Here is a 144179-nt window from a genome sequence, read left to right as displayed (position 1 = left end):
CATGGAATACCCCTTACACACAGTGGTAGTCACAGCATTGCAGAGATAGGTATTCTGCAGCCTTGTAAAAAAGTAATGAACATTTTCTGAACATTTTTGAAACCTATGAAGGTTAATGAAAATAACTTTCATGAACTTATGTCAAGTACTAACAATTTTTTTGATCTATTATTTCTGTAATACTGATGCTGTGAAATGTTATGATTGTTGGATTAGTTATAGGCTTCTAATTTTGTATGTTCCAGTATCCAGGCAAATCCAGTATCACTAATAATAGCTATTCCTTTTAAACCTGTAGAATCTCTCTGGGGATGAAAAACAGAAGCACATAATGTTTAAGTGTTGCAATGAGACCTGATCGCTTTGTAACCATAGTTTCAAACTTGTATGACACTGAAAATGCAAATTTTCTAATCTGTGACCTCCCATAAAAGAACTTAATGAACTCAATACAGAAAATTTAATTCAAGTAAAATATAGATTTATTATATTTCAGCCTTGATTAAATTATCCATGGTACATTAACATGATTGTCATGGGTGCAAACAATTTATTTGTATAAGACCATTCATTTTAGCTTCAAGTTGGTCTGGTTTAACCAGTCTAGGAGTCTATTTTTCTTTTTCTGGTCTCAGCAATATTTGTAAAAATGCCCAGATAATAATTATGAAGATTACAATGTCAGTGCGATTCTTGTTCTGCAGTTTATTGGATAATACTATTTTGTGTTTAATACCTTTTTCACTAGCATTTCACTTTTGGTTTTGCCCAATTCAATGAAGCAACAGGTATAGTTAGAAGTATCGCATTGACAAATTGCCATATGTTGTGCTCAAGAAAGTAGAAAGAGCCACATTATTTGATCTTATAAAATACAGATGTTACTTCAAAAAGAAAATGATTATGTCCTACGCGTGTCCCTAGTCAATCTAGTCATGCATATTAACCAATGACCTAAATTCTGCCAAGTCACTGGTTTTCCTGGCTAGCTCAGGCAACTCATTCCATGCTCTAATAGCATTAAGGAAGAAGGCGTATTTGTATAAATTTGTCATAGCATATGGAACAAGGAATGTGTCTTTATCTTTGTGCCTCTGAGTATTTTATTAGGGTTTGTTTTTGTATTTGAAGATTATGATTCATTGTTTTATGTATAATTGCTTCTTTACAATTAATTATAAAATCTAATTGATGGCAAGGGCAACATTGTTTGCAGATGCTATGATAAGTGTTGTCCATGAAGGTGTTGTTTATCCCCAGTGTTCTATCAATGATTTAAAAAAAAAAAAAACTAAAAAAGAAAATCCAAGTACAGCAGCTAAACATTATTAGAGTCTAAAAGCATTTCATTGGAGATGTAGACAGAGCTGATAAAAACATTGATGAAAATATTAGGCATCATTCCTTGGAAATGATAATCAAGTTCTTCATTGTTATGTTTTGAACTTGTTTCTCAAAATAAATGGCATTTACATAAAACACATTATAAAAAGCTTGTGGATCTTCTGCAGTTGGTGACTTATTGCATGTTATTGTTTAAAGAACCATGGCCAGCCTTCTGACCTAGGCGGAAAAGAAAGACATTCTCAACAGCACAACAATGAATCATGTTATGATAACCTGAATGTCAAACAGGAAAAGCACAGTGTGCGCAATGTTATAAAAACAAAACATTTTGTTATGAATAATATGTTACCTTATTTGTGAAATCACACTCAGCAGCAGGTAATACTTTTATTTATTGTTGTAGTGAATTGCTTAGAGTTCTAATTTTGGAGCAACTCATAACTCAAAAATGGAAGAGGATACAGCTTTTTTGTTCTCTTCCAATTCATGTTTCTTAAATTTTTTTCTACAAAACATATGTGAATTTCATGCAGAAAAATACTCAACACATTGCAACCTTTGGCATAAATGGGTTAATATTTAGTCCTAGAACAGTTCAGTAACACTTACCTATATACTTAAGTCTTTTATTTTTACTTTGAGTTTTAAAATTTAAAAAATCGACAAGTCTGGTTTATGTCTTCTTCTGTTTATGTTGTTATTTTAACTGTGTGCATGCATTTTGTGTTCCATTTCCTTGCACTATGTGTCTTTAAGTCTAGAGAGTTTCTAGTGTAGACTTAGTCAAAATGATTAACAACAAAACTGGACGAACAATTTAGTAGTATACAGATCTCATCTCAACATCTACTGTGGTCGTCTAAATGTGATCACGGTTCTCGCAAAACATTAATGAACATTGAAGCTTTGAGTGCTAAAACAAATTATAAATAAACATAACCTGTAACACTGTAACATATAATGATAGCAGCACTAAGGTAGCTCATTTGTGTCATTAATCTAATTACTAGCACTTCAAAAAAGTTATCTGTATGCAAATGCTTTTTTTTTTTGGAGTGCGGGACAGAGAGTGTTAGAATGATACCTGGTCACGGCGAGACGATGGTGCCGTGTCAGTTTAGTGGTTTGAGTTCTACAAGGGACATGTCTATATTTCTTCATATTTTCTTCTCTGTGATTTTTTATTTCAGTATCTTTGGACACCTCTTGAGTCCACCCAACTCTAATGGGTACCTGACATTAGTTGGTGAAAGTAAAGGCGATTAGTCATAGTGCTGGCCACATGACACCCTTGTTAACCGTGGGCCACATGACACCCTTGTTAACCGTGGGCCACATATATAGGCCACATATATGATATAAAGGTCATCTGTCCTATAGATTGCAAGGTCTGAAAGGAGAACTTTACTTTTTTACTCTTCTCTCAATAACCTTGGTAGCTTAGTGCTGCTTTTATCATAGGTTATGTGTCGTGATTCTTTAAATAAGTCATTCTACATTCATATAAATAATAGTATAACCAAATACAGTTGGTACAGGTGCAGGTAAATGGTAAAAACTTAAGAAGCAATAATACACAGAGCACAAATTTTAAACTAAATATGTAAGGAATATTTTTTGTAACTGAAGAACTACTGGTCTTTAAATACTTAACAATTTTCTATTTACAGCTATTATTGAATATATAAACATACAAGCAGACAATTTAATGTTGTAGTTAATTCTGTTCATGTTTAGTTACATATTCTACTAATATATGCATGACTAAATGCATGACGCGTAGGACGTAATCATCTTCTTTTTTGAACTAACGTCTGTATTATATAAGATAAGATATATAAAAGGTGCACAGTAGATTAAATAGTTATAAAATATTGACTATAAATATTGAATTAAAAATCCCTCCTCTGTTTCTCCAATTGAAATTGACCATTCTTTCTGAAGCTATGTGTATGCTGCCAAAGACATAATATAAAGTATTCAAGCACTTGCTATTATAAAGTGGAAATATTTTACCGCTATAATTAAGTTTGAATGCTTTACTACTATTTAGCCTGATTCCGCCCAATTCTTATAGAAGTACCTGACAATAGTTGGGGAAAAGTCATTTCAGTTGGTTGTTGTGCTGCCCACATGATACCCTTATTGTTAACCATGGGCCAGAGAAACAGATTACCTTTACATCATCTGCTCAATAGATTGCAAGATCTAAAAGGGAACTTTATTTTTATTTTTTTTTACTTTAGACCACCATATTAGGCTACAATAGTTAAGTCCCACCTACTACTAATCAAGTAGATTTCTAATTGTTCTAGAATTGTAGACCAAGAAATAGAATATAGACCTGCTAAAATGTAACATTCGCATCTCGCATTGGCCTCTTTTAATTATATTAAGTTTTGAAAGCGAAATATCAACTCTTGAAACATATTACTCTGCTCTTTGGAAGAGGGGAGGGGAGGATGTGACGGCCAAACGGTCATGGGCTTGACTTTCGAATCGAGGTCCCAGGTTCAAATACCAGAAAAGAATGAAAGACTATTTGAATTTTTTTTATTTTTAGGACGCCCCTGAGTCCAGCCATCTCAAAATGGGTACCTGACTTAAGTAGGAAAACGTAAAGGCAGTTTGCCCATAGATTTTGTTCACCTGCAATAGCTATGTATGTATGAAGACATCCTCGTTGTGAAATAACACTTGCACTGTTACGGATTTGTCTTCTCTTTACACATCTCGAACCGTTTGTAGCGTGTAACATGGCAGAACTATTCTAGAGGTGTCACCTCGAGGGCATAGCATGTAGCGTGTAACATGGCAGAACATTCTAGAGTTGTCCCCTCGAGGGCATAACATGTAGCGTGTAACATGGCAGAACTATTCTAGAGTTGTCCCCTCGAGGGCATTACATGAAGCGTGTAACATGGCAGAACATTCTAGAGTTGTCCCCTCGAGGGCATTACATGTAGCGTGTAACATGGTAGAACTATTCTAGAGTTGTCCCCTCGAGGGCATTACATGTAGCGTGTAACATGGCAGAACTATTCTAGAGTTGTCCCCTCGGGGGCATTACATGAAGCGTGTAACATGGCAGAACATTCTAGAGTTGTCCCCTCGAGGGCATTACATGTAGCGTGTAACATGGCAGAACTATTCTAGAGGTGTCCCCTCGAGGGCATTACATGTAGCGTGTAACATGGCAGAACTATTCTAGAGAAGTCACCTCGAGGCCATTACATGAAGCGTGTAACATGGCAGAACATTCTAGAGTTGTCCCCTCGAGGGCATTACATGTAGCGTGTAACATGGCAGAACTATTCTAGAGGTGTCCCCTCGAGGACATTACATGTAGCGTGTAACATGGCAGAACTATTCTAGAGGTGTCACCTCGAGGGCATTACATGTAGCGTGTAACATGGCAGAACTATTCTGGAGGTGTCCCCTCGAGGGCATTACATGTAGCGTGTAACATGGCAGAACTATTCTAGAGGTGTCCCCTCGAGTGCATTACATGAAGCGTGTAACATGGCAGAACATTCTAGAGGTTTCCCCTCGAGGGCATTACATGTAGCGTGTAACATGGCAGAACTATTCTAGAAGTGTCCCCTCGAGGACATTACATGTAGCGTGTAACATGGCAGAACTTTTCTAGAGGTGTCACCTCTAGGGCATTACATGTAGCGTGTAACATGGCAGAACTATTCTGGAGGTGTCCCCTCGAGTGCATTACATGTAGCGTGTAACATGGCAGAACTATTCTAGAGTTGTCCCCTCGAGGGCATTACATGAAGCGTGTAACATGGCAGAACATTCTAGAGGTTTCCCCTCGAGGGCATTACATGTAGCGTGTAACATGGCAGAACTATTCTAGAGGTGTCCCCTCGAGGGCATTACATGTAGCGTGTAACATGGCAGAACATTCTAGAGTTGTCCCCTCGAGGGCATTACATGTAGCGTGTAACATGGCAGAACTATTCTGGAGTTGTCCCCTCGAGGGCATTACATGTAGCGTGTAACATGGCAGAACTATTCTAGAGAAGTCACCTCGAGGCCATGACATGTAGCGTGTAACATGGCAGAACTATTCTAGAGTTGTCCCCTCGAGGGCATTACATGTAGCGTGTAACATGGCAGAACTTGATCGTTGTGCTGGCCACATGACATGCTAGTTAACCGTCGGCCATAGAAACATATAACCTTTTCAACATTAGCCCAAAATAGACCACAAGGTCTGATAGGATTACTTAACTACTCTGCTCATTTCAATATTTCTCAAAATTTCTTTCATAATATTATGTTGACGGAACATGATAAATTGATAAAAAAATATAAAAAGACGAGTTTTTTTTTAAGGCCTATAGCTTAATTCAAATTTAATCAAGAAACAATCTATGATTTTACAATGTAGAATTTTAATTGTGACATCATTGACAGATCTTGATAGATCTACAAAGAGCGGCGAAAACTTTATTCAATTTGACTTGCGTGTCCGAATGGTGTGGGCATAGAAAATGAAATCTAGATCCTTGTGATTGTCAAAAGAGTTGAGCCGAAGCCTGCTTGAACAAACCGTTCTGTCTGAAAGAGGTCCAAGTCAATGCCTACGTAAGACATTGCTGTTTCCGATCGCATGGACTAGAATACATGGCCGAAGGCCGAGCAAACCGGGAACACCCCGCCATTTCCCTATGTTTTACCAAGCTAACCGTGCAGGACTCGCCATTATTGTAACGGTCCCTTGAGGAACGGCACATGGATTATCGACAGGGACGTGGAAACTTTCAACTCCGCACCGTGCAATGGGAAAGCTCTCGCATTCCCTTGGACACTCCCACAGGAGTTTTGTTTTGCTATTCATTTAGCCTAATTACTTCCTTAAGTAATCGTTTCCACCCAGTGTGCCACTTTGAGGCAGAATAGCGTAACCGGGGAAATCTAGATCTACTTGTTTTATAGCGCTCGTCATTCTTTATATTGACCTAGGTCAGATAGTAGTCTAGATTATGCTGACAATAAATGCGTATTATAGCCACGGGAAATATGCATTCCTTGTTAATCTTCGGACTCGAAGAGAAGCCTTATTATTGTAGAAGAAACAATTAATTGACTAGATCTAGGTTTGTCATTTATTTTTATGCTACAGGTTTAGTGAGTTTAAGTTATCAGAAGTAGATATAGTCTATATTCTCACTCTAGATCAGCGGTTCTTAACCTTTTTAGCTCCGCGACCCCCTAACACAACTTTTCACTAGGAGGCGACCTCCCAACCATAACAAAAAAATTTGTCATGGATGCAAGATCGCCAGCTATCCGGCATGCCGGCAAAATCGAAGTAAAAAAAAAAAAGCTTGCCGGCAAATGCCAGTACGACTGATTGCCGGCTCGGTATAGGACTTTTTTTTTTTTCACATTCACGTTTTGATCTTTCAAACTAAAACTTAATAAGTCGAATTCAAAGAAAGACAGGAAGTTACAATTCTTAAGTTACGGCGCATGCACTTTTTTCCGAACTTTCGCTTTTTATCAAAAACGTAAACAAAATTTAGAAACAATTCAGTAAGGCCCCGGCCTGAGACGCCTAATTTAGTAAGATCTAATTCTAATAAGTTTGATCTGCCGGCATAAAAATTGAAACCAGGAAACCAGACCTAGAGGCTAAATCAAGTCTAGAGATCTAGATTCTAGATCTATTTCTACATTTTAAAATTATTTTAGAAGTTGAACGTATTTACCCGAAAATGAAAATGCGAAATTACCGTAATAACCGTATCATCGTCGTATGAATAATCATGATGATGATAGTTATATAGATCTATATTTAGTATATATTATTAGATCTATATAGTCTAAGTCTAGTCTAGATCATCTCAGTAGATGATAATGATAGATCGATGTCAATGATTATTAACTATAAGATCTAGATAATTTGAATATTTAGTTAGAATCTTACAGTAGTTACAATCTACCACTAGCCGACTAGGTAGGTCTAGTCACTACTAGTACTACAGTAGAGTTACGAGAGTCTAGTCACTCTAGACACTCTAGTGACTAGTCCCTGGGCAGAAGCAGCGTAGATCAAAAGTAGATTATTATAATCTATTATCAGATATAGATCTAAAAAAAAAAAATAATATTCTACTTTTAAAGTCTAGATCTAATTAAATCTAGATTTTAGATCTATTTCTGGATCTAATTATAAAAAACGTATTTTAAAAAATGCAAGACTCTACTCTAGATCAAGTAGATGATTCTAGCTAGGGCTAGTCTTCTATCATTACTAAATTAGTGTCTAGATCAAATTTCAAGATCTAGATCTAGAACTAAATCTAGAGTAATTTGGATTTAGGTTTAGGCTAGACTGCCGCTAGACCTAACTAAATCTAGAGAAAATATAATATCTAGTTAACTAGTAGCTCTAGTGACACTCTATTCCTAGACAAGTTAAAGTCTAGACTTAGACTCAGAGACTATTGTGAGTATGTCTAGATCTCTAATCTAATACTTAATACTTACTAGATTCTAGATCTAGTTTGTTTATTAGACCTAGATATAGATAGGTGTAAATTGAAGGATCTACTCTTTTACTATTATAGAATTAAAATGACATCTTGATTAGATCTAGACATTCTTGATTATCTAGTTCTAGTATAAAAATCAGTCTAAGTACTCAAAGAGTTAGAAGATCCAGTTAATTAGCTCTATATTTGATAAGATCTACTGACTACTCTGTCAGCCAATAAATATTTATAGATCTATTAGATCTTTTATTTAAAATAGAGTTAACTTTTAACATAGGTGCTACAAAGTTTGATTTATACTAATATAGTAATATAGACTATAGTAGTAGTAGGTAGGCCTATCTATGTGAATATTATATATAAAAAAATGAAATGTTCAAACATACATGTAGATTATAGTAATTAAAGTAAAAGCTTAGAATTTATAGTTTGTATTTAAAGATATATATATATGTGTGTGTGTATATATGTTATTTATGTTGTGAAGATATGACTGCAAACAATTGATCCAGAATTTTGTAATTGACATTGAAGAGAAATATTTAGATGCATTGCTAGATGCATTGCTATTGACGTTGCTAATACATGTCGATAAATCATACAGTGAATTAGGATGAATTCTTATGAGGACTCATTCTATACCAAAGATAGAACCTCTAGACCGACATCCAAGCATACTTAGAGCACCATCTGTTCAGATGCCACAATTATTTTTCCAAGAAGTCTTTTGCTTTTTCAAATTTAACCAACTTTGTCAATTACATCAGGCGCTGTAGAGGTCGTTTATAGAGTTTTGCATTGAAACTAATCTTTGAAAATCTCCTTTGTGTATACTGGTATATCTTACCGGAACTAGTAATTGTGAACAATTTACAACGCCTGTGGATTCATCAAGCTGGATGCTAAATATTGTAAAAGAAGCAGATATCATTTCCTTAATATCAGAAGACATGTCAACTAATCTCCTGTAAATAGTGTCATTATTTATGCAAATTACACTAAATTTATTAATAAATTTGGCTCCAATCATATCTTTAGCCACTGACAATAACTGCTTGGTAGTGGTGTGAGGTTTCAGAACTCTGGCGATTCTGACAGCTACCAAACAAGAAGATTCATAGGCTGATATGTTTCAATTATGGTACTTGCCATATGAGTCTAAACCATCTAAACTAAACCACTGTATGTCATAATCGGCAAAGTTCGGATGTTTGTTCGACCTCAATACATATGGCAGAGAGAACTTCATTACAAATGTTGCATCAGGTTTCTGCTAAAACTATACCGCAAAAAAAAAATATTAAAAAATCGTCATTCTCTTTTCTTTTATTAACCTTCTTTTGTTACAAGTCCGTGTTCATGAGTTGTTTCATAATGAACTTTTTTCCATTGACTATAATACGATGGCGTATTTATTAATTGAATTTTCTTCACGACGTGATTATATCTTCACCAAAGAAATGTTTGATCCCACAATGGTGTTTCGATGCATTGATAGACAGTAAATTTATTTCTTGAAAAATATATTTTGCAACAACAAAGATGTGGTCTGTAACATCGATTTTTGAATGACAATTATAAAAAAAAAGAAACACAAAGAAGAACAAATAAAAATAACAAACTACTATCAAACAAGGATGTTACATTCACTAAAAGTACCCTCTGTATCGTCTTGCAATATATAGGGTATGTCTATGTTATATGTAGGTCACAGCTGGGACTGCGCAGCCATGGGAAATACTGCATTCCTCACTAATCTTAAAATTCAGACTCGAAGACTAGCCTTATTATTATATTTGTCACCGCCACTTTTTTTAAAAATTGAAACTTGACGATCGTTTCTAAATTTATTTGGTAATAATGCTATTTGAGTAATGTCCCATCTCTATAATTTGCAATATAAATCTATATCCACTGTGGTACAAAAATGTTACAACACATAAGAACAAAAAAAACTAGCGATAAAAATTATAAATCCCCCCCCCCCCAAATCCAATTTTCTGATGGTCTTAGGCGACCCTGTGAAATGGTCATTTGACGTCCAAAGGGGTCGCGACCACAGGTTAAGAACCCCTGTTCTAGATCTAGGTTTATAGTTGTAGTTGTTTATAGTTGTACAGCATTCTCAACATTTCTCAGGGGACTTTTTGCTTATACACCGTAATATTATTCTTGACAACGGTAAAAGCATCAGTATGGACTATGGTGGCTCACATTGTTATGATTGTATTTTCTTTCCTTTTTTAGATAGAATCTATGTCGAAAGAAGAACGAGGTTAAATGACGTTCTTTTGTTCAACAAATGAAAAGTACCAGTATTAAATATAACTTGATTATTGTACTTTTTGTGTGTAGATTCTTTATGATTTTACATCATTGCATTGATTTCATTGAAATAACAAAACATTAGACTTGATTAGAATTAGATCTAGACTAGTTACTAGATTGACTAAGATTGTCTAGATCTAGTATAATAAATAGTCTAAATTTAAATAATAACGTAGACGTAGACCGTAGATATGAGTTATTAAATCACAAAAGTAATTGCTTTTTTTTTTATCAAGACTAGATTTTTTTCTAAATGTTTGATTAAAATGTATTGTACTTTATTAACAGTACAGTCACTGAACAATACAATACCGAAAATAATAGGCCTACTATGCCCTGCACTTTGCCGTAAGATGCACTACAGTCCTTATATGCACCTAATATTTTGAATTTAGGCCATATATTATATCATATAATCCATTCTATCATTATCAAAAATGTGTATAAGGCTAGTATACACTGTACATTTTATAAAAAGATCTTTAAAAAGGTAAAAGGACACCTTTTACAAAAAATATTAAAAACTTAAACAGGCCTTTCAAAGGGCCTATTCAGTGGTCCACTGGTCCAGTTGTAGTGTCTACCCATCAGGCATTTGAACATTTGCCAGAATGCCCATTAAGCCAGTCCATCTTTGCTTTGATAGTACTAATGACCTCTCTTGTAGAAATAGCTATATGAAGAGTGTTGTTAAGAATAGTATAGTTTAAATGAGCGTGTAGTTCGTTTCATGAATCAGCTGGGAAAAACAATTACTTAGCAGAGTTTAAGTCACTGATTAACATGCATGACTAGACTGACACATGAAATTCATAATTAGAAAGACATAATTATCTATTTTTTGAATAAATGTAACCTATATAATTAAATAAGAGGGACACTTGGTTTACTGTGTTCTATTATACAGGAATTGAGGTACCATTTTTAAGAGCCTTGCTGTTTTCTGTATCTAATCTTTTGTATAGTTTAGACTTTATTACTGTCACTTCAATGTATTTTGTGTATGACTAGATATAAATTGTATTTATTTAATCTGCCTTTATACAGTTTGATTGGGAAGCTTCATTTCAGAATGTTAATATTCTACAATCTATCATTAATATAATACTGGAATTGCTTTATCAAGTGTGATCTTCACCGTTTAGAAGTTAATAGAACTAAGCACCTTAACACACTGCAGCTAGTTCTAATTAACCCATTCATAAGTTTTCAATTAACCAGTAATTGTAAGTTGCTTGCTTGACATAGAGCTCTAAAAAGGAAGTAAACATTAAGTAATTTTTTAATTGTATACTTCAAATTAGTTTTTAAAATAGCCCAAGAAAGCTAACTTTAGGTCAAAAAATATTTATTGTCCTCAACTTGTATAATTTTTTTTTCCTGTGGTTGCAAAGCATTAGCAAATATTTCTATTTTCTATTCTATATTTCTAGCCTGTAATGGTTTGATCAGCTAGCCCATAAACATTATAGAAAACTTATGGCTTGAAACTTTGATTTCATCTTAAGAAATTTATGCTACATGAGATCTTACAACTTTGTGTTTTAGGAATTCCTTTGTTAGTTGAAAGGAAAGATGAACAATTAGAATTAATATATCATTAAATTAACTAAAAAATTACAATTATTAAAACGTGTGTGCACACTAGAACAACTCTAAGTACTTTTAGGCTATACATTATTAACATTATTAGGATTTGCTACTTTACAATATGGAATTAGGCCTGTAAAAAAAATGTTAAGATTCATTTTGTTTTGCGTATTAGGTTTTTTATAGTGACAATAACATCATCATAAAAACAAAGACTAGAGTTTTAGACATGAAATAAAGACAGTTCATTTGTTAGCTTCTTTGGATTCTTTAACAGAATTTAGGACTTTTTTTAAAGCTTAGCTCACTTCGTCTGTGTGTGTCTCCCATTTCCTTTTCACGGATCAAGTTGAAATTTTAAACATATATTCCTTGTCAATGACAATACATGAATTAATGAATCCAAATATAAAATATAGAAATGATGATTACATCCTATGCATCATGCATCTAGTCATGCATGTTAACCAATGACTTAAATTCTGACAAGTCATTGGTTTTCTTGGTTGGCTCAGGCAACCCATTCCATGCTCAGTCACCACCATCTTTGTGAATGGTACTATTAGTCACCACCATCTATATGAATGGTGATTTAAGTCACCACCATCTGTGTGAATGGTACTATTAGTCACCACCATCTGTGTGAATGGTACTATTAGTCACCACCATCTATATGAATGGTGATTTAAGTCACCACCATCTGTATAATTGATACTATCAGTCAACAACATCTGTATGAATGGTACTATCAGTCACCACCATCTGTATGGTTCAGTGTTTAATGTATAATTGCTAAGAATGGTACTGTCAGTCACCACCATATGCATGAAGGGTGCTATAAGTCACCACCATCTGTTTGAATGGAGTTGTCAGTCACAGCCATCTGCATTATGATACTATTAGTCACCACCATCTGCATGTCACTATCAGTCACCACATTGTCAATGAATGGTACTATCAGTCACCACCATATGCATGAATGGTGCTATAAGTCACCACCATCTGTTTGAATGGAGTTGTCAGTCACCACCATCTGCATTAATGGTACTATCAGTCACCACCATCTATATGAATGGTACTATCAGTCACCACCATATGCATGAATGGTGCTATAGGTCACCACCATCTGTTTGAATGGAGTTGTCAGTTACCACCATCTGCATTAATGGTACTATCAGTCACCACCATTTGAATGAATGGTAATATCAGTCACCACCATGTCCATGAATAATACTATATGAATGGTACTATCAGTCACCACCATATGCATGAATGGTGCTATAAGTCACCACCATCTGTTTGAATGGAGTTGTCAGTCACCACCATCTGCATTAATGGTACTATCAGTCACCACCATCTGCATGTCACTATCAGTCACCACCATTTGAATGAATGGTAATATCAGTCACCACCATCTGTATGAATGATACTATCAGTCACCAGCATCTATATGAATGGTATTATCAGTCACCACCATTTGAATGAATGGTAATATCAGTCACCACCATCTGTTTGAATGGAGTTGTCAGTCACCACCATCTGCATTAATGATACTATCAGTCACCAGCATCTATATGAATGGTATTATCAGTCACCACCATATGCATGAATGGTGCTATAGGTCACCACCATCTGTTTGAATGGAGTTGTCAGTCACCACCATCTGCATTAATGGTACTATCAGTCACCACCATCTATATAAATGGTACTATCAGTCACCACCATATGCATGAATGGTGCTATAAGTCACCACCATCTGTTTGAATGGAGTTGTCAGTCACCACCATCTGCATTAATGGTACTATCAGTCACCACCATCTGCTTGTCACTATCAGTCACCACATTCTGAATGAATGGTACTATCAGTCACCACCATTTGAATAAATGGTAATATCAGTCACCACCATCTGTATGAATGATACTATCAGTCACCACCATCTGTTTGAATGGTACTATCAGTCACCACCATCTATATGAATGGTACTATCAGTCACCACCATATGCATGAATGGTGCTATAGGTCACCACCATCTGTTTGAATGGAGTTGTCAGTCACCACCATCTGCATTAATGGTACTATCAGTCACCACCATTTAAATGAATGGTAATATCAGTCACCACCATCTGCATGAATAATACTATATGAATGGTACTATCAGTCACCACCATATGCATGAATGGTGCTATAAGTCACCACCATCTGTTTGAATGGAGTTGTCAGTCACCACCATCTGCATTATTGGTACTATCAGTCACCACCATCTGCATGTCACTATCAGTCACAACCATTTGAATGAATGGTAATATCAGTCACCACCATCTGTATGAATGATACTATCAGTCACCACCATCTGTTTGAATGGAATTGTCAGTCACCACCATCTGCATTAATGGTACTATCAGTCACCACCATCTATATAAATGGTACTATCAGTCACCACCATATGCATGAATGGTGCTATAGGTCACCACCATCTGTTTGAATGGAGTTGTCAGTCACCACCATCTGCATTAATGGTACTATCAGTCACCACCATTTGAATGAATGGTAATATCAGTCACCACCATGTCCATGAATAATACTATATGAATGGTACTATCAGTCACCACCATATGCATGAATGGTGCTATAAGTCACCACCATCTGTTTGAATGGAGTTGCCAGTCACCACCATCTGCATTAATGGTACTATCAGTCACCACCATCTGCATGTCACTATCAGTCACCACATTCTGAATGAATGGTACTATCAGTCACCACCATTTGAATAAATGGTAATATCAGTCACCACCATCTGTATGAATGATACTATCAGTCACCACCATCTATATGAATGGTATTATCAGTCACCACCATATGCATGAATGGTGCTATAGGTCACCACCATCTGTTTGAATGGAGTTGTCAGTCACCACCATCTGCATTAATGGTACTATCAGTCACCACCATTTGAATGAATGGTAATATCAGTCACCACCATGTCCATGAATAATACTATATGAATGGTACTATCAGTCACCACCATATGCATGAATGGTGCTATAAGTCACCACCATCTGTTTGAATGGAGTTGTCAGTCACCACCATCTGCATTAATGGTACTATCAGTCACCACCATCTGCATGTCACTATCAGTCACCACATTCTGAATGAATGGTACTATCAGTCACCACCATTTGAATGAATGATAATATCAGTCACCACCATCTGTATGAATGATACTATCAGTCACCACCATCTGTTTGAATGGTACTATCAGTCACCACCATCTATATGAATGGTATTATCAGTCACCACCATATGCATGAATGGTGCTATAGGTCACCACCATCTGTTTGAATGGAGTTGTCAGTCACCACCATCTGCATTAATGGTACTATCAGTCACCACCATTTTAATGAATGGTAATATCAGTCACCACCATGTGCATGAATAATACTATATGAATGGTACTATCAGTCACCACCATATGCATGAATGGTGCTATAAGTCACCACCATCTGTTTGAATGGAGTTGTCAGTCACCACCATCTGCATTAATGGTACTATCAGTCACCACCATCTGCATGTCACTATCAGTCACCACATTCTGAATGAATGGTACTATCAGTCACCACCATCTGCATGTCACTATCAGTCACCATATTCTGAATGAATGGTACTATCAGTCACCACCATTTGAATGAATGGTAATATCAGTCACCACCATCTGTATGAATGATACTATCAGTCACCACCATCTGTTTGAATGGTACTATCAGTCACCACCATCTATATGAATGGTACTATCAGTCACCACCATATGCATGAATGGTGCTATAAGTCACCACCGTTTGTTTGAATCGAGTTGTCAGTCACCACCATCTGCATTAATGGTACTATCAGTCACCACCATCTGCATGTCACTATCAGTCATCACATTCTGAAAAATCTAAAGTGGGACCCATTCAGGTCTATAATTCAAGTTGTCATTGAACGCTCTTGCATCTAAACAAAAATTATTATCAAAGAATAAGAGTTACACTGACATAAAAATAGAATGCCGACCAATGAGTGGTTCTGTTTTATTCTCGTTAAGATTGATTTTGATCAATTCATATTTTTTTCGCCTTATAACTATTTTGAAAATGTCTTGACCACATAGTCCTTGCGGGCCCCTAAGACCTTGTAAGGTGGCCATAGATTTTTAGCTTATGTTTTTTTACTATAGTTAGCAGGTCAGCTCCAATACTGATGCCCCTTTTAAAGTTTTAAGTTAATAAACAGATTATTGATTGTTGCATTTTCTCCATTATGTTGCCATCTATTTACTAAGTTGTACGTTTTTCAGAAAAGTGAAGACTGTGTGTGGAAGTTTGCCAGAGGCAAGCTTTGGATTTCTTTCATAGAGCAAAGGACAACACTCTCAATACCTTTTGATATCATTCCAACACCTATAGCTGTGGTGAGACTATTTCGAGGTCTCAGGAATGTATTTCTTATCAATTGGTAAGTTTGTTTATTACTGTTACTAAAATAGCACTGTTGGTAAATAAAATTTTAATTGAATATGGACACTATGTCAAATAAACATTAAGTGGGTAAAACATCCACTCACTACATAGAAACTTAACTTTATTTGAATATTTTTTTTATTTTGTCTAAATATTGTTTATAGAAATTAACACCATAATATTTTTTAAGATGAATGTTTGCTGTTGTATTTAGAAATGGTAAATCTTCACAGACATTGCAATGTTATCTTTTGAATTTATTCCCTAATCAGGTAATCATGCATCACGTGCCCTCAGATATGTACAAAAAATGAAGTTTGAGAAGAAAGAGAAAGGATCAAGATGGTATGCTTTGAATTCTACAAATTAAATCCTACTTTACTTAGTTAAAAAATCGAGTTTATGTGTAACTACTATGATTCTACAAATATTTTTTGTTTGTTTGCTATGCACAGATTTACAAGACACTAAAGTTATCTATCAACTATACTCAATGTATGAATGACTTGCAGCCAGACTAGAATTATAGAGAAAGATGTTTTTCTGCTGGCTAAACATGTATGGGTATGTTTGTCTGTCTTTTATTATGTCTATCTAAAAAATAATTGTTTTATAAATGCAAAAGTTTGCCTAAGAAATAGGAATGTATGTATAGAAAACAAAATAATTTGTATCTTTTTAAAACAATAATGATAGTAAGATGGGTAAACAAAAGCTACTTAGTTATGTGAGTAAATGTGTGTGAATCAGTGATTATATTACAAAAAAGCATCATTTCAATTTTTGAGACAATTTGAAGAGATCAATGGCTTGATGCTCAAAGTATTGAGTTGTGTGTTCTCTTCATCACCTTCACCTACCCCTTAGTCTGTTCAACCATTGGGACACCTAACAAGATCTGTCAAATGTCTTTCTCCATTCCTCTCTGTCCTTTGCTTTGGATAGAATTTCATTCCATGACATGCCTGTCCATTCTTTGATGTCTTCCCATCGCTTCCTCTGTCTTCCGTTTTCTTCTTTTTCTGGTATTTTTTTCCTGAAGGAAAGTCTTAGCGGGCCTGGAAGACCTGGCCATAGAGTTTGAGTTTACTTTTTTTTGACAGTGGTTAGCAGGTCATCATATAAGATAAGATAAGTTAGGTGATACTGAAGATCTTTCTGTAGCATCTTAGCTCCATTGCTAGGATCCCTTTCTCTAGATCTGCAGTCAGCATCCAATATTCGCATTCATATAAGGAATGTGGCCGTAACAACATCAGTCTGATTTTAGTGTCAAGGGCTATGCCTTTGTCTGTCCAGATTGTTTTGAGTTTTGCAAGTGCTGCTGTTGTCTAGGCAATTCTGGCCAGTAGTTCCGGTTTTGGTTTCTTCATCTGAGACAAAAACTCCAAGGTAAATACCTTGTTGCTCTCTGTAAAGAAGTTAAAATCATTAAGGCAGTGCCAGAGGTGAAGTTATGCAGTTATTCTAGAACTTTGTTACAAAAAAAAAAAAGTTCATTAGGCTTTCTTAATTGGGTTAACCTTACTTGAATGAAAAAAATATATGAAAGTGTTAAAAATTTATTGATAATCACTGTTCAGAAACCAGAAGTAAGTCCTAATCATTCTTCATTGTATTACTCAGGGTCTGTTCCATCACATCCAGTCAATAAAGGAATAATATCTATGATGTCAGACAACAATAAAGATCCATTTCTGTAGAAGAAGATCTCACTACCATGAACACTCTAGGGCTAGGGTGAGTTGTGATAAAGACCTAAACAAACATTACAAGGATATGCTTAGTGTTAGGGTTGTGTTTTTACATATTAAAAGACCTCTTGGGGTTAGGCCTGGGCCCCCTGAAAGATGAGTTCACACAATATCAGGATAGCTCTAAACAGTAAACTTAAAAGAATATTAAATGCAATAATTTACAATAATGAGGATTAAATAGCAAAGTCATTTAAAAAAATGTTATACAAGCCATTAACTATGGTTGAGAGTTTGCACTCATGCATAAATCTATTTCAAATTAAGAACCATGCATATGTCAGCATTAAGTGTGTGTTGACGTAGTATTATAATATTACACGTAAGACTGGTTACTATTAATGCAAATGTCATGGAATGCTGGGTTTGTGCTTCCTGGAGTCACACATGACAAACATAGATATTACAGACTGACTTAAATCCACTTTGGCAGGCAAAATATAAAGTTTATTTGATGACAATAATTATACTGCACTCCTTGGCAGTTACATAATCCAATACAAGACATTATCACATCCGCATAACAGCAGTATCATGTATATTCAACATGTTAAGTTTTCAGAATAGACTACAAGTAAAGTCCACATCACTTCGGGTAGCAAATACTTCAATACTACAGAACATTATCTACTAGAAATATATATACTGTCTCAAGTGACCACTGGCTTCAACTGCCCAAAAGATACTACTTAACTCAAAGTTACTACTCGACTCTCTAAGTCACTACCGTGCAGACTGGACCAAAAGATACTACTGACTGAACTAAAAGTCAATTTAGTCCTTACTTCCTGTTTCTACATCAGGAATTTCATGTGTCTTTTTACCCTCTTAACCCGAGGTGAACATATAACAGGCAATGTCAACCGAGACTGTGATCATAATTTACAAAGATTTCTAAAAATATTTTAAATTTATTCATATTTTTTTTATTACATTCAGCCATCACTATACTATTTAGTAAATGAATCCTGAGGGAAAATTTCCCTACAACTAATTAATATTTTTTCGTCTCTGAGTATGTCTTAGTTTGTTTTTTTTCCCATCATTTGATATGTCATAATTTAGGCTTGAAAATAAAGTCTTTTAGTCTTTCTTCATTCAGCAATTCCAGAAGATGAGCATTAGAGCTCCACCATCTTCTTCATATGAAATATATGTGAAAAATGGTATTTGGAAGTGGCTGAAATTTTATAATCATCTTAAAATGTTACTTTACTCTCTTTGATTGTAGTAGGATACACACACACACACACAAGAAAAGTGATCCAAAACTATTAGCTAACAAATAACCACCTGGATTTGATGGTATTCAAGCTAGATTACTCAAAGAACTAGCACCAGTGTTCAAAATGCTTTTTCGGGCATCAAATTATCAGGGTAGAGTAGCAAAGTAGATAAACTGCAGACCAGTATCACTCATCAGCATCACATGTAAAATACTAGAACACATAATGTGTATGAACATCATAATTACTTAGATTAACATAATGTCCTTACTCTATGACAACATGGTTTTAGGAAATCTAGGTCATATGTAACTCTTAATAGGTCTAATTGATGACTTTTCAAAGACTTAGATAATAGTGAGCAAACATCATTTTATTTTGACTTCTCTAAGGCATTTTGACAAAGTTCACCACCATAGTTTGCTTACAAAATTAAACAATTGACTTTACCTGTCCATTACACCAATGGATCCAGGATTTTGAAAATAGTTGTAGAATAAACTATAATAATAATGAGTCCAAATCATTACCAAGCTAACTCATGTGTACCTTAAAGAACAGTTCAAGGTCAACCTGTGTTTCTAATTTACATAAATGACCTGGGTTCTACCTAGATTTATAGTTTAAGCCCACTTTACAAGCTTTGTTTAGTTTATTTATACTATAATAAAAATGTTAAAAATCATGAACAGCATACATTTTTTTAAATTTCAGAAATATAAATGTAAACCATCTCATGGCCTCATTGAAGTGGATAGTATACTTTAACTGTTTGCTTATGACAATTATCAAAGTCTTAGCCCTGTCCCTTTTTGTACTCTGAACTATGACCTCTAATAGAGATTAGTTTTTCAAGTGAAGAGTTTTCGGACAATTCCTAACTGCCAACTAACATGATTATGATGATCATCTTTCTAACATAAACTCACATGCCAACCTATCTAGAGATATAGACATTACATAATATTATGGAGTGTAGGTTAGTTTTACAATGATGAAATCATAGGAATTGTGTATATGTTATTTTACAAACTGAAGAAATGGTTTTTCAACAGGAGACATGAACTACATGAAGACAATTTTGGGATGGAGGAAACCACACAGAGACTTCAATGGGGAACAAAAGTCAAATGGAGTGTGTTCAAAGTTAGCATTCAATTCTTGTCACTCAATTCTCCATGATATGTTTACAGGGAGACTAAACATTTTTGCAATAAAATTTATTTATTTTTCTTATTTTTAATTCATTCATTTTTTTTATAGCATTAATTAACATTAATTTGTGACTCCCTTGTTTTGTTTTGAAACTTCCTTTAGAAATGAAGATTATTACATTCAAGTCCAAACCTCCCACAGGACTTGGAGGATGGCAGCGGGTAGAGTTCAAACTTGTAATCATCATGATGACAGTCCAGAGCACATACCACACAACCAGGCAGCCCTCTGCATATAACTTAGTATAACTTAAGAATACATTTAAGATTGGGTTAGCTTTTTGGAGTCACATATCAAAATTGCATCAACAAATAGCATCCAAAGGTTTTTTGAATATTTTGAAAATGCTGCTGAGGAAAATATTATTTTGTATTAGCAACTAATTATCACTAGCAGTATTATTTATGACATCTTAAAACACCAGGATGGTCTGCCTAGTCGTGTGGTTTGCACGCTGGACTGTCATTCAGATTTATCGATGATCCTGGGTTCAAACCCTGCCCGCTCCCATTCCCCATCCTCCTGCAGGAGGTTTGGACTAGGAAGTAATTATCTTCAACTCTGAAAACATTTTGCATGTCATCATTTTATTATAATCTAGATGAATATAATGAATACTTTTGACAATGGTAATAATCTGACAGCACAGAAATAACAATGGGAATCTTGTAATTGTCTCCAATGACCAAGTAGAATTTTTACTACTACTTCAAAGACTTGAAAGTATTTGATAGATTTTGATGAAATGAACATGGGAATCATTGGATTAGGACCAGAGGGATTTTTTTTCATATATTGACCTTGATCATTGAGATTGAGCTGAAATTAATTTTTTTTTTTAAATTTCCCCAGGGACATGATGCCAGTAAAATGAGAAAATAGAGTGGAAGAGAGTCCAGAGTTTGTTTTGCTCCCGATTCAATAGAGAACAAAGTTAAGATTAGCAATGGAGATAAAAGGAATCTCTAAAACAATAATTCTTATCAAAATCCAACAATCTCTATTCAAACTATTAATCTAAGCAGTAACATGACAACTAGTAAGTGGCTTCTTTTTTTTTATTATGTGCAATTTAAGAGATATTTCAATAAATGATTTTAATAAAACTCCATTAAGCGTAAGGATGGCAGGATCACTATGGAACAACCTGTTAACTACCTCACCCTAAGGTCAACAATCACAAAGAGGAGTGGTTCTACCAATGGGCATCAGGAAACACAGGCAGAGCCATGTACAAAGAAATCACCATGCCAAACAAACTGGACAATATTAACTTCTTCCCCTGCAAAGAGCAATCTACAACCTTCCAACTAAGAACAGGACAAACACCTCTGTTAAATTACCATCTTAACAAGATAAATCCCACTCACCTACCTCTTTGTAGACACTGCAACCACCCTTATGAAACTGTAAACCACATCCTCTTTGAATGCCCCTTCCTAATCCACCTTAGGCAGACCCTAGTAACATTTCAAACCAACATAACCAACACCCTGTATGGCAGTGCTAAACAACTGAAGACACTATTTTTCCTTGGCACAGTCTGCAAAAGAGCTCTGAGCTCAGCAGCAAAAAGCTGGCTAGAAAGAAGTAGTAGTATATAAGTATAAATAAAAGTTCATTTAAGGAAAATGTACTAATCTGATGTAAGTTTATTTATAATGTTATAGATTGAACCAAAGTGTTATAGTCTGAACCAAAGAGTGAAGCTCACGTGAGGACAGTTTTCAACACTAGAGTTACAGTACTAGTCCTCGGTGGAATCAAGGAGTCATTAAAGAATCATTCTGGAAGATCAAATCAATACAAGCACTGAACAGCAGGTGAATCCTTTGACATCTGATAACTACCATGTCAATAGCAAGTTTATTTTTATTAAAGACTTTAGTTATCCAAAACATTGATGCTTCTTTGAACCACTCTCTGGGTAAACAAAACTACATAAATAGTTTATAATTAGATTTAACATTTCTTATGTGTCAAAGTGTTCTATGCATTACTTTACCTTTACCTATCCCTTAGTCTATGGGACCGTTGGGGCACCATGCAAGACTTGTCGACCATTTTTCTCCATTCCTCTCTGTCTTTTGCCTTAGTTAGAACCTCTTTCAATGGCAGACCTGTTCATTCTTTTATGTTATCCTCCCATCACTTTCTCTGTCTGCCTCTTCTTTTTTTCCTGGTACTGTTCCCTGAAGGAACGTCTTTGTGAGCCCCGAAGATCTTGCAATATGGCCATAGATTTTAAGCTTGCATTTTCTTACAATAGTTTGCAGGTCATCATGGGGTCCAATCACTGCAGTAACCCTGTCTTTAGTCTCTTGGTTTGTGATGTGGTCTCTGAATGTAATACCTAGGATTCTTCTGTTGTAATACCTAGGATTCTTGTGTAGAATTTCAATTCCATTGCTAGGATCCTCCTCTCTAGCTTTGCAGTCAGCGTCCAAGACTCACAAGCATATAAAAATGTGGCCATGACCAGTGAGCGCATCAGTCTGATTTTGGTGCTGAGGGCTAAGCCTTTGTCTTTCCATATTATTTTAAGTTTTGAAAGGGCTGCTGTGGACTATGATATTCAGTCCAGTAATTCAGGTTTCGTTCCCTCATCTGAGACAATAGCTCCTAGGTATTTGAAGTGGGTCAAAATGCTCTTTTGAATTTAATAAAGACAAGCTACAGGTTTAATTATTGTTAACTGCATTTATCGACTGGTTGTCAGTAAAACCAAGACTTGGTAGAATTTAAGATTCTATATATATTGTTACATGGTGCAGCTTTAGTGAAATCCAGCTAGTCTGTAGAACTGGCATGTCAAACATTGTCCACATATTTTTGTAATTACTTTTCGAAGTTGGTATATTTCTCTTCTTATAGGATTTCTAGAGCTAGATATATTCAGTAGTGTCCAAACTAGTTTAGCATGAATTCCCTTATCACTAAGACTTTAAACACATTATATTTTATTTGTCAGCTGAATACCTTCATTATCTCATTAACAATTGTTCTGATCAAGATGCAGACCAAGTTCTCTAAATTAGATCAGCTTATAGACTAATGAAATAATCTCCTATAAGTTACAGGCAAAACTTAAAGTCTACATCAAATTTTTTTTCTTTTGGATAATATTACAGACAGGAATGGAAAATATGGCCAACAGATCATTTGTGGTGCCCCAATGGTCCAACAACTTAGGGCTAGGTGAATGTGATAATACATAATAGGTTAGCTAAAACTTACAGGTTAATTCAGGAAATTAAGTTAACTTTCTAATTATTATTTTTTTTTGTACTAAATCTTTTTTTTCAAGTGCTAATTTGATTAAACTATATAAAAAAATAGCTTTCAGTTCCAGTATCTACACTAATCTTCTATGTCTAGGTCATTAATTGTAAATGTTTTTTAGATAATGATGCAGAGTATTTCCTGGTGATCAAGAATTAGGAGCTGCACACAGTTTAATGAAACCATATTTTAGGAACAGATAGAAAACAAAGAACTGCAGCAAAGATGGCCTGTTTTTATTCTTCTTCATGGCAAGTAGATTTTTAAAGCATTATGATATAGTTCCCCTTTTAGACCTTGTGGTCCATAGGGCAGATGATATAAAGTCATCTGTTCCTTTGGCCTACGATTATGGTATAGCTATTTTAAATAGATCTTTCTATCTTTGAATGAATGCATAATAACAAAAAATAGGCAACATAAGAAATTAGATAAAAATTACCTAACCAAAAAACTTATTTAAGCATGTTAATTAAAAATGTTGTCATTAGCTTTTTTTTTTTATTATCCTTTTTTTTTTTAAATAAGTTTTCCAAGATTACATTTGAATACAGCTTCATTCTAATCACTAAGGATAAAGGACTTGACTTAAACTTTTTGACTCCCAGCAGAGCATAGAGCTGCCGCATCAGTGCTTCACATTCTGAATCTGTTCTGGGCTATTCCCCTTGCTTGGGTCCATTTCCATCCTGCCAACTTTCCTTCTTGGTCTGCCGGTTTAATCCATGTTTGCATGGGTCTCCTAGACTTTCTCTTCCTCTCTGGGTTCCAGTCCAGTCTTGCAATGTTGTCTGCTGTTCTTCCCATTGTGTGCCCAATGCATCCCCATGTGCATCATTTGATTTCTTGTTCTATCTGTTTACTTTTTTGTTTCTCATAGGCTGTAGTTTGATATTTTGGCTTAATGAATAAGGTTTATACCGTAATAATTTCAGTATTCTTCTCAAAAGGTTGGCTGATTGTTAAAGGGCTTGGTTTCTGAATCTAAGGGTCTTGGGTTCGAAGATTGGGATGGAGTTTCTAGAATGACCCTGAGCCCTAATACGTACCTGACATTTGTTGTTGAAAGTAAAGGTGGCAGGTCATTATGCTTTGCACATGACACTCTTGCTAGTCAATGTTAACTGAATATGTTACTGGCTATAAATCAGTCTTTTACTATTTTAACAAATTTTAGGTGCTGTTAATTGGTTCAGTTATCTATGCAATTAAACTAGAAAACAGGGTCAGGTTAAAATAACTATGTACATTTACTTTCTATCGCAGATAATCCCAAACTAACTTATTTTATCATCAATGTACCAGCTGTCAGCCAGGTGCTCCTGTGTATATGAAGACAGCTCCAAGTTAGCCACCCTTCCAAATCAGTCAATATTCTTGGACCCATTATGTGTACTCCTCAAAAGTTTTATATAAAATAATTTGTTTTTAAAACAAAGCTAGACATTAAATTCAGTTGTGATTGATTTCAGCCCACCGATACAAGGGACATAGTTGCAAGTATAGCAGCAAAACAAACCCTCAATAAACAATAACTATACTTTTAGACTTAGATCCTCTCCCTCTGGCGCATTGGGTAGCAAGCTGCCACCAAAAAGATCTGTCATTGGCAGAAGCCTCTTCCCTCATACTTATAGAAATATAAAAATATGCTGACTTCTAGAAAAGAGAAAAATGGAAAGACAAACTAAACTTTGTCAATGTATTTAAAAAAAACAATGTTGAACCAGCTAATAGTTGTCATGTCATCAGCCAGCCACCTTGGCATCAGTACCAAGATTGACTGCTATCCGAAAAACTGCCAAACCAAATGTTAGGCATTATCATCTTTGTCTTGTAGATGGCATTCAAAGAGGATGCAGTTTAAAGTTTCATAAGGGTAGCTGACTAAACATTAATGGGGAAGTGGACTCAAGATATGGATACCATCATTTATATTACATTGAACTTCTGCATTATCCTTTTTATATTTTTCATTTTAAAATATAATTTTTTATTTGTATTATTTTATCTTTTTTTTTTAGATCAAAGGAATGTACATGCTGCTGATATAGAACAAGTTTCTGACTGCTTCCAGATCAGTGTTCTTAGTTACGCTAATGATCTACTATTGCACAATAAATAAGCAAAGTCCTGAAAAGCCTGCAGAATCTGGGAGCACACTTTAGTTAATAAGCAGGGTGTCATATGGCCTGCACAATGATCAACAGTTAGCAGTAAAGACTCCTTCAATGAAGCAGCCCTATTTACGCCAAGATAACAATGTCTTTTTTAGTACTGTATTGTATATTATTTTACACCTTAATTTTTAGTCTTAACTATTGGTCACTGTAAAAAAAAACTAAGTAAAATATTTTTAGAGCTATAGCGAGTGTAATTTGTTTTTTTTTAAATCCAATGTAGATAGTTTTTTTTTTAATGGGATTGTTCATGTAAATATTTTTCACAGAGTTAAAGTAAAGGCATTTTCTGCATGGATAATAAAGGTGTTATTATTAATAGTAGTAATAGTATTATGAAATAAAAACTAAAGAATTATGTTAAGACATATTTTATAGGAAGCTCTTTAATAGCATTCAACAAATTACATAATTTACTAGTAGGAATACTATAAGTGTGCAGTATATTTGCTACACTGTAGCAAATAAAGGCCTACCATTATCTCTAATATTAAAAACAAAAATTTAAAAAAAAATGCCTTATAATATTAATAGCATTGTAACTAACTAAAAGCAATTAAACTATTATTGAATACACAACAACAGTATTGACCATCACTGTATTAGTTCACATTGTCACATTTTTAAGCTTAATTGAATACTATCAACTATTAATGCTTAACAGACATCATCTTATTAAATTTTACATCCATAATAAAGAAAAGCAATTACACAAAATATTTTCCAAGACACACACAACACATAAGATTGTCAATAAAATGTATGGTTCTTATTTTTCTTAAAGACTTCTCTTTAAAGTTACAAATAGCTACATTGGAACCATTGGTTACTTTTAATAAACAATTACAAGCCACTTAGGTTAACACCATTTTTAAAGATAATTCTATCAATTACAAAATGATTAATCATTACTGACATCTCAAGATAAAATAAAACATCTAACTTCATAAATTGGTTTATTTTTGTTAAAGCTTATATCAACTCACTGTGATAAAAAGTTTGCACACTTATTTGTTGCACACCCTATCTTGGATCAAGTTGAAACTTTGCACAATTATTTATTGTACCTGAAATCAAGAATCAATTTTGTAAACTTTTGGAAATTAAATATTTTGTTTGGTATCAAACTAGGGAAAGAAATTGTACTTGATACATTTTTTTTAATTAAAAGCATTTTAAAAGCAACCATGGTAACATTCATAAGATACCCCCTATCTAACTGGTTCAGACAAGTGATAGGATCATAACCTTGAGAAAGCATGAAATTACACTAAATAAAAACAATTGTTAAAATTTCTAATAGCAGATGTATTGATGTTAGTCTAGAAAAGTGATGCTCAACTTAATTCAACCTGCAGGCCATTTTAATTTCCAACACTTGTGTCACGGGTCATATGATCTAAAAGGTAATAAAATAAAATTGAACTGAAAATTTTTATTAGATACCAGTGGATCTAGTACTTACATTAATCAATATTTTTACACATCAGAAAATGGCTTCATTTATCTACTTAAAATATGAGCAACATTGTAGCTAACCTGACCACCTATTCATTTTATGGTCTCTTTTGATTAAATATTCCCATCGGTCCTCCAATCTATAGGCATAGTTTAACCATATTATATTCATGGCTCAAGCCAAAAATGTTGTCATATTTGTTTTATAATGCCATTTATAGGTTGCTTTTTTAAAAAAAGAGACAATTTTTCTATACAAATTCAATTTGTTGGCTTATTATCTTGTAGGCCTACTGTGTCATTGACACAGGAAAAAATCCATAAAAATCAATTTGGGTCATCATGTATTTAAAGAAATATTTAGCAAGGCTTGCTTATTTAAAAAGCAGATGAAAGAAAGCATTTTAAATACGACTTCAGAAATTGAAAAAAAAGTAAATGTTCTTTCATTTTCAATAGAATTATTGGTCTGGTCTGTGAAGCATTACCCAAAAGTGCCACTTAATGTTTGCTCTAGACAATATTTTCAATTTATAATTAAGATTTACAACTTTTTTTATTTAATTGTGATTTAATTCAATCTGTGATTGTTATCCTGGTCAGAGCTCATCATTGAATATTAGGAGCATTTTTGGCACAGAGCTTAAAAATATATTTTTTTCAATTTCGACCTTTACAATGTGTGATGCACACAGGTTCTTGTTGGCACTGGATAGATCCACATGGAGAGAGAGCATAAAGGAAGGGTCTCGGATTGCAGATGCCATACACAACAGCAGCAGGAAGAAAGGTGACAATGCAATGGTGCCTGGTGATTACATGTGCTCAACCTGTGACTACAGCTGTGTATCAAGGATTGGCCTCTTTAGCCACACAAGAAGTTGCAAAGAGAAAAGATCTTTTCTCGAGAAGTAAAATTCCACAGACATGAAATCTTCAGGCAGCATCTAGAATCTAAATGATGTTGTCAGCATTAGAATCTATGTAGTAAATGTAAAGGCTGTTAGGGTTATTTTTCTTTCAGCAGCACTTGCAGGTAGTATTATTGGAGTTTCAGAAGTTGTTGATCTAGTTGTATTCAAAACAGGGCTGCAATCAAGAAAAAGAAATACAAAATGTTAATAAAAGAAATAATTCATTTTTCTGAAAGTAAACTTCTAAATATAATGTTCTTAAAAAAAATTATAGAATCTAGATCTAACATCAAGTCAGTTTTTAGTCAGTACATGAGTCATATAGTGATACTCTAGAAAATAGATCTAAGCCTAGAGTCGACTAAACACCTAATCTAGGCAAAAGACAGGAATGGAGAAAGACGTTCGATGAATCTTGCATGGTGCCCCAACGGTCCATTAGACTTACTGTAGTTCTTTAAAAACTATTGTTTATGCGTGAAGATATTTGAAATTTTTACAAGTCTATAGATTGCATTTTAAGAATTATGTTTTATAATAATAATCAAATTAGAAAAGTCTAGATTTAGAATTAATAGATAGAGATATAGAATCTAGATCTAGCAAGTAAAAATGTAGGATACTAAACAAAAAAAGTTCAAGTCAGTTTTAGTCAGTGCAACATGAGTCATACTCTAGAAAATAGATTTTAAAAAAGCCTAGATTCGACTAAACGCCTAATCTGGGCAAAAGTCAGAGAGGAATGGAGAAAGAAGGTCGACGAATCTTGCATGGTGCCCCAACGGTCAATTAGACTAAGTGATAGGTAAAGGTATAAAGATCTTATATTATGTTGCTTGATAACATTGACTTCAACAACGTCAAAGTTTCATAACTTATGATAATCTATGGATTCGTCTCTGTAATAGGTAGGCCTACTATAGAAACTGTCTACGAACATAAATCATGATAGCAGCATACAAGGACTGTCGTTAACTTCCAACCAACAATACAGACAATTAAAGATGCTGACAACAATGTTCAGGGTAGTATCAGAATCCACAGTATTGAACCAACGATGAAATAAAAAAAAATAAAACAGTGAAACCCTATTGAAATAAATAACAGATTCCAACGTCTAAAAGTACAAAGACGAACGAATCCGTTCAAAGAGTATCGTACAATATAAAATACAACTCACCCTAAACAGGGGTCAAATAGTCCTAACAAGAATTAATAGGCTAAAATCCAAGGCAGTTTGCTCAGGCTGGCCAGTAGTAAAAAAGACATGAATCATTCAGGACCACACAAAAAAAGTACAACTTGTCTATCAATTACAATATGACGAAAATGCTCTCAAAATAAGAGCTGATAAATTACGTCACAACAAGACTATGCGACAAGGAAAAAAATACATAAAATATTAATACAACGAATGACGTCATCGCCTATTTGATTGTGTTCATTTTTACAAAAAATACTCAACAACATTACTAACTGCGACAAGCTTAATTGGACAGTCTTAACTACATTGAATCACATATGTGTATGAGCTACTGTACGTAAGCGTTTATAGTGTATATTGTCTTCTCAAGTAGATCTGTAATGAAACTTGTAGAAGGTAGATATCTCCACAAAAAGTCCTGCGTAGGACCTCCTGGCTCCACTGACACAAATCTTATCTGTAGGTTCTGCGCTAGCGTTTAGTCAAGCATTCATACAAGAAGTTTTCGTGGAGCTGACTTTGGAAGCGACTCTGACCTTGTTATAATGACCTTCAACTTACACACACACACACACAAAAGGTAACAAAAACAAGGATCTACGAGGATACAATTTACATTAAACTAATACATTGAAAGACCCCTGAATAGCCTGAATAAATTTGAGGCACAAATATAGGACGCTCTGCAGACCTCAATATGACGGACTCCAATGACCAGGGTGTCGACACACAAATCGATAAGCTTAAATATAGCTGGACGCCGTAAATGAATTCTGCTATCTGGGATCCACAATTAAAGATGACCTGTCTCTAGAAGAGGAGATAAAAAAAAACGCATAGGAAAGGCTGCCTCGACCTTCGCTAGACTCAGACCAAGACTTTGGGAAAAAAATAAGCTAACTACGATGACCAAAATGGAAGTCTACAAGGCATGCGTTATGAGTACACTGCTGTATGGCAGTGAATCATGGACCACCTACGCAAAGCAAGAGAGAAAACTGAACTCCTTCCATTTGAGATGTCTCCGTAGGATCTTGAATGTTACATGGAAAGAAAAAGTGTGCAATACTGAGATCCTTGCGTGATCAGGTATTCGCAGCATCTTTACAGCCCTCAGAGAACACAGTTTGCGCTGGCTTGGACATGTTTGCCGGATGGAGGACAAGCGCATCTCGAAAGTCATCCTGTATGGTCAACTCGCGACTGGCACAAGAAAAACTGGTCGCCCCCACCTCCGTTACATAGATGTAATAAAACGTGACCTCAAACCAATGAATGAAAATATAGAAAATAGAATAATAAACACAGATAGGCTACAGCTCTGAGGCTATTAGTGAAGTTCCACCAGGCCAAAAACAAAACAAAAAAAAAAACAACTGGGGTAACAAAAGATACTCCAACAAGCGATAACAGCTTGAAAAATTGTATGCCTACAACTCAAAATATGCCCTCGAATACAAAAGTGTCCTTTTGATAAAGAACGAAATAAAAAAAAAGCGAAGCAGCGAATAGAAAAACAAAATGTCACGAAATTTAGGAGGGACTGAACAAAAACAACAGTAAAAAAAAAAAAAAAGCTTAGCGTACCAGCTGTAAAGGACCTCACACCCTCGAATAATTGTAAAACTAAAATAATACAGGCATATCGGCCAAAATTAAAACTGGCCAGTTCAGGTGTGTGGTCATTACTCGATCACTTGTAACTAAAATTGTTTATTCTACTTTGGCCGGCCACTTCGCAAAATGCCGGGTATTCCCTGGCCAATGCCCAATATGTGGATTCAAGTCTGTTAAGTAAGCGTAAGGTTGCTGTAACGATAATTTTCAGCTTGCTGCTTTTTCAAGAAAATGCCCTGCCTTCGTCACATCTGTGTGTGTGTGTGTTGTTGTTTTTTTTTACTGAAGTTTTATTGTTAGTATTATTCCTCGGCTCGTGCGAAGCAGAACGTTTTGACACCGGGCATTTTGGTGCTCAATGTATTAGAATCATTATACATTTTCATTTATTATGTCTTTTAAAAAATGGTCCTTTTCAATGTTTTGTATGTTTTCGGACGCCTCCAAGCGAGAGTGTGGCGGAAATGGAATAAATCGTCCTGGCTGTCTACAAAGATCAGTGTCTACCAAGAAGTGGTTCTCCCTACCCTTCTATAAAGATCGGAGAAATGGGTACTATACAGAAAGCAGATACTTCTTGAACGCTTTTCCCAATGACGTCTGCGCTCCTCCAGGAACATACGCTGGCAAGAGCCGCAAGACCGCATCACAAGCAGCGATGTTCTTGTGAATGCGATATGGACATGATAGAGGGATTGCTTATAATAGTTTGACAGCGACGTTGGGCAGGGCATGTATATCGTACGGGGGACGACCGTATGCGAAAGGCAATCTTTTGGTAAGACGAAAGATGGTTGGAGTCTTTGGAGCAAGTATACAGCCATGCTTCACGCCATTCTTTACAGAGAAATAAGCTGATATGTCACCATTGTATCTGATTTGTTTCTTTTGAGACTCGTGCTGTTGGTTCAAAATAGTAACTTGGAAGGCATCCGATCCAAGATAGTATCCTACACACGCCATCACGTACTCACTATGTGTCAGATGTTTTGGTAGTAGATTCTAGTAGTAGTAGTTTTTTGGTAGTAGATTCTATATTTATAGTAAATTTACAATAAAGGTCATTCATGCGAGAGATACCAAACATTGTATTGGCCGGGTTTCTTAATGTGTTAGCTTGATTTTTACATGAATTGTTTCAGACACGGGAAAGAAGTTTGACCTATTTTTAGTGAAAGCAGACGTGTTATTGCAGTTCATGCGCGCACATATTTCTTTTCGATCATCTACTTTTTTTTATAGAAATGTGCTTCAGTGAAGTTCAGATATTGGAATAATTAGATTCTTTAACAGATTGGATTATTATAATCATACGGGTATTACAGGCAAAGTTTGGATTATTTATTACGCAAAGGTAAGATTCTTTTTCTTAGAAGCTAAAAAAGAAATGACATGAATATCCAACTTCATGAAAAGATCTATTAAAAAATGTAGGCCTAAGTCAATATAAAAAAGACAACTTACAAATAATGAAAAAATAATAATACTGTATAAATGTCTCTGTCTCTCTTTCTATGTATAGGCCTATATAAAGCAATATATATATACAGATCTATATACGCAGGGTTTTATTTGTGACGGAAGGCATCGATACGGCGTACCGGCACCTTTTTGAATGTGGGGAAAAAATTATTACTTTTCTTGTATTTTAACGTATATTATTAATTTATTAGTTGTTAAAAGTTAGGCAATCAATCACTCAGTGAAATGCTTATTGTTCTATTATAGTACATTATTGACACGAGACATAAATTCGAAAATTATTTGCATTACAAAGAGAGCAAAAGATTCCAAACAGATGCATATATTCTACTATTCGCATACTATGAATAACAGCACAATAAACCACTTTTTTTAAAGGCAAAACAAATCAAAGTCGATTAAAACTATTTTGTCATCTCAAAAAATTGAGAAACTATTTTAAGCTTACTTTATTTATGTATCATCATTTGTAACTGTAAGTGTTCTTACATAGCTTATATCAATTCACCCTATCTTAATGTTTTCTTGAGTTGATTGCTGAAACCTAACCCTTCCTGCCATAAATAGGCCTACTGCCAGTGGAAGTGTATTTTCAATGTACATTGACAATCAGTGAGCGAAGGCTTAATCTAAGCCTGAAACATAAAAATAGTGATATTTCTCAAATACAACATAAGCCCTGATTGATAAACTGACAGTAGACTATAATTAGCTACTTTATTTCAATAGTCAACCCTTTTACTGCTTCGATCCTATGTGTAATTTGACTGCAGCAATTTGAATATTTCGGGTTTGATATAGCTAGTGTGTTGTTGTTTTTTTGTTTTGTTTTATCATTGTATGTGTGAAGTTTCAAGTTTTTTAACAAATAAATTGCATTGAACCCAATTACTTAGTTTTGCTATAGCTTAATTTCATAAAATCCAACTAAACTTGAAACCGAACTTTAGATCCGACCGAACCGAACATTAAATCGAATATCAGCATGTCAAAAAAATTGGGGCATCTCGATTCTTTATTCGTGGTTTTCATTCTGTGGTAATTATACGTTTCCAAAAGATTCAAAAGGGACTAATCAGCTTTTTAAGTTTCGGAAATTTTCTCTCCCGCCTTGTGTCCTTGACATCAAATGTGACACAGTCAACTTCTATCTGCATTGTGGGCAGTCTTCTTAGCCACTCGGGTGGAACCATGCTCTTAATTTAAGCATGTGTGGGTTGACCCGACGTTTTTGATTCGCAGAGAAATTGTGTCTATTTTAAGGAACTATACAAAAACATTAAACGATAATATGAAACACAACAAAGTGCGTTTATATAAGTGCTTGTAGCAGTAGTGGAGGAAATGTTGCTTGAAAGAAGAATGCAGTTAAAACAATTACAAGGCGAGTGTAAAAAAAATAATTAAAAGTGGGGTTGGTGAATCTTGTAAAGCAACTCCGCTAAATTCTTGGTATTTGTTCGCGGTCTTTGTCAGGATTCTTTATTAATAAATCGGCTCGCAATCCCTCCCACAAAATATTTAGAGGTTTTAAGTAATTAATTAGCACCAAACTATACTTTGTTACTAACAGGAGAATCTTTGTTTTTATAGTTTCAACTTAAACAGATATATTATAGATAGGCCTAAACATTTGACAGATGGTTCGAAAGCGTTGGCCTATAGATCCTATAGTTTGCCGTATTGATATCTAGATTTATTGATCTACACAGACAGTTATATGCTCAGAGCATTCGGGTAATCAGCCCTAGGGAAAAAATGTAACACTTTCATCCACATCCCTCCCTCTCTGCTCTAAACTGAACACTAAAAGTTGGACAGTAGACCATTAGTGTGTTGGATTGGTCAGATAGGCCTAGCGTGTATAGTCGATGTCTCGATACGTTGACTAGTTGCTATAAATGATGAAAAGACTGCCTTGTATTGAGTAGCGAACAAATAACATTTGTCAAGGAAAAATCTAGATCTGGATGTAATAAAACGGTTGCCTGAGCTAGCCAGGAAAACCAGTGACTTGGCAGAATTTAGGTCACTGGTTAATATGCATGACTTAATGCATGATGTGTATGACGTAATCATCTTCTTTTTTTTTGAAGTAACGTCTGTATTATATAAAATAAGATAAAACGGGACCTCAAAACAGTGAAAATTGATACTGGGAAGACATAGCCCTAGAACGCACTACGTGGAGAGAGATGGTGACCAAGAAATGTATGGACAGTGAAAAATCATGGACCTCAGCTCTGGAAAAATAAATCGTGCTATACGAAAATGTCCGGCTCATCTAGATAGACCAACAAGCGAAATATGCCACCTTAACTTGCTTAAAATGTGGACTGGAATGTCTCTCCACAATAGGGCCCCATAGGTATATACATGAAAAAGTGTTCTGCGAGAATAACCTTAGTCGTTGTACGACTGAAGGAGGCCAACACTTTTACACAGGTCAAGTGTGTCTTACCCCGCCCTATTTTTGAAAAAATGGATCTAGCGTGCAGCAGTTACGTGTGTGTAGGATTTTTGTAAATTTAATATCTACTAGTGACTATTCTAATATAAGCTATCAGTAATACCGCGCTAAGATAATTATTTATTCTTAAACTGTATAATTATTACTGATTTTAAAAATAAAATTCGAAATTTGAAAAAAAAAATGACCACGCATTTCCCCTTTGTTAGCACCTCCTACCAGCACAGCTCTCTCTCTCTCTCTCTCTCTCTCTCTCTCTCAATACATATATATTGCCATAAAGCGCAATGTGTTGCAAAGACACTCCTTTGAAACAGATAATAATGTCATAACAAATGGATAAAATAATTCACTCAAACACAATAAGTCACTCTATTATTCTGTTTACACCCCCTTTCTCCTTACACAATTCCACTTTCCAACATTCTACACAGCCCCAAAACATTGCTCTAGTTTTATTGACAACAATGATGCTAGTGGGAGGAGCCAATTATTGATCGACCAAGTAGCTAAGGTCAAGCCGTTAATGAGGTCACAAACACTAAGCATGCTGGTACGTTGATGCTTTTTGTATGTGTGTGCGACAGACACTGAGCGTGCTCGAAGATACGTTTTTTTTTTTTGGTCATCCAGGTGGCTTGGAGAAGGCGGAATTTATCTAGATTTAGATGTATATGTAACACAGTTCACAAGCTATCATAGCTTTTTAGCCCCCCCTCCGGAAAAATATTCAGTACTGACTTTGGGGCCTTATTCTTTTGTCAGACACTGACTGTGTTTAATATATATAGACTATATAGATTATAGATACTTAGAGTAAGATAGAGCAGCCCATGTTTTGTTTTTAGGTCAACCAGGTAAACTGATGTGTCCTCGAATGCCTAGGCCTAGGGGATGGCGGGATTATCTAGATCTAAATACTTAATATAGACTATAATCTATACGTAGATCTAGATTAGATATATAGTCTATTTATAGTAGTCTAGATACTATAATACTAGATTTAGATATGTTCTTAGAATCTAGATCCAGAGCCAAATGCTACATTTAATTATTTTTAATCTAGATCTAGATGTATTGTATGTCTAAATCTAGAGCTAAATCATCCCCTTTGGGTGTCGAATGACTATTTGCGAGACCTCGCCTAAGATAATTTTTTTTTTGGGTGGGGGGCTATTTTCATCGGAAGTTGTTTTTTTTTTTAAATATATTTCTGTGTGTCTCTAACGCAGCGGTTCTCAACCTTTTAAGTTCGGCGACCCCTTTTTACAATCCCCCACTCTGCCGCGACCCCCCCCACACACACACACATACAGCAATAGTAGAGTAGACAATAACAATCCATATTTTCGATGGTCTTAGGCGACCCCTGGCAAATGGTCAATCGACCCCCAAGGGGGTGGCGACCCACAGGTTGAGAACCCCTGCTCTAACGTGTTGTAACAAGCATATGTGTTCTATAGTCGAAATACATTTATACTTTTAGATGACGTTGGTTTGGAAAATCATTCAGATTATATTATTACTGGACAAATTATGAAACGATCGTCAAGTATCAATAACATAAAAAGTGGGAGTAATAGAGATAGATCTAAGAACACTGACAAATAGCCAGGAGATACGAATGACACTTAAGTGAATGTATCATCAATGAAAGTAGACGTGATTTTTATTGGTAGTTACTTCTTTCTTTTCTCTTTTATAATTGTTATTTGAAAATGTTTGTTGCGGACCACATCTTCGTTGTTGCAGTATACTTTTTCAACAACCGAAATTACTGTCGATTAATTGCATCGTAACGCCATTGCGGAATGAAATATTTATATGGAGATGATCTAATCAGGTAAATCACATTTACCTCAGCCAATGAACGAAAAAGATTGTATGGTTGGGGTCGCCGTCTAGTTTAAAATTGGATTAGGGGGTCGAGGAGCTAAAAAGGTTGAGAACCGCTGGTCTAGTCTATATAGAATTATAGATCTAGATTCTAGATCTAGCTCTTTATCTCCCAAGCGACGATAATAGCGTCGGTCATTTTTGTAAAAGCCGATTAAGCGTCAACATTGTCGTCGGTGCATTGTTTCGTTCCTATTCTTGGTTAATGATTTTAAATGCTTATATTCTAAATCTACGTGATTTCCGCTTGCAGAAGAGTTCACGGTTTACTTCCTTCAACGTGATTTTAATATTACAGAAAGTCGTCTTTTTTTTTGTTGTTGTTTATGTTTGGAAATGGGTCGATCCTCTAAAACTTGTAGATCTAAATTATATTCAGATCAACATGTAAAAGACCTTATTGATTCAGATAACAGTGATTTGTTTTAACTGTTCATTGTGATAGTTTTACTAGTTTTAGTGTCAGTGTTACTAAACTAATGACTAATCATGACTAATGAGTAGTAGATCTAGATCTAATACTTTAATTAATAGTCTAACTCTAATAACTGGTGACTGGTCTAATACTTATACTACTAACTTAGTCTTAGTAACTAGTAGTACTGTTAGATCTAGATTATTCTAGATCTAGATTTTTGATCTGAATCTGATAGTTCATAAGCTGATGAACCTGCTAAAAACTAGACATATTAGCGCAAAGAATACATCTAGATTTCTAGATTAATCTAGCTAGATTCTGGCCTGTTTCAACAAATTTGAAAAATGCAGATACGTACTAAAACAGAAAGCAATTTTACATACAGTAACATATATTCCTTCCAATAAGATTATAAGTCTAGATCTACTAATCAAGAACATTTTGCAAACTAGAACCTTGTTGATCATAGATCTAGATCCATTACTCTACTCTGGGCTACTCTTTTTTAATGTAGCCATGTCTGTGTCTGTATCACCAAACTAGAATTTAATATATTCTGTCTAGATTTATGCATGCCATATGCTTATCTGTATGTGTAAACAAAGAATATATTATTTTAAAATATTTACACTGTCTTCTTTCTTTTAAAATTTGATTATACTTGTGATAATGACATAACAGTGCATGCTATATCAAACATGATTATAGACTTTCTATATGGATTTTGCTCAGCAGATAGACTTACAATATATCAGGCTTTAAGCACCTAGCTGGATAAAAGAAGTAACAGAAATGGGCCTGTCTTTCTAAAATGAGTTTAGAGAGAAAAGTATTTTATCAGCAACTATATACCAGCTAGACCAAACTTTTTTTGTCATTAGACCAAAGATGGCCCACATTTAATTATTTATAAGAAGTAAGAATGATTATCACATTTTCTTAAACGCAACAAAAAAAAATAATTTTAAAATAAAATACCACTACAATTTTAAAACTATACACATCCAGGGGCGGACTGGCTATATAGGCATTCAGGCAAATGCCCGGTGGGCCGGAACCCAATTGGGCCAGTAGGGGCAGTGGAAGGGAAGCATGAATGCCACCAAGACTCGTAGTAAATTGTAAAAAGATTATATAATACTCTTTTATAAAAAAAAACAAAACAATCAGAGCATCATGATTGTCTAAGCGTATTAAAGGGCTACTTGTGTAATGCATTTTCCGAAATAATGTAATAGCCTACATCTGTATACACAGTGGCGTAGCATCCATGACGTGAAACGGTTTAATGAACCTGGGCCCACGACCAATAGGGGCCCATAGCTGCAAGTCATTCATTGCGCTTGTGTCAATGACTAACAACCAAAGCCCACTAAAAGGGAAAAAAAAATTAAAAGATGATTTTTGAAAAAAGCTATCCAAATATCCTCAATTTTGTATGTATGCCTAAGGAGCTGCTTTCATCCCGCTTATCTAAATGGTGACTAGCCTAATCACAATGTGCGTTAACAACAACTTAAGCTTGATCTTGAATGATTCCGTCAGCTGTGTTCAAGAAGTTGCTGCTGTCTATTCTTGGTAAAAAAATGCGTATGTATTTTATGCTCACAACATAGCAAGATGGGGTGTCTTAAATCTAATATGGAGAGTAAAGTCTCTATTACACTTTGAAAAGTTTTGTCCTACAATGTGGTCATCAAGAAAGGATGCTCTAACAAAAATGAGATTCAGTTATTTTGATGTGCTCAAGATACTATACTCCCAAAAGGAAAAAGAAGGTCATGAAGCTACAACTCTTAGAGTGTAATTAGAAACATTCAACACCGTTGAAATGAAATGATAACGACCAGAATACCAATAACATGGCTTTATTCCACAAAATTAGACCACAGTAAACAGTGAATGAAACCAGCACGTCTCGCATAACACTGATGCAGTCTATACACACATACACACTGGACATAAAACACACACACTGGGCATGACCTTCTGACATGCTGGACGCACGCAGAAAATCAACTCAGTTACACTACAACCTTATTTGTCAGCTTATCAAACTTAGCATAATGATTTTGAGGAGATGTATAATTCGATCTCCCTCATATGGCATGTTGGGGGCCGGATTGCATAGAAATGCCTGGGCCGGTTTTGACTTCCAGTCCGCCCCTGTACGCATCCATCAAAGACTTAACAGTTTATTAATATTCAATAATTTCCAAATTTATCAATATTGCTGATATTTATGTGTTGTTGTTTTTTTCAGTATAAAACACAATTAATGGAATTTTTAAAAACTTCTTTTACAGATGCTCAAGATGAAAGATGTCTTAAGGTCAATTTACTTTTCAAACCTGAAACCTAAAAACCAAAATATAAATACTCGGAATCAGGTAATTGTAATGTATAATCAAAATAAAGTATGTTTTGAAGTTATGTCCTATTCAATTTATATGATGCATATGTCAATGTGTATTAGCAGATTGCAAACTAGAACTAAATTATGGACCGGTTTCCTTTTTTACCAGTAGTGACTTTCCTTTTATACACCATATCTGTGATCCAACCTTCAAAAGTAGCATCTTAGTCTTCGTACAAGTATTACTTCAGTCAGTACAAACACATTGTCCTTAACACAGATCAACATATTTTAATGTAAAATACAAATATTCCAAATTGCTTTCTCATCAGTAAGTTAGAAAAATATTCTACTAACATTTTGTAAAGGGATTCGATTAGGATAAGGTACTGTTATAGTCAATAGTTTTTGGCACATCAACATTTTATATAGATTGTAGAAATGATGCAGGGCTTAGAAAGGCAAAAACTGATCAAGTTTATATTCCTGTGTAAGATGCGTGTCATAGAGAGGGATGTAATCTAATAGAATTGAAGTTGTTATAACAAATTAGAATAAATCCATTCTAATCTGACTTCAGAATCCTATGCAACTTGAGCAAAGATTTAACATAGTAAAAGTAGATCTGAATAAGACTGATTTGGTTGTGTTTGTCAGGGTGAGAAAGTTTTAAGTTCATAATTATCAGCTTGCAAATTCTTCATAGGGCAAAAAAACAAATACTTGGGTGGACACAGATCTTGAAAACTGCTTTAACAATTTTCGTACAAATTTGACCATTTAAGTATAACTTGGGGAAAAGAATAATCAGCTAATTGGCGCACTTGAAAACTCTGGTTTGACCTTTATATTTTTCAAAATATAAATATCTTACAATTAAATTTGGTCTGGAGGTCTAGATAATCTATATCCTGAATACACATACATCAGCAAAGTATTCCTGCATATATTCATGTTTGTTTGTAAAATGTTTTACATGTTTCGGATGTTCCTTCAGAGTTGAAGATAATTACTTCCTAGTCCAAACCTCCCGCAGGACGACGGCAGATGGGAGTGGGCAGGGTTTGAACCTGAGACCATCGATAAGTCTGAACGACAGTCCAGCGTGCAAACCACATGACCAGGCAGCCATCCATCAAAGAGTTCAATTAATAGAATATTTTGCAAACTAGAACCTTGTAGATCATAGATCTAGATCTATTAAATGCTAGTCTAGGTTACTCTTTTTTAATTTTGCCATGTCTGTCTGTATCACCAAACTTGAGTTTTATATATTCTGACTAGATTTCCTGTGGCATTTTACGTCTAGAGAGACGATCTTTTCCCTTTGCAACTTCCTGTGTGACTAAAGAGGCCAATCCTTGATACACACCTGCGATTGCAGGTTGGGCATATGTAATCACCATGCGCTGTTGCATTTTCACCCTTCTTTCTGCTTCTGTTGTGTATGACATCTGCAATCTGTGACCCTTCCTTTATGCTCTCTCCGTGTGGATCTATCCAGTGCCACCTCTTCCCAGCTGCTAGTGTCAATTTTGAAGAGCTTCATGTCGCGTTTGCATACATCCGTATAATGTAAAACTGGGTGACCAGCGGCTCTCCTGCCTTCTATTAGATCGCCATACAGAATGTCCTGTGGAAGTCGACCTACTGGCATTCTACGAACATAGCCAAGCCAGCCAAGGCGTCTGCTGCTGATAACAGAGCGGATGTCCTGGCACCCTGCTCTTCGTAGCACTTTTTCATTGGTTATCTTATCTTGCCACCTTATTTTAAAGATGTGCCTTAGACCATGAGTAGGTTGACCATGTTTCACTTCCATACAGCAAGGTGCTCAACACACAGGTCCGGTAGATTAGGGCTTTTTAGTACTGTTAGTCAGCAATATGTTGTCCCAGACTCTTTTCTGCAACCGTGACATGGTGGCCATTGCCTTGGCTATCCTGTTATTAATGTCTTTATCCAGTAGAGTGTTGCTGGATATGATGAAGCCAAGGTAACAAAAGTGATCAACTATTTCTAGTGGTTGGCCATTAATGCTTACTTGAGGTGCAGTGTTTGTGTTTTGGACAAGTATCTTAGTTTTGCTTTGACTGATGTTTAAGCCGAACTTCTGGCAAGCAGCAGATAGTTTGTCAACCAGAGACTGTAGCTGAATATCAGAATCAGTCACAATAGCTGCATCATCAGCATACAAGAGTTCCCTGATGAGTAACTTCTTAACCTTGACTAGATTTATGCATGTGCTTAACAAGGATTTTTCAGGTATGGGGGGTGGGGTGCGCCTTGGGGCGGGTAAAAATTGTTCCTTTTTAAAAGATTTATTATCAGTAATTAAGAGCAAAGTAATTGCTCTTACAAGAAGTCATCAGCCCCATAAGAAAGAAAGTCTTTAAAAAAAAAAATTGTTGTTTATTATTAAATCTCCTGTATGTGCCATGGAAGGTAATTTTTTAATTTTAACTATTTTTAAAGGTATTAACTATCCACCTCTTGTGAAAACATTGGCTACTGTCAAGGCTTACATTGAATCTCTACCACTTTTAGATGAGCCAGAAATGTTTGGGCTCCATGAGAATGCAAACATAGCCTTTCAGTTGAATGAAACCAATGCTATACTTGGTAAGTCTTTGTTTTGCTAATGCTAGTATAGAAACATAAACAGGCGCAATTTACTGCTATATTATAATATACACACACTTACACTGGTTTTGTTCTGAAATACTTTAGTTTAGAAAATAATTCATTGTCATATAATCTTTTTTACACTGCTTTATTATGGCTTACAACATTGTAGCCATTGTTACATTTATATGTGTATTTATGTTTATGTATGTTGTGTGTGTGTTTGTTTGTTTTCTTGTAGTCTACCTTGTTCTATTGTTCAGTATGTTCACGGTTTACTCTTAAGTATGTCAGTTGTGTGTATTCACTGTGTATTAGTCTCTGCTGGTTGTTCTCTCCTTGTTTCATGTTAATAAAAATGGAGTGTAAATTTTAAACATCAGTATTTTTAGTGTATTTAACATGGAGGCAGCTTTCTAAAAGTTCTAAAATGCAAGCTGTAAGTAAAACTATCTTTAAACCAAGAATTAACCCTCCACCTCCTTTAAGTGTGAAGAAAGGGTGTGAGGAATGGAAGCTTTTCAAGCAAATGTGGCTGAACTATTGCACTATAGAGAGAATAAACGATATAGATGAAGAGTATGCCAAAGCACTGTTCTTGCACACTATTGGCCCAGAGGCATTGGCAGTATACAACAGCATCACCTTTAAACCAAAGCACAATGTTCAAGACATAATATGTGTATTTGAGCAATTTGCAATTTTTGCAACCATATGGAAGAGTCATTAATAAGAGACTGAATGGTAGTTGTTGGCATCAGAGACACAAGGACAAAGAAAGAACTCTTACAAGAACATAAACTAACACCCAAGACTTGTATAGAAATCTGCAAGGCAAATGAAGCTGCTGACTTGCAACTAAAGGTACTAGAAACAGGTACATCTGATGCCTCACCTCCTCAGGATGAGGCGTTCGCTGTTTTGTCTCGCAAAAATATTCTACAACAGAATGCTGCTCATAAACAGCGCAAATGTAAATTTTGTGGACAAAATCACCCATTTAAAAAGGAACTGTGTCCTGCATGGGGTAAAATATGTAATATCTGTAAACAAAAAAATTGTTTTGGCATTCAATGCAACCAAAAGAAACTGCAATGTGTACAGGAGGACAGTGATGATTGTTATTCATTATCTTCTAGTGATGAGGCTGTGCTTGCTGTACAAGGTGGAACAAACAATAAGATCATAAAAGCTGAAATGATCATAGCTGGTGAGAAGATTGTGTGTCAGATTGACTCAAGTGGAAAGGTACAACTCGTAGTACAAAATCCAAAGACCAACAAGAGATATCATGTTGATTTCGTGGTTGTGAAAGATGACTTAACTCCCCTGTTAGGGAAGAAAACGTCAGAAAAAATGGGACTAATTACAATAAACTATCATACTTTTGAAAGTGTTGATAAGCCTCTACCAAGGTTATCGACAAAAATAGTTGAACAGTTCTCTGATGTATTAGATGATCAGCAGGGTGAATTACCTGGTGTTGTACACTTAGAAGTGAATCCTGTCATAACACCAGTTACATGTCCATCTGGTCATGTACCTTTAGCTATGCAGGCTAAAGTAAAGTCTGAGTTAGAACTGCTAACAGAAAAAGGAATCATTGTGCCTGTTGATAAACTTACTGACTGGGTCAGTTGAATGTGATTGCAACTAAAAAATCTGGGAAACTCCGTATCTGTTTAGATCCTTGTCCTCTCAGCAAGGCACTTAAAAGAGAATGTTTTTCCCTTCCAGTAATGGAAGACTTGCTTCCTAGAATATCTGAAATCCTTTTCATATGTTATACTTTTATGCAAACAAGGTTTACTATATAGTAACTAAAGAATTTTATATTTACTGATTTTTAAATTCATATTAGTTAAAAGATTATTGGATATTTGTACATCAAATCCATGTCTAATTTATAGATCATCTTTTTATGAACAATTATCAATACAAAAACAGAATAGTTTCACCAACTTACACTAGAATCCAACTAAAATTCTAATCAATTTACACTAGCATCCAACTCATATTCTTATCAATTTACACTAACATCAAACATATTTTGCTTTTGATCTTACTAGAAAAGTTTTTATGAATATTTACATCTTACAAATATCCATATGTTAAGCTTTACATGTTCATTAAAGACTTACTTTGCTAAGTTATTGGTTTTCCTTGTTGATTAGGCAACTCGTTCTTTGCTGTAATGGCACTAGGGAAGAAGAGCACTTTTTAAAAATTCATATGGGGAAATGTGACTTTCTGTGTATTTTATTAGATTGTGTTTTTTTTTTGATCTGACAAAGCTCATAAATATAATTGCTCTATAATTTAAAAAAACAACAACAAAGACTCACATATTTTAACTAAGTGCAGTGATAAAGAAATGGTTTTAAGCCATTAACCTTAGTCACTGTCTCATATCAAGAAACTTGTCATAAGTTTTTTTCAAAGAATCTTGTAAGAATTTACTTAAGTGTCATATTACTCTTTAAATTACAGGTCTTATGGTGTTGTCTTATGGGAACTGTTGACAGAAGAAGTACCCTACAAAGATGTGGATTCTTCTGCTATCATCTGGGGAGTGGGAAGCAATATCCTTCACCTTCCTGTTCCAGGCACTTGCCCAGAGGGCTTTAAATTGCTGATGAGGCAGTGCTGGTAAAGTATTTTTATCTGCTTATGATTTAAAGAACAGTTTCTTTTAAGATAACAAGCTAGAGATTAGAATGTTATGCAGTCTTAGGGGGTGGGGGGCTATATATGCTTGCAATCTAGCAATTCACAATAGCAAATACATTTTTAACAGCCATCCTATCAACAATTTATCCTGCCATTATAATTTTATAATTGAGACTTTAACATGTCTAGTTTTCCCTTTTTTTTGTTTCATTTTGTCAGATTAAATAAAAACAAACAAACATTGTCTTTCACATTAGAAAAATTTCAATACATAAAGATTAGAGGCTTAGGAAGCTCTAGAAATCACATTTTAGGATCAAGTTCTAGGATCATATTTCAGATCAAGCAGGTGCTTTGTAAACAAAATTCAGATTGAGTCAATTCTCAGATTTAAAATTCTAATCAAGCCCCTTTAGTTAGCTATCCAAGGGGTTTATGCCATAGAGCCACACATCCCACAATTTAGTATTAAGACATGTACATTAAAGGATGCAGCTTAGGATGAAACTCATTCATTAGTCACAAACATTATCCAAATATAAATCCCTAGTGCACCATGTCCTTCTTTCTTTTTGAAATTAATATAGATCATTGAGAAGGGATATAATGAGTAGATAGCATTGTATAAAAAAATGTACAAGATTTAAATTCATTTATTGATTAAAATGAAAGGATATGTGAAGTGTAATCACTTTTTTTTCAATAAAATAATTTGCACACCAAACCAATGAGTAATACCAGAGAATGTAATTGTATTATCTTCCATAAAAAACATTAGCTTACAAAGATGGCAGGCTGATTCCTAATATTGTTTCATAAACTTTGCTATGAAAGTTATCAAAAAGATTTCCAAGGTTTACCTGTTTATTAATATCCTTGATTAAGAGAGAGTTAAAACAAATAATTAATAAGGGGAATATGTTATAATATGTATGAGACTAATCAGATATTAAAGAAACATCACAGATTTGAAAATTTGCCTTTTTTTTTAAATATTGTAAACTTTGTTTCAATAACCTGAATGATGACTGCAACCCAACTTGTATTATTTTCAGGTATTTTATGCCTCATGGTATTACAGCGGACCATCAAGGAAATATTTGGTTAACAGATGTAGCAATGCATCAGGTAAAACATTTCTTTGTTGTTCTTCTCAACATGTGTTAAACAAATTGAATTGATCTTATTGACAACATAAAAGCTTTAAAAAAAACACAAGAATTCTAACACTGAATATTATAGCACTTGATATCAGATGAAAAAAATGTAACAAAATAATTAATTTGTTTTAGTTATGTAAGATTGATTTCCTTCACTACTGTACTTTCTTTTGGTCTACAAATTAATATAATTTTGTTTCTCTTTAGGTTTTTAAAATACCACCAGGTCAGACTGTACCAAAAATGACACTAGGACAGAAGTTCCAACATGGTGAAGATACAAATCTTTTTTGTAAACCTACTGATGTAGCTGTTTTTATGTCTGGAGAGTTTTTTGTATCTGATGGGTAATACTAGGCTTTGCAATTAATTGTAATTATATATTGTGTCAGCAAATATTGCTTTAAATAAATGAGTCCATTGATACTGATTAGGCATTAAAAAATATATTTTAAATTTGAATTTTGAATTATGTAAAAATAATCAAATCTTGATTGTTTTATTACAAGCCTACTTTTTGTAAAACAGGTACTGTAATAGCAGAGTTCTGAAATTTTCCAAAGATGGAACTTTTTTGATGTCCTTTGGGAAAAGGAATGTTCAGTTTGGTGCAGGTAACTTCCTAAATATATATCTGATTATTAGTTTGATGTGCATGATTTTCAAGTCATGTTTCATGATAACAATTTAAAACTATAAAACCAGATACCATATGAATTGTATTCAATAGCCACATTTTGTGGTATGCCCTTCGAACTCATCAGGATTGTTTTGAGTTTGAACACTGCCATCCCCTGTCATCCTGCAGGAGGTTTGGGTTAGAACATAGTTATGTTTAGTTCTGAAGGAACATCCAGAACTTAAAAAAAATATTAAGCAAAATAAAGATTTTAAGCTAAATAAATTAGGTTACATAAATGTGCTTAGCTTGGTTGGTTTTTCCCCTTATCAGCATTTTATAAAGTTCAAACTATGTTTCTACTGGTACATAGCTAATAGAAGATGAGACTTCATTATTTTGTAAACAAAGAAAAATGTGACAATATCACCATTAATATTTTATTGTAGATTTTGGTCAGTAGTTTGCTGCATTATCAAACAGCTCATTTTTTGTTCTATAGGAGGTTTACTGTATGCTGTGAATGGTCCTGCTTTTGATGGCCCCATTGATACAACTGTCCAGGGTTTCACATCAGACATAAATACTGGAGATTTGTTGGAAATGTGGAATGTACCAGATGTAAAGTTCTATTTCATGTGACAACAAAACTCAGCTTAGTTTAACTACAAATAGCTAATCTCTCTCATTGTAACATAATTTATCAAAGTTATGTTTTATTTATTTATTCTTATTCAACTTTTACAAAGTAAAAATGTTTTGAATGTATTGACCTCGTGGGAAACTACATTAAAATCTCCACAATCTTTCAGAACATGCGAAACCCACATTATGTAGCAGCAGATCCAGTAACACGTAGCATCTATGTAGGGGAATTGGACCCTGAAAGTGTTTGGAAGTTTAGCAGACCTGTTACAGTACAGTCAAGTTCACAGCATAACAAAGGTAAATAAGGAAGATTGCTTTCACATTCACCTGGTAATGAATGTTGATGTGAATGTTCATTTGTAAAGTCTGTTATTAGTTTATAATTGGCTGTTAAAAAGTTTGCATCAGTATTAATCTAAATATGTACTTGTGATCTGTACTACTCTCTGAATGAAACGTCCTGGACTCTTTTATTGTCTATAATTTTATCACTTTCCTTAGAGACATGTAAAAGCAAATTGAATCCGATTAGAAGTGCAAGCAATGATTGTAATACAGAAAGAAAATCTTTTCAATAATTGAATTTATTGTGTTGAGTGGTCATTGTGAACTACTAGCTTACTCTTTATTAGAGCAAAGAAAATGGTAGAAGTAAAATAACTTAGACTTTGCTTCGGCTCAACTGAAGTTTACAAATAGCTGTGTAGATTTTTCAAGAAATTTCCTAGTTTCATAAGGTGAAAAGTAATTTGTGTAGACATCTTAGGAAAAGCTACAATGCCTTAACTTTATTCAATTTTATGCCACAGTTGAGGAAAGTACTCAGAGCCAGTTACTGTCAGCAATCCATTGGACCAGAGTGAAACCAATACCACAGAGTTGTCTGAGGCTATCAAAGATAGCAGTGATGTCTCTCCCTCTGTCATCAATTGGCATCTTACTTGTGGTACCAGTCATATTGTTGCTACTTCTAGTCAGGGCACATCAGTCTGGTGTTATACATTTTTTTTTAGTTTTAGTTTTTAGCTAGATTGAATGAAATTTAAAACATTTTTTATATTATTAAATTACAGAATTTTTAATCCTTTCCTCTAGTTTAATGATCAATACTCTAAAATGAAATAAAAATTATTGGGCGGTTTATAATATATTCAGGTCATTTAAAAACCTTTACAACATAACAGGCATTTAATTTTTTAAATTCTTTTTGTTAAAATTTGGATGTTTTCTACAATTTAATATTTGTTCTTTCTTTTTTTTTTTCATTAGGAAAATTTAAATGTTATGGACATGGAAAGAAGGGAAAGGTTTTTAACCTTAAAGGCTTTACTTGGAATTCTCATAAAGGCTTTGATAGACTTAGTACTGAGGAAAGTGATCATGAGGTTGACCCAGATGATTTAGATGATAAAGACTATTTGACACCTCCCAAGACGAATAAAGCATAGCCTCAAGTTCAAGGCTGACTAAATTGTGTAAATTAATCTTTTTTTTTCTTTGTTATTAGTTGTTCATATCATAATATTCTGCCATTACAGTCAGGGTTTAAACTTGTTTACAAGTTGAATCTGATACCAACTAAATCTCATAAACACATAATTAACCATAGACCCACCTCATGTAAAAAAAAATGTTTTACATATTTCGGATGTTCTTTCAGAGTTGAAGATAGTTTACTTCCTAGTCCAAATCTCCCGCAGGACGACGGGGGATGGGAGTGGGCAGGGTTTGAACCCGGGACCATCGATAAATCCAAACGACAGTCCAGCGTGCAAACCGCACGACCAGGCAGCCATATTACATGTTATTAGTTGTAAGTTGTATTACAATAACTAAGTGATTTTGAGCTCATAAAATTTCAAAATAAAATTATAAAATGCTTTTGTCATTCTAAAAAAGAAAAAAAGATTACTATGTTGGATTTTTTTTGGATAGCAAAGGCTATTTGACCTTTTTATTTCAATATGTGATATCAAAATTTTTAATTCATTAATTTGTTCAATATTTGTCGAAAGTTTGCTTTTGAATAAAATATTTATCAGCATTATTATCATTTAATAAGTATATTTTGTTTTTTAATTTTATGAATGATTTGATGTTATAATGCCAGGTCATTTACAAAGCACACGCCTGCCAACTTTCTTTTTGCAATGATTCTCAAAACTTAATTAGCTACCAAATGATTGTTTGCTCACTTGGTTGTGATGATTCAACATTCCTGTTATGTTCCACCATTTCCTTCTTCAATTCTAAAGCTGGCTTTATTTCATCTAGTGAACGTACCATTAGTGTTAGTGACCCTGGCAAACTAGCCATTTTATGCACAATTTTAAAATGTTCATATGGATAATATGGTTAGTTTTTTTATAGCATTTTTGACTACATGGAGTTCCAGACAACTTTCCATGTTGCTGGTCCCTTTCTCATGTCATTATTAAATCTTATTTAAAAAACAAAAAAAAAATTTGTTAGATGGTATCATTGTCCAAATTGTTACTAGTTTTATGTAATGTGTTTGAAAACTATGACTTCCTTAGATTGACTACTAGACTCTCATTCATGTATTGCATTTCTTTATTTTAAAATCTTGTTAAGGCTTGTTTAAAATCTCTCGACACTCAACTTTTTATGCCATATTACAATGTTTATTTGTTAATTCAATTGTTTAGTCAAATGTTTGTTTTCCAAAGTGTTACTATTTGGTGCAATCAAAATATTTAGTGGCATTTTACATACAAACACTGGTAGTTGAAATCAGTAGCACATTTTAGCTAATTTCTGATGAATCAAAATAAAAATGTCATGATATAAAAATAATTTTAAATTTAAAAACCTATATGAAAAAAATTGTATTTTTTGTAAATATAGTTACAGTTATATTGAATAGAATTATTTATGTTAGCAACTTTTGAATGCATCACATAATTTTAATTTGACACAGAAACTGAAAATCATTTCAATTAAAGATTGTTGACTGTTGTTTCACCTCAGATGAATTGATTACATTTTAAGAGGTTATCAGATATTTATATTTATGACATACAATCTTTTTGTTATGTTATGAGTTGTTTTTGTTTTTATTTTCTACATGTTCAGGGTATAAAGTTCTAGTGCATACATACGTAGATTTCAACCCACATTTTTTTAGTTCTTACTTATGTATTTACATACATGTACTAAGAACTAATATGAAATTACAACTTAATCATTTTTTGTGTGATTTTTATGTATTCGAACCAATTTTTATTTTAAATTAGCACAAGTTAAATCTGTTGATCAGAATTTTTTTCCTTGGTAATAGTTATATTTATACTCAAACCCATTTGATGTTACTTCTGCAAAGATTTATAGACACTCAGAGGAAATGATATTAGCATGGTAGACACAATTAAACTTTTAAGGCAGAGTTTTGGAATTAAAGCTAAAATTTTAAAATAAATCAAAAACATTGATAAACAAGCTGTTTACTGCTAGTTTAGTGCATCAATCCATTGTCTGCTTTTGATTTAGTCTTTGGTTCTTGATTTCTATGCTGCACTGTGTCAATAACTTTACTTTTTTAGAGCAGTTCTATTAATCTCTTTCAAATACTATTTGCTTATACTAATCAGAATGTAAGATTTAATGGGTTTGATATTTGTTTCAACTGGTGATGGTCCCCCTAAAGTATTGTATTAGTACTTCAAAACTTACTTATGTACAGTTTCATTAATTAATTATATTTTTTAGGCTGTTGAAGGTTTATCAATTGATTTTTTTTATCTGGTGGAGACATTTAACCATTTTGTTTTTGCCACAAAAAAAAATTGAACTTGTCTGTTTTGAAAAATGAAATCAAAAGTGAATGATCACCTAGTCTTTGAAAGTTCAAAATATTTGTACTACTTTATTGATGTCATGTACTCACATAATATTTGTGTGTTAGTGTTTGTCTTAACATGTTGATGTTGTTTTGTGATATCTATATCAACATTGTCTCTTGTTGGTGGGGTATGCAAGACATTGGTTCTATGCTGTTGGTAAAAATTTCTCATCCTTCATTGACTTCCAATGTACTCCACCTTGCACTTAGAGTGTTTTATGGAGTGCTAGAAATCTAAAAAGTATCCCAGTCATAATAGAAGATTTAGAGCATTTCATTTTTACTTTGCTCTTTTTTTTTTATTGTGTATGTTCTTAATTGTAATCAACATCTGACAGTGCTACATAATGTTTTATTTAATGACTGAGCATAATGCTTAATTTGATTTTAATGTGGCTAAGATTCAAGAAACATGTTTATAAGTTCATTGCTAAAAACACCTGGTGCAGAGTACATGTGTATTTAATCTCTGAATGAAATGGGACTAACAATGACTTTCAAAATAGGGATGTCATTTGTTTCTCAAATGTTAGTAGCATAGAAAACATGGACTGTGTGGTCTATTTATCTTAATGTGTGTTTGATGTATTGTAAGTGATCATATGTAACAGTTATGGGTATAGAGAATAAAATACAAAATATTTAACTCATTATGTTGTTTCATTTTTCTTAAATAGATGACAAGACTTGAATTAATCCACCATTATGAAACTGCCAATCATACCTGCTTAAGCACAATTTAAGGTTCCCTGGGCACCATGCAAGATTTGTTCACCATCTTTCTCCTTTCCACTAGTCTTTTACCTTAGTTAGAACCTCTTTCAATGGCAGGCCCATCTATTCTTTTATGTACTTTATCTTTCCATCACTTTCTTTCTGCCTCTTCTTCTTTTTCCTGGTACTGTTCCCTGAAGGAAGGTCTTAGCGAGCCTCGAAGACTTTGTAATATAGCAATAGATTTTTAGCTCAAGTTTTTTTATGATAGCAGGTCATCATGGGGTCTAATCGCTGCAGTAGCCCTGCCTCTAATATCTTTGTGATGCGGTTTTAAATGTGATACCTAGGATCCTTCTGTAGCAGCTCAATTCCATTGCTAGGATCCTCCTCTCTAGCTCTGCAGTCAGTGTCCAAGACTCACAAGCATATTGTTATAAACCTGGTGGTGGAACAGATGGGGGTAGTGGTGTGTGTGTAGTCAGCCGACGCAAATCGCCCCAGTCCAGCGCAGGACGAGCGGTCAACTGTGACCAGTGACAGTACATGCTAGTTCGGCAACGACCTGTGTGTAAATATTACGCACGCAAGTCACGGCGATTGTGATCATTCTGAGTGGTCAAGAACGTTCCATCCGATTCTAGAAGGCCAGTAGAGACAGTATATAAGAGCGAGTGTGTCAGAAAGACTGGACTTCACGTTACCTCGCAATGTGACCAGTACGAGGCGAAGTTAGAAACAGTACGGTGTGTGAATTCAGGCGGAGCAAGGCTAGGTTTTTGGACAGTTTGTGTAATATTGTTGCCAACTGTAGAGTGTTGTATTGTATTTGAAATTAAATTGCTACTGTTACTTTGGAGCCCTGAGTTGTCAGGTTCTTTAAGTTCGTTGTGTCGTGTGGTGCAGTTTGAAGAAAGCCTGGATAGCGAGATTCGTAACAATATAAAACACTTGCAGGTAAACATTGAAAAGTAGGCATGCTGATGCCTTGGTAGTAAGGGCACCTTAATTCCCTAAGTAATGCTGCCTATAATATAGCTTTAAAAAGAAAAGGACAATGGGCATTGGTGAAATCTAAATTTTCAAAACAGGATCCTTTCTTTACATTTAGCAGCTCAAAGGTAGATCCAAAACATTTTTTATGGGTCGAAAGTCGAGAGGCACTGAAGAAAGGGTCGTCCAAAGCAAAGCTGGCTGCACAAGGAAAAAAGGCCACTCTATGGACATCCTGCTAATAATAATAAGGCTAGTCTTAGAGTCCGAAGATCAGTGAGGAATGCAGTATTTCCCATATTTTGCCACATCCAGGCAAAGCATAACCATTGTCCGCAGATGGTCGATTTAGATTTTCTTTTCGCCGTCTGCGTTTGTCCTCGACAGGGCACAGCAGATTTTCTTTTGGTTTTAAAATGTGTATCCCGCTGCCTTCGTAAGTGACCTCCAGCTGTCTCGTTCTGAGGCCGCATGCAACCAGGTGCTCTCTTCTGTCAGCCAAGGAAAGTTGACGCCTAACCTGGTCTTTGAAGCGTTTCCGCGGAAAAAAAAATGGGGGTGGGGAGGATTTAGATCTAGTTGCGCCATACATCTAGAATCTATGTAAGAAGAATAGATCTACAGAAAACTGACAAAGAAAATGAAATTCGGGATATTAAAATACGTTTAATCTTTAAATTAAATAAAACCTATTGATGTATTGAAAAATATCCTTGGTAACTGATAATTTAGTTTAATTTCGTGGCTTTTAAAAAGAAAAAAACTTTTTAAGCTTACATACAGTCAACTCATTTGTTTTGAAATTACGAATAGACCTAGTCTCCTACTCCTAGGTAGATTCCTTTCATGATTCATTGTAAACAAAAACAGTGACATTAATATTTAGATCTAAAAATAAAAGAAATGGCAACACTCAATGTTTGTCATAGAAATTCAGGGAAAATTGATAGATTTCAAATTCCCATATCAAGTCTAGATGATTCTGTTGATTCTCTTGCAATTGAGATTAGTAAACAGATTCTAACAGACGCCACTGACGGCAATTAACTGACGAATTACTGACGATTTCGGTAATAAATTTTAAATGAATCTGGTAGATGTAGACTAGTTAGATCATCTGATCTATTACTATTACTAGACTCTATAGTCATCTGGTCTAAATAAACTAAATACTAAGTCTAAGTATTAAGTAGATCTAGTAACTAGTAGTAGTACTACTTACCAGTACTAGTACCGTGAGTGCGTGAGTAGTTGTACTACTACTAGCCTCATACTCATAATTAAATATTACAATATTACTAGTCTCAAGTCTGGTCTAGTCGTAGAAATGTAATCTAAATGATTCTAGATCTAGTAAAAAAAATCTAGAGTAGAGACTAGACAGGATACTCCAAGATCTAGGTCTAGATAATATGATAGCAGATTAATTTTTAAATTGCAATTTTCATTAGATCTATTAGACATTTTATAATTGAGTAGTGTGGTAGCTGAGTTTTAATGTGCTTGGCTTCTGAACCAAGAGGTTTTGGGTTCAAATCTCAGTAAAGGCTGGTGTTTGAACTTACTTCTGAACTGGATTTTTAGGACGCCTCTGAATCCACCCAACCCTAATCATATGGGTAGGCCTACTTGACATTAATTGGGGAAAGTAAATGTGGTTGGTTGGTTGTTGTGCTGGCCACCTGACACCCTTGTTAACTGTTGGCCATAGAATTAGATGATACTTACATCATCTGCTCTATAGATCACAAGGTCTGAAAAGGAGTACTACAAACTTTTTTTTACTCTATTGATTGGGATTTTTTTATATTGTTTCTAAAATTTAGCAGATTTTATTCTATTTAAGCTGTGAGCAGACCTGCCTACCGTTACGCAAAATGCTTATTCGTTACGCAAAATCTCCCAAAAATGACCGTCAGTACGCAAATACGCATTTAACCCATCGCGTTACGCATTTTGTATCCTTTTTTTTTCTTCCCTCTCTTGACTAGCTTACGAGCGGTCACGGATGTCACGCTAAGCCGTCCTGTTGGGTCACGGAGGTAATGGTTAGGGGGGGGGGGGAGGAACAGAAAAGGTGGGGGAACACATTGTGTCTAGATCTATATGTTGATTGGTTCTTAAAAGCAATTAGATTTAGTCTAGAAATGAAGAACGCGAGAGTGAGGGAGTGGCGGGTTGGTACTGTCAGTTAGCTGATACACCAACGTGACTTTTTTTTTTTTTTTGTAAGTTCATTAGTAGAAATTAATTATGTTGAATCCCTGATTCTCGTATTCATTTGTATAGAAAAATGTAATCTGTTACCCTTATTAGACATTTGAAACAATAATATTAAGTTATAATTTTGTTTGTTAAATGTCGTGTGTTAAATGATTAAATAGTACATGTTATCAACTTAAAACATGACAAGTCTGTGAAGCCACATGTTCTTTACCTGTATGTTGATATATGTGCATGCTGCTAGTAAAGTTAATGGTAAAAAAAAACAACACTTGGGCATCTGTTTGTGAAAAACATTCATAAGAAAGAAAAAACATTTTAGAAATAAAAAGCACCCTAGAGTCAGGATTTTGTCATTTTACCATCACGAGACACTCATTACAAAGACAAACAGACACAAAAACTCCTTGCATTCAAATCATTAAATACATTTCAACTATCTGATAAAAATATTTCACAAAATGTATATTTTGTTTTCTATAGTTATAATTTTTTGTGTGTAATGCTCAATTTGTAAGACAAAATTCCTTATGGATAATAAAGATTATTATTATCACTGTGCACAACTGCAGGAAATGTCCAGTGCTTTTGGAAGAGAGGTTTTAAGTCTCTCAAACACACTAATGAAATTTGACGGTGATCAACTTAAAATATAAAATTAATTCATTTACATGATTTTTAAAACATAAACTAATTTTTGTACCTTGTAGTTATCTTTAAAAAAAACATGGATGGTCTACTCTGACAATCTGGAAGTTTATAAGACAAATATTTGTATTAATCAAACTAACATGTAATTAAATTTATGGGCTTTTAAAATTTTCATAGAAAGAAAATGATGATTGTTTTTACTATTTCTGACATTCTGTTTCTTAGACATCAATGAATGTAAAGATAATTTGACATGTCCACAAGGATGTGAAAACACTGTTGGATCTTACATTTGTAGCTGTAACATTGGTTTCAGATTGAATACACTCAACACAAGCATTTGTAATGGTAACATTTGTATTGTTTTCTATTTCTATGAATTAATAGTGGTAAAATTGTAAACTAGATCTATTTGGACCCCATATTTTGGCTGTTTGATTTTTTTCTGTGCTAGATATCAATGAATGTGAAGAGAACATAGATGACTGCTCACAAACTTGTGTCAATGCAATTGGAAGTTACTCTTGTAATTGTTTCAATGGATATACTCTCCAAAGTGGAGTTTGTGAAAAAAGTAAGCTGAAGATAAAATATTTTTTTTTCTTTTGATGCTTATTGATTTGTACTAATTTTGAAAACTTCAAGGCCCTAATATATTGTATTTTGAGTTGCTCACATCTATTGTGATCTTCAAAAACTTGGCAAACTTAACTTGTCTTATATTATAACATGCATGTACATGTTTGTGCATATTTTCACACCACTAACAAAATGCTCAGCATTTCATTATTACGATAATTCTAAGCATTCTTTCTAAGATAAAGAGAGAAAACAAAATTTAACTGCAAATGTAATTTTATTCTTTCATATTAAAAACATTCATTATATATATATATATATATATATATATATATATATATATATATATATATATATATATATATATATATATATATATATATATATATATATATATATATATATATATATATATTATTGAATAATACTTGTAGTTGCTTGTTAATATTGCTCAACCTAAAATAACTTACAGATTCAAGTAATGTAGAGCTGTGCCAAGCCCTGAATTGTTCCCAGCTATGTTTTGTTAACAATGGTACAGCAAGGTGTGATTGTCAAGTGGGGTTTGCACTTCAGGGAGATAACAAAACATGCACAAGTAAATATAAAATACAATTATAAGTTTTCTTGCATTATACAAAATTAGATGACAAAACAATCAGAAATGTATTTCTTATATGATCTTTTCTTATATATTAGACTAAGTGTAATTTCTGATTTCTTAATTTGTTTTATGTAGGGTTTATACATCTTTTTCTTTATATTATCTTTTTGTAAGCATCATAAAATAATTTAGGAATATTTTTAAGATCAATATTATATGTTGCAAAATTGATAATAAATTATTTGGAATTCTTTACTGCAATTACAAAATAAAAAGCTCTCTTCCTCTTCAGATATAGATGAATGCAGTCTTGCCAAGAAGCCCTGTAGTCAAATTTGTACAGACACTTATGGCAGATTTACTTGTTCATGTTATGCTGGTTTTAAACTAGAAGCAGATAGAACTTCTTGTACAGGTTGGCATTTATTTTAGTACATTAATAGTCAAATATATTGGCAAAAATAAAAACACTCTTTCCATTTGTTCTGAAGTTGTTTTTTTTTCTTCATTTTATTGGGAAAGAAAAAAAAAAGCTTTTAAAATTCAATTTGAAGAATTATTTACATTTGCAATAAGTGTTCTCTAATGTCTTATAAAAGTCATTTATTAATGCTATCATCCCATGATAAATGCTGTGTTTAAAATGTAAAATTTATAATAGCTATAAAAATACACATTTATGATGATGTTTGCAAGCACTGTTTTCTGGAAATGTTCAAAGTAACTGTGTGGTTTTAACCAAACAAAATATTAATGAATAGTAATTTACATGCTAACTCCATTGAAATCCAAGGATAATAAATTGCTTTTTTTTTTTCTGTCAAGCTTTTTACTTAATAAGAAAGGTCTACACATTTCAGCTTGTGAGAAGTCCTTCTATGGTGTCAACTGCAATCAATCCTATCAGTGTAGTGGGCACGGGACATGTGATCCTGTCAGAGGCTGTGTATGTGACATAGGCTGGGAGGGAGTCAACTGCAACAATGATATTGATGAGTGTACACTAAGGACAGACAACTGTTTGATTGGTGATGTTTGTGTTAATGCTTTGGGAAGCTATTCCTGTGTTTGCCCTATTGGATATGTTAGAAATGGAACTTGTCAAGGTCAGTACTTTTGACTACTAATACTACATTACTAATGATGTTGTCTTTTAAGCTTTTTTTTCCTTTTTTTTTAAAGTCATTTAGGGCTGTATGAATTATTACTTTAAACAGATTTGTTGATACTTCCTTTAACTCTTTCTCTTTGTAATTATTTTTCACATTTTGCTGAAATTATCCATTTTGTTCATTAGTATTTCACTACCCTGTTATAATTAAACTTCAATTACTTTTTTGTTTGTTGTCAGAAAATGTTTTGTTTGATAGAGAAGTGAATGCATGCCATTTTTATTTAAAACAAATTAATGTTTAGAAAACTAAATTTTAATTTAATTTTTGATTATGGAATTTAAAAATGAAGTAGATCTAGACAATATGTAGTTAATATTTTAAAATCCAAATTAAAATAAAAGTATTATTATGATAGATATTAATATTTTCATGAAATTTAAATTATAACATGCCTAAATCATAAAAATTCTTGTCTTGAGCTCATTATCCCATGTCACTACTATCCAGAAAATTAATCAGAAGAAAATAGAGCATTTTTTAACCCCTATTCTTTAGGTATATCTAAAGAGATTACTTTCACTTAACATAATCAGCCAGGATGATGGCTGCCTTGGTATATAGCATGTGTTTAGGATTGTCGTTTTGATGGCCATAGGTGTGAAATTTGCTTGTCGCCATCCTGCAGGAGGTTTGGACTAAGACATAATAATCTTAATGCCCGATGGAACATCTGAAACTTATAAAGTTATGTCCAACAGAAAATTCTTTCCTCATTCCTGGAACAACGTCTCATCTCCTCAAATACTATAAAAATATAACAACGTATACATTTATCACTACTGCCTAAAAATGCTATATTTGTTTCTATTCTATTTTGTTTTAGATATAAATGAATGTGTTGATCCTGCCCTAAACAACTGCAACCCACTTATTGAAGATTGTGTCAATAACTTTGGTAGTCATGTCTGCAACTGTAAGCCTGGATATGCAAGAAATGATAAAGGGGACTGCATTAGTATGTTTCACATCAAATAATTGACACAGATTTATTTTCTTGATAAACTTCATTATCAATTTAGACATTAATTCTAGAGCTAATAAAATGTTTTAGAAATCATTGAATCCAAAAAAAAAACTCAAGTTGCTCTGTTACAATCTCCTCAGATATCAATGAATGTGCTAATGGGGACCATCAATGTCAACAAATCTGTGTTGATGTGCCTGGAAAATACAACTGTGATTGTAACTACCGGTATAGATTAAATGATGATAGGCTAACATGTCTACTAGGTAATTATTAAGTATATCTATCCCTGACTCTCTCTTTCTCTACTCCAACTTTCTTTTTCTCTCTCTCTCTCTCTCTCTGTTTATATAGTTCGTCCATTGTGGTTTGATGATGACCACTTTTGTCATCCAGGTTGGGGGGGGGGGTGGCTGAGGGCTTTGCACTGTTTTTTTTTTTTTGCCTCCTCATGTGGCTGGTGAGACCTATGTGAGCCCAGAATGTTCGGCTGCACACTGGGCAGGTTATTCAAGCTGGAGCTAGTGTCATTGGCCTTGCATTTTTTTCTTTTATTTTTTTAATAGTTACTTTAAGTATTATAATGTTCAAATAAAAAGCTAATGAATTTTTTTGACACTTCCAGTTAAAGATGTATGCAGTGATTTTGAGAAACTGAACTGCTCTCAAGGATGCACAGTAGACTTTCAACAGAACACTTCATATTGTTTTTGTGCTGATGGTTACAATCTAGTTGGCAAAGACACATGTGAAGGTAAGGTTTATCTTAATTATGTCATTAGTGTATAACTGGAATCTTTTCTAGGATAGGAAGTTTTAAAATGAGATTAACATTCACTGTCACAATTTGGTTACAGACATCAATGAATGTGAAGTATCAACAAAGAACTTGTGCAGCTTCAAGTCTGGATGTGTTAACAGAGTACCAGGATACAGCTGTTCATGTCCCCCTGGGTCAAGTTTGGACAATGATGGACGCAACTGCAATAGTATAACAAATCTTAAATACTATTTATAAAACAATGGTTAAAAACTCTTATGGAAATGCTTTCAAATGCTTTTTTTGGTGATCTGTGAGATTTTTTAAATAGAAATGTTTCATTTATTGTTATGTTATATTGATTTTTTTTACAAAGCTTATATCAACTCATTCTGTCTGTCTTTCTGGTAAAAAGTTATTTCTCCCATACCCAATCTCGGATCAAGCTTATTTCTTTTACCTGACAACACAAGAATCAATTTAAAAAATTAACCGATTAGTTAATTAACTATGGGTAATTAATTATTTTGTTTTGTATCTCAAACAAGGGAAATAAATTGTAATTGGCTGAAGGGGTGTTATAAGCTGAATTAGTCTACTTTGTAGGTCATTGTCTGAGTGAACACAAACCTGAAAAATAGGTCGAGACTATAGAAACAATAGATAACTATACATTTTTTGTGTTCATAAGCTCTCCACTAGCAGAATGGTTATCATGTTGGCTTGAGCCATGAGTTCCCTCTTCCCCTCCTTTCCTTTTTTTTTATAAATGCTTTTTTATTGTTAGTCTAGATCTATTACGATTTTAATTACATGACTGACCCAAACTAATTGATAAACCTATGCTTAATATAAGCTTGTTTTTTTTTTTTTTAAGTAATATAAATATATTTTCTTGTTTAAATAAAATACATTTGTTGTGTTTAATGTTTCAAGACATTGATTCCAATGTTTCCTGCTTACAGACTGTAGTAGCACAACTTGGGGAGTCAATTGTTCAAGATCTTGTTCTTGTTCTACTGGAGCATTAAGATGTGATAATGTTAGAGGATGTATTTGTAGACCTGGATATATAGGTATATACAAGATTATAATGCTATGTTAACTCTGTGCTCTGGATAGAAATTCTTATTTATTTCTGTAAGAGTTTAGGCTAGGATGTAATTATATTCAAATCTGAAGGAACATCCAAAACTTGTAAAACAAATCAATGACATTGTGATGTAAGATTCATTGTATTTTTTATTATCCTTTATTTATTGTTATGAATGTAAAATCAGATTTAATGAACATATAAATAATACTTTTTTCTCACAAGAAAACACTTAAAATGCGACTAAATAAATCTACCAAGAACTAGATCTAATTATTCCATCTTATTTCCCAACCCTAGGAGTTTTCTGTGATGTGGATGTGAACCAGTGTACCAATGGGGAATTACAGTGTAATGACAGACAGGATTGTGTGAGTCGTATAGGTCCTGATTCATGTGTTTGCAAATCTGGTTACAGACTTAATGGCACATTGTGTGAAGGTCAGTAAACAAAATAATTGATATGAACTTTTTCTTACAAGAACTGTTTCTTAAAAAAAAGATTTAAGAGAAATTTATCAAAACAAATTTTTATCTAGTTGTAAGATACCACAGATAGTTCAATGTCATTTCATAAAAAAAATAAAATAATTGTAGTTAACTCTTATTATGAATGTTTGAAAACTTTTCCTAAATGTTCATTCAACAAATTGTATTAATTAATTAACATATTGTTCCTTTATTTATTTATTTAGTGTACCGTAACTTTATGTGTGATATGTCATAAATGTTGCTTGAACTCTTTAGATGTCAATGAATGTTTGGATCCAAGGTTAAACACTTGTCAGCAGACATGTCAGAACTCTGTTGGTAGCTACAGCTGTGGCTGTTATAAAGGATTTGCTTATAATGCATCAACTAACACATGTGATGGTAGGAAATACCTTTTGTTTTATAGCCTTTGTAATTTGATTGGTAATTTATAAGAAGTGTGGTTTAGCACACTAACTAGTTAAGTTTAGTTTAGTTTTGAAAAATGTAACTTTTTTTTTCTAATAATGATCTATGTTAGTAGATCCTCTAAAAGATAACATGCATCTAATCTAGTGTTTCAGTATTTTGGTACTCAGATATCAATGAATGTGCTCGACAAATAGACAGATGTACAAGTGTATGTATCAACACATTGGGCAACTACAGGTGTTCATGCACACCTGGCTATGTCCTCAACAGAGATGGATATACATGTGATGGTAAGATTATCTTATTTGTGAAAAACAATCGATTTTCCTGGCTTTTATTAGATAATAGTTGAGAATTTGAATGAGATGTTGGCTCCTTAGTAGCAGTGAAGTTGAAAAAAGAAATAGTACTGATTCCTTTAAACATTTATATGCAATTACAAAATGAAGAATGTTATTAATTATTGTAATTGATTTGGAAATGCGATGGATAATAGCTAAAACACTCTGCTTTTATCTGTAATATGAGTCTTGCTTTAGAAATACATTAACTCAGGTTTTTAGACTGTACTGAGTTTGAGTTCTAAAGGATGTGCATGATATGTTAGGGAAAGAGAAGAAAAGAATCATTGTGCTGATCAGGCCACTTTATTAACTGTCAACCACAGATAATCCATGAGCTCTACATATTCTAATCTTTATGATATTAGATCTCTAAAGGGAACTTTTTCTTGGTTTTTATCATAATTACCTCAATTTTTAAAAATGGATATCTTGTCCATTCATCTTTATTGATAGGTCATTTTAAAATTTGAGTTTCATTCTGATGGTAATCTTTTTTTTGTTCACAGTGACCAGTGTGTGCACCAACAGTTCACTTTGTCAGTACCAGTGTATTAATGTCAATGGCAATGAAACTTGTTTCTGTCCTAAAGGACAAGCTTTAAACAGTGATTTGAGAACCTGTAGAGGTTTTTTGTTTTTTTTAAATATTTTCTGCAAAATGATTGAGGCTTAGGTTTAAATAATGTTTTACTATTTTTGTTTCTAATATATTTCTTTTTTTCATTTCATATTTAGTGATGTCTTTATATAGAAATTGTATTATTTGTATCAGATGTAGACTTGTGCAGCTCTAGTTCCTGTAGTGATCTGTGCAGTGAAACACCTGACAATACAAGTGTTATATGTTCCTGCCCTCCTGGTAAATCTTTGGCTGCCAATGGAATTATTTGCCAGTGTAAGTGTATCATATAGTCTCTTAACGTATTTTCTTTATTTTAGAATAATATTTATAGACAGTTGTCACGTCCTTAAAATTTTAATAACAATGAATAAATTATTATAATATAACTACTTATACGCCTATCTATAATATGAAGCAGAAAGTAAGGCATATGTATATAGGTATGTCCCAAATAGAAATCAAAACCATTAGACCAATTTTGATAAAAACTTGGCATAAATGTTCCTTGAATACTAACTGGAAAAATAACATGTAAAGTAACTCTAAAACAAACTTAAGACCCTCTAAAAAAAAAGTTGCCCAACTCTATGAAAGTATTACTATGTCATGGATCTAGATCATATAGCCATGTTTACATGAGACAAGACACAGGTCACACATGTGCGGAACAGAAAATCTCTCTAAGCCTAGATCTTATTCTAAGATGATAGATCTGCTCTTCGCAAATATTTTTTTTAACTATAACACATGAGCATACAAAATATAGTCCATTCATTTCATTAATAAAATTAACCTTCAAATTTGTGTTTCAAAAATTTTTACAAAAATTTGTTCCCTAATGCAGCAACTTATTCATCTACATTTAAAAGCCATTCATGATATTGTGTGTTTATTACATACTAGACACTACCGAAAGGTCACGCATACGCAAAACATAACATTATTACATTCACGCATTTGCTTCATTTATAACATTATTATTTTGTTTCATTGTTTCTAATACACTATATCAGTGATAAAATCAGTGATAACACAAATAAAGACCCATGGGTAATATATATATATGTGAGTTGCAGCTTTTCTTTTAAGTAAAGGTCCTCTTTCTAACAAAATGAAAATGATACAGTAGGAAGGATGAGAAGCTTCATTATGGAACTAAATTAGAATTTCATTCATTTTTTTTTCAATCACTTTTCATTTTGGTTTTATTTTGTTTCTTATACATTAGCTTGTTCAAGTGGTACATGGGGAGATAACTGTGCCAACCAGTGCAGCTGTTCTCCTACTACCACACAGAGTTGTAGCCCCTTTAATGGGACCTGTCAATCTCAGAGTGGATGGACTGGTCCTGACTGTTCCCAAGATATCAATGAGTGTACTCAAAACCAAGCTATCTGTGCCTCTAAAAATAACACAGATTGTCTCAACACAAATGGAGCCTATATCTGTAGTTGTAAGCTTGGTTATGGGAAAACAAATGAAAATGATGAATGTCCTTATGTCCTTATGTAATAAATCATGCATCTTTCCTTGGTTTTGTGATATTTTTATGTTTTGGGTTGTTTTTTTTAATTGGATTTTCTATGACACAGGCAGGTAGAAGACCACAATTTAACCTAGACTTGTTATTTATACCTGAAATTGATCAGTGCCTCAGAAACATGGACAGTGTACAGAAAACATGCAAAGAAACTGATACACTTTCACATGACATGTCTAAGAAAAATACTGAATGTCAAATGGCAAGACAAAATACCAGATACTGAAGTCCTTCAAAGAGCGGGTCTGCAAAGCATCCATACAATCCTGATGCAGTCCCAGCTGCGATGGGCAGGACATGTCTGCAGAATGGAAGATCACCGCATCCCTAAACGACTCTTGTATGGCCAACTAAGCAAAGGAAAGCGCTGGCAAGGTGGTCAAAGAAAGCACTTCAGGGACACCCTCAAAGCTTCACTGAAGGCGTTCAGCATAGACTCAGCCACCTGGGAGACAGAGGCACATGACAGAGCATCATGGGGTCGCGCTGTGAAAACTGGCACACAGGTTGCTGAGGAAAAGAGAACCACGCTGGCAGAAGAAAAACGCCAGAGAAGAAAAGCAAAGTTCATGACTCTAGCTCCAGCTGGAATAACCTGCCCAGTGTGCAGCTGAACATTCCAGGCTCACATAGGACACACCAGCCACATGAGGAAGCATAAAACCCCTGTGCAAAGCCCTCAGCCCCCTGGATGACAAAGTGATCATCATAGAACCACGATGGACGAACTATATATATTTATACCTGACATGAACATTTCATTTGAGCTGAACATAGGAGTTGTACTGATACTATATTTGGTCTCAATACCAAAAGTATTGCAATCTGGTCACTGTGCATACTTATAGTGATTATCCTGTTGAATTTAGTATATTATTGAATTAAACATTTAAATACTAACATGATTTATATTTTGATTAAATACATTTCAGTGTGGGATATTTAAACAAGAGGCTAAGTAAGCTAGAGCTTGGCTTAGCTACATAGCAAAGGAGCTAGAGGTTTGATACCCAACTCGAGTTGAGCTGTGTTTACTGAGTGCCTAAAGGCAGCACAGAAAACCATCTCCCGGATCCCCCCTTCCCCACTGATCCAAAAATGAATACCCCGAGCATCATATTAGCATGAAAGTGGGCCTATATAAAAGCTATTTTAAAAAATTAATATATGTACAAGAACATATCTATTTTATTTTACTAAGTTTATACTAAATGTTTTGTGTTAAAAAACTTCTTGTTGGCTCTTTAGTATAGCTTCGAAATCGGACTGAAGAAGAAGAATAGTGATTAAATAATTGTCACAATTAATATTACTAGTGACAAGATTCATATGTATCTCCACAGCTTGCAGTGACAAGTTCTATGGTAAAGACTGTAGCCAACAGTGTAACTGTAACAGCTTTCATTTAACTTGTGACAAAACAAATGGAACTTGTCTCTGTAACAAGGGATGGACTGGTCCAACATGTGATGATGATGTAGATGAGTGTACAAATACCAGTAGCTGTAATAGTCTGAAGAATGAAAAGTGTGTTAACACACCAGGAAGTTATTCATGTTCATGCCAAACTGGGTATTACAGACCAATTGCAACACAAGACTGCACAGGTAAGGATTATATATATACCGGTACTTTAAACCAATGTTAAGTAGAAATACATGTATAGTGTTCAAATCTTGAAATCTTTACTATAAAAGCCAAACATAATAGAAATAGCAGGTTAGCAAGCTTTACAGAAAGACTTGTTACAGATGTTGATATACAGGGTGACCCAAAAGCAAGTTTACAGTTATTAAACTACCTTTCATTTTTTTTATTAATAGATGTTGTTTAATGTTTTTTTTAAATATATTTTTTAAAGTCAATCTATTTCTGTTTTGGGGTTATCACCCTTTGCTTAGTATTTTGAGAGATACTGTTTAGGTATGGGCTTAGTAGCTATTGAGTTAATATAAATGGCTTATTATGAAATATTTGTCCTCATATTCTGACCTTTTTGCATCATGGAGATGTCAAAAAGCAAAGTTCCTCAGTCAGTTTAGTCAAAAACTAGTCATTATTTGTGCTTTAGGAGATAGACTGGTCTAATTTTACATTTTCTCATCTGGCTAACCCTGTTTGCATGCTCAATTTGTCATACCCCAAAGTCAAATTATGTATAGTTTGTCCAACTCTTTGGTTTTATTCTAGTATTGTATACTTAGCCATATTTTAACCCTTTCAGCACTCATTCTCAAGATTCTGAATTCTTAGATCATCCATATCATTCAGCCTTAATCTTTTGCAATAACTGTGCACTAACATGTGTGTATTTCTTAAGAATCTGATATTACCCCTCCAAAATCTTTGTATAAACTGATATAGAAGAAAAAAGAACTATTAAATAAATTTACTAATTAAAATTATACTGGGAACACAGTGGCTTAGTAAGAAAGTGCTAGTCTCCCAAACTAGAGTCTGGCATGTGCCATATTTTTAGTATCTAATATTTTACCAAGAATAATTTATATTTATAATTTACTCTATAGCTAGAACCAAGATCACTCAACAAGGTTCAGTGCAAATTTCAGCTGGATGGCACACTTTGTCTTTGTTAGTTCAGATCAGTAAATGACTGTCGTTTGTCAGTCTCTAAATGTTTTATGTCAGTCACTAAATGTTTTAGGTCAGGCAGTTCATTTTAGTCTTAATTATTTTTTCTCCTATTTGATTTTTACTATAGTTATAGACACATAATAGGTTAAAAAGGGGAAATAATCTCAGCTCGTGCCATTAGCTCTTTTCTCTAACATCTATCTTAACGCTATGGCATTTAGTGCCTTATTCAATTTAAAGAGAGAAAGAAAAACTGTAACATTGCTCATCATTGAGTATAAAAGCAAATCATCATACAAAAATAAATTTAGTCTTAACTCTACATTCTAATTACTTAACAGCTGTGTGCCATCGTTGAAATTCTGTGACATCTCAGAAATACCTACTATAAGCATCAGAAATCACATCCAATTGTTCAGGCATTTACTTACCTGGGATGATTTATTGCCAGCAACCTAAATTTAGACCTTGAGGTGACAAAAAGAATTGGAAAAACTCTCTAATTGTATTTGGGGAAAAAAAAAAACTGACCACACTAACCAAAATGCTAGTGTACAAAGCCTGCATAGCCACTCTTCTATATATTAATGAGAGCTGGCCAACATACATTCATAAAGAGCATAGAAAAACAGTTTTTTTATTGTTTCATAAAGTTTGTTATTAAATAGAGCTAGAACAAAGATTCGATGAACATAACTTGCATTGACATACTAAAAAAAATATGTAAACTTATCATTTTAAAATCAAATTATTTTCTTTTTAGAAGAAATCTTTAAATGATCAAATCTGTGATATGTAATTGAAATGTACCTATTGTAACAAATCTCACTATTCAGGTTCTCTGCAACTGCACTTGACAACTCAGGTCTCCAAAAACTTAAATGTCCAACAAATCACAGCTAATACTGTACAATCGGCAACACATAACACTGACTGTACAATGTTCTGTCATGGACATCTGAACTGCTGTATCAAATATGTACTGTTGTAGCAAGACCTCTGCTGGCTTCGCTGTACTTTGTTGAGCTCTGTCGTAATGTACTGAATGGTAGATCGAGAATTTGTGACTGAGTCAACTCTGGTACCTTTGTTCTTCATATAGGGTCTCTAATGGCATTCTAGAACCGGATTCCATTAATCACATGACTCTTGAGTGAGTCACATCTCTTGTGACTGGCCTGAGTTTGATTCAGAACACTGATCCTACCCAAACCGCAATGTTTGACACTCTTCTCAGGTGACCGTCACAACTCATCCTGGTTGACCGCTCGTCTAGCGCTGGCCTGGGGCATTTTGCATCGGCTGAAAACACACACACCACTACCCCCATCTTTGTCACCACCAGGATTATAACTCTATTTAAAAAAAAAATCAGGGTTCAAGTGCACTTGGAGCTCTGGATGGAGTTATATTATTCAATGCAACTATTCCCACCTCTCCAGTATCTGGCTTAGCAGCTATTGGCACAGACAGCTATGGCTTGGCTCATTTTCATAATCTTGTATTAGATTCAGTGACAAGTGGCTTGAAAATTATGCAATGCTTGTAAAATAGTAACATAATTAGTATAGCTTAATTTATTTCTATCAAAGTCTCACTTTTAAATCTTTGTACAGTCACTGCCAAGCTCTACAATTTTTTTATGGAAATTGATTAGGTTTTATAAAATTCTAAATATTGACTGGTTAAAATTTTGAATACTTTTTCACAGCCCAACACAATTAAATAGCTATTGAGATCTCACCTACATCTTAACACCTAACTTAACTTAGGCCTGTAAGAATTAAAGCTAACATGAATGAATATCTGGGAGAGAAGTAATGTGACACATGAAAATTGTATGTTGATTTTCTTATGATGGTTTTGTCAATACTTTAAAAATATTTAACAATTTATTTTTATGAAATCCAATACAACTAGGTTTGGCTGTAGTTAGTTTTGTTAAAAGGTATTAAGAACATTCCATTCTGTATATATTAAACGTTTTTCTAATGTAATTGCATTCAGTGATTATCAATATTTAAACATATATACTAGTGTTTTGTAATCAGTGATTTTCATTTTCTGGTATCAGTTTGTTCCCATTTAGATTGCAATCTTTCCAAATGTGAAAACAAGGTGTCTGCATAATCTTTGAGGCCATTTTTAAAATCACTTAAATTTATTAGATGAAATATTTATAAAACATACAATGTAAATTATTTTGTAAAATGATTATACATTTGAGTTTATAAAAATGTGTAATTTTTTAATGGCATCATGTTTCTGCTTATCTGTATCTGATACTGATGATGTGTTTACTATATCCTTTACTGGTTTACCTTTGAGGAAAAACTGCACATGTTTAAACCCATATCTGAAGTAACTTTCCAGAAAAAAAGATGTATGTATGTAAGACAGTGTCCAAAATTTCAAATCATTTCCTTCAAAATGTTATCAATTTCCTCCATAACTTCATAACATTATTGAATTTTTTCCTTCAGAATACAATTTTAAATTTTTTTTTTTTTCTTTAAACCACAAAGATACTCTAATAAAGTGAGACTCTTTCACAGATCTTATTAATTTTCAGATAAATCAATTGAGAGTCTAATAAGAAATAGTCTAGCAAACAATTACTTATACTTCACCTTATTATTATACAATATTAAGATTTACTTCTGCAGGGATGAAAAACTTAAAAAAAAAATACAATAGACATGTATAATAATAAAAATAATAATAATAATCTTTAATATCCATAAGGAAATTTGTCTTACAATTTGTGCATTATACCAAACAAAACATTGCAACTATAAAAAAAAACAAAAGTACATTTACACTTGACTCTCTCATAATTGACATGACATGTTTATATCTGTTTGTTTCTATTTAATAATTAGATTGCCAGGGGAACAAAAGATTATTTGTGTTGTTTGTCTTTGCTATTGGTGTCTTGTATCTCTTTTGTGATGGTAAAGTCACAAAATGTAGGAAACATCACTGTGTTTGGTCCAGTGTTCCTATATGCAAGTCTATTGTATTTTCTATATTATTTTACAATTGTAAAAAAAATTAATAAAATTGTTTCACTGTTGATGTTTTCAAATTAACATTTTTATTTATTTATGCTTACATATCTGTTGTGTTTTAGTTAGTTCATAAATATAGATTCTTAAATTAAATTGTTTCTTTCCGCACTTATAAACTATGATCATCTGTAAGCCTATTTTTACTTTTTTTTAAACTTTAATGTTCTACTTGGATATGTCACAGAAATCATTACATTTCTTTTTTTTGAAACCACTCTATGGAAGCATCTATTTTAATCATATTAACTTTGATCATAAACATTGGATAGCTGCCTGGTTGATCAGAGTTCTCAATGGTCCAGAGTTCATACTCTGCCCAATGACATCCCGGTCATCTTGCAGGAGGTTTGTACTTGGAATTTAGTTATCCTCAACTCTGCAGGTACAGCCTAAACATGTAAAGCAAACATTTCTTTTGTCTGGCGCACAACTAGCACAAGCTTGGATGTATGTCGAATACCAGAACAGTTTACTCTAAAGAAAAGTGTAAATATTTGAAATCCATAAATCTATATATGAAAGTCAAAACATGGACTCAGTCTTCTGTGATTTTCCTATTTAAAGATAATTAAAAATTTTACCCAGTTTTTCATTACCTCTTCCTTGAAATAAGTGATCACTTTTTGCATTCAATGTCTTGACTAGAACTGCAATGGTCCTCTTTTCTAAATCATTTTTTTTTATTTCTTCATTTAAAATTGTAAAATGTAATGCAACTTTTTATTCAACAAAACATTTTTCTTTTTCAAAAATACTGAATATCACACTAAGGCTTTTAGCCATTATGAGCCAATGCATGAATTAGATTGAGAATGGTAATGCCTTATGGCAATGGTGAGTGACTACAAATTGAAAGATGTCATAATGAACTTAATTAAAAGAACAATAAATAAAATATTATTTCTAATTACAATTTGACTAAGCCAAACCTAAAATACACTTAAAAGTAAATTCAGCTCAATGCCCATGTTAATATTTTGGAGAAAAAAAATCTGTTTCATTATGTTATTATTAGTGTATAGTTGATTCTCTGTAATGAAGATAGTCCTGTTAAAGGGAAAGAATCAAACTAAGGATCTATAATAATAAGGCTTGTCTTCGAGTTCGAAGATTGATGAGGAATGCAGTATTTCCCAATGCTTCGCAGCACCAGCTGTGACCTACATATTTTGCCTCTCCCAGCACAGCATAACCATTGTCCATGTATAGAAGTTAACAAAATGCTTCTCATTCGTGCTGAAAGTTGTCTACAAAACATCATCATCATGTACCGGTTAACAAAATGCTTCTCATTCGTGATCAAAGATGTCTACAAAACATCATCGTCATGTACTGGTACTGAACACGAATCCCTCTTAGTTCACACACACACATAAAATCTCAATGTGTTCGCAAAGTTTAACATATATTCTCATTTTGAATGTAGCCTTCACTAAGATGGATGCAAAAGACGAGTTTATCTGGGTTATTAAATTAGTCATGGCCTATGGAAGCATATACGTTATTAGGTTAGCTCTTTTCTACGTTTCTTTTATCGACTCTGTTGCGGCTAGTAATGAGTTGGCTATTTATCTAAAATACTGTATTGCCCCTGATATATTAGGCTATCAATTAAGTCTAATATTTGATTTCAACACTGATGTGTAAGATGCAACTCCATTTTATTGACATGAAAACAAGAAGATGAAAACAACACTAACAGGAGACTGTAATACACACTTATAGGCCTAACATACTTGAGAAAAACACGTGAACACACTAATAAGGCTTGTCTTCGAGTCCGAAAATGAGTGAGGAATGAAAGTATTTCCCGTGGCTGCGCAGCCCTTGCAGATAGCTGTGACCTACATACCCTGCCACACCCAGGGCAAGCATAACCATTGTCCGCAGGTGGTCGATTTAGATTTTCTTTTTGCCGTCTGCCTCTGTCCTCCGACAGCAGATTTTCTTTTGGTCTCAAATGTGTATCTCGTGGCCTTTGTGAGTGACCCCCAGCTGTCTCGTTCTGTTCGATCAGTAGAAAAAGGGAGACTAAAAGAAAAACACATAACATGATAACATCTATAAATACACATAGGCCTATAAACGTAACAGCCTCCTTTATAACAATAATAATGTTATATTATTACAAGCAGGGGCGGACTGGCTATATGGACATTTGGGCAATGCCCGGTGGGTCGGTACTCAAATGGGCCTAAAGGATCTTATGAATGCCACTATGGCACGCATAAAATTGTTAAATGTTTTATATTCTCTTATATAAGGGGCTACATCTTTAACGGACTACAGTGTAATACTAATTTAATCTAAAACGTTTTCAAAAATAATGTATTAGTAATAGCCTACATCCGTAGACAGTGCTATTAGTAGGCTTCATCCAAAAGGGCCAACAAACATAGCGATTCAAAAGCCACTTATTAACATGCATGACTAGATTGACACATGAAGCGCATTTGACGTAATTAGCCTATCTTCCTGAAGACGTGTCTGTAATTTAAAAGATAAGATTATAATAAAACCACCTCACACCATTCCCTGGCCACTGCCAACAAAAGGTAGATAAGGACGCCTAGCTGGCAATGGCGACCTGCGGATTTTACCCATAGACTATAATTGCTCTCACTGGTGACACTTCCACTGAAACTTCCAAGTTCAACTTACTCAGACTAGAGTTGAGAGTACTCAGACTCCTCTCAGTCTGTGAACACTACACTTAAATGTAGAACTCTAAACTTATTAAATAATCTAGATCTACTCGTCTAGTTATACTATTACTATACTATAAAATACTATAATCATAGTAGATCTATAATCTAGATCTAGAACTAGAAGTTCAAGTTCTACACTACTACTCAGTACTAGTCTAGTAGTAGTGATAAGTAGTACTACTTGACTTACTACTAGACTAGTCTAGTTACTAGCTAGAGTCTAGAAGTTATTATTTACACTGTACAGTGACTCACGTAACAGTTATCAGTAAGTAATCAGTAACTCACTCAGTAACTGCCATTCAAACTTAAGTAAAGTTAGTCAAAACACTAAAATTTAAACAATCTCAGCTTCACAACTGACTTGAACTGTTGGAGTTGAAGTAAAATTGAGTTCTAAGTAATGCAATATAACTGTAACTAGATCTAGACTATCTATATAATATATATTATATGTAGATACTCCTAAGGATTGAAACCTAGCATACATATGTGATATTTCATTTAAAATAGTCTTCTCAAAGGTGCATCTCCACTCCTTAATTTACTTTTAAATTGCTATAAAATAAAAATCATTTAAAAAAAATCAAACTTGTTGTCAATGCTGAACCACCACCACTCATCCTTTAGTCTGTTGGGGCACTACACATGATCTGCTTTTTTTTCTCCATTCCTTTTTTCTTTTTGTAACCATGACTAGAATCTTTTTTAACAACAGGCCTGTCCTTTCTTTGATGTCTGCCCTTCACTTTTTCTGTCTGCCTATTGTTCTTTTTCCTTTCTTTTTCATTATAACTAGGATAGATGTTATATACTATAACTAGGATAGATGTTATATATTTTAAAAAACCAATCTGGGCATATATTGCACCAAGTCTTTTATTTCAGGAAACATTTCCATGGCTACCATCTACACTTGCTGATGTACTGGAAATAGTGGGTAAGACTCCTCTATTTTTTTAAAGCACACTAACACTAAGTAAATGGAATCTAAAAATTAAGGCTTCTGTACATATATTTAACACTAATTGATTTTTTTTTCATTTCAGATGTTGAAACTGCTTGCTCTGATGAATTGACAAGAGAGAAATTTATTACACTAGTTGGGGCATTACGAGTAAGCTATTTGTCTTAGAAAAAAATGTTTTTATCAGAAGAAATCCATAAAGAACATTGTTTGACAGAATCAGTCATCAGATAAATGGGTGCATTTAGTTTCTATTTTTTTAAAAGTGTGTTTAAATCCTTATTCATTTTGGTCTTTGTTTCATTTCATTTTATTTCAGGCATGATAATAATCTGTGCTAGTTTTATTTTATTATAGATTTTTAAAGTGTGTGCCTTTTCATCTAATAAATGTTTTTTTTTTTTTTTTTTTTAAACAGCAGTATATGAAGAAAACAATATTTTAATTAATAGTAGTGTTGTATTTTTAAAAAAGTATTTTTATGTACTATTTCAGAACACTATTATAGCTGATTGCCTTTTAAAAGAAAGATTAGACCAAGACTCCTTAGAGTTGGTTGGTTTAGTCAGTTCTCAAGTTGGATATAATCAGAAATATGTGAAGACCAAAACTCAACTTTAGTAAGTTGTTGATTGGAATTAGGAATACAGTGGAACCTGCTTAAAGGCATACCTGGTATGCAACCCTGACCCCTCCAAATCCCTAACCTTCAAATGTTTAAACCAGAACACAACTTTAGTCAGTTGTAAATAGGAATTATTAAAATATTAAGATGAGGTGATTAGCAATTATTAAAATATTAAGATGAGGTGATTAGCAATTATTAAAATATTAAGATGAGGTGATTAGCAAAGGTGCTGTGCTAGTTAGCAATAGAGCTGTTTAAAAATAATGGTTTCCAAATGTTATGCAATTAATTTGGTTCCAATTTTATTCTTCTTTCTATTATTTTTGTTTACAGAATGTGAATCATAGCCTACAAATAGTTTTGAAATTCTATGCAAGCATGAGCTACTGTGTTATAATTATTATTATTTTTTTTTTCAGTTACAAGCAGCAGAAGTTTAATTTGTTAAGAGAAGAAAGTGAAGGCTACTCAAAATTAATCACTAAATTAAATCCAGATTTCAATCTCAAGATTTCCTGGGAACAAGTGCTGCAGAATATTCAATCATTGATTTGTAACTCATTGGTCCATTATGATATAATAAAAACCAGTCAAATTAATTTTCAACTTTAAAATTCAAAAGGGCGTAAATTAGTAACTTAATTATCAACTTTTGTTTTCTTTATATTTTTTTAGGTTGTTTTGATCTTCATCCTAACCGCATGTTAGACGTTATCCTTGAAGCTTTTGAATGCCATCCTGAAGAGAGCCTCTTCTATGTTCCACTCCTGCGCGCATACATTATAGACAAGTTGACTTTGTGCCATATTCTAGGATTTAAATTTCACTTCAGAGAGGTAATACTCTTTGTTCTGCTGTCTGAGCCATTGTTAGGATAAAAGTTTATGTGAAGAATTAAAGCTATCATCATGAAACTTGTCAACATATTTGTGTTTTGTTTATCCTGACATTGTTTCATTTAAATTGTTCTATTTCTCAGTCTGCTGACTGGCGCACTCCCAAATCATTGTTCACATGTGCAGCACTTTTATTAAAGAATGAGCTGGTAGATCTAGATGACTTGTATCCTTATGTAAGTTGATTTTGGTAAATACTCTGAACTTGTACATCTACTGTATTTTCTTGCATATAGTTATTGTGGGTTATACAATTTTTACAAATGAATGGCAGCTGTGCCAGTGTAAAAAGGTACTGGGTTAACAAGAATTATTTTATTCATAAACAAAGCATAACGGAACCTATCAACATACTGGTGTGTCTTTATACCTTTATACAGTTTGCTGTGTTTTTGTTTATGTGTACATTGGAAAGCTTTATGAGCATCTCATTATAAACCTCAAGAAAACAAATAGTACCAATGATGGTACTTTATTTACCAGTAATTTAGTCACACTTTGCACATGTGGGGTATATAATGGTGTTGTTCGTACTATTTTGTTTCTACTTAATTTGTAATTTGTGCAGGTGACAATTATATGCAGGGTATAAAATACATGAAAATATGCCTCACAGCTTTCAAAAACATCCAACTTGTATTTTTTTTTTTTTTTACTTAAAGAAATCTTTTTCCAAATGCTTGTAGTTGTCATTCTAAACATTTTTATAATTTGTTTTTACGCTGTTGTTTATGGGCTAAATTTGGCTCTTCTGTATTGGATGTACTGGTAATATTATGGTTGTGAATTTGACAGTTATTACCAGCAGACTCTGAAATAATTCCATTTCACAACAAAGAAGTTTCAGATGCCAAAGCCTATGCTAAAAAGCTGAGTACTGTGATATTGGCTGATAAAAAAGAGGATGAAAAGAAAGAAGAAGAACAACAGATTATTGATTTGGTAAGGTCTAGCAGTAGTTAAAGCTATTAGTTCATTAGTATAAACATTTCAAAATTGTATGCCATTATTTCTACTTTCTATGTCTTTTAATTTTTGTGTTTTGTTTGTGTCACCATGTTATTTTAGATGGTGGTTGGGTGGGTTCATATTATAATGAGTTATATACTGTAGACCAGTGATGCCCAAAGTACGGTCCGCGGGCCAGAACCGGCCCGCCATATGGTTCCATCCGGCCCGCCGAAATGTCGGCACAAAAAGTAGAAAATCCTCCCCCATTAAAAATAGTTGTAAATGTATCTTTACCTTCGTTAGGACCCTCACTTTTTCTGTGATGGATTGATACCACGACCTTTAACGAGTGAGCGTTTGCGAGTTTATGAAATGGAACTCTGAATGCAGAGTCTACCAGTTAAAGTGAATGGATCTTTTTTTGTGGGACATGATAATAAGCCAACATATTTGTTTTGTAAAGAAAGTCTCTAGGGCTGTTTCAAACAAACAAAAACCCCATATACATCGGCATTATAAAACAAATATGAAGGCCTTCTTGGTTTGAGCCGCGTCTTGGTTAAACTACGCCTAGAGATTGGAGGACCGATGAGAATATTTACCGAAAAGAGACAAGAAAATAAGTTGGTGGTAAAGGTAGCTAAAATGTTGCTCACATGCGTTTCGAAAGTTAAAATGGCCCGCAGGTCGAATAAGGTTGAGCATCACTGCTGTAGACATTATCAGGATGAATATTTGCACATTTATACAGCTCTCATAAATAAGGAAATAACACTTAATGTAGCAGACACAAATATGTTTAATGTATATGTATATAACAACACTACATAGGAAATTTGATACACAATCCAAGAATAATCAGTAATAATCCTTTATAGAAATACTTGACAAAAATAGTAATAACTTAAAAACTTACAAATGTCAACTGCTTTATAATAACTCTATAGTGACTGCTTGCAATAACTTTCTCAAGTGACTACCTTCAATGCCTGCCCCTTACTGACTGCTATCAAGTAACTACTTAGCTTAAGGTTAAAAGTGTTCACCTTCAGAAACCATGAATTGTGAATTAAACTGGTAATATCAAAATAGTGTATCTCTGTATGGCACCAACTTTGAGGTGGTGACAGTTTGTATTTGAGCTTAGTAGTATAACAATGGTGTCACTGCTATTATGTGACGTTTGATTGTATATAGTAGTGTAAGTAAAGATGAATTTTGTACTACTTGATGTCACACAAGTCCACTCCAATTCATACAGAACAACACATATTAAAATTCATCAAATAAGACCTTGGTTAGCTGACAAGATTTATTTACTATAAAATACAAAAACAGTTCACTGGCAATTCCAGCCATAAAGAATTACATATGATGCTTCATAAATCCAATGAAATATTCTAAGTAAACAACTGGTATTAAACTATTGAATCAACTACATTAGACATCCTTACAGTTTAAGAACATGGCGATCACTGCCTCTACCCATGTGGTTAAAATTCTAGAACGAGATTTCTTGCCCACAATTCAACTGTGAATGCTTGTTTCCCACGTCAAACATTGTGAACATGAATATACCATTTACTTCGTGCTTCCCAACAAAATACATGTCACTAACTATCAAACAATGATGTGACAAAATGGTTAAATACACTTAGTAGATGTGGTGGCTGAGTGATAAAGCTCTTGGCTTCCTGGGTTTGAATCCTGATGTAGAGTGAGATTTTTTATCTCAGAATCTTTAGAGCACCTCTGAGTCCATCCAGCTCTGCCTGACATTAGTTGGGGAAAAGTAAAGGTGGTTGGTTGTTGTGCTGGCCACATGACACCCTTGTTAACAGTGGACCTGGCAACAAATGACCTTTACATCATCCACCCCATAGATTGTAAAGTCTGAAAGGTTAACTTCATCTTTACTAAAAACACATGCAGAATTAATGACAATGTTAAGTTTGTGCTTTAGAATAACAAAACATGTTTCTTTGTTTTGAAAGATTAAAGAATATATATTAATAAGAAGTGGTTAACAATATGACTTAAGTAAGTTTGGCTATCTTTTTGTTTTCAGAGAGAAAACATTCAAAAACTTGGTCTGTGTGAAGCTTTGCTAGAAATAGGAGCCTGGGAGAATGCTAGGGCCATCATTGACAGGCTGCCTGAAAACTTTGTTTTGGTTCATCCATCCATCTCCTATGCCCTTTGCTCATTAGTAAATAGAGTGATAGAACCTCTATATGAAAAGTAAGTTTACATTTCTAAATAGAACTAATATCAGTATGATGTTTTACTGACTTTTTTTTTCATAAGAATTTTAAAAAACAACTAGTTTTATTATCGTAATTTCTTGTCTTTCAGGAACATAGGGTTAGCATCTGTGTTAGCCAAGTGGAGAGTTAAGAAAGTAGAATCCTGTGATTGTCCTCTAGCCTACAACTATCACCAGCTCTATCACTTAGCCATGCCAATGTTGTATTACCTGGTCCATATGCTTCTCGGGATCCTATTTTGATGGTGAAAATAATGAGATAGGCTAAAGCCTTCATGTCAAAGGTAAGCACTTTCAGGTTCCAAATATAATTTTAATGTTTTTGTAAATATGATTATCTTATTTTGCAATTAAAAAAAAATATTGTTCAACTAATTATTTTTTCATAAATATTTAAATGAATTACAATTAGAAGCGAGATCATATTCAATTAATATCCCTTAAGTAATCACCAGCACATAATTCTATTATATCTAAGACAAAGTATTAGAATTCCCATATACAAAATGGTATTACAAAATAAATTATGTTTAGAACTGAAATGAATAGTACAACATTCTGTTACAATGGGTTATTAAAAACTTTTAAATATAAAGATCATGAATAGATTAAATGAAAAATTACTTTTCAACACTTTTTAAACCAAGCTAACACTGAATACAGTTATAGCCTGAGTGTGTATTTTAGAACAGAGTGAACATAATTTTAAATGACAATTTCAGCATCACTCCGGTGGCATTGGTCCAGAGGATGAAATTGCTTACTATGGGTTTTTAAATGCTCTTGAAGAAGTCCTGCTACCATCTCTTTCCCTTCTTCTTCAATGGCGGAAGAATTGTGGACTCTACTAAAGCTCTATCCATATGAGATAAGGTGAGAAAGCTAATGTTGCTACATCTGTAATTATCTTATGATCATGGACACTTGTTTTTATCGAAGTGGGCGTCATCTTTTAGATTTTTGTGTGTGCCTCCCTTTAGCAATAACATTTTTCTTGTTGCCCTACCTAGAAAATGTGTTGCCCACTTAGAGGCTTAATGAAAGCAAAAAAAAACAACTTTCTTTTACCATTCAGATATCATCTCTATGGGACATGGAAAAATTAGAGTTTTTTCTTGTATCCAATACTTATGAGTACAAGAGCAGATTGTCTGGATAGAGCCAAATACATCATGAAGTAAGTCTAAAACTTGTGTCCTGAGATGTTTAGACAATTATTGCCCTTGCTTTCTCTTGTATTTAATCCTAACACTGCCATGAACTGCCTATAGTTTGTGTTTATAAATAGGATTCTCAATTAAATTGAGATACTTGATTCGAAAATTCATAAATCATAAAGTTAGGGTAGACATGTTTTTAAACAATCTCCTTTTTTTTCTGTAGGCGTCTTTCTAAAGAGACGGTGAAACCCTCTGGTCGACAGTTAGGCAAGTTGAGTCATAGTAATCCTAGCATTGTATTTGAATATGTAGTATATGCATGTATATTTTTTTCTTACAATTTATTTGTCGCTGTGTAAGGATCATCATATCCATTGTAAAATATCTTTTAGATTTTTTGATTGAGTAAATGTTCTACAAATTTGTGATCACTATCTTTAGATTTTGAACCAGATCCAGCGGTATGATAACTTGATTGGTCCAGTAGTTGACTCCCTCAAGTACCTGACAACTATTTCTTATGACATGTTAACATGTATCCTTTAAAGTGGTCTGGATGTTCTTTAACTCTTCAAGTGTAATTTAATGTTGTAGTCATTTACTACATTAGTTTGAAAAGATTAATCTTGGCTAACAAAAATATCTTAAAACTGTATAAACCTTTTTGTCTCTTGAACAGGGCTTTCAATTGTTGCATTTAAATTTTTCCCCTAGATGTATTGAATTTCCTGATTTTTTTTTTTAAATTTATTTTACAGAGAAAAAAGTGTTGTTACAATAATGTTCTTTAAAATATTTTTCCCTATGATTATGACATGGGATAATCTCTAGTTTTCCATTTTATGAGTTTATTTATTCTGTTTGGTGAAAATAATGCATACATTCTATTTTAAAAATGTCAAACAATTAAACATGAATAATAAATAATACTTAATGATCCTTACATTAGAAACAGTTTGTATCATTGAAGCCATTGCTAATCCAGAGAAAGACAGGATGAAAACATATAACATGAATATCTCACTCTGGCTCCAAAGTAATACATTAGTTTTAATGAAATATTTTTTGGAGCATCATCCCTAGCATCACTTGAATGTAAATTTGTAAAAGAATTATTGACACAGCTATACATTGTATGCTATACATTGTATTTCTAGCATTGATCTACTGCTCTTGAGAGAGGTGGTGCAAAAAATGGCTGGGGTGGAAATCTCTGAAAAAGTCACAGATGATCAGTTGGAAGCAATGGCTGGTGGAGAGCTGGTCAGACAAGAGGTACAGTTCATCTCAAGTAATAGTGTCATTGAACACGCAGAATGTACAATCTTATTATACTCATGCATTTTGTGTACTTTACAGGGCAGCATCTTTTCTCAAATTCGGAACACAAAAAAATCTTCTACTCGCTTAAAAGACACATTGTTAGAGCACGACCTTGCCTATCTTTGTGCTTGTTGATGTCTCAGCAGAGAGACAGCACTGTATTTGCTGAAGATGTCAACAAACATTTAAAACTAGTTGGAAAACTCTATGATCAGGTAGGCAATGGCACACATTTTCATTAACTTCATCAAATGTGTTCATTTGTCTGTATATAATTCTTTTTCTATGTAAAATTATAGCTTTTATATAGTGCTACTTTCATGCTATTTAGCAGGCTCAGAGTGCTATGGTCCAATTTCATTTGTGGACCAGTGGGAGGGGATGGGGGTATCTGGGAGAAGGTTTTTCTATGCTGCCTTTAGTCTGATTTTGAACCTCGAGCCCCCTTCATAGGTAGCCAATCCAAGTTCAAGCGTACTTAGCCTCTTGACCATGCTTCCTTATTAATATTTTCCTGCACTTGTAATTATTTTGACATTGTAGCCAAGTAAAAAGAATTTAAAAAAAAAGAGGGTGTCTGGGAGAAAGTTTTTGTGCTTCTTTTTTATTTGGGCGCTCAGCAAACACAACACGATCACATGTCAATATAAAAATTTCCTGATGTACATTGAGATTCAAACTTATGCCCCTTGTTACATGTCCAAGCATTTCATGCCACTCAACCTCACAGCCCATCTTAGTTGTTAGTGACAGTGGAAAATATGACAAGAAAGTTTCCTCTTCATGCAACTCAGTACAGAAGAGTTTGTGAAGAGATTACCTCCCATTGATGTCTTGTTATCAACCTACCGTATCCCTCATTCAGCTGCCTTCTTTCTCTCCAAACTTCTCTATGCACATGCTATCAATGTAAGCTTCAAATTGAATTGTCTGCCCAGATTTAGTATAACAATATGTTTCTTAATTTTTTTCTTTGAAAAGCAAATAATTCTTTTCATCTTTAAATTGTTCTTATAATTATTCTTAAGTACTCCATTTTTAAGTTTGGCAGGGTAGTTGATTGATAAAGTGTTGAGCCTTTTGAATCAAAAGTCACAGATTGGGTCTTGGTGAAGCATTATGGTTTTTTACTCTAGATGGGTATGCAGCTACAGCTGGTGAAGTCAAGGTCATTGTGCTAAGCCACACTGCATCATCATTTACCCTGGAGTCTTTAACTTTCACTTTTTGTTTTAAAAAAAAAGTTTAATATACTAATGACTGTTGTGCAATACTTAAGAGAGTGAACCCAAGTCTCTACATCTCATTACAGGTCAAATATGATGAACTGAAAAAGTTGAAGGACAAAAAGAATCATAAGGTAGCTTTTAGTATATTGTTCAATCTTTTGTCTTTTTCTACTCATTTTCTTTTTACATAAAACATTTTTTTGTGTCTCTCATTGATTCTAGACCATTTGCTACATTAATGCTTACAAAGAGGTTATGGGACCAGTGGTTGAAGCCATCAAGCCAGTGTTTTCATCTAAAATTTGGGATGACCTGACGTAAGTCTTACATAGCAGCCCAGCTTGATTCAAGAATGAATGATTGATTCCCTTGTGTAACCCAATGAATGTTTCCTTGTTCCAGGCCACAGTTCTACATCACTTTCTGGTCACTGTCCATGTATGACTTGTATGTTCCTAAAGGTGCTTATGAGAAACAGATCTTCTGCAGGAAAATCAAATCAGTACAGTGGAAGCTAACAAAGACATGGTATGTAGACTAGATGTGATATAATGTTATTAATTCTGTATACTTCAAGAAAATTAAACACATTTCACATTATCATTCCTTTATCATTCTAACCATTTGTGTTGGCAGCCAATAAAAGTTAGCCAGACATTTAAATTAATTGCCACCTCGTTTAAAAAATAATTAAGTTCCCTTTTCAGACTGCAATCTGAAGGGCAGATGATGTAATTATCATCTGTTTCTATGGCCAGCACAACAACCAACCAAGTCCCAAAATTAAAAATCCCAGTATTCACATAGATTTGAAACAGGAACTCCTTGTTTGAAAGTCAAGCACTTTATCTCTCAGTCACCTTGTTTGGTCTGTCCTTGTTTGAAAGTCAAGCACTTTATCTCTCAGTCGCCTTGTTTAGTCTGTCCTTGTTTGAAAGTCAAGCACTTTATCTCTCAGTCACCTTGTTTAGTCTGTCCTTGTTTGAAAGTCAAGCACTTTATCTCTCAGTCAGCTTGCTTAGTCTGTCCTTGTTTGAAAGTCAAGCACTTTATCTCTCAGTCACCTTGTTTAGTCTGTCCTTGTTTGAAAGTCAAGCACTTTATCTCTCAGTCACCTTGTTTAGTCTGTCCTTGATTGCTTGTCTTCTGTATAATTGTATGTTGAAAAGCAAAGCCACAACTATGATTTAAATAATAAAAAAAAGAATTGTGATCTATTTAGACATCTATGGTCTATAGAAAACATGTTGATGTAATTGCCCAATTCCAATGCAAGTATTTTTGGACCGATCTTTTTGTAGTCAATGTATTCTATATGATGGCCTGGGATTTGATTCTGTATAATAATTTCTTCAGAAATCAATAACAACCTGGTTATGATATTCAATTCTCGCAGCCTGTCAGCAAGAAACGTAAAGAGCAAGAAAGATGCAAGATCTTAACTGACAGATTGAAAGATGAAGCTAGGAGGCAGGTGGAGCATGTCCAGAGAGTGATGGAGAGACTAGAAGAGGAGAAACATTCTTGGTTTCCCACAGGTACTCACACATGCACACACACATATACATACATTGATACGTTTGTACCCATATCTGATCTTGTTCTAACTCTGGTTTCCCAGGGACTCTCAAGTCTGAGATGACCACCAATCTACTTCAGTATTGCTTGTTTCCACACTGTTGTTTCACTGCCAGTGATGCCATATACTGTGGTCATTTTATACAAGTTCTTCATAATTTAAAAACACCCAATTTTTCCACTCTTATTACTTATGATAGGGTAAGTATTGGGCACGTTCTATCTACAATATTTGTATATGTTATGAATGTGGCTGTGGTTATCAATGTAGGCGTGGTGGTGACATTGGGTTCTTGTTACAAATCACAGAATAATGAAATGACGCTGGGTGTAGCAGACACAATAAGTTTAATATAACACCACATAGTGAATACACCATACAATTCGACCCAGGAATCTGGTCAGTATTAATCCAACAGTAATATACGAATATCACAACTTAGTACTTATTCTATAACCAACTACTTTAAACATCTAACTCTACTGCTTATATCTTAAGTGACTCAATACAAGTGCTTGCTACAAGATCTCTATGTGGACTGCCTTGCCTTTAACTCTCTGGTTCACCTAAGGTCAAAAGTGTTCACCTTAGTGCAACATGGGTTGTGAATAAGATTCACAATATGGAATTAACATACACAATACAGAATTAGGGTTTCTACTCTATGGCACCAACTTTGAGGTGGTGACAGAATTCATTCAAATTACAATATATTTATATATGTTTGCACCAGTATTTTAAATACATAAACTCCACCCCATACTGTTGTTTTAAGATATGTAGATGTCGGGTAATCATGCAAAAAACCTAACCTGTTCAATCCAGATTGATTTTTTTTTCTAATTTTAGATTTCTATAGAGCCTGAAACTTTTTGTAAATTGTTTTTGACTAGCTGTACTGATAATGAGGCTTGACGTTATGGCAGATTTCTGTGCAGTGCTTTAGAGACTGTCATGAGGTGGCACAGCAGTCCAGCTATCTATGAAAAGGTGAACAATCTTTCTCTCTGATAAGACATGCTAAGATGTGCTAACATTTTTCTAGGCCAGTTATTCACTTTATACTTTTTTTTTTTTACTTTCAGGAGTGCTTCAACTTTCCAGGTTTTCTAACAGTCTTCCGTAAAGGAACTGATGTGAATAACAAAATGAACAGACTTGATTATGTTAATTACAGACATGTTTGTCATAAATGGCATTTTAGGCTAACTAAGGTGAAGACTTTAAAATCAAATGTCTTTGCGTTTAGGTTTAGGGTTAGAGTGTGGACTTTTGGGGACTGATACCCTTCCCTTCTTTTGTTAAACAGTCAGATCTGGTGGGGTAGCTATAAGAGCATTACTAATGTGAGGAGTATGATTAACTCTTTACCCCCCCCCCCCTATACTAACCTTGATAGGAGTATGTGGCTGCCAATGGGTCTTCTCACACCTGTTTTTTCTTATTTTTCTTTATATAGTAAGGATCCTCCATAGAAAAAAAAACAGATTTCAAAAAGCTTATAGAAATTGCTCAATGTATAAGCAGACATTATTCATCATGTTTAATAATACAGAATTGCCCCCCCCCCCCTTTTTTTAAAAATATATATCTAAAAATTTTAAAAAATATTTTGTGCATCAACAGTATAAAACCAGAGCAGACAAAGCATGTGTCAGACAGAGCTCAGTGCCTCCATCTCTTATACCTTTAGTACAACCCCTGTGCTAGATCCAGAATCTAGGGTGCCCAAAACATGGATTTGCATTGGCTTTTCTAGTTAGACTGGTTAAATAGGCTAACTGTTACCTTTTTCTTTCTTTAGTCTGTGATCACATGTTTGGAGTCCAAGAACTACAGTCAGATGAGAAATTCTTTGATTGTTTTGACCAAAGTAAATTCTTGATAAGTTCTTGCTTTCAGATAATGAAGATTCTGAGATTATTTTTGTATCAAATGATTATTATAGGTAATTGTTGATGGTGATGATAGGATGTCATCAAAAATTGAGAAGCTAACTATTAGAATTGAACCCAATTTAATAGTTTTGTAGATGTGTCTAGAATGAAAGATTCATTCAATAGTCTTAAAGACTAGTCTTCAACAAGGTCAGGCTAGTTTTATTTTCAGACAAGAAAATACCTGCTTGCATAAGTATGTAAAAGAAAATAAAGACACAATTTCAGCAGCTAATAGTTTTTGAAGGTAAATGCTGCTTCAGGTGAAACAAAAAAATTGTTGGACTTGAACTTCTCTTTCAGGTCATTATTTGCTTGTATGTCAAAGCAACTGTTACTGTATGGGCTGAATCAAGTTTTGTTTGATACAGAAAAAATGTCCCTTTGTGGCCCAGTATCAAATTGTCTTCTCCTGTTAGATCTTGTACTGAGTATCTAATTGGTTTCTCCTGTCAGATCTTGTACTGAGTATCTAATTGGTTTCTCCTGTCAGATCTTGTACTGGAGACAGTTTGATCTGGTGAACTGTTTTCATTTAGTTCTCACTAATTATCTGCTGGTATTTTTAAAAAAATGATGACCATGTTCACATCATTGTGAGCATACTGAGTTACCAATATTCACTACACAGTATTATCCCTAACTTTGTATCTGTTTTAACAATCCCAACATTGGTCATTTCTTTATTCACTTGCCTTACATTGTCTTGTAAATAACCTATCAGCTGTTCTACTTTACATATAGTTGTGTGACATAACATTTTGTTTTCTCTCAGATTTTGCCTAACTTTCCAAGAATGACTCAGATTGGAATGGCCATAGAAAGACGAGTGGATAAACTTAGTAAAGAGGAGAAGGATAAAAGACCAGATATTTATGCATTAGTTATATTGTAAGAAAGAACAATCTATTATAGCTAAAACTAGACATGAGTTGCCTGATAGTTTAGTCTAATTTTATAAATGCCTTTGTATATGTATATTTGCCTACCTTCACAAATGTTTATGTAATGCTATGCTAGGTATGCTGGACAGTTAATGAGCAAGAAACCAACTTGGGTACAAGAAACGGAATTCCATATAAAAGAAGTGAGTCTGTTGTCAAACTGTATGCACATTCACAACATTAATTTTATTTTAAAAAATATAACAATGCTTTCTACAGTTTTACTATATACATAGACCAATGAATGGACTATTTAAAATACATTTTTTATCTACCCGGTGTGAAAGTAATGAAACATATTTCTTCCCTAAGCCAAAGAAAACCAACAATACAGAAGCACAGAATCAGACACAACAGCAGTGGCAGTCAGACAGCTCATCAGGAATCAGTACTAAGAGAGATGTTGATGGTAAAGCAGGCTTAAATTTGTTTAAAACCTGTCGAACGTTTTTAGGATCAGTGATTGAGAGAGATGTAGATTTTAAGGCAGGCTTAAACTTGTCAAATATTTTTAGGATCAATGATTCTTCTGATCTTTTTTATTCATTTGTGATATTTGTCTTATGTTGAACAGGACGCTCCAAAGATGTCAAACCTGAACTCAGTTCAAGAGAAGAGAAGAGAGCTACAGAAAGTGAAAGAGAGAAGAGAGCAGCAGAGAAAAAAGAGAATCTACACTGGTAAACTGACATCAAGTGACTTTTATTTCACAGACTACTGCTTCTACCTGCTCTAGGTACTGCATCATTCTTCCATTCTATCTATGTTTGTTGGTATTATATACTTGTTTTTAACATTTTTTTAATTAATTTTGTCATATTCAAAATATTTCATACAGTTTTGATCTGAGTTTTTTTTCTTAATATTTGCTTTTAATTGGAGTTATAGGGTTATAGGTCTGTCACTTCTTGAACCTGTCACTTCTTGAACTTGTCAGTTCTAGTTGGCGCTAAAGGAAAGCAAACTTCCTCACATTTTCTATTTACATAATTCTTCTTTTTCTTTCATGTGGTTTGATCAGGTTGAAGAATGGAGTTCTAGTTTCTCCTTTGTGTTATATCTAAATTGTGGTTCTCTTGTGCTAGTTTTCTTTGTTTATGACTTTATTTTAAACTTTACCACAATTGTCAAATGACAATTTAAATTGTACAAACATCCCAACCCAATTGATCTGTACAATAAATGCATCGTTCTTTTTTTCTTTGTTAGTAAAATACATTTTTTCATGTTTTTTTACTAAACCCAGATTTAACTTGTAATATTTATTTCAATTTTGTTAGAGTAAAGAAAGAAGCTCGAGATAGTCCTGACCAATACCACAGGCAGGCAGGCACAGATCAGACTGAGGACTCAGTTAGGCCCAAAACGCCCAAGGAGGAGAAATTGAAGAAAAGTGACCGCTAAGACAGGGAAGCAACCAAGCTGGCCAAAGAGAAAGCCAAAGAAGAGAAGCATGAGAGGAAAGAACATGAAGCCTTTGCCAAGGAGGAAGAGAGACATTCATCCAGGGTGAAAGACTATGAAGGGAGCAGTGCAAGCCACAACTTGAGCACATCCTCCCACAGACATAGTGCTGAGCCATCACCCAAACATTTGGAGGAAAGAGGTACAAAGTCAACTGTAATATCAATAGTTCAGGATCAGTTAGGAAAGTTGATTATTCATCTACCTTTTTTTTTTAACTTTCTCTTCCTGTGAACTTCTTACTGACCAATTTATTTTTGGGCTAGCCCTCCATCATTTCTTTAGTGGGATGGAATCTTGTGACCAACTTGGACATTAAGTAGTCAGTTAGTTCTCATGGTTAGATCTCCTGGACATTAAGTAGCCAGTTAGTTAAGTTTTCAAGGCTAGATCTCCTGTTCTTATGATACCTGTATTTCTAAATAGCTGGTTTCTAATCTATGCAAAATGTGACAATTTTTCTGTTTTCCAATAAATGTACCTGTTAAAGTTAAGTTAAATGTACCTTTAAGAATTAAGTTAAATATAGACTGACCTAAAATACAGAATTTAAACTTTCATTTTTCTCTGGAATTGTAAACGTCTATTTCAAAGCTTGACATTTTACCACTCTGCCTCCTGTTGTACAGTTTTGTGTAGACTAGTTCTACTGAAGAGAGAAAAAATATTCTTTTAAGTCACATGATTTCTTTCCATATTATTTATTTTCTATGGGGCTTTATAAATAGTGATATAAAACATCCAGTTAATAGAAGCAGTGCTCTTCTTTTACAAGTGTGGAATACATTTTTGATTGATTCAATCAGTTAGCAACAAAAGCAATGCCAATATTCTCTGATTATTTGTCCACATTTGCCAGACAATCCTTTTTCTCAATCACTGTAAGCATTATTCTTTATTTGTCATTTGTTCTATACCATTACAGTTGTTCTGAAGACCAAATCTGGTTTCAGTGGAAACTTCTTAATTATTTTTTTTCAGATCCTAAACGAAGGCGTCTGGAAATGAGTGGGTCATCTCAGGTTAGTATACAAGTGTAGTGGAAGGTTTTTGTCCTGAGACAAGTTCTCCCAGACAAGCTAACCACAGTATGGTTTAAGGAGTATCCTCTCCATCAAGTGTTAAAGTGTCAAAGATAACCCAAAGTCTAATGTGAATAAAACAAGATCAAATGGAAAGTGTTCAAAGCAGAGATCAAATCAATAAGGAAATCAATGTGAAACGGAAGTAGAAGGTGAAACAAGGAGAGAATTAACAGAAGAGAGCTTGAATAAACAAGAGAAATGGAGGCAGTAAGATCCAAAAATGCTGGGGCCAGATGACAAGAGACGAAGGCACAAAATGGATGATACTGATACATTGCGGCTTGAGAAAAAGGTGAATCCCAGACATAGAGAGCACAGTGACAAGGGAAATGAAAATGTCTATGTTAAAAACAAAGAGCTTGATCACTTTGAAACCCTTCCTTCAAAACAATAACATTGATAAGCAGCTTGCATAGAGAGAGACAAATCTTGGATGGATAACTTATTTTTTGATGTATATTGCAAGTGGTCAGGTTTGAAACCAACTAACGTCACTCTGCCTACGACTGCCTATTGCGTCATGTAATATTGTTGCCAAAGAAACCAATGGAACAGAGGAAGAAATTTACCTTTCAAGGTGTCAAAAGCCTGATCTGTTTGATAAGCATCCTTTTCTTGAGGAGATAGAGGTGTAGTGAACAAAAATCTTTCTGTGAAGAGAGGAAATTGGTCTTATGAAACATGCTGCTCATCAGCCTTTGGTTTACCAATATGTGCAGTTAAAGTCAAAGAAGCATTTATTGAAAGATACTGACATATGATGACTGAAATATAGACGCCTTGAAAGTTGATAGTAGGGAAGATAATAAATGATCTCTTCTTGCTGCTGTTAATACCACCTGCAAACCATTCGACTAGCAGAGTCCTGATATCAAAAGAAAGTCATTATTTGAGCAAAGTTATAAAATGCTGCTGTCTGAACGAAGCAGTGCTGTCTTCCCACCTGGTCAGAAGTCTCAAGTGAAGCTGGTGTCTTCAGCATGTTGAGTGACTGCCAGCTACGTTGATGTACTGCTGTGATACAAGAGTTAATCCATCCTCTGCAGCTGTCTGAAACAACCTAAGAACAAGGTCATACTGAAGGAGCCATACAGAAATGAATCACTCTCCATCCTCTATCCACTGAAATGAAAACAACTAGCAGGGCCTATAACATCCAACCCTTTCTGGATTTTGTTTTAAAGTATTTAAAAAGGCAAGAATTCAGTGCAGATATCAATAAGAAATATTAACATTGATGAAAGCTGTGATTTGACATGTATTCTGAGGCAGTGACCGTTTGGAATTCTCCATGGGTATCCATTTTTAAATTCCGATACTTATGCTATTGGAAATAGTTATTAGGTTTATAACAAGCTTCTTTGTGATGTTTGAGTTATAACCTGTTTTCTGTAGACATCAACTCAATTTGCCCATGTTGAGAGTAAATTTTGCACTATGCTATATATTAGATAACATCACTAAAGCTTCCAGTATAAAAGGGCTACTAGACTCTCAACCTGTCTGCATTGCATTCTTGGTCCCCTGTTTACCTGTCAGCTTGTTTTGTGATGATGTTTTGACGTGTAGCTGCTTATTGTCACTCCAGTGCGATTGTTCCTTTGTCTTACTTCTGTTAACAATACTTGTCTTTTGTAGTATGTAAATAACAGGAAATGTAATTAATATGTTTGTCTTTATGCTGCACTGTTAGCATGTTCCAAAAAAAAAGGGGGTGGTGGAATGGAGCCGTGATCAGTGGCAATACAGTGGTCTCAGCGAAGTAGCAATGGAAAGATGACTAGAAACTTTTTAAGACCAGAAAGTGTTGACCATAGAGAGGGACTGAGTACATTTCTTGGCTAGTAAGAATACAAATGAAATGTTAACAGGAAGGTGGGAGAACAAACTTGATAGAAACAGTTGTGAGTACTGTACACATTGTTTTGTGAGTTTACTGTACACTTTGTTTTGTGAGTGTACTGTACATTTTGGTCCATGAATAAACAAACCAGCAGTAGATTGTATGCAACATTGATTTTGTCTGTCTCTATTTTTCATTATTGCACATCACTTTGAATGTTGGTTCTAAAAGTAACTTATGTCCATTATCTAAGTGATAATGATGGATGCCAATGTATTTTTCAAAACTTTCTTTCTGTTTATTGATGTAAACCTGTTTCATTTTTTTTGACCAAAAATGTTTTACTTCCATTAGAACAAGACCCATATGAAAGTAAAAGCTGACCCAAGTCTAAACATGTGTGGGCCTATTTGTAAAATGTATTGTTCAGAAAGAAATGAATGTATCCAAATTAAAAAAAAAGATCTTGAAATAATATTCATTCAGTAACATAAAAAAGATACCAACATAACCTAGAAATAAAACTTCTATATTAAATATCATGAGAGATAGTGCTGTCCACCTTCATTCAACCCAAACTTGAAGGTGAATCACATAGGGTAATAGGTTTTCTTTGAAACCATATCTTATTCTCAAGACTTCTTATAGAGATTTTCTACTTAGGTCTTACAACTGCAAAAGCTAAACTCATAAGTCAAATAAAAGTTTCACTAATTAGTGTCTTGCTTTTATCAGAAACATTTGTTTAATTGTTTTAAAATATTTTTCTTGCTGCAATGAAAGCTGTTTCAATTGTCTTCAATTCATCATGCCCTGATCATATGTTGTTTGATATAGCAATGTTTTCATTGGTTTTTTTTTTTTGGGGGGGGGGGGGGTGGGGGAGATAAGGGCATGATGAATTGCACACTGGCCTGGCATGGTTGTGGCACTAAAACAAAACATGAGATGCTTTGCCACCACATCATCTTCTTCTTTACCACCACAACAGCCACTGCATGTCATGTTGACATGTTGTGCAACTTACTTCTTGATTGTAGGAGTCACCAGTGGATGGACAAAGCAAGCACAGAAAGGTAATGACCTTGTGACCTCTAGACACACTAAGTCAGCCCCATCTCTTTTAGCCTGCTTCCTTCTAAAAGTATTTTTGATATGGCATCTTCTGTCCAAGCTAAACATAATTTTTAAAAATGATGGGGTGGCTTAGCTTATGTGATATACAATATATACCTGGATATTCGTTGTTTAAAGTGTGACTTCATAATGGCTTAGACTATCAAATTACATAAAACTAATTTAAATTGCTTTAGCTGTCATTTTGGGATCATCAATCTCTGATGGTCTGCAGTTAACTTTAAACATTTTATTCCTAGATAAAATCTCAGCTTTTGTTTCATTAATTTACTCTTTAAAAAAAATTCTCTTGTTGTTTATACCTTAAATGAGAAAAGAAAATTGCCTGCACTTGGTCAACTAAGTTGTGAAATGTAAAAGATGTTTATGTTAAAGCTCATTGTGGTATTTACACCAATCAGTGGACACTTTAACAGTAAATACCACTTGATAGAGCACTGTTTGGTAACAGCAACAGATATAGAGCTCTAATTCCCAGTTTACTTATTATTTGACAGAGTCCCACAAGTCAAGAAGCTGATGAGTCTTTTGAAATGGAAAAAGATCGTAAAGATAAAAAGAGGGTATGTTTATTTTATTTTTTTTGTGTCCTAGTGTAAATCTTTTTTTAACTCTTTCTCTCCATAATTATTTTCCATGTTCCAACTGAATTATCCATTTTGCTCATATGTATTTCACTATCCTGTTATGATTAAACTTCAACAACTTGTTTGTTTGTTTTCGGAAAATGTTAAGTTTGGTATAGAATTAAATGGGACTGTATGCCTTTTTTAGATAAATACTAATATTTATAAAACCTAAACGATATTTTATTTTGGATAATGGAATGTAAAAATAAAAACTTACTGACTTACCAAGTCTATTAAGATCTAGACCATATTTTATGATCCAAACTGAACTAAAACTGTTCTTAATGATAGTTATTCATATTTTAACATAACTTAATATATAATGTATATAAAACATAAATTAATTGTCTTGAGCTCACTATCCCATGTCATTTTCATATGAAAAATTAATATTAAATATAGATCCTTTTTTTTTTAGCCCCCACTCTTGAAAAACATCCTTTTTTTGGGAAAAACACGATTGAAAATAAGAAATCTGTGTATTCCAAGGGGAACTATTCAAAATTAAATTTTAAGCAATTAAAAACATTTTGGTGTATATTTTAAGAAAAGATTATGAATTGTATTATTCTTAAATGCTATAAAAATGTAGACTAGGACACATTGGGATAATTGTTAAGTGGTATTAAATTAGTTTAGGAGAGATTATAAATGTATTATATCAACTCCAGTGATTCTCTTCAGGAACACTGTTGAAACCTATGACCCAGAACTTTCCAAAAGAAGAAAAAGTGAGGATCATTATCTAGCTTCACGTACGTATTGATAGAATCATTCTAGAACTCCTTGTTTTACACACTTCTGTACAAATATTTTTGAGATGAAGGCACTGCCTCAAGGCTCCAAACTTTTTTTTCTCCACTAAATGTAGGCAAACAAAATGGGGAAGCCAATGGATCCTCCAAAATGTATGCAGAGAGAGATTATAAAGAGAAATCTAAACAACAGAGTCACTCCTCTAAGAGCAAGGTAAACTTTTCACCTTCACCTGTCCCTTAGTCTGTTGAACTATTGGGGCACCACACAATATAGGTCAACCATCTTTCTCCATTCCTCTTAATAGAATCTCTTTCATTGGCAGGCCTGTCCATTCTTTAATGTTGTGTTCCCATTGCTTCCTCTGTCTCCTTTTTTTTCCTGGTGCTGTTCCCTGGAGGAGAGTTTTGCAAGCACTGAGGACCTTTTGATATTGCCATAAAGGTTTAATTTGTGTTATTTTACAGAGGTAAACATTTATGGACAGAAAACTGATTTTTTGGTTTTGTTATATTCACTAAGAACCATTCTTCACATGTGAAATAATTGACATAAATAAGCATGGTCTAAAAGCTTTTGTTTTCAAATTATTTTATACACATACATCTAAACTATTTTTTAAATACTAAAATGTAACTAAATTAATTGTATATTCAATGCTATTAGTAGTACCACAACAATGTACATAGATAACTTACAGTCCACTAATAACATACACTTTTGATTTAGAAATCAAGTAATAGAAAAACAAAGTTTTTTTTTTCTTCTTCAAATTAAGTAAGCATCAATCTATTGTAAAGCCATGTTAAACATATGTGTTTTTAATTTACAATAGTTGTATAGTATCTTTCTTATCTGAAGCTGGTAATACAATTCAGGTGTTAGTTTTTGTGTAACAGTAATAAGGCATGACCATGTCTGACTTGCAGTGTTCTATTGCTTTATATGGGTGCACATTTCTTTAATTATTTTTTTATTTTTTTCATTTGCTTTGAATTAGAGAATTTATTTAATAATTCTCTATACCTCTCTATATCTTAAGTTTTGACTTGTTTGATTTTTTCCTTTTCTCCAGGAACAGTTTAATGAAACAGATGGATCTCCAAAACTGAAGATGAAAGAAAAGAGAGACAAATCATATCCTTGATCTAGGGACTGAGACTTGATTATGTAGTCAGCTGGGGCTTAATTATTTAGTCTTTATGGTAAATACTTTCAGGTCTTAAAGTTTCTAGTCATCTTTCCATTGCTAGATACATGAGTGAGGTGTGTATATTAAACATTTCAATTGGGAATTAAACATTTCAATTGGGAAAGGTAGAAAAAAAATCCAGTCACTTTAAAAAAAAACATAAAAATCAGTTGGTCCTTCTCATGTTTGAATTCAATAGTTTGTAATAATGGCAGTTTAACTTTAAAATAGTCATTATGTTCATCCATCCCGGTGGGACTACAGCCCTTGGAGGGCCCTGACCTACTATAGCACATCTTTTCATTCTGATCTATCCTGCTGTTCTAGATCTGCCTCTACATCGTCAAGCCACTGTACTGTGGCCTACCTTTGAGGTGCCTGCTTTTTGTTTGTTTTGTGAACAATCTTTGCTGCTCCTCTGTTCTCTGACATTCTTTCAAGGTGACCTGCCCAGCGTAATCTGTTCCTTTTTATTTCCGTCATTATGGAGGGGGGTCTTGGTATATTAGTGATCATATTACTAATTAGAGCCTAGAAATAGATAATGTTGCCTCTTAGTACTTAAGTTAGTAATCTGATTGAAAGTGTATAATTTCCTTAACTTCTTCTCACATGTTCCAAAAAACAGAAAAAATAAAACCAGTTTGATCTGGATGTTTCCAGACTGCAGTCTCTTGTTGACTATTGTTAGTTGGATGGCAATGTGCAGCTTTTTAAACCTTTTGTTTTCCCTTTTGAAACATTGATTTATATATTTCTCAAACATTTTTAGATAGTAACATATGTTGATCTGTAGATCTAGTGTGGGTGAATGTGTGATATCATGTACATTAGACTCTGGCCATTCAGTTGGTTCTGTAAAATTACAAAGTGACACTCAGGCTTTTGTTGAAACAGATCTGCCTTCTGGTCAAATTATATTGAGTCATTTCTACAGGTTCAAAACAGTTCAACTTATGGACCAAGGTGTTGAGTTGATCGTTTCACTTGTTCAATTGAAATCCTATCCAGTCCTAGTTCAAAGTCTTAGTGTTAGTGGCAAGCATTGCTTCCAGTCCTGTGGGATCTACTGGAAGTGAACTCTAAAATATGACCATTGTTGCTGTACACACAGATTTCAATTATTTATGTTTGCTTCAAATTAAGGGTCTAAGTGACCTTGGTTGACTATGTTGATCATTGAATAAATGGACTGACATGTCCGCAGATTATAGTTTTGCTTGTTAATATATTTTCTTGTGTTGAATAGATTAAGTTTTAAGTTAAGAAATACTGACATTGTTCCATAACTTCTCAGCCAGCACATTACAATGTACTGCACTGATCTAAATACTTTATAACTACATCTCAGTTTGAATGAAAATCAATAATTATAAACTAGTACTGAAGTTACACATTTGAAACCTAAAGAAAATTGAAGACAAGTCGTAGCGGGCGAATAAGAACCTAAAGTGATAACAGCTGAACCATTGTTCTGTCTGCTGAATGTAACATTATATGTAGGTCACAGCTGGGACTGTGTAGCTGTTATGTGAAATACTGAAACTTCATACTCAAAAAGCCTTATTAACTCACTAATATAAGTAACTGGCACCAAAAGGGCGCATTAGCAGAACTACAGGCAACTTAATATAAAAGACTATATAGCTGCAATCTCACTGCTCAAACAAGGCATGATAGAGGCTGTTCTTTTTAGCTACATCATCTACAAGTTTCATTAGCCCCCTTTTTTTTTGTACCACCAAAGAGCATCTAGTCTCCTAGAAATGTTTTTTTATTACTATTTCAGCTTCATCGGACATCTGATAATACTTGTACTCTGCCAAGTTGCTTCCCTTTAATATTATCCTATTTACTGCTGCAGTCCATGTTTTTTTTTTTTAGAAGTATTTGCCTTTTGATTCAGCCCCACATCTCTGTTTTCAACAGACATCAAACAGGTTCTTGTCTAAACCACTGTTAGCAACTACTGGCAATACAGAAAATGAAAAATACAGAAACTTAGCCTATAATACATATGGGATCTGATATAATTCACTAGCGATATGGTCACGAATCTAATGGAGACCACTGGCCTATATTAGAATACACAAACGATCCATATTTCATACAGAAATGAATAACGAACAAAGTTTAGAAGAAAATATGCGAAAACGCAAAATTACTTTAACTTGGGAAATGCTCGTTTTCTGTACATTGATGTATGAACATAGATATGAAACTAAGTAAGGGCAGTCACTACTGCGTACTAAATATTTGGTTTACGGCAATACTGTACATTCCATAATATCGAGGTGGTCCACGTTTGATCCTGGTCCATATTGCAAGCCTCTCCCATTCTAAGTGATGAACTAACAACATAACTACTATATTTCGTAGAGGATTCGCTGTAGAAAGAACAGCAATTCAAAATAAGGTTGCACTTGTAGACTATAGGTCTACATTGAGATTCTCTGGTCTACCAGCCAATTACCAGCCTTTGGGTGACCCATGCGTCACAATCCCTCTCTCGACCTTGCTGGTGAAATTCAATGGAACGCTTCGTGTTACATTTGGCACCAACTCAGTTGTTATAGTTGACACTCCCAACTTATGGGGCTTCACTCCTGATTTTTCCTCGACGTTGCTTCCTGAAGCCTTATTTACCGCAAGCCAACCCGGGGGAGGGGTGTATTTTATCTTATAAAATACAGACTCTACTTCAAATAGATGATTACGCCCTACGCGTGTCCCTAGGCCAATGAAGTCATGTTTGAAGTCGAGTATGGCTACCACTCTCCTAGATACAAAGGATCTAAACCTAGGTCTATAATCAAATCATGCACATGGTATCGTGCCTTATCTTATATAATACAGACGTTACTTCAAAAAACAAGATGATTACGTCCTACGCGTCATGCATGTAGTCAATGACCTAAATTCTGCCAAGTCACTGGTTTTCCTGGATAGCTCAGGCAACCCATTCCATGCTCTAATAGCACTAGGGTACGCGTACTATTTGGTGGTAATTATCTGCCTCAAGCAAAGACAAGTTGTAGTCGTACGATCTTCTATACCCAAGAATCGATGTCTCAATTTTTTCATCTATCTGAGCACTCTACAATCGAAAGTACAATTCAACCTTTGTGTGTGTGTGTGTGTGTGTGTGTCATTGCATCCTAAGTAAGCATTAACATAGAAGAGAATGAATGAGATTTTGCATTCAACATTAAATGTAGAAATTGGACTTTTTGTTTTGGTCACTTGTGCCAAATTTTAAACATACGACGTTGGGTTTCCATAAAGTTTGATGGCTTTGAAAAGAACTAGTTCTGTTTAGGCTTTATGAGCTCTTCTTGAAAGATTCGTTGCAGAGTGTGGTGAAATAGTTGATACTTGTTTATGTTTGTATAGCGTCGTGAGAATGTGTTCACAACATTGGTTTTGAAGTGAAGTTTGAAGATTTACCTTTACCTATCCCTTAGTCTGTTGGACCGTTGGGGCACCAGGCAAGATTTGTCGACCGTCTTTCTCCATTCCTCTCTTTTTTTCCCCTTGTTTAGAACCTCTCTCAATGGCAGGCCTGTCCATTCTTTAATGTTGTCCTCCCATCGCTTTTTCTGTCTGCCTCTTCTTCTTTTTCCTGGCACTGTTCCCTGAAGGAAGGTCTTTGCGAGCCCCGTAGATCTTTTAATGTGGCCAAAGGTTTTAAGCTTTCGTCTTTTCACAATAGTTAGCAGGTCATCATGGGCTCCGATCGCTACAGTAACCCTGTCTCTGATTTCTTGGTTTGTGATGCGGTCTTTGAATGTGATGCCTAGGATCCTTCTGTAGCATCTCAATTCCATTGCTTGGATCCTCCTCTCAAGCTCTGCATTCAACGTCCACGACTTGCAAGCATATAAAAATGTGGCCATGACCAGAGAGCGCATCAGTCTGATTTTGGTGCCGAGGGCTAAGCCCTTATCTTTCCATATTATTTTAAGTTTTGAAAGGGCTGCTATGGACTGTGCTATTCGGGCCAATAATTCGGGTTTTGTTCCCTCATCTGAGACAATAGCTCCGAGGTATTTGAAGCTGTTAACACTAGTTAGCTTTTCACCTCCAATACTGATGTCTCTTTTAAAGCCCTGATGGCTATTGGTCATAATTTGAGTTTTTTTGGCATTTATTTGCATGCCATATGCTGCGGCAGTCTTGTCAATGCGCATCACCAGGTCAGCTAGTTCTTCTTCTGTCCCTGCTAGGCCGTCAATGTCATCTGCGAAGCGCAAGTTAGTAATTCTTCTTCCTCCAATGCTAACAGTACCTTCATAGCCCTCGAGGGCATCTTCCATTATCCTTTCAAGGAAGATATTGAAGAGTGTTGGTGACAGTAGGCAGCCTTGTCTTACTCCAACTGTGGTTTTGAACCAGTCCCCAATATTATTGTTGAAGTACACGGCACTGGTGGCATCCTTGTTGAGGTTCTGGATAACTTTGATTATGTTTTTATTAATGTTGTACTTTTCCATTGTCGCCCAGAGTGCTCCGTGCTATAGGCCTACTCAATCGGAAGCTTTCTTGAAATCAATAAAGACATGGAAAAGATTCTCTTGGTGTTGGAGATATTTCTCACAGAGTATTCTGAGGTTTAGGATTTGCTCTGTTGTGCTGCGACCTTGTCTAAAACCTGCTTGTTCTTCTGATATGATGTTGTCTGCTATCGGTTTTAGTCGGTTTAATAAGGGGATACGGATATGGCTTGTTGTGTGGTATATGCGTCCAGTACAGATGATCGATGGTCTCCCTACCCTCCACTATCCCCGCTTGTCCTGGGAGGAAGTTTGGGTTAGGGTGCAATAAACTTGAAATATGAAAAAAATATTCAAAACATTAAAAAAAAAAATTACACATTGGACAAGCGAATGTTTCAATATTAAAATTTAAAAAAAGTCTAAACGGAGCAGCTTTAACGAACATCTACTACGTACATTAGGATTCCAAAATATATTGTACATTTAGGCCTACTTCTAAAAGAAAAACGCGAAAATTATGTCTGTATGTTACTTTTCTTTGTCCTTATAACCGAGTTAAACCGTTCCGGATCCCAATTGGGATGCTTTCAGCGCTTCCCTAGACCAAATCTTGCTAAAAAAGGGAAGGGGGCGCAAATGAAATTGTTTTCACAACTAGTAAACGTTTGAGAAACACGGATCTACAGTTTATTATGGAATATTAAGGTACATTATAGTTTGTATAATTGAGTACGCATTTTAGCATGTAGGCTAAATGATGTATTTCAATAAATCTCAAAAGTGATTCTCTTGGCAAAAACATTATCTATATATAGCCTACCTTACCTAAAGACATGCGATATTTTGTTCTCTTAGTTAAAACAGAAGTCATAGCTAATCAATTTTTCGCCAAACAAAACTGTTATAAGTGAATCTGAAACACAATAGATGTCAGAACACAAACGGCTTTAAAAAAATGACTGTTATAGCCTTATAGGCTACAGCAAGTCCTTTTTTTAAGACGAGAAACTTTAGCATTTTGTAGAAGCGAAGTTTTAGATTGTGACTATATAATAGGCCTATATATTGTAGATATTTTGAGCTAGGTAATACACTCTATAGTTATTCTTATTATTTGAGCGCAATGTATTTATGATATTACAATTTTTGTTCCTAGAATAAAAAAGGGGGGAGGGGGCGCCAAAAAATGGCGTGTTACAGATACACTGCCCGTTTTTAAACAGTTACTTCAAGATATCTAGTCAGGATAGAGTCTGGCTTTAACATCTTCATTATAGTGATGTTTTTATTTTAAAAACTCGATTCTTTGACAGTAAAGTATATCTACTTCAGTTTACTGGATATCGACGAGCGGTACCTGTTGAAAAAGGTTTGAAAAGCACTGATCTAGATCTAGATCTACTGGGTAATAGTTGAAAGCAATCGTATATTTACTAAATTCTTTATCACTTAGCCGAAATTCGTATCTATAGTTTTGTATATAAATAACAAAATGGCGAGTGTTTTGCTTTCACACTCACAGCATTCGCAGGTTGAAACTTTAAAGAGGCGTAAGAAACAAACTAAAATTCTAAAAAAATAAATAAACTAAAAATTCTTTTGTCTGTTCGCGAACATTTATCTTTATCGGATGAAGCAACACGGGTAAATGTCTTAATAGTCTAAACTGTTCTAGATCTAGTAAAATCTAGTACCATAATTAGTATTTTGTCTAAGTCAAAGAGTATACTGTATAGTAGTACAGTAGTACTAGTAGTTAGTAGTAGTACTACTAAGTACTAGTAGTAGGTAGTAGTAGTAGTAGTAGTAAAATCTACTCTAGTAAATCTAGTAACTATTGTTTCTATTCTAGTTAACGATGATTTTACCGTAAGTAGATTTTAGTAGATCTAGACTCTAGACGTCTAGATAGATTATCAATATCATATCTAGTTAATCTAGACTAGATCTAGTAGATAGTCTATGTCTATATGGATCTCTAGACTCTATTACTCATAAGTTAAATTATTATTATATATAGAGAGATCTAGGTCTAGAATATTGACCTTGAGGCACTAGTAGACTAGAGGACAAGTTTAGATTAGATTTTATTATCTTATCTAATGTAGATTTAGATCTAGAATATATTCTATCTCACAGTATCTGTATTACTATTATTATATCTAAATCTATCATCTGGATGATCTAGCCATGGGCATGGGCGCCCTCAGGATTTTTCACAGAGTGCAAGCTGCTAACCATGGCTCAAAGTCTTAGCCTCAACAGTAAACATTAAATACTCTATTTATTCATGAAATAAAAAAAACAAACTAAAAACGTGAACAAAATCTTCAATGTACACATTCATTGTTAACTTTATCAGTGAGGACCGTGCTTCCCTACATTCGATCAAACGAAAACTGCAAATGTTTGGCTGCTGAAACTGTCAATAACTTTACTAAATATACTAATGCATTGATTTTCGTTGCGATGGACAACAGGGTTCGTAGCGCTCCTAAAAACTCCTAAAATCTCCTAAAAAATGAAAAGTCTCCTAAAATCCTAAAATTCTCCTAAAAATTGCCGAAAATCTCCTAAAATTTTGTCCACTCTCCTAAAATTTTTAATTTTGCTTATTTCTTGCTAAAAATGCGGGGGAAAAAAAGCAGCCTAACCAGGCATTCTGATCGCATAACCTTACGGGCTGGCTGTGTTAATGAGCTGACCAGTGACGCTTCTACACCGCCTTTCACCCACTTGGGAAGCGCGACCTCGTGATTGAGGATGGCCTTGGCTCAAGCAAGCATTTCACCTGGCAGTATTTTTCTGAAGTCAGCGTAGAAATGTTTGTTTCCATTTATTGTTACCACTAAAGACGCGCTAGATCTAGTCTGTAGTGACTATTGTCTATAATTAGTGCAATTACCAGACAAATTTGTAGGCTACACCCCTCCGGGCCCTCCCTCACCTAAAATCTTCTTGTTGTGAGTGTAAGAGTGACTTCGCGTGGAAAGTCCGTAAATCTTCTAGATCTAGCTAGTATCTAGTAATAGTATCTAGATCTAATTTAGATCTAAGTTAGATCTAGTGAAGATAATTCGCACCTAACCTGAAAACTCAGTGAATTTTAGTCAATTTAATGATCTCGATACATCTAATGTCTAGATTACTCTAGAAATACGCTAGATTCTAGATTTACGCTAAATCAATTAGAGTCTAGTGAAGATAATTAGCACAAAGAAGAGAAAAGCCGGCAAATTTAGTGACTTAGATCTAGACTAGATCTACGGTATATTCAGTGAAGATAATTCGCACACTGCCGCGAAAAGTCCGCAAATTTTAGTGACTTAGATCTAGACTCTAGATCTACGGTATATTCAGTGAATATAATTCACACGCAGCCGCGAAAAGTCCGCGAATTTTAGTGACTTATATCTAGACTCTAGATTTACTCGAAATCACTAGAATCTAGTGAAGATAATTCTCACACAGCCGTGAAAAGTCCGCGAATTTTAGCGAATTAGTCTAGATCTTCTGTAAATTTAGTGAAGATAATATTCACACAGCATTGAAAAGTCCGCGAATTTTTGTGACTTTGATCTAGGCTCTAGATCTACTGTAAATTCAGTGAAGATAATTCTCTCACAGCCGTGAAAAGTCCGCGCATTTTAGTGACTTAGATCAAGAGTCTAGATCTACTGTGGATTTAACGAAAATATTTCGCATACAGCTGTGAAAAGTCCGCAAAAATTATTTCACTCGTAAAAGCCAGGGAAACTATAGGCCTATGGTTGAAAAAGATTCTGCTAGGAAAAAAAAAACGTGAATAGGTCTAATCCCCCCCCCACCCCCAAATCCAAAAGCCATTTTTAGTAAGCAATTGTCAACTAAACATTCAAATAGGCCTATATTGCCCTTTATATTACACTTTTTACAGGCTCTGTTTATGAGAAGGATTTAAGTTAGCTAATAAAAGAATAAAACATTACCTCAAATGCACACCATGACTCTAGTATCTATAAGATACATATAGGAACTAATAATGTACATTTCCATCACAGAGAATACACATTATGAAGGCATCTCTAAGAATGTTTCGTATTTAAAAAAATGGAAAAGCAACCATTTGTAATGTTTTTAAATAAATCTTTGAAAAAAAAAAATGGTTGTTTGAGGTTTTGGATGACAGTCAAGTTGTTACTTGATTAAAAGATAACTTTCATTACATTTTCTGTGGACATACCACAGTTGATAACATTGTTTCTGTGGCATATTGGCAAGATATTTATTATTTTTAAAATCAAATAACAATAATTGATTTGATAAATGCTTAGTTTTGTGTATGTTTTACTATGTATCACACAAACGGATAGAAAACACTCACACATATCATACATTTCATACTTTAAAAAAACCTCCTAAAATCTCCTAAAATTTTGTCATGGAAAAGTGCTACTAACCCTGGGACAAGCTGCTGATGATCGCTTATCGAGTAGTTCTGATATTCTTCTTTGTATTGCAGCTTTTAGGATGAAGACAAAACAAGTTGAACTGACCATTATTATTGCTCGAAAAGCGAGACATATGAAGCAAGTTAAGAATCAAGATATGTAATGTAAAGCCATGTTCTCTAATAACTCCCAAAATCCAAACATGTTTTTTTTTTTCTCAGTGTGTCTGTCGACTGCGAAATTCTCAGCAGCAGCAACTCAATATTTGGTATCAGGCTTTTCTGCCAGCAGTCTCTTCTTCCTCAAGATGACATTTCTGACGTGTTCCTTAGGATGGTCATGTTGGTTTTTGATTATGTCATTAAGGATGTGCTGTTGAGCGAAAAGACTACTACACAGTGGAAACTGGTTCAAGAACAGATGACTAATTAACAACAATGAAAAGACAAATCAGAAACAAGAGGAGAGGCATTTACTACACATGTGCAGTTTGTTTGGTTTTATTTACAGTCATTATTTTAAGATCCGCCAAACAGTCAAAGATCTCAAAGTTGAGACTTAAATCTCGAATGGATTCTTATTTTTCAGTTGATTGTGTCTAACACAAATAAGGTAAATTTAAATTTAGCAACAACGCTATCGTTAGGGACAGTTACAGAAAAAGAATACTAGCCATCAGTAGGACAGCCTTGGGCAGCAATGACATTAGACACATGCAGTGCGTTTCTCTGAACCACAATTTCTTCACTAAAATACCCAGCAAATGTAGTTAATTCATGATGTATTTCAGGTGATATACTTTCCATATTTCACAGGCATAAAGCAATAGTAATCTAATGTGGTGTATAAAATACAAACATGCTCAATGTGTGAAGCACCATTAAAGAGTGGCAACACAGTTTTTCTGATATACTGGGAGATGTGCATTTGTACAAACTTTTTAAAGGGATTTGAGTTTTTCTTTGATCATCAGATAAATATTTGATTTATAAGCAAATAGTCCTTTTTTCTGAGAATTAATTGCATTTTTTTGTGTAGAGATAGGGACACCTCAAACACCCAACAGCTCTGTGGTGGTTGAGGGGGGGGGTGCTAAGTGGTTTAGTGCAGTTGCTTTAGAGCTAAGGGTTTTCAGGTTCAAATCTTGTTGAAGATTGTTTTTGAATTTCAGGATTTTAGAATGCCTTGGGTCAGTGCAATTCTAATGGGTATCTGACATTAGTTGGGGAAAGTAAAGAAGGTTGGTCGTTGTGCTGGCCATATGATACCTTTATAACAGTAGGCCACAGAAACAGATGACATTTACATCATCTGCCATATAGATTGCAAATTCTAAAAGGCATTCTTTTTACATTTTAATCCCTAACTATTCTAAATATTCTAACCATTTTTTCATTCAAAGACATTTTTTCTTTTCTGAGCAACTAAATTGATGATCATGTTAAATCAACATTTGATTTTTAAAAAATAATTTCTGATTTACTTTGATGCAAGAAAAAGCTAATATTATAAGCATTACTCACCATAGTCAAATTATGCACTTTTATAAAGTATGCTAAGTAGGCTTAGCAAAGCATAAAAAAAAAAAGAATATTTGCTATTGACCTTTTCGAAAATTAAAACAAAAAAAAAATTTTGTGCCAAGATCATTATACTATAGCTTTTTATTGTATTGCATGCCACCTAAAAAAAGTTTGACATTCTGCATGATATCAACTGAGGTCAATGAAATATGGAAAAGGAGCTACAAACTAAGTACATTAATGAAACCAAAAAAAAAAAAAAGAATTAGAAGATAACTACCATGTCAGACAAAAACTGTCTAATTTTAAGAAAGGCCTAACTTCTAGCTATGACCAATTGTGACAAAGAATACATTTTATTACTTAATTATCAGAAAGAATGTCAAATTAGGTAGGAGGTGTGGTGGCCGAGTGGTAAAGTTGTTAGCTTCTGAACCAGGGGTTTCAGGTTTGAATTCTGGTGAAGACTGGGATTTTTACTTTCTGTAATGTCTTAGTGTCAATGATTAGATTGACCATGGTAATGACTTATGTCAATGAAAACATTGAAAAAGGTAATGAGTTAGTGTCAATGATTACATTGAGAATTGTAATGACTTAGTGTTATTGATTGGATTGAGAATGGTAATGACTTAATTTCAATAAAAACAACAAAAATGGTAATGTGTTAGTGTCAATGATTAGATTGAGAATGGTAATGTCTTAGTGTCAATGATGACTTTGAGAATAGTAATGTGTTAGTGTTAATGATTACATTGAGAATGCTATGTCAATGATTACTTTGAGAATGGTATTGTCTTAGTGTCAATGATTAGATTGAGAATGGTAATGTCTTAGTGTCAATGATTAGATTAAGAATGGTAATGACTTAGTGTCAATGATTAGATTGAGAATGGTAATGTCTTAGTGTCAATGATTACATTGAAAATAGTAATGTCTTAGTGCCAATGATGACAGTGAGAATGGTAATGTCTTAGTGTCAATGATTAGATTGAGAATGGTACTGTCTTAGTGTCAATGATGACTTTGAGAGTAGTAATGTGTTAGTGTCAATGATTACATTGAGAATGCTATGTCAATGATTAATTTGAGAATGGTAATGTCTTAGTGTCAATGATTAGATTGAGAATGGTAATGGCTTAGTGTCAATGATTAGATTAAGAATGGTAATGACCTAGTGTCAATGATTACATTGAGAATGGTAATGACTTAGTGTCAATGATTACATTAAAAATGTTAAGTCAATGATTAGATTAAGAATGGTATTGACTTAGTGTCAATGATTACATTGAGAATGGTAATGTTTTAGTGTCAATAATTAGATTGAGAATGGTAATGACTTAGTGTCAATGATTACATTGACAATGGTAATGTCTAAGTGACAATGATTACATTAAAAATGTTATGTCAATGATTAGATTAAGAATGGTAATGACTTAGTGTCAATGATTACATTGAGAATGGTAATGTCATTTTGTCAGTGATTACATTGAGAATGGTAATGTCTTAGTGTCAATGATTAGATTAAGAATGGTAATGTTTTAGTGTCAATGATTACATTGAGAATGGTAATGTCTAAGTGTCAATGATTACATTGAGAATGTTATGTCAATGATTAGATTAAGAATGGTAATGACTTAGTGTCAATGATAACATTGAAAATGGAAATGTGTTAGTGTCAATGATTAGATTGAGAATGGTAATGTTTTAGTGTCAATGATTACATTGAGAATGTTAATGTCTTATTGTCAATGATTACATTGAGAATGCTATGTCAATGATTACTTTGAGAATGGTAATGTGTTAGTGTCAATGATTAGATTGAGAATGGTAATGACCTAGTGTCAATGATTAGATTGAGAATGGTAATGTCTTAGTGTCAATGATTACATTAAGAATGTTAAGTCAATGATTAGATTAAGAATGGTAATGAATTAGTGTCAATGATTACATTGAGAATGGTAATGTTTTAGTGTCAATGATGAGATTGAGAATGGTAATGTTTTAGTGTCAATAATTAGATTGAGAATGGTAATGACTTAGTGTCAATTATTACATTGACAATGGTAATGTCTAAGTGACAATGATTACATTAAGAATGTTATGTCAATGATTAGATTAAGAATGGTAATGACTTAGTGTCAATGATTACATTGAGAATGGTAATGTCATTTTGTCAGTGATTACATTGAGAATGGTAATGTCTAAGTGTCAATGATTAGATTAAGAATGGTAATGTTTTAGTGTCAATGATTATATTGAGAATGGTAATGTTTTGGTGTCAATGATTACATTGAGAATGGTAATGTCTAAGTGTCAATGATTACATTGAGAATGTTATGTCAATGATTAGATTAAGAATGGTAATGACTTAGTGTCAATGATTAGATTAAGAATGGTAATGACTTAGTGTCAATGAGAACATTGAAAATGGAAATGTGTTAGTGTCAATAATTAGATTGAGAATGGTAAAGTTTTAGTGTCAATGATGACTTTGAAAATGGTAATGTGTTAGTGTCAATGATTACATTGAGAATGGTAATGTCTTACTGTCAATGATTAGATTGAGAATTATAATGTGTTAGTGTCAATGAAAAGATTATAAATGGTAAAGTTTTAGTGTCAATGATGACTTTGAAAATGGTAATGTGTTAGTGTCAATGATTAGATTGAGAATGGTAATGTCTTAGTGTCAATGATTAGATTGAGAATGGTAATGTCTTAGTGTCAATGATTAGATAGAGAATGGTAATGTGTTAGTGTCAATGATTAGATTAAGAATGGTAAAGTTTTAGTGTCAATGATGACTTTGAAAATGGTAATGTGTTAGTGTCAATGATTACATTCAGAATGGTAATGTCTTAGTGTCAATGATTAGATTGAGAATTATAATGTGTTAGTGTCAATGAAAAGATTATGAATGGTAAAGTTTTAGTGTCAATGATGACTTTGAAAATGGTAATGTGTTAGTGTCAATGATTACATTGAGAATGTTAATGTCTTAGTGTCAATGATTAGATTGAGAATGGTAATGTCTTAGTGTCAATGATTAGATAGAGAATGGTAATGTGTTACTGTCAATGATTAGATTAAGAATGGTAAAGTTTTAGTGTCAATGATGACTTTGAAAATGGTAATGTGTTAGTGTTAATGATTAGATTGAGAATTATAATGTGTTAGTGTCAATGAAAAGATTATGAATGGTAAAGTTTTAGTGTCAATGATGACTTTGAAAATGGTAATGTGTTAGTGTCAATGATTACATTGAGAATGGTAATGTCTTAGTGTCAATGATTAGATTGAGAATGGTAATGTCTTAGTGTCAATGATTAGATAGAGAATGGTAATGTGTTAGTGTCAATGATTAGATTAAGAATGGTAAAGTTTTAGTGTCAATGATGACTTTGAAAATGGTAATGTGTTAGTGTTAATGATTACATTGAGAATGGTAATGTCTTAGTGTCAATGATTAGATTGAGAATTATAATGTGATAGTGTCAATGAAAAGATTATGAATGGTAAAGTTTTAGTGTCAATGATGACTTTGAAAATGGTAATGTGTTAGTGTCTATGATTACATTGAGAATGGTAATGTCTTAGTGTCAATGATTAGATTAAGAATGGTAATGTCTTAGTGTCAATGTTTAGATAGAGAATTATAATTTGTTAGTGTCAATGATTAGATTAAGAATGGTAAAGTTTTAGTGTCAATGATGACTTTGAAAATGGTAATGTGTTAGTGTCAATGATTACATTGAGAATGGTAATGTATAAGTGTCAATGATTAGATTGAGAATGAAAATGTCTTAGTGTCAATGATTAGATTGAGAATGGTAATGTGTTTGTGTCAATCATTAGATTGAGAATAGTATTGTCTTAGTGTCAATGTTTAGATTGAGAATTGTAATTTCTTATTGTCAATTATTTCATTGACACTGGTAATGTCTTAGTATTAATGATTATATTAAGAATGGTAATGTCTTAGTGTCAATGATAACAGTGAGAATGATAATGTCTTATAGTCAATGTTTACATTGGAAATGGTAATGTCATAGTGCCAATAATGACAGTAAGAATGGTAATGTCTTAGTGTCAATTATTAGATTGAGAATGGTAATGTCTTTGTGTCAATGATTAGATTAAGAATGGTAATGTTTTAGTGTCAATGATTACATTGAGAATAGTAATAATTTATTGTCAATGATTAGACGGAGAATGGTAATGTGTTGAGGAGTGTCAATGATTAGATTAAGAATGGTAATGACTTAGTGTCAATGAAAACATTTAAAATGGTAATGTGTTAGTGTTAATGATTAAATTGAGAATGGTAATGTTTTAGTGTCAATGATTACATTGCGAATGGTAATGTCTAAGTGTCAATGATTACATTGAGAATGTTATGTCAATGATTAGATTAAGAATGGTAATGACTTAGTGTCAACGATTACATTGAGAATGGTAATGTGTTAGTGTCAATGATTAGATGGAGAATGGTAATGTGTTAGTGTCAATAATTAGATTTAGAATGGTAATGTCTAAGTGTCAATGATTAGATGGAGAATGGTAATGTGTTAGTGTCAATGATTAGATTTAGAATGGCAACAACTTAGTGTCAATGAAAACATTGAAAATGGTAATGTGTTAGTGTCAATGATTACATTAGGAATGGTAATGTCTTATTGTCAATGATTAGATTGAGAATGGCAATTTCTTAGTGTCAATGATTAAATTGAGAATAGTAATGTCTTAGTGCCAATGATAACAGTGAGAATGGTAATGTCTTAGTGTCAAAGATAACATTGAAAATGGTAATGTGTTAGTGTCAATGATTAGATTGAGAATGGTAAGGTTTTAGTGTCAATGATGACTTTGATAATGGTAATGTGTTAGTGTCATTGATTACATTGAGACTGGTAATGTCTTATTGTCAATGATTAGATTGAAAATAATAATGACTTAGTGTCAATATTAGATTGAGAATGGTAATGTTTTAGTGTCAATGATGAGATTGAGAATGGTAATGTTCCATTGTCAATGATGACTTTAGAATGGTAATGTCTTAGTGTCAACAATTACATTAATAATGTTATGTCAATGATTAGATTAAGAATGGTAATTTATTAGTGTCAATGATTAGATTGAGAATGGTAATGCCTTAGCGTCAATGATTAGATTGAGAATGTTAATGTCTTAGTTTCAATGATTACATTGAGAATAGTAATTTCTTAGTGCCAATGATAACAGTGAGAATGGTAATGTCTTAGTGTCAATGATAACATTGAAAATGGTAATGTTTTAGTTTCAATGATTAGATTGAGAATGGTAATGTTTTAGTGTCAATGATTACATTGAGAATGTTAATGTCTTATTGTCAATGATTACATTGAGAATGCTATGTCAATGATTACTTTGAGAATGGTAATGTGTTAGTGTCAATGATTAGATTGAGAATGGTAATGACCTAGTGTCAATGATTAGATTGAGAATGGTAATGTCTTAGTGTCAATGATTACATTAAGAATGTTAAGTCAATGATTAGATTAAGAATGGTAATGAATTAGTGTCAATGATTACATTGAGAATGGTAATGTTTTAGTGTCAATGATGAGATTGAGAATGGTAATGTTTTAGTGTCAATAATTAGATTGAGAATGGTAATGACTTAGTGTCAATTATTACATTGACAATGGTAATGTCTAAGTGACAATGATTACATTAAGAATGTTATGTCAATGATTAGATTAAGAATGGTAATGACTTAGTGTCAATGATTACATTGAGAATGGTAATGTCATTTTGTCAGTGATTACATTGAGAATGGTAATGTCTAAGTGTCAATGATTAGATTAAGAATGGTAATGTTTTAGTGTCAATGATTATATTGAGAATGGTAATGTTTTGGTGTCAATGATTACATTGAGAATGGTAATGTCTAAGTGTCAATGATTACATTGAGAATGTTATGTCAATGATTAGATTAAGAATGGTAATGACTTAGTGTCAATGATTAGATTAAGAATGGTAATGACTTAGTGTCAATGAGAACATTGAAAATGGAAATGTGTTAGTGTCAATAATTAGATTGAGAATGGTAAAGTTTTAGTGTCAATGATGACTTTGAAAATGGTAATGTGTTAGTGTCAATGATTACATTGAGAATGGTAATGTCTTACTGTCAATGATTAGATTGAGAATTATAATGTGTTAGTGTCAATGAAAAGATTATAAATGGTAAAGTTTTAGTGTCAATGATGACTTTGAAAATGGTAATGTGTTAGTGTCAATGATTAGATTGAGAATGGTAATGTCTTAGTGTCAATGATTAGATTGAGAATGGTAATGTCTTAGTGTCAATGATTAGATAGAGAATGGTAATGTGTTAGTGTCAATGATTAGATTAAGAATGGTAAAGTTTTAGTGTCAATGATGACTTTGAAAATGGTAATGTGTTAGTGTCAATGATTACATTCAGAATGGTAATATCTTAGTGTCAATGATTAGATTGAGAATTATAATGTGTTAGTGTCAATGAAAAGATTATGAATGGTAAAGTTTTAGTGTCAATGATGACTTTGAAAATGGTAATGTGTTAGTGTCAATGATTACATTGAGAATGGTAATGTCTTAGTGTCAATGATTAGATTGAGAATGGTAATGTCTTAGTGTCAATGATTAGATAGAGAATGGTAATGTGTTACTGTCAATGATTAGATTAAGAATGGTAAAGTTTTAGTGTCAATGATGACTTTGAAAATGGTAATGTGTTAGTGTTAATGATTAGATTGAGAATTATAATGTGTTAGTGTCAATGAAAAGATTATGAATGGTAAAGTTTTAGTGTCAATGATGACTTTGAAAATGGTAATGTGTTAGTGTCAATGATTACATTGAGAATGGTAATGTCTTAGTGTCAATGATTAGATTGAGAATGGTAATGTCTTAGTGTCAATGATTAGATAGAGAATGGTAATGTGTTAGTGTCAATGATTAGATTAAGAATGGTAAAGTTTTAGTGTCAATGATGACTTTGAAAATGGTAATGTGTTAGTGTTAATGATTACATTGAGAATGGTAATGTCTTAGTGTCAATGATTAGATTGAGAATTATAATGTGATAGTGTCAATGAAAAGATTATGAATGGTAAAGTTTTAGTGTCAATGATGACTTTGAAAATGGTAATGTGTTAGTGTCTATGATTACATTGAGAATGGTAATGTCTTAGTGTCAATGATTAGATTGAGAATGGTAATGTCTTAGTGTCAATGTTTAGATAGAGAATTATAATTTGTTAGTGTCAATGATTAGATTAAGAATGGTAAAGTTTTAGTGTCAATGATGACTTTGAAAATGGTAATGTGTTAGTGTCAATGATTACATTGAGAATGGTAATGTATAAGTGTCAATGATTAGATTGAGAATGAAAATGTCTTAGTGTCAATGATTAGATTGAGAATGGTAATGTGTTTGTGTCAATCATTAGATTGAGAATAGTATTGTCTTAGTGTCAATGTTTAGATTGAGAATTGTAATTTCTTATTGTCAATTATTTCATTGACACTGGTAATGTCTTAGTATTAATGATTATATTAAGAATGGTAATGTCTTAGTGTCAATGATAACAGTGAGAATGATAATGTCTTATAGTCAATGTTTACATTGGAAATGGTAATGTCATAGTGCCAATAATGACAGTAAGAATGGTAATGTCTTAGTGTCAATTATTAGATTGAGAATGGTAATGTCTTTGTGTCAATGATTAGATTAAGAATGGTAATGTTTTAGTGTCAATGATTACATTGAGAATAGTAATAATTTATTGTCAATGATTAGACGGAGAATGGTAATGTGTTGAGGAGTGTCAATGATTAGATTAAGAATGGTAATGACTTAGTGTCAATGAAAACATTTAAAATGGTAATGTGTTAGTGTCAATGATTAAATTGAGAATGGTAATGTTTTAGTGTCAATGATTACATTGCGAATGGTAATGTCTAAGTGTCAATGATTACATTGAGAATGTTATGTCAATGATTAGATTAAGAATGGTAATGACTTAGTGTCAACGATTACATTGAGAATGGTAATGTGTTAGTGTCAATGATTAGATGGAGAATGGTAATGTGTTAGTGTCAATAATTAGATTTAGAATGGTAATGTCTAAGTGTCAATGATTAGATGGAGAATGGTAATGTGTTAGTGTCAATGATTAGATTTAGAATGGCAACAACTTAGTGTCAATGAAAACATTGAAAATGGTAATGTGTTAGTGTCAATGATTACATTAGGAATGGTAATGTCTTATTGTCAATGATTAGATTGAGAATGGCAATTTCTTAGTGTCAATGATTAAATTGAGAATAGTAATGTCTTAGTGCCAATGATAACAGTGAGAATGGTAATGTCTTAGTGTCAAAGATAACATTGAAAATGGTAATGTGTTAGTGTCAATGATTAGATTGAGAATGGTAAGGTTTTAGTGTCAATGATGACTTTGATAATGGTAATGTGTTAGTGTCATTGATTACATTGAGACTGGTAATGTCTTATTGTCAATGATTAGATTGAAAATAATAATGACTTAGTGTCAATATTAGATTGAGAATGGTAATGTTTTAGTGTCAATGATGAGATTGAGAATGGTAATGTTCCATTGTCAATGATGACTTTAGAATGGTAATGTCTTAGTGTCAACAATTACATTAATAATGTTATGTCAATGATTAGATTAAGAATGGTAATTTATTAGTGTCAATGATTAGATTGAGAATGGTAATGCCTTAGCGTCAATGATTAGATTGAGAATGTTAATGTCTTAGTTTCAATGATTACATTGAGAATAGTAATTTCTTAGTGCCAATGATAACAGTGAGAATGGTAATGTCTTAGTGTCAATGATAACATTGAAAATGGTAATGTTTTAGTTTCAATGATTAGATTGAGAATGGTAATGTTTTAGTGTCAATGATTACATTGAGAATGTTAATGTCTTATTGTCAATGATTACATTGAGAATGCTATGTCAATGATTACTTTGAGAATGGTAATGTGTTAGTTTCAATGATTAGATTGAGAATGGTAATGTCTTAGTGTCAATGATTAGATTGAGAATGGTAATGTCTTAGTGTCAATGATTAGATTAAGAATGGTAATGACCTAGTGTCAATGATTAGATTAAGAATGGTAATGTTTTAGTGTCAATGATTACATTAAGAATGTTAATGTCTAAGTGTCAATGATTACATTGAGAATGGTATGTCAATGATTAAATTAAGAATGGTAAGGACTTAGTGTCAATAATTACATTGAGAATGGTAAGATCTTATTGTCTATGATTACATTGAGAATGGTAATGTCTTAGTGTCAATGATTAGATTGAGAATGGTAATTTCTTAGTGTCAATAATTAGATTTAGAATGGTAATGTCTAAGTGTCAACGATTAGATTGAGAATTATAATAAGTTAGTTTTAATGATAAGATTATGAATGGTAATGTGTTTGTGTCAATGATAAGTTTGAGCATAGTAATGTCTTATTGTCAATGATTAGATTGAGAATTATAATGTGTTAGTGTCAATGAAAAGATTATGAATGGTAAAGTTTTAGTGTCAATGATGACTTTGAAAATGGTAATGTGTTAGTGTCAATGATTACATTGAGATTGGTAATGTCTTAGTGTCAATGATTAGATTGAGAATGGTAATGTCTTAGTGTCAATGATTAGATAGAGAATGGTAATGTGTTACTGTCAATGATTAGATTAAGAATGGTAAAGTTTTAGTGTCAATGATGACTTTGAAAATGGTAATGTGTTAGTGTTAATGATTACATTGAGAATGGTAATGTCTTAGTGTCAATGATTATATTGAGAATTATAATGTGATAGTGTCAATGAAAAGATTATGAATGGTAAAGTTTTAGTGTCAATGATGACTTTGAAAATGGTAATGTGTTAGTGTCTATGATTACATTGAGAATGGTAATGTCTTAGTGTCAATGATTAGATTGAGAATGGTAATGTCTTAGTGTCAATGATTAGATTAAGAATGGTAAAGTTTTAGTGTCAATGATGACTTTGAAAATGGTAATGTGTTAGTGTCAATGATTACATTGAGAATGGTAATGTCTTAGTGTCAATGATTAGATTGAGAATGAAAATGTCTTAGTGTCAATGATTAGATTGAGAATGGTAATGTGTTTGTGTCAATGATAAGTTTGAGCATAGTAATGTATTATTGTCAATGATTAGATTGAGAATTATAATGTGTTAGTGTCAATGAAAAGATTATGAATGGTAAAGTTTTAGTGTCAATGATGACTTTGAAAATGGTAATGTGTTAGTGTCAATGATTACATTGAGATTGGTAATGTCTTAGTGTCAATGATTAGATTGAGAATGGTAATGTCTTAGTGTCAATGATTAGATAGAGAATGGTAATGTGTTACTGTCAATGATTAGATTAAGAATGGTAAAGTTTTAGTGTCAATGATGACTTTGAAAATGGTAATGTGTTAGTGTTAATGATTACATTGAGAATGGTAATGTCTTAGTGTCAATGATTATATTGAGAATTATAATGTGATAGTGTCAATGAAAAGATTATGAATGGTAAAGTTTTAGTGTCAATGATGACTTTGAAAATGGTAATGTGTTAGTGTCTATGATTACATTGAGAATGGTAATTTCTTATTGTCAATTATTTCATTGACACTGGTAATGTCTTAGTATCAATGATTACATTAAGAATGGTAATGTCTAAGTGTCAATGGTTATGTTGAAAATGTTATGTCAATGATTAGATTAAGAATGTTAATGTTTTATTGTCAATAATTACATTGAGAATGGTAATGTCTTAGTGTCAATGATTACATTGAGAATAGTAATGTCTTAGTGCCAATGATGACAGTGAGAATGGTAATGTCTTAGTGTCAATGATTAGATTAAGAATAATAATGACCTAGTGTCAATGATTAGATTGAGAATGGTAATTTTTTAGTGTTAATGATTACATTAAGAATGTTAAGTCAATGATTAGATTAAGAATGGTAATGACTTAGTGTCAATGATTACATTGAGAATGGTAATGTTTTAGTGTCAATGATGAGATTGAGAATGGTAATGTTTTAGTGTCAATAATTAGATTGAGAATGGTAATGACTTAGTGTCAATTATTACATTGACAATGGTAATGTCTAAGTGACAATGATTAAATTAAGAATGTTATGTCAATGATTAGATTAAGAATGGTAATGACTTTGTGTCAATGATTACATTGAGAATGGTAATGTTATTTTGTCAGTGATTACATTGAGAATGGTAAGGTCTAAGTGTCAATGATTAGATTAAGAATGGTAATGTTTTAGTGTCAATGATTACATTGAGAATAGTAATAATTTATTGTCAATGATTAGACGGAGAATGGTAATGTGTTGAGGAGTGTCAATGATTACCTGAGAATGGTAATGACTTAGTGTGAATGAAAACATTGAAAATGGTAATGTGTTAGTGTCAATGATTAGATTAAGAATGGTAATGTTTTAGTGTCAATGATTACATTGCGAATGGTAATGTCTAAGTGTCAATGATTACATTGAGAATGTTATGTCAATGATTAGATTAAGAATGGTAATGACTTAGTGTCAACGATTACATTGAGAATGGTTATGTGTTAGTGTCAATGATTAGATGGAGAATGGTAATGTGTTAGTGTCAATAATTAGATTTAGAATGGTAATGTCTAAGTGTCAATGATTAGATGGAGAATGGTAATGTGTTAGTGTCAATGATTAGATTTAGAATGGCAACAACTTAGTGTCAATGAAAACATTGAAAATGGTAATGTGTTAGTGTCAATGATTACATTAGGAATGGTAATGTCTTATTGTCAATGATTAGATTGAGAATGGCAATGTCTTAGTGTCAATGATTAAATTGAGAATAGTAATGTCTTAGTGTCAATGATAACAGTGAGAATGGTAATGTCTTAGTGTCAATGATAACATTGAAAATGGTAATGTGTTAGTGTCAATGATTAGATTGAGAATGGTAAGGTTTTAGTGTCAATGATGACTTTGAGAATGGTAATGTGTTAGTGTCATTGATTACATTGAGACTGGTAATGTCTTATTGTCAATGATTAGATTGAAAATAATAATGACTTAGTGTCAATATTAGATTGAGAATGGTAATGTTTTAGTGTCAATGATGAGATTGAGAATGGTAATGTTCCATTGTCAATGATGACTTTAGAATGGTAATGTCTTAGTGTCAACAATTACATTAATAATGTTATGTCAATGATTAGATTAAGAATGGTAATTTATTAGTGTCAATGATTAGATTGAGAATGGTAATGCCTTAGCGTCAATGATTAGATTGAGAATGTTAATGTCTTAGTTTCAATGATTACATTGAGAATAGTAATGTCTTAGTGCCAATGATAACAGTGAGAATGGTAATGTCTTAGTGTCAATGATAACATTGAAAATGGTAATGTTTTAGTTTCAATGATTAGATTGAGAATGGTAATGTTTTAGTGTCAATGATTACATTGAGAATGTTAATGTCTTATTGTCAATGATTACATTGAGAATGCTATGTCAATGATTACTTTGAGAATGGTAATGTGTTAGTTTCAATGATTAGATTGAGAATGGTAATGTCTTAGTGTCAATGATTAGATTGAGAATGGTAATGTCTTAGTGTCAATGATTAGATTAAGAATGGTAATGACCTAGTGTCAATGATTAGATTAAGAATGGTAATGTTTTAGTGTCAATGATTACATTAAGAATAATAATGTCTAAGTGTCAATGATTACATTGAGAATGGTATGTCAATGATTAAATTAAGAATGGTAAGGACTTAGTGTCAATAATTACATTGAGAATGGTAAGATCTTATTGTCTATGATTACATTGAGAATGGTAATGTCTTAGTGTCAATGATTAGATTGAGAATGGTAATTTTTTAGTGTCAATAATTAGATTTAGAATGGTAATGTCTAAGTGTCAACGATTAGATTGAGAATTATAATAAGTTAGTTTTAATGATAAGATTATGAATGGAAATGTGTTTGTGTCAATGATAAGTTTGAACATAGTAATGTCTTATTGTCAATGATTAGATTGAGAATGGCAATGTCTTAGTGTCAATGATTAAATTGAGAATAGTAATGTCTTAGTGCCAATGATAACAGTGAGAATGGTAATGTCTTAGTGTCAATGATAACATTGAAAATGGTAATGTGTTAGTGTCAATGATTAGATTGAGAATGGTAAGGTTTTAGTGTCAATGATGACTTTGAGAATGGTAATGTCTTAGTGTCAATGATTACATTAAGAATGTTAAGTCAATGATTAGATTAAGAATGGTAATGACTTAGTGTCAATGATTAGATTAAGAATGGTAAAGTTTTAGTGTCAATGATGACTTTGAAAATGGTAATGTGTTAGTGTCAATGATTACACTGAGAATGGTAATGTCTTAGTGTCAATGATTAGATTGAGAATTATAATGTGTTAGTGTCAATGAAAAGATTATGAATTGAAAGTTTTAGTGTCAATGATGACTTTGAAAATGGTAATGTGTTAATGTCAATGATTACATTGAGAATGGTAATGTCTTAGTGTCAATGATTAGATTGAGAATGGTAATTTCTTAGTGTCAATTTTTAGATAGAGAATTATAATGTGTTAGTGTCAATGATTAGATTAAGAATGGTATAGTTTTAGTGTCAATGATGACTTTGAAAATGGTAATGTGTTAGTGTCAATGATTACATTGAGAATGGTAATGTCTTAGTGTCAATGATTAGATTGAGAATGAAAATGTCTTAGTGTCAATGATTAGATTGAGAATGGTAATGTGTTTGTGTCAATCATTAGATTAAGAATAGTATTGTCTTAGTGTCAATGATTAGATTGAGAATGGTAATTTCTTATTGTCAATTATTTCATTGACACTGGTAATGTCTTAGTATCAATGATTACATTAAGAATGGTAATGTCTAAGTGTCAATGGTTATGTTGAAAATGTTATGTCAATGATTAGATTAAGAATGTTAATGTTTTATTGTCAATAATTACATTGAGAATGGTAATGTCTTAGTGTCAATGATTACATTGAGAATAGTAATGTCTTAGTGCCAATGATGACAGTGAGAATGGTAATGTCTTAGTGTCAATGATTAGATTAAGAATAATAATGACCTAGTGTCAATGATTAGATTGAGAATGGTAATTTCTTAGTGTCAATAATTAGATTTAGAATGGTAATGTCTAAGTGTCAACGATTAGATTGAGAATTATAATAAGTTAGTTTTAATGATAAGATTATGAATGGTAATGTGTTTGTGTCAATGATAAGTTTGAGCATAGTAATGTCTTATTGTCAATGATTAGATTGAGAATTATAATGTGTTAGTGTCAATGAAAAGATTATGAATGGTAAAGTTTTAGTGTCAATGATGACTTTGAAAATGGTAATGTGTTAGTGTCAATGATTACATTGAGATTGGTAATGTCTTAGTGTCAATGATTAGATAGAGAATGGTAATGTGTTACTGTCAATGATTAGATTAAGAATGGTAAAGTTTTAGTGTCAATGATGACTTTGAAAATGGTAATGTGTTAGTGTCTATGATTACATTGAGAATGGTAATGTCTTAGTGTCAATGATTAGATTGAGAATGGTAATGTCTTAGTGTCAATGATTAGATTAAGAATGGTAAAGTTTTAGTGTCAATGATGACTTTGAAAATGGTAATGTGTTAGTGTCAATGATTACATTGAGAATGGTAATGTCTTAGTGTCAATGATTAGATTGAGAATGAAAATGTCTTAGTGTCAATGATTAGATTGAGAATGGTAATGTGTTTGTGTCAATGATAAGTTTGAGCATAGTAATGTATTATTGTCAATGATTAGATTGAGAATTATAATGTGTTAGTGTCAATGAAAAGATTATGAATGGTAAAGTTTTAGTGTCAATGATGACTTTGAAAATGGTAATGTGTTAGTGTCAATGATTACATTGAGATTGGTAATGTCTTAGTGTCAATGATTAGATTGAGAATGGTAATGTCTTAGTGTCAATGATTAGATAGAGAATGGTAATGTGTTACTGTCAATGATTAGATTAAGAATGGTAAAGTTTTAGTGTCAATGATGACTTTGAAAATGGTAATGTGTTAGTGTTAATGATTACATTGAGAATGGTAATGTCTTAGTGTCAATGATTATATTGAGAATTATAATGTGATAGTGTCAATGAAAAGATTATGAATGGTAAAGTTTTAGTGTCAATGATGACTTTGAAAATGGTAATGTGTTAGTGTCTATGATTACATTGAGAATGGTAATTTCTTATTGTCAATTATTTCATTGACACTGGTAATGTCTTAGTATCAATGATTACATTAAGAATGGTAATGTCTAAGTGTCAATGGTTATGTTGAAAATGTTATGTCAATGATTAGATTAAGAATGTTAATGTTTTATTGTCAATAATTACATTGAGAATGGTAATGTCTTAGTGTCAATGATTACATTGAGAATAGTAATGTCTTAGTGCCAATGATGACAGTGAGAATGGTAATGTCTTAGTGTCAATGATTAGATTAAGAATAATAATGACCTAGTGTCAATGATTAGATTGAGAATGGTAATTTTTTAGTGTTAATGATTACATTAAGAATGTTAAGTCAATGATTAGATTAAGAATGGTAATGACTTAGTGTCAATGATTACATTGAGAATGGTAATGTTTTAGTGTCAATGATGAGATTGAGAATGGTAATGTTTTAGTGTCAATAATTAGATTGAGAATGGTAATGACTTAGTGTCAATTATTACATTGACAATGGTAATGTCTAAGTGACAATGATTAAATTAAGAATGTTATGTCAATGATTAGATTAAGAATGAAAATGACTTTGTGTCAATGATTACATTGAGAATGATAATGTTATTTTGTCAGTGATTACATTGAGAATGGTAAGGTCTAAGTGTCAATGATTAGATTAAGAATGGTAATGTTTTAGTGTCAATGATTACATTGAGAATGGTAATGTTTTAGTGTCAATGATTACATTGAACATTTAAATTGGAAATGTGTTAGTGTCAATGATTAGATTGAGAATGGTAATGTTTTAGTGTCAATGATTACATTGAGAATGTTAATGTCTTATTGTCAATGATTACATTGAGAATGCTATGTCAATGATTACTTTGAGAATGGTAATGTGTTAGTGTCAATGATTAGATTGAGAATGGTAATGTCTTAGTGTCAATGATTAGATTAAGAATTATAATGTGTTAGTGTCAATGAAAAGATTATGAATGGTAAAGTTTTAGTGTCAATGATGACTTTGAAAATGGTAATGTGTTAGTGTCAATGATTACATTGAGAATGGTAATGTCTTAGTGTCAATGATTAGATTGAGAATGGTAATGTCTTAGTGTCAATGATTAGATAGAGAATGGTAATGTGTTAGTGTCAATGATTAGATTAAGAATGGTAAAGTTTTAGTGTCAATGATGACTTTGAAAATGGTAATGTGTTAGTGTCAATGATTACATTCAGAATGGTAATGTCTTAGTGTCAATGATTAGATTGAGAATTATAATGTGTTAGTGTCAATGAAAAGATTATGAATTGTAAAGTTTTAGTGTCAATGATGACTTTGAAAATGGTAATGTGTTAGTGTCAATGATTAAATTGAGAATGGTAATGTCTTAGTGTCAATGATTAGATTGAGAATGGTAATGTCTTAGTGTCAATGATTAGATAGAGAATGGTAATGTGTTACTGTCAATGATTAGATTAAGAATGGTAAAGTTTTAGTGTCAATGATGACTTTGAAAATGGTAATGTGTTAGTGTTAATGATTAGATTGAGAATTATAATGTGTTAGTGTCAATGAAAAGATTATGAACGGTAAAGTTTTAGTGTCAATGATGACTTTGAAAATGGTAATGTGTTAGTGTCAATGATTACATTGAGAATGGTAATGTCTTAGTGTCAATGATTAGATTGAGAATGGTAATGTCTTAGTGTCAATGATTAGATAGAGAATGGTAATGTGTTAGTGTCAATGATTAGATTAAGAATGGTAAAGTTTTAGTGTCAATGATGACTTTGAAAATGGTAATGTGTTAGTGTTAATGATTACATTGAGAATGGTAATGTCTTAGTGTCAATGATTAGATTGAGAATTATAATGTGATAGTGTCAATGAAAAGATTATGAATGGTAAAGTTTTAGTGTCAATGATGACTTTGAAAATGGTAATGTGTTAGTGTCTATGATTACATTGAGAATGGTAATGTCTTAGTGTCAATGATTAGATTGAGAATGGTAATGTCTTAGTGTCAATGTTTAGATAGAGAATTATAATGTGTTAGTGTCAATGATTAGATTAAGAATGGTAAAATTTTAGTGTCAATGATGACTTTGAAAATGGTAATGTGTTAGTGTCAATGATTACATTGAGAATGGTAATGTATAAGTGTCAATGATTAGATTGAGAATGAAAATGTCTTAGTGTCAATGATTAGATTGAGAATGGTAATGTGTTTGTGTCAATCATTAGATTGAGAATAGTATTGTCTTAGTGTCAATGATTAGATTGAGAATTGTAATTTCTTATTGTCAATTATTTCATTGACACTGGTAATGTCTTAGTATTAATGATTATATTAAGAATGGTAATGTCTTAGTGTCAATGATAACAGTGAGAATGATAATGTCTTATAGTCAATGTTTACATTGGGAATGGTAATGTCATAGTGCCAATAATGACAGTAAGAATGGTAATGTCTTAGTGTCAATTATTAGATTGAGAATGGTAATGTCTTTGTGTCAATGATTAGATTAAGAATGGTAATGTTTTAGTGTCAATGATTACATTGAGAATAGTAATAATTTATTGTCAATGATTAGACGGAGAATGGTAATGTGTTGAGGAGTGTCAATGATTAGATTAAGAATGGTAATGACTTAGTGTCAATGAAAACATTGATAATGGTAATGTGTTAGTGTCAATGATTAGATTGAGAATGGTAATGTTTTAGTGTCAATGATTACATTGCGAATGGTAATGTCTAAGTGTCAATGATTACATTGAGAATGTTATGTCAATGATTAGATTAAGAATGGTAATGACATAGTGTCAACGATTACATTGAGAATGGTAATGTGTTAGTGTCAATGATTAGATGGAGAATGGTAATGTGTTAGTGTCAATAATTAGATTTAGAATGGTAATGTCTAAGTGTCAATGATTAGATGGAGAATGGTAATGTGTTAGTGTCAATGATTAGATTGAGAATGGCAACGACTTAGTGTCAATGAAAACATTGAAAATGGTAATGTGTTAGTGTCAATGATTACATTAGGAATGGTAATGTCTTATTGTCAATGATTAGATTGAGAATGGCAATGTCTTAGTGTCAATGATTAAATTGAGAATAGTAATGTCTTAGTGCTAATGATAACAGTGAGAATGGTAATGTCTTAGTGTCAATGATAACATTGAAAATGGTAATGTGTTAGTGTCAATGATTAGATTGAGAATGGTAAGGTTTTAGTGTCAATGATGACTTTGAGAATGGTAATGTGTTAGTGTCAATGATTACATTGAGACTGGTAATGTCTTATTGTCAATTATTAGATTGAAAATAATAATGACTTAGTGTCAATATTAGATTGAGAATGGTAATGTTTTAGTGTCAATGATGAGATTGAGAATGGTAATGTTCCATTGTCAATGATGACTTTAGAATGGTAATGTCTTAGTGTCAACAATTACATTAATAATGTTATGTCAATGATTAGATTAAGAATGGTAATTTATTAGTGTCAATGATTAGATTGAGAATGGTAATGCCTTAGCGTCAATGATTAGATTGAGAATGTTAATGTCTTAGTTTCAATGATTACATTGAGAATAGTAATGTCTTAGTGCCAATGATAACAGTGAGAATGGTAATGTCTTAGTGTCAATGATAACATTGAAAATGGTAATGTTTTAGTTTCAATGATTAGATTGAGAATGGTAATGTTTTAGTGTCAATGATTACATTGAGAATGTTAATGTCTTATTGTCAATGATTACATTGAGAATGCTATGTCAATGATTACTTTGAGAATGGTAATGTGTTAGTTTCAATGATTAGATTGAGAATGGTAATGTTATAGTGTCAATGATTAGATTGAGAATGGTAATGTCTTAGTGTCAATGATTAGATTAAGAATGGTAATGACCTAGTGTCAATGATTAGATTGAGAATGGTAATGTCTTAGTGTCAATGATTACATTAAGAATGTTAAGTCAATGATTAGATTAAGAATGGTAATGACTTAGTGTCAATGATTAGATTAAGAATGGTAAAGTTTTAGTGTCAATGATGACTTTGAAAATGGTAATGTGTTAGTGTCAATGATTACACTGAGAATGGTAATGTCTTAGTGTCAATGATTAGATTGAGAATTATAATGTGTTAGTGTCAATGAAAAGATTATGAATGGTAAAGTTTTAGTGTCAATGATGACTTTGAAAATGGTAATGTGTTAGTGTCAATGATTACATTGAGAATGGTAATGTCTTAGTGTCAATGATTAGATTGAGAATGGTAATTTCTTAGTGTCAATTTTTAGATAGAGAATTATAATGTGTTAGTGTCAATGATTAGATTAAGAATGGTATAGTTTTAGTGTCAATGATGACTTTAAAAATGGTAATGTGTTAGTGTCAATGATTACATTGAGAATGGTAATGTCTTAGTGTCAATGATAAGATTAAGAATGGTAATGACTTAGTGTCAATGATTACATTGAGAATGGTAATGTGTTAGTGTCAATGATAAGATTGAAAATGGTATTGTGTTACTGTCAATGATTAGACTGAGAATGGTTATGTGTTAGTGTCAATGATTAGATGTAGAATGGTAATGTTTCAGTCTCAATGATGACTAAGTTTTGGAGGATGTTAGGAGGAGCATACCAGTTTACAATAACTTCTATTAGTGACCATAAAAAGAGCAATTAAAAAAGGATTATAAGTTAACCAATTACAATCTTAGAAGCCCAACTACTAAGTACTCTAAGTAGTAAACTCACTTTAATTTTTATAATAACACTTTGAAAAAGTTTTCTCTATTAAATCAATTATTTTGTATGAGTCAAACAAACATGGTAAAAGGAGAAGAATCACAATATAATCATATGTAGTGTAAACAAAATGTTACTTCGTGACCAAATATTTGATAATTTGACTAAAAAAAAGCACAAAGTCATTGTATTCACAAGAATTCATTCAATCTCGTTTTCACTATGCATGAAGATAAACATATTCCCCTTTTCTAAAGACTCAATATTCAAACCTTTGCACAATGTAATCTTATATGTACACGAAGATGGCTGCAAAGTCTTGAAAACAAACAAAAAATGAACTATATCTGGATCATTAAATTAGGTTTGGTCTAAGTCTACCTTGTTTCTCAATATCTCTATTATACACTGGTAATCTACGTATAAATCATTACGCTGCTTGGCTTTGTAGCACTGGCAAAGATATATATATATATATATATATATATATATATATATATATATATATATATATATATATATATATATTGTTACGTTTCTCACTACCCAGGCACTCTGCAAACTGCACCACACGACACAACCAATTTAAAGAATGTGACAACTCAGGGCTAAAAAACAGTTTAATATCAAATACATCTCAGCCAGACAGGGGACCAGACAAAAGTAAATTAACTGGTACCAGCATTTTAGCACATTTTAGTTTTGAAAATGATTTTAAGGTGGTAGAGGAGACAATTGCAAGCCCGCTAAAGCTTAAAATCCGTAAATGTTCACATTACCTAGCTAATCTTTGAATTGGGTTGGACATAGTTGGTGCATAAGCAAACATTAGAGTTGCATTAGAGAATAATCCATTTGGTTTATTGGCTTGACCACATAACATACGTTGAAATCCTTAAGTTGTCACAGATAAACAGTATCCATGCCACAGCAGCAATAACGTTGGAGGGTCAACAAAAAATTACAAAGATACCCTTAAGAGTTCTCTCAAGGTGTGTGAGGGAAACGATCCTTTCTCATTGCCTGAGGCCGTGAGTGTCGTGTTTCATGATATAAGGCAAGGAGCTCGGTAATCAACAAAAAACGTAGATCTAAGAATAAAAAAAAACGGAAAGTGAGAAAAGAAGCAGGCATATCTGCAGCAAATCCAAGTTACCAATGCCGTCTAGGAGGTCGGCTTTTTAAAGTAAAAAATTGGACTCCATAGCCATCTTCAAATTCATAGAAAATGGGAAATAATCTCATCTTAAGTTACGAAGGAGGAGCTATATATTTAAGCTAGCTTATCTGCTCATTAACTGATTAGCTATCGGTTACGTTAATGTGCGAAATCGACATTTTGCCTCTAAATATAGGCATAATGTTCATATTAACGGTTTAAGTACTCTTAGGGTTAGGATAGGGTTGCAAGCTCCTGCAAATAACTATAAAATAATAATTAAATTTATTAAGCGCTGTTAACAAAGCACTATAAACTCTTGCAGAGCTGACTTTTTGTGTCAAAACGCAAGAGTTAAGTCGAAGATAACTACAACATTACGTAGTACCTGGACAAGTGGATCCTGGTAGTTGGTGATAAATACAAAATGTGTACTCTTCTAATTCTGTTCTAATGTTGCTGCTCGGCGGTCTGAAAGTTCAACAAGAAAACAGCGCCCACTTTCTCTTTCTGCTGCGCCAAATACCTATATTGTTCATACCTCACAACCAGCAAAGACATACCTGACTTACTAGGCGTCCCATTTTTACCACTGGAGCAATACACCACAGGTGCGTTATGTAAGTCAAACTCATACGATACGTCACACACGCACACCAATCACCGTTCACAAGAGTGGAGGGGAGTAATAGGGGGAGAAAATGAAAGAATGTCAAGAGGAGGGGAGGGAAGAGAAATTGGGGAAAGAAAACTAAGTCTTAATAGTAAAAAGGGAAGGGGGGGGGACAGAAGTTATCTAAGACGCCCAGGATGACATCACATCCAGACGATGGCTGCTAGCGGCTCCTGGATGTCCCTCTTTGCTTTAGCAGAGACAAGGGGAGGGAAGCGACCTCTGTGACCCGAGTTGAGTCTGTCTTGGTCCAATGAATGAAAAAGGGTTTGTGTTTAAAGGAGATGGACTGGGTGACAAAATCAGCTCTTCTATTAGCATATGTGATGTAATACTAAAATATGATTTTATTCTTTTTGACTCACAATCGACTGGTGTCTGGAAATTTAAGCTCCCAGTAATTTAGTCACCCGGAAATTTAGGAACCGGGAAATCGGGCACTTTTTGACAAGGCGGAAAATTAGGCACTCTTCAATAGAGACTTAATTTAGAAGAAAATTGATTTTTTAGCGCATTTTATTCTGAAAAGACCAACTGTAATATTGGTATTATAATCAGGACAATGTCTGTCTTTGACAAAACAGAGACTAAGCATACTGAAGTAAGCAACAGCACTATCAGGTTACATCAATGGTAATTAGATTACTGATGGTAATTAAATAAAAAAAATATCGATTAATAAAAAAAGCTTTTGCTATGATGAAAGAGCTATATTATAGTGAGCTTTTAGCCTAAGTCTTTCGCCCCAATCACTTTGTGCATAAGCATTTCCCTGTTAGCAAGCACTGATAGTCACGTCAAAGCATATCTTCATTGGCCTACAGCGACAAGAGTACCTGTTTGATTCCGCAACGCATCTGGCCCCTGTTACAGTAAGATTCACACCTGGAAGTCATCATTCTCTGGTCAATCTGTTGTTCACGCATCCAGCTCTACGCCCCCACCCCTCACCCTGCCCGCTCCCGCAGTTTCACCCCACCCCCTGACTCCCTCCCAGCCCGCTTCCGCAGTTTCATCCATTTCTTGAACCTGTCAGTCAGCTTCAGTGACCTTGGCTACCTAGTCACATTCCTTGTACCTCGTATATTTCTATTAAATAATAAATATTTATAAATAAAATTCTTTTCTATAAAAACCTAAGTTATTTATTGCGTGTATCCTCCGGCACATACTAGATACTATGCAACAAGTCTCATAACACACAACATTACACTAGACTAGTCCACTAGATTTAGGCTTGGATCTATTTAAATTCAACATTCAATTCAGCTTTATTGAAAAATGTTTCAAGTTGTCAGCACCTTAAATCTTCATCAAAACATTTAAAATATAATTTCATAGATCTATACAATAATTCCATCATATGTAGTCCTAAATCTATTTAAATTCAATTTTGATAACATAAAAAAATGTATACCTAGATTTACGCTTTATCATGTTATTGTTGTCATTTTAATTTGAGAATAATATTACTCTCCCCCCCCCCCCCAATTCCCTATGTATTCCTATTATTTCTATTTGTTTTGTTTCTTCCTCTCTGGGTTCCAGTCTAGTCTTGCAATGTTGTCTGCTGTTCTTCCCATTGTGTGCCCAATGCATCCCCATGTGCATCATTTGATTAATTAGTTTAGTTGTGCTGTCTGGTTGTTTAGGCAACTCTAGCTCCTTGGTCACAGACTGAGATGTACAGATCAAACCCACCCAGTAGTGCTACCATCTGCCTACAGACTGTGATATAAATTCTAGTTAGCAGAAAGGCCCAGACCTGACTTGGAGCCGGAGTCAGGGCCTCCTGACCTGCTAACACTTTACTTTTTATTTCTAAAAATAGATGGTTTTAAAAGATCTTTATTTAGACTACTAAACATTATTCATTATCATAGTTTATAATATTTTTTCAGATATATATATATATATATGGAGAGAGAGCATAAAGGAAGGGTCACGGATTGCAGATGTCATACACAACGGAAGCAGAAAGAAGGGTAAAAATGCAACGGCGCCTGGTGATTATATATACCCAACCTGCGATCGCAGCAGTGTATCAAGGATTGGCCTCTTTAGTCACACAAGAAGTTGCAAAGGTAAAAGATCGTCTCTCCAGATGTAAAATGCCGCAGAATATATATATATATATATATATATATATATATATATATATATATATATATGTTTACAGGATTTGATTTGGTGATCCCTCTTCAGAAACATCAGGTATGTTATTTAAATTTATGCATTAACAACCAAATAATAATGACTAGATATTTCTTATGAAATAATAGTTATTATGTGTACTCCTCAAAAGTTGTATTGGAATAATTTGTTTTTAAAACAAAGCTGGACATTAAATTCAATTGTGATTGATTTCAACCCACTGATACAAGGGGCATGCTTGCAAGTATAGCAGCCAAAAAAAAACTAAATAAACAATAACCATACTTTTAGACTTAGATCCTCCCCCTCTGTTTGGTGCATTGAGTGGCAAGCTGTCTCCAAAAAGATCTGTCTGAAGTCTGTTCACCCATATTTATAGAAATATAAAAAGATTCTGACTTCTAGAAAAGATAAAAAATGGAAAAGCTAACTAAACTTTGACAATGTAATGGAAAAAAATCAATGTTGAACCATCCTAATAGTTTGTGATGAGAAATGTCATCAGCCACCTTGGCAGCAGTACCAAAAAAACTGCCAAGCCAAATGTTAGGTACTGTCATTTTTGTCTAGTAAATGATGTTTCACAGCAATACAGTGCAGCCCTTCATCAGAACAATGTTGCCTGAGTACTGAAACTTAAATAAGTTTAGAAACCTTTGAAAGCATCTTGTCAAATTACAACCAATACCTTCTGAAGAACTTTATAAAATGGTACTCAAAACAGCTTAGTTTTCTCTTTTAGTGAGTGCTGACAAAACATTAATGAGGAAGTGGACTCAAGATAAGGATACCATCATTTATATTACATTTAACTTATGCATTACACTTTTTATATTTTAATTTTGCATTTTAAAATGTAATTTTTGCTTGCAATATTTTATCAACTTTTTTTTTTTTTAGATCAAAGGAATGTACATGCTGCTGATATAGAAAAAGTTTCTGACTGCTTACAGATCAGTGTTCTTAGTTCTGCTATTGATTTACTATTGCATAATAAATAAACATGTAATGATCAATCACATTTTTATACCAAGTTCATCTAATGATTTGCACAGCATATTATCAGCATTCACAGTTCATCTAATGATCTACATATGAAGCAGCACCATGCAGAGCTAACATCACCTACTGAAGAGAGTTTCCATCATGCTTTAGCAACAATCCAAAAACAAAATGAAAAAGTGGTTTCTTTGTTTGGGACAAGTCCTGAAAGGCCTTCAGAATCTGGGAGCACACTATTGTTAACAAGCAGTGTGTCATATGACCAGCTCAATGACCAACAGCCTTTACTTTTCGAACCAAAGTCAGGTAACTATGAAACTATCTAAAGCACATAGGAGTCTAATGACACATTTTTTACTAAACTTTAAATTAAATGGATCTTAAATGTCTAGTGAAACATTGTAATCAAACTATGATTTTTGAATATAGTCTAGTAAAACATTATGATAAAACTTTGTTTAGTGCATAAATGTCTAGTGAAAAATTCTGATAAAACTTTGTTTAGTTCATATGAGTGTAGTGAAAAATTGTGACCCAACTTTGTAATATGCATAAAAGTCTAGTGAAACATTTTGATCAAACTTTGTAAAGTTCATAGATGTCTGGTGAAACAATCTGATCAAATCTTTTTAGCGCATAAAAATCTAGTAAAACATTCTTATCACCTATGCTTATCTTATAGAAGTCTAAAAAAAAGTTCCCTTTTCAGTCCTTGTAATCTATAGGAAAGTTGATATTAAGGTTATAAATCTGTTTTTGTGGCCTACAGTTAACAAGCAGTTTGTCATGTCTCCTTATTAAAGGTTCTGGATTTGTTAGTGGTTTGCAGCTTGTTCATATTTCCTTTTTGAACTCATTAGTATTTCTGAACTTCTTTTTAATTTCTTAGACAGCTCATTAGGAGTATGGAACCCTTTCCTATGACAACTTTTTAGGAGTGTTATGGTATCATTGATATGTGTGTGTGTGTTTTATGATTAGGGTTAGTTATGCAATGAGAATGATGCAAGATAAGCCGCCTTGTCATTAGTGTTCTTGACTCCAGAATACCTATTTGAAAGTACATTTTTTAGTGAGTTAGATTTTCTTTGGAATACAATTTTTTCATTATTACTAAGTTTATTACATTTAGGCTTTCCCCCAGGATAGATTACAGTTATTCATTTCATTTAAACTTGATTTTCTTTATAATGTAATTCAAGTTCTGTTTTGTTTGTTGTAAAATGTTTTACATGTTTCGGATGTTCCTTCAGAGTTGAAGATAATTACTTCCTAGTCCTAACCTCCCGCAGGACGACAGGGGATGGGAGCGGGCAGGGTTTGAACCCTGGACCATCGATAAATCTGAACGACAGTCCAGCGCGCAAACCACACGACCAGGCAGCCATCCAGTTCTATTTAGTATTAATCACAAAAAATCAATAAGTAATTTCAAGTTAAGATGTAATATACCTTTAGTAGTTTAATTGTGTACCAGCAGTTTGGTGCTTCAGGTCAACAACCATACACTACAAGGAGTTGTCAACTGGTTGATACTTACTTTGAGAACTCATTAGGAGTTTGCAACTTGTTAACATTTTCTTAGCTCATCAGGAGTTTGCATCTTGTTCATATTTTCTTAGATCAGTGTTTCCCAAACTGTGTTCTGTAGAACCCTATTTAACTAGTAACCACAACATAAATTTATCTCTGTAAAAAAAAAACAACAAAATGTTTCGCTAATGACTCAAAATGTGTGAAGTGTTCCATTAAGAAAAATAATGCCTTAGAGAACTAACTAAGAGTTTGCAACTTGTTCATATTTCATAATATATAGCTCATTAGGAGTTTGCAACTTGTTTATATTTTATTAGACAACTTATAAGGAGTTTGAAATTCATTCATAATTCCTTGACAACTAAAGGAGTTTGCAACATGTTCATGTTTACTTAGACAGCTCATTAGGAGTTAAGAACCTATTCATGTTTCCTTAGAGAACTTATTAGGTGTATGGAACTTGTTCATATCTCCTTGACAGTTCATTAAGATTCTGCAATTTGTTCATATTTCATTTGACAGCCCAATAGGAGTTCAGAACTTGTTCATATTTCCTTTCTTGAAGGTCACCAATACATTTCTGTAAATAATGTTGAATAATGTCTATATTCAAATTTTTTTGAAATACTAAATTTAATTTAAATGGCTTTGGTTAGATTAAAATCATGTCTGAAACTTTGTCACAAGTTTAGAGATTGTCTATTCTTACTCTTAATTTTACCTTTTTATTAACTTGCGTATTTTTGTTTTTATTTCTTACTCATAATTTTTACCTTTTTATTAACTTGTGTATTTTTGCTCTTTTTTTAGGAAACTGTTCAAAGATATTTTAAGATGTTGGCCTCACATCTTGACACTTGTTAGAGTGTAAAGATTTGACTTAACAAATGTTAAAATAAAAAGAGCACATTGTGGAGAGTTGACCGTCATTAAAAAATGTACATGTACTTATTCTGTTTAAAAAAATGTCCCTCTAACAAATAAAAAAAAATAAAGTAAATATATTACTCTTCTTTTTTGTAAGGTTTAGCTGATTTGCTTCACTTTCTTACCTTTTTTTTTTTACACTTATAATAAACTTAGGAAATCAGTATTTGCTCAGGCTATGAGCAAACCACAAACAATACCAACTGAAATATACAGAAACTAGTTGACACAACATAACCTGTGGTAAAAAAATGGGTTAGCTGATTTAACTAGAAAAAAAGCAGAAAAATTAGAGACCACTCTATTTGAAAAGTACAACAATCCAAAGTTATGTACTTAAAATCCAACCAAAGAAATGAAAAAAAAGGCAAACATAATGGGGGGGGGGGTCACTTTATCACATTGTCAATGTTTGGGACTGTGATAGAAGTTAGAAAAAAATTAATAAAATTTGTACTAATTAAAAATATATATAAAAAAAGTTTTTTTTAAACATTGTGTTTATTTTTTAGATGGCCACCATCTCCATAGAGACCCAAAAGACTAGACTAGACATGCCTAAAGCCTATCTTCTTAACTATAAAGTTATATAAAAAAATTGAAATTTCACAGTACATCCCCCTTATGTAAAATAGGCATATTGATCATTTTCTTATAAAATTTATTTAATTTTAGCTCTTTAAGGCATTCTGCTAAAAATTATCTTAATTGATTTATTAAACTTAGAGGATTTGAATTTTGCTGATGATATTTAGCTTCTATTTCATTTTTAAAAATGTCAGTCTAAAATTGGGCTAGCAGGCTACTAAACCAGATTATGATAATAAAATGCCTAGTAGACAATCTATTACTTTGGATGGATGTCTGTTACAGTCTGTCAACAACCTGAGTTGTATTATGAATGAAAAAATGCTGATGTCAAAGCAATGGTTAGTAATGCAAGAGTCTCCTCTACACAGCTCAAGAAAATTCAGACCTCAAAAGGCATATCTTTGAGAATTTAATTTATATTTTTCAAAACTGATAGGTTTTGCACTATGAAAGTATGAATTTGATATCTAGCTAAGAACAACTAGTAACACCTGTAATGTAACCAAGATAAATGGTACACACTGACTTGCTGGTCATCAAAATGTAGAATGGTCTGTGTTATTGTGTCCCGGACCTACACTTAGCATGTAACAAATATAAATAGTACACACTGACTTGAGTCCAATTTTAATAATAATAATATACTGTAACTTCAAGCATTCAGTTACAAATCACTGGTTGAATGAGAAAATGCTGGATATCCTTCATAGCTGTTACAGAAACATAATCCACATATAGAAATACAGTTACAAATGCATCAAAGTGATATCAAATAATAATTCCTTTAGAATAAGTATATCTCTGGTCAGTTGAGCATTATCCAAAAGTTCCATTAAATGTTTGTTCTAAACAATGTTTTCAATTTATAATTAAGATTTAATGTTGGTATATGTTTAAAAAAAAGAAAGTCTTTTGTTTGGTATTTAATTCATGTCTGAATTCATATCAATATAATGAATTTTAATGGTAAAAAGATCAGTGGCTGTTATTCATCTCATTTCTTTCTCCAGGATTGTCAGACTTCTGCTAGATGTTGATCTTTTCATCACAACACCAATAACTTCTTCTTGGAGTCAAGTAACAGTGTATATCACCTGAAAAAGCTATTTAAATTCCCTTAAAGATCACAAATTAATGCTGATGACATAAAGCACATTTATCCACGAAATCTTATGAACACATAATATTATGTTGTACAACTAAATAGTGGTGTCTGGAAATTTAGGCAGTGTGTATGTAGTGTATATGCTTATTTATTATTTATCTGTTTCTTAAACATAGGCTTATGTTCCCCGCGCTACCCAAACTATAATTCGGAGTGTGAAACATAACAGATTAACAGGTGCTATATTATGTTTCGTTTAACAAAGATTTTCTTACACTCTACATATTCCTCCCCCCCCCCCGAGAGGTGGGCCAGGGGTAGTGGTAAGTATTATAATCACGGACTGAGAAGACCTAACGGCGAGCGAGAAAGGGGTTACGTCGTCACTAGATCTGTGTCAGCTCAATACAATTTTTTCTCTTCGTGGTGTAGTCTTAATCATAAACAGATAAAAATTAAAGTTTTAAGATACTGTTAATCTTCTATAATAAAATGCTTATTTCTTATAGTAATACGTTTCCCGTACTAGATCTTTATAATTTATTGTCATTGCTCTATATAGTATAGATCACTTACTCACAATGCATACTTTTGTTGAAAAGAAAAATAATTAAACATATCGTGTAGATATAGATGCGTGTTTCATTATGTTCGTGTATATTTTTGTTTTATTTTATCAATATTTCGCTTTGCTTGGTGACTTAATAGATAAAATATAAATCTAATTGTTAATATATATTTTGTTGTTGATAATTTCTTAAATAGAAAAAAAGAAGAAATAACAAGTTGTTCATCAAATGATTATTAACATTTTATTTAGACCTTCATTTGAGTAAATAAAAAAAAACATAGTTGAACGCATAAGAACAAAACACTCTCTTTAAAACATGTTATTTGAAGTTCAATATAGATAAAGGAGATCAATATGCTTAAAAACAACATGGTGGGCGGAATAGATCTAGTTATCTGGGCGTCTGAACTTCTAAATCTTGTATATCTAGTTCTAGATCTAGAGCAGGGCTGAGCAAATAACGACCCCCCTGGCCACAAGTGGCCCGCTGGAATGTTTTATGTTCTAATATTACTGTAAGAACTGGTCGATGCTGACTGACAGTAATTTAACAGCAGTCGCAAGGATTACAACTAGTAATATATCTAAAACATTTTTAATCTTTTAATTTTCACAATGAAATCATTTTCTTTTTACTCCAGCGCAAGAACACCATCCAATCCAATCACTCGTTCAGCCTTTTTTTTTTTTTTTTTTTATACATTTGCGTCATTCGCGATTTCACTAGTTGGTCACGTGACAGGGCCCAGCTCTTGTCCCTATCGGTTATACAAATGGGTCAAATGAAATTTTCTTTAATTGTGATTAATTTAATTTAGCCATAGAAAGAAATAATGATGTAGCGCTGTCTTTAATCTAGAATAAATAATCAATGTAATGTAGGTCGATTGTATTTAATATTTAATAGATCTACATCTATATCTCATGTTTATTGTGTATTTCAAATAAATGTTGTTGTTTTTTTAACTTTTTTTTGTGACTTCACGAAAGGTATTGTGTATGTGTTTTTTTTGCTTTTTTTGTTTGTCTTTGACTGTTTACAAAACGTATGGTATTCTATTTTGGCCATATTTCATAATGTGTAGCAATTCATCACTTTTAATTTAAATTTATTCTAGTTTACTAGTTAAATTTATATGAAGAGATGCTCGTCCCTCCTCTTTTCGCATTCCGGACTTGGGACCAGACAGTGGTGAAGTTGCCGACAGTGCAACTAACTAATCCTAACTATAGGCAACATTTTTTTTTTACTTTCATCATGTAGGCTTCTTTTACACTCATATCCGTCATGTAGTCTTGTTCAACCCACCCACATTTGCTTATCTTCTTAAGAGTGGTACAGATGTTTAATTATGCCTTATGGTTAACACTCTTTAGGGCCTTCCTCTGCCTATAAATCCCCCTTTTTTATGTACTTATTAAAGCTGGATACTCTAGTTAACACCTAGTTGAATGCTAGACAGAATGGCAGCTATAGAAGTAATAAAAATTTATATAAGGAGAGATGGTTCATTGAAAAGTCATTGTCTTTTACACTCATCTACGCGTTTGCAAAACATTGATAAAAAGATTTTTAAATGAGAATAGCTTTGAGAATTTTAAAATAGTTTTTTAAATGTATTTATATGCCTATTGTATATTTTCACTATAAAGTAAACAATGAACTAAGAATTTAAAAAAAATCTAAACATCTATAAACATAATTAAAAAGGAACAAAAAAATAACAACAACACAAAACTTCTTTCTTTCTTTCTTTAGATATACATAAATAAAATTAGTTTTAACATAAATGATCAGTGCAGAACACCATACTTTTTTTCGGCTAAACAAGTGGAGAAAGAGAGATAGGTGTGCGCTGTTGGGTCATGCCATTTCGTCAGCGTACTGATAGACAATTGAAAACTTATTGACCTAAATTACAAGGCTCCCAACCTGTATTTATTTAATTATACTTTTGATTTAAGCCATTATTTTTATTGGGACATGATTATAACACAAATTAATCAGATCCTGTACCTTAGAATTAGATCTAGACATCGCCAGGAAAAAGGGAGGGGGAGGGGTCATGAATGTCATGAACATTTTTTTTCGCAATTAAAATAAAAATATAAAAATAAAAGTCATATGGATATATAGAGTTATTTAAACACTCATTGCATTTTGTTTTGCAATATTTTTGAAAGCTGCGAAGAAGGTTTGAATCTTTAAGCCACATATACTTCAGTCAAATGTGTTTACGAAACCTGGCGCGGTCCAATAAACGACAACTTGTCGTTGACGTGGCCGTCTTATTAGTGTAGATTTGATATCCTAGTATCTAGTTCTAGAGTATTCTAGACCTAGATTGGCTAGATATACATTTCTAGATCTCTTACGTAGATCTAAATCCATATTGTAAAATTCTAGATCTAGATCTATAATATGTCTACTTCGGGATTGTAGCATTCACCAACCTATGCTTAGATAAGTTAGATCGCGATTTTCTAAATCAAGTAGATCATACTCTTACTCTTACATATCTATCTTAATATCTAGAATATAGACTTGTGACTCTTTCGGCTTCTGTTGCCAGAGTAATTTCCTTGTTTAAACCAATTTTAATTTCTAGATCTACGAAGTCTACACGATGACGATTCTTTAAAAACATTATTTGATTTAAGAAATTGTTGGATAAAATTAAACTTTAAAAAGAATTAAGCAAAGTTATAGATCTCTAGATTCTTATCTACGTAGGACTAATAAGTTCACTTCAGCTGTGAGCCTGTGTTAAAGCGTCCATTGACAACCAATCATATAAGAGAAAAAAAATCACGCGAACCAATCGGATTATTCTTGTCTGTAAACAGAAGATATATATATATATATATATATATATATATATATATATATATATATATATATATATATATATATATATATATATATATATATATATATATATATATATATATATATATATATGTCTTAGCAGTTCTTTTTATAGTCAAGAAACGCATTTATATAGGAGGGAAGAAACTTCAAACTTAATCTTTTTATAGTATGACCTTAAAAAAAAACAACAAACGATGAGACCAAACATGGCGGGCTCCCTTTAACCATTGTGTATGAATATCAAGTAAAAACAATGAATCTTTTGGTCATTTTCAGCTCTTATATGACAAGGTGACCATTATTAAATGCATTTTTACATAAAAAAATTATATTTTTCAATGTAATCATTAAGTAAAATGCGTGCAGCACGGGGCTTTAGTGAATGAATGCTTACATATAGTGGCGTCCCATACACGACAGCAGGATCTCATGAGGATGCTGGGGGATTATGTGCTGCTCCATGCAGCCAGTCTGCCAATGTGTGTGTGTATGTATGTGTGTGACACTGTGTGAGGGATTATAAATAAGCGAGAAAAAAAAAGTAAGATTACTAAGATGCATCACTTTTTAATTGAAGATTGGGTGGTAGTGCAAAAAAATAAATAAATCCACCAATGCACCCACCCATCATTGACAGAAAAAAAAAAGATTCCAAATATTATCTATTAAAGGCATTAAAGGGAAACTCCGATAGTTTTTCAAATTTTAGTTATTGACTTATTTAAATTCTGCGTAAAAAGTTGTAATAGTAAACATTATATCATTTGTTATTTAAATGCTCAGAAAATTTTATATTTAATAAATTAGACAGAAAATTCTCCACGCCCCAAAAAAAAAACGGGGTTCTGTGAGATTTTGTTTTAAGTTATTTCATGCGTCACTTCCCTAAACAATACTGAAAGAGAAACTTGAAACTTTAACCAATCGTATCGCTTCATTCTTACAGTAGCTATTAGGCTGTTAGGCTTAGTGACGGCCTAGTCCAGAGCTATGATACAGTTATTTATATAAACATGTATAGATAGATCCAAAAGCATTAGGATAACTAACTCCAGAAAAAAAGTAACATTTTCATCTAAGCCTCTCCCTATCCCAAGAAGTAAATAGATCGTGTGTCTGAATGATTCGAACAAACTGGTCAGTGTAAGACTAGTCTAGACTACGTGTAGTCGGTCATGACAAGACAACCGAGCGATAGTGTTTGTTGTGTGTTGAGTGGTCTGGCGAGAAAATACACACTGCCGTGATTAGTCAAGCATGTAAATCTACTTTTAATACGCATTTTTTCTTTGCTTACAAGATCCTAGATCTAACTGCATAGACAAAGATATATTTCTTTTACGAGAATGTAAACTTTGCTGTATGGTCTCCTGTTATACTTTCAATAGTCAATAGATTAAAACACCTTTGTGACGTCACATAGAAACCCGGTGAAAGTCTGACTGTTTTGGATGCGCAGAAAAATTACGCCAGAAAAACATCAATTACTAAGTTATTATTGCAAATAAAAAAAAAAGAATCATATATTCATTATCTGTAAATCAAAACACATATTATATCAAAAATTGTCAAAGTCATCGGAGTTTCCCTTTAACTCCATATGACCATAATAAAGGCTAAAAGAAAAAAAAGATCGATATCAATTTCCACCTTATCTTAAAAATATTACATGTTGACAGCATCATAAATCAAAATATAACTTCGCAGATCTATTTTCTAATTTTACTATTCGACTAGATATAAGCCTAGATCTATTTTAATTCAATATTTATTTCAACTTTATCTTCATAATAATACATGTCAATAGCACCTTAAATTTTAATCAAATTATAACTTCACAGAACTATTTATGTCTCTAAGTAGACCTTGCTACCACTGGCCAGATTTTTTGCGTTGTCTAGGCGCTGGATCAAGACTAAAAGTAGTTTCCAAGGGGGGGAATAACCTAGTGGATTTTTAATATCGCCAACTTAAAACTGATATGGAAAAAAAAAACAACAACAGAAATAATAGATTTATATCGCCAGATTATAACTGATAGGAAGAGAATAAGAATAAAACATATAGAAATGCATTGATGCATTTTAAGGTAATAGTTTTTGTTACCTTTTTCAATCTTATAAATTTTATCAGAGTGTACTAAGCCAGGTACAATGCACAGTTAGATACCAAAGTATTGTGCACCTTAATGTGGTTGTCATGGCCGGGGGTGTCAGTGGGGATAAGCTTCCATTGTATATAAAATACTCCTAAAGGCAAGCGTCTCAGATAGCCTCTGACAACCAAGTCCAGCACCTGGCCTTCTCGTGTGGCTTAGATACTAAGCCCGGCAAAACTGCTCTTACTAACAGGTGAAGGCGGATACTTGGCGCCACAAAACCGGGAGCTTCGGGTAGATGGAGCTCGTCAGCCTAGTTAGGCAATTCATCTAGGGGTACTGTGATTTCAAACCCACGCTGCATTGCGGTAACAACCTCAAGGAATAATCAGGAGTGAAGCCCCTTAGGCGTTGGGAGTATAAACCGTGAAATTTCCTCCAGCAGCTTCTGCAACTATGTTGGTGCCAAATGTAACTCGAAGCGTTCTTTTGGATCTCATCAGCAAGGTTGAGAGAGGGACCATGACGCATGAACAGAATAGTACACTATTTTGGGTTATAGTGATTTTCAGAATTTTAAGTTTTATCTTAAAATTGATTTTTGCAAAAGATCAAGACAAATATTGTTATAGCTATAAGCAAGAGTAATACATCTTTTTAGAATATAATGTAAAAGCTCTTTTGTCATGCTACTGTACATATTTAAATATCATTCTCACATAGAAATTCTAAATGCATTTCTTCTTGGATAGTAAAAATTACTTTATTATGAAATAAGTACAGAATTATAAAGACATTTATTTCAAAGCTCTTTATTATCATTGAATAAATTATATTATCTACTCGTAGGAATGAAAAAAAAGTGTGCAGTATAGTTGCTACACAGAAAGACCTACAATTATGTCTAATATTACAGAAAATCATTCTTTACATAACAATGATTTTTAATAATAAAAAACTGCATTTAAATATTACATAGCATACTAACTATCAGTACCTAAAATGCAATTAAACTATTATTTAATACAAAACTATATGATTGAGCTTTTTATAAGCAAAATTGTAGTCAAACTGAATATCCATTTGATTGGATCAATAAAAATTAACTTATCTTAGAATGGACCTCATTCACCAACATTTAGTCACGTGATCTTATTGATAAAACAATGAAAAAAACTGTCTCGTGACAACCATCATAAATTAAACATGAGATCGTAAATTATATAGAAGAGATAAAGCACCACGTGGCTAAATGTTGTTTGTTTACAATTGGTGAATGAGGTCCATTGAAAACTATCTAAGATTCATAATGCCCCCCATAATGAAGAATTACAGAAATAGTTAAGACTAACATAAGCCTAACAATAAAATGTATAGTTCTTATTTAATTAACTTTCTTGACATTATTATAATTAAGCCACATAAGAAAACATATGTAAATTGTCACTAGCTTTAACAAAGCTTCGTTGATGTCTTTGTTGATTTGTGGAGAGGTATCAATCTTGGCTAGTATGCTGGAAAAAATTTGAAAAGAATATTTATTAAACTGCTTTATAAATAAACTAAATCCATAACATATATAAAAATAAAAAGTATGTAATACATATATCAAGATCTAAAAAAAAAAAAAAATTGAAAACTAAGGGCTTAATTAAATGACATTATAATATTTTGTTACTCGCCAGCATTGATTATTTCAACCAAACAATTGAAATAGCCTTATTTTTAACTTTTCACAATTTCTTTTTAATTAAGGGCCACCAAATTCACCTTGCCTATGGCATCCAATCCCCAAAGGCCAGCACTGCCAGCACAATGGCCATATGCAAATACTTTTCCCCAACTAATGTCAGGTACCCATTAGAGTTGGGTGGGTTACTCCGAGGCGCCCTTTTAATTCCTGAATTAAAAAAAAAATTCTAACCTTTGCTAGAGACCATAGTCTTGAGTAAACTGAGAAATAAGATGAGATTGTCTAGATGACTAACAAGATCTAGTGACAATCTAGTCTAGAGTCTATTGAAAAATATAGAAATAGAATATATTATTTAGCTTTAGATCTAGAATCTAAAATTATTATAAACTCTAATCAAGATTGACTAGATCATGATAGATGAGTAGAGATCTAAATTTATGTTCTCTATGTTAGATAATAGTTTTTGCATCCATTTTTTGGTATACACTTCTTTCACCTACTAACTAGATGATTAGGTGGCTGAAGGTTACAACATCATAAAGACTGGGGTTTTGAATTCCAGGATATTTATGATAATTCCAAGTCAACCCAACTCTAATGGGTACCTAAGATCAGTTGAGGAAAAGATAGGTGTAAGATAATACCTTAATAACATTCAGTAATAGTAAATAATTACCTGATGCATGGCTAGTCCAGCTTTCTCTGGAAATGTTCCAGCCCAGTGCACACATCTTCACAATGAATCTAATTACTGCAAAATAAAAGGTAAACTTGCATCATGTGAAATAAAAAATAATTAAATTTTTATTCAACCAGTGTCAATATGAAAAGTCATCACAAAAAAGCAAATTTGGATTATAATAGCTAAAGCAAAAAAATAAAAATAAAATCTAAATAACCTAAAAAAGATAAAATATAAGTTTGATTCTGAAAGGCCATAACAAAATAATACAAGATAATTCCAGACAGCCACTACAAATAACACAAAAGTCGATTCCAAGCAGTCATAAAGAAAAGTTATCAAGTAGATTCCAAATATTAACTGCCAAAAAATAATCAAGTTAATTCTAAATAACAACAAACAAACAAACAAAAAAATGCAAAAGTCTGATTCTAAACAGCCATCACAAAAAAAAGCAATTAATTTAAACAACCACTACGAAAAACACCATATCAGACATTGATCATAAAAACACACAAATCCGATGAAGAGCTTAAGTAATATACACATGTCTGATTCCAAACAGCCATCTCCAAAGAAGAAAATGTCAATTCATTCAGCTACTAAAAAAAGCACATGATTCTTTAAAAAAAAAAAAAAATAATCCGCTACTGAACAATGATCACAAAAAACACACAAGTCTAATTTCAAACAGAGCTCATAAAAAGCCATCACAAAAAAAAAAGCCCACAAGTCTAATGCAGAACATTGATCACAAAAATGCACAAGTCCAATTTAAAACATTGATAAAAGAAAAACTAACAAATCTGATAAAGAACATCAATTAAAAAAACACATGTCCAAACTGCCATCAATAAAGACCCAAATGTCAATTCAATCAGCCACTACTAAAAAAAGCAGTTGATTTAAAAAAAAAAAAAAACAAGTCTTATGCCGAACATTGATCACAAAAAAAACCCACCAAGTCCAGTTTTGAACTCCACACCGATCTTAAAAAGGAGGCATAAGTCAGACTTCTAACAGCCATCACATAAAATAAACAAATAAAAATGCCATTCTAAAAAAACACAAAGTAAATGCACAACTCGGAATGTGAATATCCATCACAGAAAAACACAAGTCTTTTTCAAACAGCCCACACAAAAAATAAGTATGATTAAAAACACCCATCACAAAAATTTTAATAACCACCAAAAAAAAAATGCGCAAGTCGGATTTATATTACTGATCATAAAAAGACACAAGTCCAATTCTGAACATCAATAACATAATCACACAAGTCCGATTCCAATCAGCCATTACAAAAAAAGGACTATTTCATTCCAAACAGCCATCACGAAAAAAGCAAATTTCTTTTCAAACAGCCACTATACAAAACACGTTGATTCTTAAAAAAAAAAAAAAAAAAAAAAAAAAACAGAAACACAAGTCCGATGTCGAACATCAGTTACAAAAAAAAATTTAAAAATGTCCATTCTAAATAACCATAAAATGAATGCACTAGTTTGATTCCAAACAGCAATCACAAAAAAGCATATGTCGATTCAAACAGCGACTACGAAAAACTTGAATGCCAATTCTAAATAACCACATAAAATTTTTTTTTAAATGTACAAGTTCTATTCCGAGCATTAATCACAAAAATGACAAGTAAGAATCAAACAGCTACAGCCATTGCAAGTCGATTCCAAATAGCCA

The 144179-nt window shown here is 33.2% G+C and overlaps 2 protein-coding genes, 2 long non-coding RNA genes and 1 pseudogene across 9 annotated transcripts in view; all 5 read left to right on the top strand.

Annotated features, from left to right (window-relative positions):
- The window catches only part of LOC106059612 (uncharacterized), a 63541-nt gene extending 39539 nt beyond the window's left edge, over positions 1 to 24002 (top strand). The window contains exons 9-18 of the long non-coding RNA XR_008779801.1: positions 16112 to 16269; positions 16547 to 16619; positions 16730 to 16838; positions 17574 to 17666; positions 17901 to 18014; positions 20310 to 20400; positions 21322 to 21508; positions 22140 to 22292; positions 23601 to 23690; positions 23873 to 24002. This is a non-coding gene — a long non-coding RNA (uncharacterized LOC106059612). The remainder of the gene's footprint in view (positions 1 to 16111; positions 16270 to 16546; positions 16620 to 16729; positions 16839 to 17573; positions 17667 to 17900; positions 18015 to 20309; positions 20401 to 21321; positions 21509 to 22139; positions 22293 to 23600; positions 23691 to 23872) is intronic.
- A 13232-nt stretch (positions 24003 to 37234) lies between these two features.
- Positions 37235 to 51976, top strand: LOC129928214 (peptidyl-glycine alpha-amidating monooxygenase B-like). Of its 6 annotated transcripts, none has more exons than XM_056041474.1 (12): positions 37235 to 37359; positions 38126 to 38306; positions 39697 to 39780; positions 42222 to 42368; positions 44862 to 45020; positions 46097 to 46169; positions 46409 to 46548; positions 46730 to 46815; positions 47323 to 47441; positions 47633 to 47765; positions 48278 to 48414; positions 48738 to 51976. In XM_056041474.1, the coding sequence occupies exons 5-12, from the start codon at positions 45007 to 45009 to the stop codon at positions 48870 to 48872; spliced, it is 837 nt and encodes a 278-aa protein (XP_055897449.1). In that variant the 5' UTR covers positions 37235 to 37359; positions 38126 to 38306; positions 39697 to 39780; positions 42222 to 42368; positions 44862 to 45006; the 3' UTR covers positions 48873 to 51976. The 6 variants fall into 6 exon arrangements, 5 of the variants coding, with proteins under 5 accessions (XP_055897449.1, XP_055897450.1, XP_055897453.1 ...); XM_056041475.1 differs by having other exon boundaries at positions 38123 to 38306; XM_056041476.1 differs by having other exon boundaries at positions 37248 to 37387.
- A 5046-nt stretch (positions 51977 to 57022) lies between these two features.
- Positions 57023 to 64467, top strand: LOC129928147 (fibrillin-1-like). Its single transcript, XM_056041052.1, has 13 exons — positions 57023 to 57053; positions 57387 to 57509; positions 57955 to 58200; positions 59093 to 59224; positions 59374 to 59499; positions 59859 to 59987; positions 60091 to 60222; positions 61387 to 61527; positions 61834 to 61959; positions 62157 to 62279; positions 62840 to 62959; positions 63106 to 63228; positions 64184 to 64467. Exons 1-13 carry the CDS (start codon positions 57023 to 57025, stop codon positions 64465 to 64467), a joined length of 1836 nt encoding a protein of 611 aa, XP_055897027.1.
- A 1413-nt stretch (positions 64468 to 65880) lies between these two features.
- On the top strand, positions 65881 to 95918 carry LOC129928146 (THO complex subunit 2-like; annotated as a pseudogene).
- A 4529-nt stretch (positions 95919 to 100447) lies between these two features.
- On the top strand, positions 100448 to 105963 carry LOC129928343 (uncharacterized). Its single transcript, XR_008779951.1, has 2 exons — positions 100448 to 100995; positions 104003 to 105963. It is a non-coding gene; the product is annotated as an uncharacterized LOC129928343 (long non-coding RNA).
- Positions 105964 to 144179: the final 38216 nt, after the last annotated feature.

This window comes from Biomphalaria glabrata, chromosome 9, assembly GCF_947242115.1.
Source record: "Biomphalaria glabrata chromosome 9, xgBioGlab47.1, whole genome shotgun sequence".
NCBI lineage: Eukaryota > Metazoa > Mollusca > Gastropoda > Planorbidae > Biomphalaria > Biomphalaria glabrata.
Note: the sequence above shows the minus strand (reverse complement) of the source record. Positions and strands in the feature narration are given on the sequence as shown.

Bases quoted from the DNA above. Each gene is read 5' to 3' on its own strand.
- LOC129928214 (XM_056041474.1), top strand. The intron at 46,170-46,408 runs GTAAAACATTTC...GTTTCTCTTTAG, and splicing joins CAGATGTAGCAATGCATCAG to GTTTTTAAAATACCACCAGG. The intron at 47,766-48,277 runs GTAAATAAGGAA...TTTATGCCACAG, and splicing joins AAGTTCACAGCATAACAAAG to TTGAGGAAAGTACTCAGAGC.
- LOC129928147 (XM_056041052.1), top strand. From the start codon at position 57,023: ATGGTACAGCAAGGTGTGATTGTCAAGTGGG. The intron at 59,225-59,373 runs GTATGTTTCACA...CAATCTCCTCAG, and splicing joins TGATAAAGGGGACTGCATTA to ATATCAATGAATGTGCTAAT. The intron at 62,280-62,839 runs GTAAGATTATCT...TTTTGTTCACAG, and splicing joins AGATGGATATACATGTGATG to TGACCAGTGTGTGCACCAAC.